At 43.2% G+C, this 143767-nt stretch overlaps 7 protein-coding genes and 1 long non-coding RNA gene across 14 annotated transcripts in view; 3 read left to right on the top strand and 5 right to left on the bottom strand.

Moving 5' to 3' along the window:
- The window catches only part of bahcc1b (BAH domain and coiled-coil containing 1b), a 115949-nt gene extending 106654 nt beyond the window's left edge, over window positions 1–9295 (bottom strand). Inside the window, exon 1 of the mRNA XM_066704480.1 lies at window positions 7515–9295. The gene's annotated coding sequence lies outside the window, so the exon portion shown is untranslated. The remainder of the gene's footprint in view (window positions 1–7514) is intronic.
- Window positions 9296–54384: 45089 nt separating this feature from the next.
- On the top strand, window positions 54385–83257 carry slc38a10 (solute carrier family 38 member 10). Of its 3 annotated transcripts, none has more exons than XM_066704476.1 (16): window positions 54385–55025; window positions 55812–55929; window positions 56491–56536; window positions 56683–56776; window positions 58127–58270; window positions 60866–60990; window positions 63759–63861; window positions 66405–66587; window positions 67029–67140; window positions 67930–68036; window positions 71357–71507; window positions 74230–74403; window positions 74663–75100; window positions 75263–75382; window positions 77645–77818; window positions 78434–83257. In XM_066704476.1, the coding sequence occupies exons 1-16, from the start codon at window positions 54936–54938 to the stop codon at window positions 79675–79677; spliced, it is 3423 nt and encodes a 1140-aa protein (XP_066560573.1). In that variant the 5' UTR covers window positions 54385–54935; the 3' UTR covers window positions 79678–83257. The 3 variants fall into 3 exon arrangements, with proteins under 3 accessions (XP_066560573.1, XP_066560572.1, XP_066560574.1); XM_066704475.1 differs by lacking the exon at window positions 60866–60990 and adding an exon at window positions 59832–59956; XM_066704477.1 differs by lacking the exons at window positions 54385–55025; window positions 55812–55929; window positions 56491–56536; window positions 56683–56776 and adding an exon at window positions 59832–59956 and having other exon boundaries at window positions 58151–58270.
- Window positions 83258–84302: 1045 nt separating this feature from the next.
- On the bottom strand, window positions 84303–85664 carry ndufaf8 (NADH:ubiquinone oxidoreductase complex assembly factor 8). Its single transcript, XM_066704478.1, has 3 exons — window positions 85344–85664; window positions 85072–85185; window positions 84303–84599 (listed from the first exon to the last, which is right to left on the bottom strand). The coding sequence occupies exons 1-3, from the start codon at window positions 85422–85424 to the stop codon at window positions 84579–84581; spliced, it is 216 nt and encodes a 71-aa protein (XP_066560575.1). The 5' UTR covers window positions 85425–85664; the 3' UTR covers window positions 84303–84578.
- A 180-nt stretch (window positions 85665–85844) lies between these two features.
- tepsin (TEPSIN adaptor related protein complex 4 accessory protein) lies at window positions 85845–93461 on the top strand. Its single transcript, XM_066704472.1, has 13 exons — window positions 85845–85931; window positions 86978–87050; window positions 87615–87706; window positions 87819–87912; window positions 88241–88308; window positions 88506–88587; window positions 88926–88997; window positions 89177–89362; window positions 89687–89867; window positions 90213–90326; window positions 90565–90643; window positions 91076–91210; window positions 91456–93461. The coding sequence occupies exons 1-13, from the start codon at window positions 85893–85895 to the stop codon at window positions 92155–92157; spliced, it is 1917 nt and encodes a 638-aa protein (XP_066560569.1). The 5' UTR covers window positions 85845–85892; the 3' UTR covers window positions 92158–93461.
- Window positions 93462–94099: 638 nt separating this feature from the next.
- LOC136749870 (protein VCF1) lies at window positions 94100–99115 on the bottom strand. The gene is made up of 3 exons (XM_066704473.1): window positions 98257–99115; window positions 97090–97204; window positions 94100–96606 (listed from the first exon to the last, which is right to left on the bottom strand). The coding sequence occupies exons 1-3, from the start codon at window positions 98271–98273 to the stop codon at window positions 96367–96369; spliced, it is 372 nt and encodes a 123-aa protein (XP_066560570.1). The 5' UTR covers window positions 98274–99115; the 3' UTR covers window positions 94100–96366.
- Window positions 99116–99251: 136 nt separating this feature from the next.
- On the top strand, window positions 99252–104135 carry LOC136749871 (uncharacterized). Its single transcript, XR_010816801.1, has 3 exons — window positions 99252–99725; window positions 100291–101619; window positions 104027–104135. It is a non-coding gene; the product is annotated as an uncharacterized LOC136749871 (long non-coding RNA).
- A 2336-nt stretch (window positions 104136–106471) lies between these two features.
- LOC136749867 (putative cleavage and polyadenylation specificity factor subunit 4-like protein) lies at window positions 106472–112947 on the bottom strand. Of its 2 annotated transcripts, none has more exons than XM_066704471.1 (8): window positions 112658–112947; window positions 110935–110985; window positions 110196–110348; window positions 109822–109917; window positions 109254–109347; window positions 108211–108253; window positions 107729–107917; window positions 106472–107173 (listed from the first exon to the last, which is right to left on the bottom strand). In XM_066704471.1, the coding sequence occupies exons 1-8, from the start codon at window positions 112758–112760 to the stop codon at window positions 107105–107107; spliced, it is 798 nt and encodes a 265-aa protein (XP_066560568.1). In that variant the 5' UTR covers window positions 112761–112947; the 3' UTR covers window positions 106472–107104. The 2 variants fall into 2 exon arrangements, with proteins under 2 accessions (XP_066560568.1, XP_066560567.1); XM_066704470.1 differs by having other exon boundaries at window positions 107729–107920; window positions 112658–112945.
- A 3469-nt stretch (window positions 112948–116416) lies between these two features.
- cdc42ep4b (CDC42 effector protein (Rho GTPase binding) 4b) lies at window positions 116417–143227 on the bottom strand. Of its 4 annotated transcripts, none has more exons than XM_066704466.1 (3): window positions 143084–143227; window positions 142914–142996; window positions 116417–122121 (listed from the first exon to the last, which is right to left on the bottom strand). In XM_066704466.1, the coding sequence occupies exon 3, from the start codon at window positions 121862–121864 to the stop codon at window positions 120848–120850; it is 1017 nt and encodes a 338-aa protein (XP_066560563.1). In that variant the 5' UTR covers window positions 121865–122121; window positions 142914–142996; window positions 143084–143227; the 3' UTR covers window positions 116417–120847. The 4 variants fall into 4 exon arrangements, with proteins under 4 accessions (XP_066560563.1, XP_066560564.1, XP_066560566.1 ...); XM_066704467.1 differs by having other exon boundaries at window positions 143100–143227; XM_066704469.1 differs by lacking the exons at window positions 142914–142996; window positions 143084–143227 and adding an exon at window positions 129044–129237.
- Between the last annotated feature and the right edge of the window lie 540 nt (window positions 143228–143767).

The raw sequence follows: 143767 nt of genomic DNA, 5'->3' as shown, positions 1-143767 counted from the left end.
TTCCGAGCAGACACACAAACATTCCTCAACTTTTATGCTAAATTGAGCAACTATAGGCAATTTGTCAGTGGATCAAACTTTCATTACATTTACCTCATATTACCATCCGTACACTGTGTATTTTGCAGGGGTTGTGAACCGTGACCCTAATATATTAGCATCCACATCCACCAACTATGCACACCCAATCATATATTCACTGTGCTACTGGTGTAGGTCCCCCCCGTTAATCAGTGCCGCCGTAACAAATGGGCAGATTTGAGGTATGGTGCTTCATATAGAAAAAAATAATCTCAAGTTTTAGAAGTATCCAATATTACATACTTTTCATAGACACTATACTGTTATATAATACGTGCAATTGATGCTCATGCTCATTCAATTCAATATACAATACAACGCACATGTACACACACCTGAATGTAGGGCTATGTGTGTATATCTAAATATTTTAATAGTACGCACATTTAGCATTACTCTAAGAGTTTGTGCACACAATGTATTGAGTTAACGTGTATATGCATTTAAACTGTGTTTAGTCTATATTTGAATCTAAACGCAAAAGATCAAAGCATATGATGTTCCTAAGAGAACAAGAAATATTTGAAAGCTTGATCTAAAGTTAATAAGATTATAACTACCCCTCTCAACCTACACACCACACCTGATTTCTTAGGACCCATACTTGTGCACTTCTACACTAACTTCTAACCACTCAAGTGTGTGTCACGGTCTGATGTTATTGGGACAATGAAGAATATTTTTAGATACACGCGTGCTAATAATTATTATTAATGAAGAAGAAGGAGGAGAATATTCATAACGATGTTAGGCAACATTTATTTTCTTATGAGTTATTCCGGTCATTTTGCTATGGGGTGTGGGGGACCTCCGTGTATTGAAAGCACAACAAACACACACGAGCGCCCCCCCTCTCCTGTCCGTGTGCCAGCGCGCTGGAGGGACGCAGGGATAATTAATGCAGAGTGACTGATTGCTCTTGAAACAGGCCAGTCCTGCGAAGAGGATTGTCCCTGATCAATGAAGCGTCTCTGATTGACACTTTCCTGCCATCTTCCACCCCCTTGCAACTACCGGAACAGGGCATTTGTCACCAGCACAGACTAGAGGGCTGCAAGATCCAGTCCTTCACCAGGCCGTCGCGTTATTTTCATCCGAGCCCGGCGTTACCTCCCTATACCTGAAACTGGCCAGTGCATTTGCACCAGGAGCTCCTGGACACGGACCTCCAGGGTGAATACTTTCAATATGTGTCCTGGCCCTGACTAGCTGTCACTTAGGGGCATCCTCGAAATGCAGCATTGCACAGATCTACTGAGACTGTGCACGTATAGATGACATGATTCAGATATTCTAGTCAACAAGAGGAGTTCAACTGGCGAGGTACATAATGCATTCATCGCCATGTCAAAGAGGCGCCCCCAATCTATTGCACCCTACGTGCCAAAATAATGTTATTTTAAGATGTTTTGATTAATATAAACGTTGTCGTCAAACTCTAAAACTTTGTTAATTTGACTTTTTTAGTATTTTACAGTAACAATCATAAAATAATAAACACTGGGCACAGGAGCAAACCTCGGTTGAAAGTCCAGTTTTCTGTTTAATTTATTTTTTATATATATATATATATATATAATTTTTTTTTTTTTTTTACTATATATAAATACAAAATAAAGGCGTTGAAAATATCTGAACAACGTGAACGTGGATACACATAATCTGATCAATTCTGTTATTTTGCATGTAGTGATATGGTGCAGACAAGGAGCACGGAGTTAAGTGTCATTTATGTCAAAACACCCTGGAATATGTGTTTATTTATTTGCAATGGTCACGCCATAACATCAGAGGCAATCACCTTTTCATACAATTCAATGTGGATTTCATCAATACAACGATGAAGTTATCTATCTATCTATCTATCTATCTATCTATCTATATATATATATATATATATATATATATATATAAAACATACTAAGATGCAATTGAAATTGTTTTTTATTGGGTCTGATAAATAGAGCACTATACGCTTCCTTATGGTCATAACATTTCACGTCAGCATTTTTTTATTTTTATTTTTTTTTTACTTTCACGATTTTGTGTAACACTCATTAAAAACAGTTTGAATAAGAACATTTTGCGTTTTGTCACAAATTTAGACAGAAGTTTTGTTTCACTTAAATAGTTTGGACAGCTATTTATACACAAATGATGCGTTTATTTAACATGTGTGAATTAATTACAAAAACGTAATCCATATAGTTTGAACTGGAGTTGAGTTTTGAAAACACTGTCCTTTCCTTTGAGAGATTCTGCTCTGGAGTAGTGGTGGCTCTGTGGCCTTCATAACACGATATATTCCCTGTAAAACACAGCAACAATGCATCTGAAAACCTAGTTTCTGATCTGCGACCATAGACCTTGGCGTTTCCAAAAGAAGTGTAAAAGATAAATGATCTCCTGCCACCGGTGCAGCAGCAGTGGGCCAAAGGGATGCACATTGGGATGTGTGTTTTTCAGGCGTCTTGACAACAGTCTAGTTATTCTGGACGATTTAAAACAAATAATGCACACAATGATTCGAATATAAATGTGGGCACTGTTATACCAATAAAGTTGAAATATTGTTTGTGTATTATTATAATTAAATTTGATGTGTATGTATATGTAAAATCATAGGGTATATAATACTGTTGAACAATAAGCATGTGTACTATGGCACACTTTATTACTGCTATATTCTGAAATATCCTGAAGTGTGTTGGAGCATGTACCTGTGTATTGATGCAAACTTAGCAAATATACGTGTGTGGTGTATGTGGGTGGACAGGATACACACACTTCTTACTCTTTGTTTAGGGGAGCGGGTACGTCTCTGTCCCTTACATTGTAATGAGGTGTAATTTATACACACATATCTCCTGATCCAGACCGCGATTTTTCCAATTGACCTGGCTCGGCCCTCCTTCAAAACCATCAAAAACTGCCAGATTTCTGTGTCATAAAAATCAAGATAAAGAGTGTTGCACAAGATAGAGGTGCTTATTCAAATTGGGATGGACGAACTAATCTGGAAAGTAACATCTTCAAATCATGTTTTAATGAATAAATATGTATTTGATTATATGCTCCTGACAAATCTGGCATTACAAAAAAATATAATGTCACTTAGTTTATGGAGATGATAGTGGTGCTTATGACTGATTTTGCAGTTGTTGTTTTTTTAATAAAAATAAAGAAATATAGGCTATCAAATAAAATAAAAAAATTGGAAGTGCTTTCTGTCTGCTTTATGAAACGTTTAGATAAACGCAAATTGTGCCTTAATGGTCCCTGATACTATTAAACCACACACCATATACATGCTCTCTATATGTGGAAGGGCCAAGGTTAGAGTTTCGAGATGAATATACCTTCCAAAGTAGGGGGTTGATTAATAAATCAGTACATTAAAGTATTCCATATTGTGCAAGTTTATACCTGAATATGTTTTTAAATATCGCTACTAAACATTATATTAGTATTAGTATTATTGTTTGTCTTTGTGATGCTAAAGAATGGGCTATGGTCCGTAATTAAATAAACATCAATCTCCCAAGAAGGAAAGGTAGAGCTGAAATGCGATTTGTAATTTGCAGCTCAAGGCACTCGGACGTGTTTACTCCTTTAATTCCAGGCCTTTATTGTGCAGGGTTATCAATAGGGGAACCCATCTGGGCTCAATTAGAGCCAGTTTGGGCTGAGCTCTCATAAATGGCACAAACCATTGACAGGCCTCCTTCATTACGACCTGTTTTATTGAAAAAGCTAAACGTGAAACTAAACAGGGGACGAAATGAAGAGAAAATAAAAGACGAAACAAGAAAGAGAAAATATTAGGATTTACCAAGAGAATTAGTAGTGTAATATATATATATGTGTGTGTGTGTGTAGGGGGGGGGCGTGTGTGTGTGTGTGTGTGTGTGTATATATATATATATATATATATATATATTCCTAGTGATAATCAAGAAATCTCTTATTTACCCTCGCGTCACCAATAAGCTTTCTTAAAATCAATCTTAATAATGGATAAAAATGGTCAAGAAAACATAGTTTTAAATACTTGTTAAATGCGCGCGCACGCACACACACACAATGCAGGGTTTTAATGCAAATCGGTTCTGTCGTTCATTCCTTCCCACGTCTGTCAATATGACCATTATAATGACAAAAACAAAACCCCCTCAGTTTGCCAATAGAACATTTTGATGATTTGAGTATGCAAATAACCTGCTTTCTTGACTACCTCGGTACATAATGTGTGTGTGAATCCTGGACGATTTAAAGCAAATTATATACACATACCTTCATACATACATATATATATACACATATGAAAACAATTATTTCAAATCAATATTTGGATGTAATTACATTTTTCTTGAATGAGAGGTTTGGTGCGTTTTTAAATGTCTCATCCCATAGAAAAATCGGCAAATCACGGGCATAAAGAAGGACATCAAAAAATAATTCGATAGAAAAGAAAAGAAAAATGCCATCCAAAACATAACATAGGTTTCCCCTTTCAACAATACAAACAGGCATGCGACATAACTGAATTAAACTGTCCTGTCAGCGATGTGAAATTGGGATTAAGCACAAAATAAAATAAAGTTAAATACAAACATTTAACCTTCCTTATTGTTGTCACAACGGGTTTGTAAATTATTGGCAACATGCAAGCACGGAAGTTAATAATCTCTTTCTGTGCACGGTTACATATCACAAGCGATGAAAGCACTGAATTAGTAATTACTTGTGATTGGAAAGAAGGCGCGTGCACTTCATTAAGCCCTTAAAAAATGCATGACATGCAGTTTGATTTTTCGGGATCCTTACAGTTTTAAACCCCTCTACCAATGAACTACCAAGGTGGAGACGTGTCCGCCTAGCTGATGTTTCGGTAGGATGTGTATTTCTTTTCCCTTGTTATGCAGCTGTTAATTATTAATTATCTGTGCAACCAGGAAGTCCATATAGGCAAAATACTCAATCAATTCTGTATATATGTACGGTACGTGTAATGCACAATGAGAGGCTACCAAAGTGCTACAGCCTGTATGTAAAGAAGCTTCGCGACATTGTATGTATAGGCCACACGATTTGAATTTAGTTTTCTCTCTGAGGACTTTTTTAAGATCTGAAAAGGCTCGTCTCTTCCACGCCTTCAGTGTAAACATCTGTCCTCCAGTCATTGCTGCTTATTGCATTAACGAGTCGCTGCCTGTATCCACCTCAGCAAAGCTGTAGGTACTTTTTATTTTTATTTGAATCCTCTCCATACAAACGCCACCAGGCCATTATGATTCGCCTGAAAAGCCATGCCCACAAATCCAAAACAAAATAATTCCCAGCAGCCTGCACAGGCGACGATGATTAAAAACAGCAAAGCAGCGAAATTATATCATGCAGAAACATTTAGCACTTATTTCGGGGACTTTCTTTGCAAACAATCGCTTCATACAGCACAATGGGCACAATTGAGGAAAGAGCCGCTATCGCAGAGCCACTGCTGACCATAAACCATACTTTACCGCACTGTCGAGGTCATTAGATAAATAGGGCATTGTTTTAAAAGAAGTGGACTATAAAATAATGAGTTCAACACCTTTAAGATATTAAATTGGACAAAAACATGACTACTACTATTATTATGATTGTAACTGCGTACACCTGCGCATTGAACTGCCTATATATTTTAGGCCCTGTAGTTAAATCATGTGTGTATGTGTGTCTGTCTATTTTTCTTGCACTTCTCTAGTGGACACCGTCATTTCCCTACAGACAAGCTGCGTTCAGAAAATGTGTGGAAGCTGACAAGTTCAGAGTAACACATCAACAAGGCGCTATAAACTTACTGGATACATATATATTATGTGCCCTAGATATGCGTGTACATATTATTGTTATACACGCATTTAGAAAAACAAATGGTGCATTTATAACGTCAAATGATCAGCTTCAGTGCTGTTATTTAAAATAAACACAATGTATAAGACACGGGGATGAAGGCGCTCACTGTCGAGGCTGCTGCAGGATACCGTCCGATGACGAATGCAAACATTTTAAAGCAACGCTGAAGCGATCTGACCCTGTGACCTAGTAGCCTTATTAATAAATAGAGCCCTCTATGTATATTGTTAATCAAGGACATCGTACATTAAGCTTTGGATCTGTGTTTCAAGCGAAATTATATCACACACACACACACGTATCCACGTTTTACAATGTTTCGTCCTTTCCTACGTTAAAACCTCCCATTGTTCTTCTTAACGAGTTTCTTATTGCCGCTAAAACCCTACAGCCATAGGAGATAGCTTTTTAAATTGGTCTTGCATGGAAACATCTGAATGTGGAGAATCTGCAAATCAATTGTGTTCATATCAGCGCTCCAGTATATACCGAGGGCGCGCACACATATATGGAGATATACATCAAGATATCCTGATATTTAAACACACCTAGAGTCGAATAAAAGTATTCTGCAGAGTAGATCTATATTTAAACATATCTCTTCTTTCCAAGTTTGAAATCAGATGTTTGTTATTTACTACACAGTATTATAATAGAAACGCTATTTATTATTCAGATCCAAGATACAATTACATAAAAAATACAGATTACATCTTTTAAAAGTAAACGATAAAACGAGTGTGAGCAAACGCTTTAATTTATAATTAAATATTAAAAATTACAATTTGTAATTGTAATTGAAGTGTACTAATTATAAAGTGTAATCTATACAGATTGTATTTTTTAGGTGTGAGTGTGGATATATTCATTTTTTACATCCGAATTAATCTTATTCATCACAAGTATTGAACGCATATGAAGTTGTCTTATTATGCACAAATACCAATCAATCAAGCAACATGTTGATTTGAAAATAAGACCTACATTTTTACCAGATAGTCTATTTAAATCTCTGGATTATTAGTGCATGCGTGATATTTTAATATTTGTCTGTCACGAAAGTGTGAAAAATAGAAATTAATACATGTGTAACGCAATAAGGTTAATATAAAAATGCATTGAAAACATTTAATACAATTTTAGAACGATTCGCTTGTAAAAATAAAATGTAAAAAGCCCTTTAAAATACAAGGAGATCAAACTATTGATGTGCGTGCGTTTTAATATTTGTATGGTTCTGTATTGAATATATATTTAAACCTTATTGATCATCGTGTGAATTAATGTACATGCGTAACCTATTTGAAGAGAAAAGTGAAATATATTAATGTATGGGAATATTAGTGGTTTATACAATAGACACTTAATTTTGTACTTTTAATTATATATTTTAAAAAAGCATTGGAAGGCGAATGTTATCGTTGGGTTTTATTCGTGTTCAATTTAGTAATTGTTTAACTAGTTATACATTTATTTAAATATTTAATTGATTTAATTATACATTTCAAATGTGGGAAGCAGAAACCACCTACCTATGAAATCGCAAATCCATGGAGAAAAACAACACAAAGCGGAAAAATCCTAATGAATTATAACGGTGGCTAAAGAGCGCTTGGGCGGTGGGGGAGAAGAACCAAAAACATACAAATCCGGAAAATGCTGCTGCTCAAAAGTGGAAAACCCTCTGAAGTTTCCTTCCGTGCAATTTCAGTCCCTTTACTGACGACAGGATGGCTGTTGTTAGAAGATGGTCACTGGAGCATTGCTTTTATTTTGGGTGTCGTTAAATTATTTGTTTAGGTTGTCTCCAAAGCACTACCTAAAGGTGTGTTTTGTTTCTCTCCCCCTGTCCCCCACTTGGACACAGACCCCTACCTCCGTGCACAGAGCAAACCCGTCCGAATAGAAACCCACAGTCTTTTCGAGGCTCTATAATCTCAAATTTATGGCTGGATGACGCGTCCTCTTCCACCACAATGGAGCCCAGTGACATTAAACAGAAAATTGATGTAGAGACGCACGAAATCTAATCTCTTCTCCACATTCAAGCCATTGCCGCTTCTTTTGATTTTTTTTTTTTTTTGTATTAGGGGAGGAGGCACAACAATCCTGGATGTACAACCCCCTCCTCTTTTATATCATTATTTTGTGTTTGTTTTTTCTTCTACATGGATAACTGAATACACCCTCTACTACCCTTGATAGATTTAACGCAGCGCTGTCACAGATCTTCCATTTTTGCAAGACCCCCTCCCCCCCTTCACAATCATGCACACACACACACACACACACCCTTCTCCCACAAACGCATTTACTAAACTATTATAAATCACTATGTCATCCCTGCGTTTCTATCGTTACATTAAAACGCATGTCCTACGCGAATGAGTTCGCGGCTCGGAGAGGCAGATCGCGACTCGCAGGAGAGCGACCGGTCGCACAAACAGCGCATATTAACACATGTGCACAACTTTTTTCGCACGCCTCTGTGTAAGCCAGGGTTTTTGCATCGATTCCTCCAGTCCTTCCTCCTTCAGAGCAGCACGCCATCGGTCAGTATTGAGAAGAGCGTGTCCACACGGGGATCATGTAACGCACGCACGCATGTTTGGACTTTTCTTTTTTAGACTCATTCGAAGCCGCGTCATTGTTTTAGCCGCGTTCGATTCCAGCTCCATTCGATTTCTTTTTTTTTTCCACTCGTCTTTGCAGACATCTTAATCTAGAAAAAAAACACCAGTGCAAAAAGGAAACACACACAGTTTCGCTTCGATCGGGCATTTACTTCAAAGATGTGCAGCGTTACCTTGTCTTACAAATACAATCCGTGAGAAAAAAGGCATTATGTTTTCCAGCGAAAAAGCTCTTCTAGTATCGTTTGCCAAAAAGCTCAGCTCTATTTTTTTTGTGCCCTTAGAAAGGTGTATTTTTTGCCTTAAAGGCGAAGTGCTCTTTCCCACACATCCCCGAAGCATGCCTCTCCCCCCTGCCTTTAAGGTCACCGCCCCAGGAAGAATGACGTCACAACCCTATTAACCCTTCCAGGACTTGTGCGGAGGTCATGTGATAGACAGCGCTTCTTTGTGTCACCAGAGCTTTTCCAGAGTATTAATGCACAGTGCCTGTGTTTAAAGGCGCAGCGTCTTATTTTTTTAGTTAGCGTCCATACTTTTGCGAACCGTCCCAGTGCTTTAATCCATATTCCTTAAATGTTGAAAAAGTCTTCCCTGCATGTAAACTACAACAGGTACTAGAAATGGTGTCTTGGTGGTGTTATTGATAACTATTCGGATCTGGCATATTTGTAACGCAAGTAATTTCACTTGTTGCTTATACACTCACCTAAAGGATTATTAGGAACACCATACTAATACTGTGTTTGACCCCCTTTCGCCTTCAGAACTGCCTTAATTCTACGTGGCATTGATTCAACAAGGTGCTGAAAGCATTCTTTAGAAATGTTGGCCCATATTGATAGGATAGCATCTTGCAGTTGATGGAGATGTGTGGGATGCACATCCAGGGCACGAAGCTCCCGTTCCACCACATCCCAAAGATGCTCTATTGGGTTGAGATCTGGTGACTGTGGGGGCCAGTTTAGTACAGTGAACTCATTGTCATGTTCAAGAAACCAATTTGAAATGATTCGACCTTTGTGACATGGTGCATTATCCTGCTGGAAGTAGCCATCAGAGGATGGGTACATGGTGGTCATAAAGGGATGGACATGGTCAGAAACAATGCTCAGGTAGGCCGTGGCATTTAAACGATGCCCAATTGGCACTAAGGGGCCTAAAGTGTGCCAAGAAAACATCCCCCACACCATTACACCACCACCACCAGCCTGCACAGTGGTAACAAGGCATGATGGATCCATGTTCTCATTCTGTTTACGCCAAATTCTGACTCTACCATCTGAATGTCTCAACAGAAATCGAGACTCATCAGACCAGGCAACATTTTTCCAGTCTTCAACTGTCCAATTTTGGTGAGCTTGTGCAAATTGTAGCCTCTTTTTCCTATTTGTAGTGGAGATGAGTGGTACCCGGTGGGGTCTTCTGCTGTTGAAGCCCATCCGCCTCAAGGTTGTACGTGTTGTGGCTTCACAAATGCTTTGCTGCATACCTCGGTTGTAACGAGTGGTTATTTCAGTCAAAGTTGCTCTTCTATCAGCTTGAATCAGTCGGCCCATTCTCCTCTGACCTCTAGCATCAACAAGGCATTTTCGCCCACAGGACTGCCGCATACTGGATGTTTTTCCCTTTTCACACCATTCTTTGTAAACCCTAGAAATGGTTGTGCGTGAAAATCCCAGTAACTGAGCAGATTGTGAAATACTCAGACCGGCCCGTCTGGCACCAACAACCATGCCACGCTCAAAATTGCTTAAATCACCTTTCTTTCCCATTCAGACATTCAGTTTGGAGTTCAGGAGATTGTCTTGACCAGGACCACACCCCTAAATGCATTGAAGCAACTGCCATGTGATTGGTTGGTTAGATAATTGCATTAATGAGAAATTGAACAGGTGTTCCTAATAATCCTTTAGGTGAGTGTATATCCCTTCCACTATCTCTGTTTTAAAACCAAGGAAAGGTGGCAGTATACAAAAAAAAGAGTGCAAGTCTTATCCTTCAGCTATGGTCTCAGAATAGATCCATGAAAGCCATGCATATGGCATAAGAGACAACATTAACTATCCTGTAATATGTTACCAATAAATTCTTTATTTTATGCAACATTTTATTATTTTTCTTCACCAGAGTAAGACATTTGCACTTTTTTGACCTTATGTGCAAAACAAATGTAACCACAGTTGTCCTTTCCTGGGCAAATTTGTAGGCTGCACATAAGAGCAGTTTTTGATATATTTCCATTAGTGGCTGGAGCTGGAGTGTTAGGGAAATTAAGACATCCCTGAAGCCATGAGCTTGTGAAACAGATATGTTGTGGCTAGTGATAGAGATATCCTTCTGACATGCGCACAATACTCATGAAGGCTCCTCCAAGTCATCTAGAGACTGTAACAGGACCCACTCCGGCCATCACGGTTACTAATGAAGATACACCGAACTGAGCTGCTGTCAGTTTTAATGAAGAAGGTATTACTACTACTACTACTACTACTACTACTACTACTACTACTACTACTACTACTACTACTACATATTTTTAAATGAAACTCTTAAACCAGTTCAAACATAATATGGATATAATAGTTTTCTGAATTATAGTGATGTAGGCTACACAATAAGCCTCCAACCTCCACACACTACAACAATATCTGTTGCTTTGGAGTGATGCCTTTTGTATTGTAATCAATTCACAGAATTGTGGTAGTAATTTAAATTCATTTTGTTGTTTTTATTGGGTATTATAATTCTAATTCACTACAATGTTGTTCCTCTACAACTACTAAAGTGACAAGTGGGATCTTACTGTAAGCAACATAAAGCATAAAGGAAACCATTTGCTCTTAAATGTTGAGCAACAACAGGGCATACACATGACTTTAAATATTTGTTTCAGATGTGTAGATGGAATTATTTAAAGTGTATAGTATGTTGTTGGGTGTCACAAATTTAATAGAATCAGTATTTGTTTGCATTGAGTCTTCTACAATATCTGTAATTTTATCACAAGAATAACACATTATGTCTATGTTCACTGGGATGCATAACTGGAGAATACAGATGTTCTGATGAAGCAGTAGATTATTTTAAGTAGATTTTTTCACTTACTATATGAGAGGTAAATTATTAAACCAAGGATTCAAATGATTTATTTTAAACTGAAATGATACTGGTCATCCGTAGTAATCACACCATTAAGAAAAGAGGATGTTAAAGGAAAGAACAGAAAGAATGGGGGAAAGCCTTCAGACCTTTTAACAGTGAAAGAATGGGAAATTATACACTGATCGATCAATAAATCAGTCAATTATCATAGGTTTTTACAGCACACTATACACGTAAATCAATGTCCTGTGACGCTTTAGTGAGTCATGAAGAACACATCTTGTCAAACCAGAATGGCTTGATCCTGTTGGAATACATATAATCTTGAATGAAAAGAATTGTAGATAAGTAGTAAAACATGCAAAACAAGCACAGAATGGTACACACACACACACACACACACCACATCATACATTACATGCAAAAATGGAGAAACAGCAATTTCAGTTTTACAGGTAAGGGAAGACAGACAGATTCACATAAATATGTTATTTTAAAAAATACATACATGCTATATTATTCCAATATGTTTAATATCAGCTTTTTATGGATACATAACGAAGGCCCAATGAGATCACAGGCACAGCAGTTACAGTATTAGGTACAGTACCAGAGCGCGGCCAAGGCGGGTGTACATACACGGACAGAGCTCCCTGCTGCTGGGTGCTAGGATTGTCTTCGGTGCCAGCTGATGAGCGCTATGCCAACGCTTCGCCAGCACTTCGCAGAAATGCACCAGGCGCAGCTGGGATCCCGCGATGACAGTTTAATAGTGTGCAAAGTTTTGCATCCACACCTCCTCCACCCCGCTCCGCCCCCCCTTCTAATATAAACTCTAATTAAATAAATGACAAAACTGTGCCTGAGCAGACAACCTAAGTAAGACCGCTCTATTTCTGTATTGCACAGATACGAGGAATCTTGGAGGAAAAGAGACTTGCTCTAGCAAAACCCTTTCAGCTGATTTCACAGACTTTGATTAGCACCAGTCTGGGGCTTCTCTACCTAAAATAGCATTGGGTAGTCCAAGACTAACCATTTAAATCTCATTTGGAGAGACTGAGCATCTTTTAAAATACATCAGACATAGAAAGACACTCGTATGCACATTTATTTTCCTTGACATACATTTATCATCCCAGTTTGGAAAGCACCAGAGACCTTTTTCTGTAAGTTATAGTTTAATCTTGAGGTTGATTGTATTGTGGCCAAAAGCATGGTCTGTAATCAACAGTAATTTCCTATGGAGGAAGGGGTTATTGCTTAATTCCTGTCTTGAAAGCAATTAATCTGGACAAAAGAACAGATTCTCAGCATCTAAAATTGAAAATGATGGCAAAAGGACACCGGAAATGTCCTGAAACTGAAGCTGAGACGTGCCTTTCATCTAAACTGGAAATTGGGAAGTTACTTGGGGCTAATATACATATATGTGGTAGAAAAGCTATTACAGAATACACTACAAACAGAGCTGTCTCTTAAACCAGGGTATTGACTTTTCATTCCCCCTTTTTTCAAATAACCCCTTTTTTGCAGCTGTTTCATACAGCTGCTGGGGATACAAGGCCTGTATTGTGACCCCTCTCTTTGCCACTCTTTAGTTTTTACGCTTATTTTTTTTTTTCCACAACATCTGCAGCGCCGTCACGTGGTGCGCCAGAGGGTCATGTGACTATGGCGGCTGTCGCTGGTGCTCTTGTTTTCGAGAATAAAGAAAGGTTGTGTGGCGATTCCCCTCCCAGCTGCAGGGTTGAGGGTCGCAAGAAGTTTACGCAGTGAAAACGATTCTGCTAACAAAGAGATGACTTTCACACTATCTTACATATCCCTCACATTTTTCTTTAATCACGGATTCCATCTCTGAGCCTTGGGCACTGCTGAGGAGATTTCGGATAACATGAGAAGCGCAGAGTCTTCACCCTACGTCTACACGCCAAGGTCCCACAACTTTCAAATACATTCTAGGCATCATCTTCCATGAAGCTGCAACAGTTTCGTTTCAAATTCTCTATGTTAAACAATCCTTACAATATTAACAGCATAGAGATTGCAGTGACCAACGTTATCTACTGAACCAGACGTCCTGAATCTGTGAGCCATAAACCGCTGAGGAACCTCTAACTACTCTCAGATGATTAATGTGAAAGTTGCATTAAGGGAAGAGAATATAAGCATTGTAATGTTTAATTAGAGAAATTGGGAATGCTCTTAAAGCTGTTTAAAGAGTAGTATTTTAACAAATGTATCTAGAATTTGCTTTGGAATTAAGCTCAGGCATCAAATTGGGTTTAGCCTGGGTTAGGGTTGGAGTTGGATACCTGAGAAGACTGCGGACTTCCTTTAGGCCTAGATTTGCAATGCTATTGTGCCAACGAGTATAGCTTCAGATTTTGGTTACCTAAGTTCCCGGTTATGCAGAGCAGTGAACAGATGTCCTGCACAAACCTACCCCCCTCTATAGATCCAATTATGAACAATAGGACAGCATGGACCAGCGACTGAGGAAAAGGTGCTGCTGACTGACACACCTATGCGTGACGAGTGATCAGTGAAGGTTCAGACGTGCGTTTCAAGCCCCTGCCTCCAAGTCAATACTTGATAAATATGGTCAAGAAACCTCTGATCCTCCCTCAGAATGAACTTCAAAGGTTATCCATGCAAATTAGTCCTAATATATAAATAGGTCCCCTTTGTAGAAAGTTGCACGGTGCTGCATCACAAACTGGTGTGTGTGCAGCCAGGGGGGTTTAAATGCCCCAACTTTCTTGCCAGAAAAGGAATCAAGTCTTCATGCTCAGCCTCCCCGGCACACACAGTGACTGGGGAAATCTGTAGCAGGAAGAAATTGGCATGGGCTTCTGTTCTTTATCAAGAGCTCTGAGAACCAGGCTTCTTCGTACGGCGGTGATAAACGCCTGGCTAATTTAGGAAAGATTGCTCTGATTTGGGAAAATTGCGTTGTTTTTCCCTGCAGGATGATTAAAGGGCACAAGGGAGAGATCGTTCCCATGGACAGGCAGGACTTACATAGGTGTCACTGACAGCCGGAGAGCCCCACAGATCTGAAGAGAGAGTGATATTATTATTTATTTAAAAAAAAACAGTTTCTGTGTTTGTAAATTCAGTGCTCCTGGACAGTGAGAAAAATGTGCTCTGGTTACAGTACTGGTTAGGAGATGTGCCAGGAAGAGTCAGGAGAACTTCCTTTCAGAGCAATGCAAGAGTGGCTCGCTCTTAACTAGAATACCATGTGCTGTTTACTCAGCAGCGGGCTACTGTCAATGAATTTTTGCCAAGCTGTCCCTGATTTATGTTGCCTTGGTATTAATGTGTCTCTCGGGCTTCAGGTGACACCAGCAAACTCCCCTCATTTGCTATTCCATTCAAATTCAAACCAGGGATGATGGGAGTGAAAAGCTTGCAAATCAGCTGCTATTCAAAAGGTACTTGTTAAATACCTTTTTGCATGCATGTCAGAGGTCACTCTTTATTCTCCAAATGCAATAAATGCAAGAAATGTCAGCCACCACCAGCGTCCAGACAAAAATTAGTAATTTTCTGAGCCGTAACCAACAATAGCAAAAACAATCATGTCCCTCAGGAATGATGCTGATAGAACAAAGAACATTTCCATATAGTAAAAACAACACATATTGCAGATATACAATCATGAGCTACATTTTCCTGTTACTGTTCACGTGTAATAGCAACGGCGTGTCAAATCTGGAATCACACAGAACATAAAAAGAAACAAATAACATGAAAATCAATTAAATAATTATCAATTTTAAAATGGGGGAATCACATTCAACGTTAAATTGTGTGCAGGAAAGAAAATGTTAATTTGCAGGAGAAAAGGGGTGTGTGTTCAGTTATGTCCACCATTTTACGGCATATCCCGGTGGATGTAATTGGATACCCCAGGAAATCCAATAGGTAAACTCACTGTGTAATATATTACATTTTGTGTACCGTTTTGGACATCTCATGACTTTAATGTATAGCATCTCACATATAAATATACACATATATGTGTGATATTTATGTTGGGAAGTTTATTTGACATGTATAGGTACTTTAAACGAAGTGCCCTATTAAATATATCTTTTGCTAGGATGAAATTATTGTCCATTGGGGCAATCTCCCCCTGCGACAGGTGGCCTTTCTTTCAGATTAACTTTATATCCTAATGGTTGATTCTGTCCTGGACATGAAACTGATGAGCAATATTTCATCACCCTCGCCTAATAAGGCACAAAGCCACAGGGGTTTTACAAGACCTGCCAATGCTTTGTATTGTGGTACCTTCCCTCCCGACAACCTGACAGTGTCTGCTGGAGATAAAATTTTAGTACTGAAGGTAATATCTGGATTGCCGCTGCAGGCTATTGGCAACAGAACAGAACCCCCCACCCCACCCCCACCACTCCAACAACCACCCCCTTCCACCCCCCACCTCCTCCTTCCTTCCCCCTCCTTCCTCTCCCTTTCTCTGTACCAGTAACCAGCTCTGGGACACAAACGCAGAAGTGTGTCCACTGTCCCTAATGGAGAAAGGCACAGAAATGCCCCCACACTAAGAAACTACTCAATTTTATAGCTATTACACTGCACTCTTAAAGGGATCTGGTGGGGGGTCTGCCCTGCCTAGTATAAAACCATCCTGCTGTTCCAATAATCCTCAGTGCAAGCCTCATTTAGCAACGTGGTATGATGCATGTGACTGAGTCAAGCACTGCAATCCTGGCACAGATTTACTCAACACAGCTACGGAACCAGACAACCCATGAACCAAGACAGGCACACACAGGAACACACTCTCGAAGCGCGGTGGTTATCTTTTGTTCCATAAAGGCATATTTTTTATGGAGAGCAGCTTAGTTTGTTGTGCTGGAGCTAAGAACTGCATTCCTGATGTGCAAAACTCATGTCCTCAAACCTACTTTCCAAGCCCCATTTGGAATTAATTCAGTGATTAATATACGTAAGAAAAACCTTTTCAGTCTCTAGCTATTTCAGTATTTTGCCAGCAGAACTGTCTATTTCAAGGAACATGATCATTCATGTTGTTAAAGACTTAGGGGCATTTATAAACTGTGGTCAGGTTGCAGGATTTAACATCTGCGGCAGCTCGCTCAATGTTCAGCTGAATGTTTTTTTGTATTGTTTTCAGTCCTTTTGTGTCTGTGTCTGTGTCTGCATATGTGTGTGGGAGTGACAACACGATGCATTTAACAAAAATCATAAATGACACAATATGTGGTCTGTGTAAAGGAATTCATTGGATCTAAGAAGTGAAATAACCGTTACCAGTGCAATGTGGCTCATGGAACACAAGCAACGACAGGAATCAGAAGAACTAAAAAAAGAAATGAACTTGTCTGGGATCCAGGATAGCAAACACACACATTAAGTAGACCTCGGGAAACTCTCTCTATCCATCATTTTAATCATAACAGTATCATTTGCCAGACAGCAAACAGAAGAATCATTTTCACAATGGCAAAATGTAACAGATGTAAGTGAAATGAAAGAAGCTCTGTGTCACTTCTGTAGCTTTTGGAACAAATACCTCTGCAGTTCCGCAGCCCCCTGAGGTATATATCAGTTAAAATATATGTTCTGGGATTATCTTTTTGGTGAGAATCAAACTTCTTATAATGAAAAACACAGAACTCAAAAGGTTTGTTATCAACATTTTGTCAGGGTGATCTTCAGAGCTGTTGTGCTGCAGTGCACAATTTGCTCCTCATTTTCTGAACACAATTACAAGGTTTAAAGGTGCACATTTAGCAGGAGTAGATGTAGACAAGGAAAGGATGAATTAAATTGCTATTTTTATCATTTTCAATAGTTTTAGAGAACCAACAGATTTTTTCTTTCAGTTAGAACGAATGTGGTCTATGTGTACCTGAACAAAATAACAATGTTATCGTGTGTTTATCATTTGATCATCCAGCATTCAGTAAAGAATACCTAACAATCTCCACTTAAACAAATTGAGCATAGTAATGCAAGATTTTGGAGACAGATTCTCCACAAAAGGAAGTTCACAAATATTTCCTATCTTTTTTCTAACTTTTCAATTAAAATGTAATTTAATTTCTGTCTCCACACACAGCTGCAATGCAGATGATTCATCCTCCTTACACGTTGATGGGGGAACAACAATGTAGCAAAACTTAAACTGTAATTATGAGGCAGGCAAACATTATAGCAAAAGACTAGATCATCTCAAGCATCCAGTCTTATCCCTTTGTCACGGATTCATTCTCAGTTAAAGGCCATTTGCATGAGGACAAAGGGGAATTCTTGGAGGAACTATGTGAAAAAAAACATCAAAAGGAAGGAAAATAAGTCGTTTGGCAAATTAAAGTGTTCTCCCCCGGGGCAGGTTTAGATAGGTGCTAACTTGCGGCTGTTGGGTAAACTCAGTATTAATCATTTGAAAAACCCGCTGCCCTGCCCTGCTTCCGTTGTCCTATCTTGTAGGCTACTTAACAGCTCGCTGATTCCTAACTGCCTGCCGTCACTTCTGACCCGCTGCCGCCTCTCGGCTGCTTATCGGACGCGGGGCGGAAAGAAGAAAGGCCCGGTGGACTGCTGCCCAGTGATGGCCCAGCAGCGCAGGCGCAGCGTGCAGGAGGCGTGGCTACTGTTAAGGCGGACAGATGCGATTATTTCAAACCCGTTTCATACCCAGCTAACACACCACGTTGGAGCAAATGAATAGATTTTAGCGGAGTATGCCCCTTTTCTATACACTTATTATCATTGATTATAATATGATCTGGCATAGCCTCTTGCAAATCATTTCTGCATCCCTTAGCTAAAGCCTAAGCATGCATCCCGATGTTAAAGCTGAATACATTTAATGTCAATTTAGAAAGGTTTTTTATTGCTAAAGGCTCTACAGAAGACTGAGATTATGGCTTTTGAAGTCGAGAATAATTTCCGGTGTGTGTCGGGGCTGGGTGACGTGTAATATAAAGTATGTACTGTATAAATCTGTCAGCCCTAAACGATTGGAGATTAGGTTATAGAAGAAGCTATCAACAGTGTGGCATGCGTGTGTGTACACTAGCTGATGCGTGATCCTTCTTCATTGCAAATTGGGTACTGGAGAGGTAGCCCGTACGCTTTTCTAATCATAATATATACACTCATAAGCCCTGCTTTAATTTCACTGATGTGGAGGACTTCCTTAAGCACAGGAGGTCTAGCACGGGATTCCCTGCTACCTCCGCGGGCCGGGGATACCTCCGGCTCTTCCAACAGTCTGCCCCCCCCCCCCGTCTCATTGGGAAAAGCGCTCCCCCTCCCTCCGAGCTCCCGAAAGGCAGCTGCCTTGCAGACAAAACGAAGACGTGTGGACGGGACGAAATGCAAGGAAAACCAGCTCCCCACAAACCGGGCCTGCAGAGAAAGGTATACGAATACCCAGGAAGGGAAAGCGAGTGTCCCGGGTCGTGTCCGCCGACGCGCACAGGAGCTGATCTGCCCGGGAGATGGAGAGGGAGGACGCGGCGGACCGGCTGGGGTTTGAGGGGGAGGGGTGCTGCAAAATAACACCCCCGCGGCTTGAAAGCAGCCACTTTCCAAGGTATTTAATTTTACAGAAAGAGCTGGCACGCTGGACTGGGGATTTGAGATTTGTTTTTTTTTTGGGGGGGGTGGTGGATTTTGTCAGTTTTACATATAAGGAAATAATTATGATCATACTAATAACAACAGATCTTGCAAATTGCATGAGAATCAGGTTTTAATACAGCATGATTTAAAAACGGACTTAAAACGTGTCGCTGTTGTGTGTGGGGCCGGGAAACCGGCGGGGCCACACCCGGGCTGAGCTGCGGGGCCACGCAGGAGCTGTGCGACCACAGACCTAACAGCCCCGCGCTTACGTGTGTACAGTAAAGAGACTTAGCTGGAAAGCACTGAAAACACACACACACACACACACACACACAAGCCGATCTGAAGACCAAGACGACTAAACAAATATTTCCAAACGGGAATTTATGAAGAGGATGAGGTTTACAAGAAAGGTGGGATAAAAAGATTGTTCTCCTTTTCGTTGGTTTGAATAATCACCCAGGCAATGATGCAAAATGTTCCTCTGCTGCAAAACGATGTACTCACACACACTATTCTTCAGTAATCACCGATTCTGGTATGTTTTATGAACTACCAATAACTTTTAAAAAGGTAACTTATAGTTTCGTGGTTATTTGATTATTAATAATACAGATGTGCTGACAATTTAGCCAGTGAAGAGCCCTTGCCGTTCATTGACCCGTCCTGCTGTGTTGGAGCTGATCTATTTCCAGGGCGTTTTGTAAACCGTAAGCACAGTTCCCAGGTTTATAAGGACATGTTGCTGCAGCCTCTCGGATGGTGAATTATTTCATATAAAGGCAGCTGAAAGAAACGCCTCTAGGCGGAAAAACTGCTCTTTAGTTCAATTCATACGCTTTTCCAACTTTCCAGCACCCACATCTCATCTGTAATTTCTTGTGTTGTCGGGAAATGAATGCGGAATTATAAGTATTTTGGGTATTACTGAACAACAAACGCCTTTCATCTCAATTTGTGGATTGCACACAACACGTGCGTGGATGCAGTTGATTGATCAGTATGATCGCCAGATTTGTAATTTTTAATATGTTTTCTCATTCACTCGAGTTCTGCCAATAATAGAAAAACAAAACGTCATACACGACAAGGACACAAATGTGGCATCACGTTCCCACTATTGTTGTATGCCCATAACAAACCAGGGACGATTTATAACCTCGGATCTCTCACAGATTTACCTTTTTTATACATGTGTGTGTGTGTGTGTGTGTATGTATGTATGAAAAGTTGTTTATTTTAGGCGGGTGTAAAATCCAGGGAAATTATTGCAGCACAATTTCCCTTGAATTAAATCCAAACCTTGTGTGGTTATTATGTGCGCGCGTGTATTTATAGTACTTTTAATATTAGACATAAGAATAAACATATATAATAATGATTAAATATAAAATCGTGAAGTTAGTTTAAATGTATATTATCATCCGTGAAAAAACTTTTTTTTTTTTTGTACACAGTAACAACAATAACCTGAAACTGCTTTTAAGTTTAGAAGAGCTCTATAAGCATTTTCAACTTTGAGCACAGAGGTGTGTTATTAGTCTGGTTGGTCTAAAAAGCCACTTTGAATAATGGATGCGTTTCTTTAATTCAGAACTTCAATTACAACGCATTAATTAAAAAGTATTAAACACGATAACAAATATATTTCAAAATATTAGTTTTTTTTCTCACAGTTTTTATTTGCGTTGTCTTTATTCAATATCTTAATATTTGTATCTTATCTTAAGTTAATGTAATTCTTAAACAAATTACTTAATTTTATTTTATTTTAATTATTATTCATCATAATAATTTACTTCACTGTTTTGAACAATTAATGCTTCGTTTTACACATTTAGTTAGAGCCTACGGTGCAACTATCTGTATAATTATGAACATATAACCAGTATCTTTTGCAATATATATACATATATGTATGTATGTATTAATAGGTCTATTTAAACGAGTTCAACTGAAAGCTTCATCTTTCATTTTCACATGGCTTCATTTACCATAATTTCAATGTTTAGGGGTTTTAAGAATACCATTACAGTACATGCAACGCTAATAGACGACTGTACCTTTCAATTATCTAAATATTATCGTTTGGATAATAAATATACGTGTGTGTGCATATATATATATATATATATATATATATATATATATATATATATATATATATATATATATATAGCTGTATGTGTGTGTGCGAGTTTGTTTTAATTAAAGCCATGATCATTTTGTTTTATGAAGCAATTTAAGGCGTCACATTCTAGCAGAGGAAGATCATTGCTAGTCGTCTCTTGCCAAGTACTATCTTCCCAAACACGAGAAGTTTTACCTATAATAAGATCTAGAAATAAGTATGCTCCACAGCTGACTACACAGGACAATGTCAGACAAGTACTTACTGATTTAAAAGTTCACAGTATTCTAATTTTCTATTCAAAATTACATGTTTTTAAATACCCTGTTTTGTGCAGGTTTTTCATTTAAACCAAGTTATGACGGTCGTTAAATATATGATGAAATTGTTTTAGTGCAATCACCACACAAAAGGATCCAGCAATGACGTCGCAGTTGTATCCTGCTGGGGCAGGCAGTGTGATGTGGGGTCCTGCGGGGTGGAGGTGAGGGGGACAGGCAGTGTGATGTGGGGTCCTGCGGGGTGGAGGTGAGGGGGACAGGCAGTGTGATGTGGGGTCCTGCGGGGTGGAGGTGAGGGGGACAGGCAGTGTGATGTGGGGTCCTGCGGGGTGGAGGTGAGGGGGACAGGCAGTGTGATGTGGGGTCCTGCGGGGTGGAGGTGAGGGGGACAGGCAGTGTGATGTGGGGTCCTGCGGGGTGGAGGTGAGGGGGACAGGCAGTGTGATGTGGGGTCCTGCGGGGTGGAGGTGAGGGGGACAGGCAAGGTCACAGTGGGCGCCACGTGTGTGATCACATGACCCCAGTGTTAGAGCCCTGGCTGAGGGACACGGTTTACAAGATCAACCAGACCACAGCATTTATCCCAAAGCACCGGTCCCATCTTGAGCTCCTGCAAGCCAAGGGTCCGATATTTACAGAAGAACCGATAACTGGCCTAATGATGATAAATGTACCAAAAACACACAAATATACATGTTAAGAATACATCATTAATTGTAATTGTCCCTTGGTAAGTAACTTCAATCTTCCGCTTTGGAAAATCCAGTTGAAGTGTGTACTTCTAATTGATATGTCCAAGGTAAATAGCCCAACATAAATAATTAAGAGCAGGATTGTGAAACGGGAATGTTACTTTGTAAATAGATGAGCTTATCTGCTGTGAGGGCTGAGCATGTAGATTATAATTGGGCCTGTTATTAGTAATTAATTGTTTGCAGGAGGGAACAAAGAACCCTGTTACTTAAAGGATGGGCATTCTTCTACAACAGTATTTTATTTTATTTTGAAAGTGTCGGGGCATATTTGTATTTAGTACATTTAAATCAGCGAGTCTATATTAAACACTAACGCAGTATATTGTTTATGTAACTTTTACTCGCAGTTTGAAAGGTTTTAACTTCATCCTCCTCTTTTGTTGAGCTGTCGTCGAGTTATGGTTTGTGTCAAAAGATGAAAAAAACAAACAACACGTTTCTATTTCAAAGCTTTTATTACCCGAGCAAAATAAATAAGTTCAGTAGCAAAATAAGATATTATTTTAAAAGAGCCATTATAGCAGGCGTTAAATCAACAGCAGGAGTGGTGTGCCCTGATACCAGAGCAGGATATCAAATGTCTAGTTTAAATGTGGACCAGCTCATGGAATAAAACTTAAGCTTTTTGCGATTACTGCATCAAGATACATGCATGCCACCCTCCGACGAAACAGACGAAAATATCTGGACATCTGAGACGAAATAAAACTCAATGCATCTTTTTATTTTGGATTCATCTTGCGCACCGCGTTTGCATTTTTATTCTGTTCAGAAACGTCACGAAATGACAGGCGTTTAGCTCCAATTCCTTATATGCAATATACGTTAAAAATGAAGTTTTATGCTAATCTGGATACATTTCTATCACCCCCCCATACACACACACACACACACACACACACACACACGTATTTAAATCCTCAAATCGCACAATGCGCGATTCTTCAGAATAGAAGCGTTTTATTTTAACGCTTAATTGATCGGTTTCATTTGTAAGGAAGGTAAGTCTTTTCAATGCAAATTAAATATATTAACAATGTTTTACAATTATTATTATTATTATTATTATTATTATTATTATTATTATTATTATTATTAATAATAATAATAATAACAACTGCATATTTCCCAAAGGACGGTTTTAATTGGCCATATTATCATATCCCCTGCCACCTCCCAAACCTTTTTCTTCTCTAACATGAATATGCTGCTGTTGCTCATAATTGATTTGAGGATTTATGAGAGACAAACCGGCTTATACATGTCTCCTCTGGCCACCTGTCTTTTCATATTATTTCCCCACCAGTCGAGGTCAGAAGACTGCAACCAATAGGACACCAACCTATATATATATATATATATATATAATATTTGGGAGAGAGGTGTGATACTTACAATTTTCACTTGGCAAACTTTGCCCCTTTTCTGTTGATAAACTCTATATGTGCTATATTTTAAATGTATGGTATTCTGTAATCTGTGTATTTATTTTATATGTTGAAAATATGTTGTAGTAATAAACCTCACAATATATTTTTAACCTGTAAAATAAATATATGGATTGCAGACTAAAATATGTTTAAATGCATCCCATATATTGTAAATATAATTAATGGGGTGATTTTGACATATGCAAAATATAATGTATGTCTACCATATAGTCAAAATATATAGGCTATTCTTTATGTGAATGCAAAACACTATTTTAAGTCTAAAATATGTTTGTACCTTCAATTGATCGGCCATGAAATGTTTTATTTCTAAGACATAATTGTGAATAATAGTAAATCTATTTTTCTAATAGTAATAACTTTCTCAAGCCAGAGCGATGGCACAGGGTGCACAGAGAAGTGGCTCTTGGACAAAGTTTCCTGAAGTTGAATTTTAAAAGTGACTTCAACGGGATGGGGAGCTTTGGAGTATGAAATAAAGTGATTTGAGATCCATAAAAGTATCTGTTGCGGAATATATTACAGAAAAGACAAATGCTGTTTGCAGTGACACACATGTATCTAAAGGATTGGACTAAGTACTCTCATCATACAATAATCTTAACGGTTTCAATAAGTTATATTTAATGTAACGTGTGGTTTTAGTTTAAAGCAACAACCTAACAAAACACGGGTCGTTTTTAGGTGTAAAGGTTACAAACCCGAAGTTAGCGCACCGTATGATAATTGCTGAGTCTCTTCATAGGAGAGCCTAAAGGCGCTATATACTTACAGGTATGAGGTGACGTCTGAGTTCAGGAATGGATGACTGAAACGTGAGGTGACTACTACACAGTTGAAGCAGCTGGAAGTATGAAGATTTGAATTATATATGACTGCCACACAAGCCATTAGTGTTAGTAATAATAATATTAGTAACTTAATATCACAGGCCTCCACTTTAATTTACTGGGGGAACATTTATTGGGCGCTGAAGTGTTGACAAAATTACAGACTGCTTTTATGTACATGACGTCCCCAGACTTCATATGAAGACCCACAACAATCCAAATTGATATATGACCAACTTTCCCCCTTTGTCTCGGTTTCTCTTGATTGAGTACTTAATGAGCTCAGAACCCAGAACCAAAATCTCAAAACCATTCATTTTATTGTATTAGTTTTGTGATGTTGCCTTAAGTGAATAATTATGAGCAAATAAGACTCATTTCTCTGTGAATTTAAAACTAGCCGTTTACCCTTTGGGTTGGCTCGGCTCCTTTTTATATTTATTTTTGAGCGAAAAGTAATATAAATTAATATAATAGTTTGTTTTCAGGGTAAAGGGAAAAAAAGGATCAAAACACATTCCAACCACACTTAAACAGCATTTAGCACAAGCTGCTGTTCAATTACATGTATTTATTTACATCTGTTTATATTGGCATTGCAATACGTCAGTTACAATACTCAGAGACTTACACTCGGAGGGGAAAACACATTGCAAAACGTTTTATTTAGCAATTATGGCCATAATCATCTTTGCAAATTTACATGCATTTGCAAACCAAACCATTGCACATAACAAATAAAATAAACGGGCACATACAGGGATTTGCTTTTAAGATGTTGTTCTTTCAAATAACTGCATGCGTGATGCGTCATTGAAACACTGGTGTGGACGGATATCAACCGAGCTGGTCAACTCTGTCCTGACCCACACATTTCACAAAGCAGTATTATCACGCCGGCTATAATCGCTAATATGAAAAAAACAGAGTATACATATATATGTCATTAACCTTTTAATGATTTCTATATAACTACGGAAATCAATAGGCCTGTATCGGCTAAGTGAGAATGCAGCTAAACCGCGATTATCTGTAATTAGTGAATGTCTCGTTTCCTGAGTCGGCGCTGGGCGGTTTCAATCAGCGCGGTTATCGGTGACTGGCACCCGGGCTGAGCGGCTGTCCTGACCGCAGCAGCGAGTCTCCGGAGTCTGAGAGGTGAAGGGGCTGGATGTTTATTTCAGCTTAAATATGAATACACGAGAATACTGCACGTTTTATGTTCCATGACTCCACGGCAATGTGCACGATTGCCACGTAAGACTTATCAGCGGGGTTTTGATGTTGTATGCACATGAGATCAAACTTAGATGGATATGGCGCAAAGGTGTCCGCAAGAACCCCAGAGCCCGGATCTTCTGCGGGGGACGGAGAGGTGAAGCAGGGCATGCAAGCTGCAGTCCTTTAACGCACAAGAGGACTGAAATACTTCACAGTGAATGTGTAGATTTTTAATCTTCTTAAAAAAACAGTCCCATGTAAGGTCGATTTGCACCCGTTTTGAATGAAATAATGCAGTGAACGCGAACTCATTGTGTAACTCTTCACACACTGTGGATGCATCTCGAAAAGCCAGGGAGTCTTAGGGGAATTACAGCCAACTTTTTAAAGACTGATAGTGCAATGATTTAAACATGAAAGTATACTTCACATGCATGCATACATGGACATAATGAGTGTAATTACTTCTGTGTATTATTTTATTTATGCAGTAAGTTGCACTCAGATCACAACCTTTAGTCAGGATGTACATATTGAACAATGTTCCCATTCTTTCTGGTAGGTGTTTCGTCTGATGTGGGCTATTTCAAATACGTTACAAATGATGTATGCATGTAAAAGAGGAGTTTCACAGTAATAGGTGCCACAGCTAGTCTTATACAGTTTATCGTAGGCTGCACGGTCACAACTTGTCTTCACTTGAGTAAGATTCATTCCTCCTAATCTAAATACTCCCAATCCCTTTTTTCCACCTACACCTCGAGCATTCCCTCAACCATAAATAAATCCCTCAAAGGATCTGCATTACAGCTCAGAGACGGTTCACTTTCTTTTGACTGTCAAGGAAACACCTTACCTAAAATGAATGCATTCCATTTTACAACCACCATAGGTTGTTTTTTTTAGATTTCCTAAGGAAACAAGGGAAAGGGCTGCGTGTTTAGCTGTCAGCCCCCATTAGCGTCTCAGGCCCTGCGCTCCTCACCACCGGTTGATGACTTGGTGCTGGTTTGTGAAATGCAGATTGGAGGCGGTGGGGGGTGGGGATGCAGGTCACGGCGGGGGCTCTCCCGGCCTCCTGCGGCCACAGCTGGGCAGAGAAAGAATCTCCACCCGGGGAACATGGCGTCCAGCTAGGAAATACAATTCAGTAGCAATTAAATATAGTTTCTACTGTGATTTACTGATATGAATGATGAATGAAGATTCGTGCTCAATGCCTTAGGATTTAATAAATTGCAAAAATATGGAAAATGAAAAATGGTGTTTTCTAATGTGGGATATCTGAACATGAATAATAGTCAATTTATTAACAACAACAACAACACTAATATTAACAATTGCTTATAATAGAATACAGCTGATAATCCTCAACAAACCTGCAAGCGCTTACCCAGTGGAAATGTATTATCCTTTATGTTCCTGGTGTGTAGTTTAATCTCATAGCTGTGGTTTTGCAGTCAGTGTAATATCCCATTTCTAATCACTGAAATGAAAAGCATCCAGAATCAACTGTCGCCCCAGCATTGTTCTGTGATTTTGGGGGTCAGGGAGGAAGTGTGGTCAGTGTGGCCTCTTCAAAACAAGGCCAGTATACCACGCCTTCATCCTATACTTTAACCTAAGCGCACCATCACTTCCCTCCAGTAGAGGTCACTCCATAGACACTAACCATGCCTCTTCCCTGGCATGTATTGCTGAAAGGTATGCCCCCCCCCCCCATACACACACACCCTGCTGCCAACAATATCAGATCCTGTGCTGCTTTATTCACAACCTAAGATCTTGGCATTAGTCATCCCACTACTAACACCAGTGTAACCAATGACTGATTGTTTTTCACAATATAAAGAGCTGACAGTATAGGGTCTCAGACTCCGGTCCTCAGTACAGGAAGCTAGCGCATTAAAACTTCACCACAGGGTCACACCACTTTATGACTGGAGCATTTAATACATTTATCCAATGCAATTTATTATGTTCATTGCCGTTTGTCACAGATACATGACTCATACAGAGACTTCACTTCAATATATTAAAGAACAAGAAGTTAAAATGTTGTAATTTCCATCCCATTTGCTAATAAATGTAAAACTGATTAAATTACCCTGTGTTTTTTTTTTTTTTTTTGGTGACATTCTTATTTTTCTTAAAACATTATTATATATATATTTCTGGTGTGATGGTGTAGGGATAACGTTGTTGTTTAGTCAGTAGGCCAATGATTCAAGATTAAAATGTATGTCAATAAAAAACACTCAACACGTGGAAGAAAGACAATGTTTAGGAATTCCACATATGCCCACTGTGTTAATGAGATGGATGTCAGTATTGGTTTCTTGCTCATTGTGATAACAAATGTGTCGTATCTTTTCTTTTATTCTCAAGAAGTTCAAGAGCACTGAAGGGATCAATCCAGACATCTGCTGAATCTGTGTAACTGCAATAAAAACACGTCAGCCTCTTATAATTATGCATTCTTGACCACCCCCTATTGTACCAGTTTGTGGAAAGTAGAATTGCCTATAACAGTGAGCGTGAGGGCACTTCAATTCCTACATGTCGTGTCCCATCCTGCTGTCGTCGTTACTGATACTATTTCCCAGGCAAACCAACTATTTTCAGCAGAAAACACCTTGCACAAAGATGAATGACAACACTTAATGTGTGTGGAACAACAAATGACAGGTGCCCAGATACACACCCAGATGTGCAAAGTACACATCTTATTGCTATATCCACCGTATTATTATTATATATAATATTTATTATGGTTGTTTTAGATATGCTGTCACAACTTAGGTAATTACTGCAGATATAGAAATGATAATTAAATGGTTTCAGGTAACCTTGAAACAAACCAGGAGGCATTCAGATTCTAGCTGTGTAACACACCAGGCTTTTCATCCCCCCCGCCCTCTGTCCGCCTCCATTTAAGACAAAGAGGAGTACAATAAAAGGTAGACTGAAAGGAAACGTTGGGAGCAGAGACCAAAGAGAAGTCAATTATTCACACGGCAATGCTTCTCACTTAGAGGTCTAGTGCTTCACCCGTGTGTGTGTGTTGCGGCTGCTGCCGAGAGGATGACCCTAGTGCAGTGACTTGTCTGAGAAAGGTGAGCAGTCAGGCAGCCCCGCCGTGGGATGGGCATTTTTGAACACATGTGGCAATAGAATTTGTGTCAGGGCACACATCTGTGATACCCCAGAATAATAGTACACAGACATTCATTCCAGTCGAAAGTTTATTAGGAGTTATTGCACTGACTGTAGGTCTGCTATGCCCAGTGCATGGTGTCTTTATTGCATGCAGATACATCGTGTAACTGCATTGCCACAGGTTTGTTGATAGTCTTTAATGGGTTACACTGTGAGGCAAAGTATGGAATCAGTGCAGTTTTACTACATTCACCTCTGAATGCTTTTGATTTAAAATCGACACCTATTCCAGTCCACGCCTGTATTGCAGTGGTAGATTGATGGGAAGCCCAATGCGTTCAATTTCATCTTCCCTTTGAATTTTAATCTCCTTCATGTTGCAGTCATTTTTTATGGTTTTATATATATATATGAAAAGGTACCCATGAGAAAAATGAGTAAATCTGCTGATGTTTCAGCTCTGTGTTTCCAATTACAACATCTTTGTCTAATTTGCTCCTTTCTGCTTAAAAGGAGCCAATACAAAATGATTGGATGTATTTCACTCTGAGCGAAATAAAAGCTTAATTCTGGGAGTCGTTTTTTAAAAATTGAATTGTCTTTTCGAATATGTAGCTGTTAACTGCGCCGAAGGGGGAGAAATGATATGGGAATCGCAAACTCTCTGGGGATTTATTAATTTAATGACTACATTTACATTCTTTGAACGTAAAATAAATATACAGTTAACGAGTCAAATGAGAGATGCATCCCATTTAGCATTTGTTAAGCACTGACACTTTTATACCAAATCAACACTATTGTCCTCAATTTCACATTGTTTTTTCACCAAAAGCTTTTTCCTTTTTTAATATATGTTAATGTTTGCATTTTGAATTAATGTTTCATCAATTTGTGCAGGATGGTTAATGGCACCACCAGTAAGCTGCATTGAAGTCCTTTTCCTTTATTTATTTATTTATTTTCACTTTTTTTAAATTAATTTATTTTATCTCAAGTGAACCCTTTTAACAGTGTTATGAGCCATACATGTTTAAAAGTATTTCTTGTATATAACCATCAGAGTCCTGTTTTAATGCATGTTTATGTACTAGTTGAAAAGTACCAATATATTTCTATATTGAGATATACACACAGTTGATATTGGTCACAGTAGTCAATTAAGCACATTGAATGAGATGATGGGAACACTTTTAATATTAATGAGATGTTTAAACCAATTAGGAATGCATCGATTACAAAGAGTTTACTGATAAGTGCCTAACCATGTTGAAAACATTTCATACACTGTAAAGAAAAAGTCCAAACTAAATGTGATAAAAAATATAAGGTTTAAAAACATATTGGTCTTGTCTCCGTGTGTTTGTCATCATCAACTGAAATATGATGTCACTCTCACCCCCCCCTTCCACTCTCTCTCAGGACCGCAGTTGAGATCAGGTGTCGGGGGGGGATGATTGTATCTTTGCAGCATTGGTTACCCATTGGGAGATTTCTGGGCGATACGCCTGCATAATCCAGCGATTCCTTTTGGAGAAAGCTATAGGATCTTAAGGGGAACAGGGATGGTAATTATAATGCAATTACACATAAACATAACCTGATTTGCTAACATACTCCTATTAAGTGCATGTGAAGCAAACATCTGTTCCCTACATTTGCTGCTTTTGCTTGCCTGAAACCCTGAGACTCGAGGTGTGTAACTGTCCAGGCCGATGCTTGACACACAACGTGCGGAGTTGAGTGACCCCATGCTGATGCATACGTGAAGGCCTGGTGGAGCTGTGCAGGCTTGAACGCTGACACCAATTCAACATCTCTGCTGAAATATGATTGCAGGTTGAAACAAACGTCTTGGTTTTCCCTGTATTTTATGTCTGCACTTGTTACTCACCATACTCTGCGTGCTTGATGGGATGCTCCGACTTGTTTCAGCTCTTGTTTCCCTTGCTGATGATCCATTCGAAAAATGTCTCGGACAAAGTTTCCTCTGAATGTGTGGAATAGCACTGGGGAAGAAAATGTGTTTGACACAGAGCTCTGAAGCTGAGAGACTGTCACACCCACAGCCTGGTGTGGAGTCAAAACCTCTCCTTGTGCTTAATATCTACACATGAAACCTTTTCATTTAAAACCAATAAACATCTTACCTTCACACGTCACCTATCAATAGAGGAGATTGAATCAGTCTGTCACTTCCCATATAGAAGTTAATTCGTTTTAATGGACTTCAGATGCTTGTTTATCAATTTATTTTGGCTGTCTGCAGCAAAGATGTGGTCATTAGCATTGAACATCCTTCTTGAAAATAGGCGCTTTGGAAGAATTCGTTGGGAAAAAAAAATACATCAATTGTGACTGTGCACCGAAAACGAAGACAATGACAGGACACTTCGGTGCTGACCACTGCGTAGCGTGAGCCCGCACAGCGATTCAATTAATAAATGAACCCCCCTCATCCCTTCGACGTTCACAGTGCGCTCTGTGCTCATGAAAAATGAAAGCTTCAATCTTCTAAACTGTTCTCACTGTCCCATTCGTTACATCCCCGTTCCCCAAGCTTTGCATATCCCTGACCTGTTTAATTTCCTTAATTGAGCAATTACAGTTATTCATCCGCTGTTTCAGAGCAGAAGGCCTCACAGAGATGTTAGATCTTCTGAGAATGAAATCGGATCTTGCCGGGCCCGAGCTGGCTGTCGATTCATCCAAGACTGCAGACAAATCTGAATCTGTTCTCCTTTTGAAGGTGGGCAGATGCCAATATAAGAATGTACTTTATCTGAAGTGTCCGCCCGTAATTGCTTTAGGTGTGTTTTTACTGATATTTAAGACAGGCACGCTTCCTTTGTATAGCCAACACAGAAGCCCTTTCTGCCTCTCTGAAAGGTGCAGCGTGTTTATAAACTTTTAGCAAGGGTTTTAAGATTCATTAGATTAGACCCCCCAGCCAGACCACAAAATCAACACGTGAACTATGTCAAACATTCATCCTGTTGAAGATCAGACCTCCTTGAACTGTGGATAACTACCTATAAACAACACCTCTTTGCACCACAGCCAAGGAACTAGCAGTAATGTTTGCTCGCCGTCTCGCTACCTGTGTGCCTGGTGCCCGCTGTTAATCTCTGCAGATGTTGCCAAATACAAACTACCCTCGATTATTCACGATTATAGAGACTGCTTGCCTCTGAAAAAGTCACCCCCCAACGATCCCATCGAGGGATCAGAGCAAGAAGGGTGCAACAACAACAAGCATTTTAAACTGAGATGGTGCAGTACCTGTTTTTACCAGGGACTGAGGCACAGCAAAGAGCCATGCTGGGAGCTGGGTATTAAAGCTCCTGATATAACAGAGAGAGCCCAGAAGATGTAATAGCGAAACTGCTTAAATGTAGAGAGCCAGAGAGAGGGAGGGAAGGTGGAAGAGAGGGAGGAGGACAGCAGCCTAGTCTCGTAACAAAACCAGCGGAGGGACAGAGAGAGACAGAGGGAGACAGTGGAATCGCAGGCTTTTTCTGTACGATATCAGGGCGAAGGTCGGCTAATATCAAATCAGATATAGTGTTAAAGCAGATGATCTGTGTATGTGAGAGAGAAAGAGAGAGAGAGAGAGGATATCCAGGCTCGTACTTTATCTCCTTCTGGGCAGAGATCCTGAGAGGGAGCAGACGGCCGACAGATCATGTTGGACACAGCGCTGGAGCCGACCGTGCGAGAGGGAGATAGAGGGAGAGGTGCTCAACCTTATTATAGCTGAGGCAGAATTAGAGGAGAGACCAGCCAGAGAGAGAGAAAGAGAGAGAAAGAGAGAGGAGATCCTGGCACTTCATTTTATCAGACACCACAGTGATCTACCTCTGATTATAGCTCGTTGTCTCATCCCCCTACCCCTCTCTCTCTCTCTCTACTGCGGACAGACGTGGTAGAGAGAGAGAGAGAGGGGTAGGGGGATGAGACAACGAGCTAAAATCAGAGGTAGATCACCGAATCCGAGAGAGAGAGGCAATGGTTTACTGATCGCCATGTTGCCTCCGGACTCGTCTGACCTGCTGTCAGCAGTGGAGGCGTACACCACGACATGTCATTTACATTTGAGTGCATTAAGTCAACAGTCTCTGTGTTGCTGTGTGAGAGATGCTTTCTTTCCATTAGCCTAATATATAATGCTCAGCACCTTACCAACTTATTGATGTGTGTGTGTGTGTGTGTGTGTCACTGTCTTTCAAGACGTATTAATGAACTGTCAGACATATGCTGAAATGTAGGGAGGGAGGTCGTGGAGCGGCTCGTGTCTCCGCTGTAATGGAGCAGTAAGGAGGTTAAACGCCTGGAGTTCCCCGGTGCCAAAGCACAGAGAGCTCAGAGCGACGCGAGAGGCCTACACAGCAGCCGGACTTATTATATACAGCTGTGCGCTACATTCCAACACACGCAGCCGCTCCTGTGCTCGACTCTCCCGACGCTCACAGGATGGGAGCTAGTGCACTGGCACCGGCCGGCCTGTGGGGGGTGCTGTACTGTGCAAGATCACATTCATATGAAGCTTAATAAAAGAAAGACGAAAAACAAATATTGCCCCCCGCCCCCGCCTCGTACACTACCACCTCCGCCATCTAACCCTCCCACCCAAATCCCCCTCCCCCCCAAAAAAAGCAATATAAGAGGAGACTTATTTCGGTGAGATTGTTTGCAGTTCCCTAAATCTAATATCCTATCTAACCTGAGCTCAGTTTTAATTTGGTTGAAAAAGACAATGTACACTACTGAGCCACCTGGTCCCCGTCCTTCGCGATATGCCTGTGCTGAATAATTTCAGGAATGAAATACAGTTAAATCAGAGCACAGAAAGCCATTAATCAGCTTTTCCCCCCCCCTCTTTTTTCTTCCACATGCTGCAGAAGCCCAGAAGGAATAGTTTTATAAATTTCTAATTTATTCTGAACTGCATCCCACAGTGGCTGTGTTTAATCCCACTACAAATGTTTTGACAGCAATAAAATCATTTAAAAAAGATCAGCGCTGGGGATCTGCGGAGACTGTGAGCCTCTTAGCACCGCGCGCTCTTATCCCGTTTAGTCACAGAAATACTATTAAAGTCCCCACGTTCTCCTTTGTCAGGCGGCAACGGCTGCTTTCTAAAGGCAAGGACTACAGAAGAGGAAAATGACTTTACTCTTACTTTTTTGTCGATGTGGCCGCACTATTTTCATTCTGAGCCAGGGCGCTGGGAAGCCGGTTTTGCATTTTTATGTTATTTTATCTACTGTGTCTGAGAGTGTCATTGCATTCTCTTTCCAGCCTTTCCCAACTATATATATGTATGTATATATTTATTTATGGGCCTCTTCCATGATGTTCTGTGGACAGCATTCTCTTTGTCCGGCATCGTGTACAAAATTGAATTATTTTCATGATTTCAGCCGTGATTGCCCTCTTTCATGTGCTGGGCTTGGCGCTGGATCTGCGTCAGAGCTGCAAATGGACAAATTGCTCAATTAACGTAGAGTTGTGGCCGAGCTGGTGTGAAACAGGAAGCCTGCCATTGGGACTTCCCTGTCCCTCGGTAATGCTTCCCATGACTATTTCCCCCGGTTTGTTCACCTCATAGTGACAATGGTCTCACTTGGAGAGGGAGGGGGGTTGGACTCCCGGGCCTCTCTGCGTGACTCTCATCTTCACATTCCCCCCGCTTCGGCCATAACTACAGTTACTACGCTACTTCAGCTGCTTCAGAGAGGTTGCGATCTCTTATGCAGAAAACTTAGTACTTAAAAAGCAATATATATATATATATATATATATATATATATATATATATATATATATGTTGAGGTAAACCAGATTCCCATCGTTGTGTATAATAGCCTCTAAAGCACATTGTTTGTGCCCACTGACTGCAGGTGGCTGTGCTGCCAGGCCCCCTGTGCAGACCGGTACCTATCTGGTTACTCGCTTTCACGGCGCTCGTCTCTGCCGCTGTGTAAACTCCACGGACACCTGCTCTAATCCTGCAGACCACTGGCTCGGGGCGGCAGTGCTGCTGTTTGTTGCCTTTTGGAAACGCAGATGAGCAGCACCTGACTGGCCCAGCCCGCTCTGTGTACTCCTTCAGAAATAAAGAGGGGATTTTCCTCAAGAAAGGGGGAGGAGGAGGAGGAGCAGGGGGGAGTTTATACAGGGGGGTTGGGGAGGGGGGGGGAGTTTAATCAGCCTGCATTTAATTGGCTCCCGGCCTCCTGGAGTTTGAGCATTTCCATGAAATAGGCTGAGACCCTCCAACAGCACCTTTTCTAATTAAAATCATTACAAATTCCCAGCGTTGCAGTGCTGCGCATTAGCCGGGCCTCTTTAAGAAACAAATCCTGCAAACCTGGAGTTTAACCCCTGCAGGCCTGGCCTCGGAGCAGAGAGACAATGGGCCCCCGTTCCCCAGCCACGCTTCTCAAGTGAGGGGGGGGGCGTAAAGAGCCAGAGACAAAGCAGCCGGGCAGACAATACGCGGGTGCTCAATTAATAGACAATTAGAGCTTGAACTGCCATGCTTGGGACCTGCAGTCTTCGTGGGGCAGTGTGGGCCGGTGGGGAGACGCAGAGCTATGACTGGAGACTGGGGAGGGTCTTTTCGATATTAGAGGTGAACTGTTGAAGGTGATTACCAAGGGGACTCTGAGACATCGGGCACGGGGCTTAGTGTTGGAGGGAGAAGCACCCTGTTCCTTTGAAATTCCCATCCAAAATAATATTGTTTTTAGGTGATCGCCTGAAGTAAAAACAAATCGAACAAACTGTGCTTTTGTGTGTGTGTTTTTTGGTTTGTTTGTCTTTCCTTCTTCATCATGTGATCATTTTTTGAGCTTTGGACATTTCTCCGAGGGGATATTATCAGAGGCACCCTTGTTGATGAGTGTCCAGTGCGTTACTGACACGTTCCTGGAGAGAACGGTCCCCGTCAGCCACAGTCCTCTCCGAGATGGCCTCTCCAATTTGCACATCCTGCCGGGGATACAGATGGCAAGACAAATCCATACAGAAACAGCATCGGGTCCCTGAAGGTGTCAAAGGCATACCTTCCCACCTGTACACTTTTAAAATCTCTTGTAGCTGCTGGGGTAAATTTAGCAAACTATCTGAGAAAGAAAACAGGGATGAAATTAGTTTTTATTTGGAATAATAATCTCTAAATCCTCTTGCTCCACCAGGAGCCTTATATAACTCTCTGGTCTCCCACTACGGGATGGTACAGAGGCCTGGCCAACAAGGGGGTCCTGCAAGAACAATAAAGGAGTGAAAAATACCTGAACTAGAACTGTTGTGACACACGAGGAGCAGGGAGGGACGGAGGGAGGGAGGGAAGGTTCAGGGCTGGGAACAGAGGGAAAGAGGGAGGGAGGGAAGGAGGGGATAAGAATGTGCAGGGAGGGATGAAGAAGGAGGAGGAGGGGGGGTCCCCTTAACTGTCTTTTCCGGCCCAGAACGGCCCATACATCATTTTCACGTCTTTGGTTTACTTTGCCAATAACAGAGAGAGTGGAAACGATGACAAATAGGATTGATGAGGCAGGGGTTGGGTGGGGGTGGGGTGGGGTGACGGTCGGTGGGAAGAGGGAAGATGGTCAAACCAGATGTGGAGCGAGAAGGAGGTCTCTAGAAGTTCATGGTGATATCTGTCCTCAATCCCCCTCCCCTTTCACATACAACAGGCCCTAGACAGCACTGTATGGCTTACCAACATGGGTTTGTGTGTGTGTGTGTGTGTGTGTGTGTGTGTGTGTGTATGTGTGTGTGGGAAGGGGCGGGGGTTTGGCTGACACCACGCTCCAAAATATGTGGTCATGAGAAGGGAAAATAAGTATCATGTTCATCTGCCATTGGTGGAAACAGTAAACCGGCCCTGTGAGACTGTTACAGTGAGGGAGAGACGCACATAGAGACAGACGGGGCGAGAGGAGCTGATTCTGACTGAAATAGAAGTGTGAAATTGAGAACTCCCACCTCATTATTTCTGTTCAAATCCTCAATGTGTTGCCGTCCCCGTTGGTGCCTGAGCTGCCTGTGTCCTCAACGTAAGGACGGGAGCTGAAGAAACTCAATATGAGGGCTGGTCTCGTGCTGCCACAGACACTTTGGGCTTTTCTTATCCCCAGACCCCCTCAAACATGAATTGACTCAGTGCTTGTCTTAATGGTTCACAATTACCATGTGCTCCGGGTGCTTTTGGAGATTGCTGATTAAGAGATACCTACCTTCAGTTAGAGCCACAGCGTCCTCTGGCACAAGCTCTCTACTCCGTCGGTGTTGGGACAGCTGCCAGGGCTGTATACAGTGCACCTGATCTCTAACATCTCTGCAGCGGTGTGGGGAGTTGGAACTACACTTCCCAGCATCCCTCGCTTGCAGTTCCACATTCTCTGTCTGTCCCCCTTCACATTTGGACACAGCTGGCCTCAGAGCAGGGCTCCCCAGTCCTAGGCTTTGCCAACCAATGACGTCTGATTCCTGTTCCCTCTGAACACCCAGTAACCCAACTGAGCCCACGGCAGAATTAAACCTTTACAATGGTTTTCAGCTCTTCAGCAGTCTGATGTATCAAGTTACTTTTAAACCCGAATTAAGTACCTTGGAAGCTGACACTTTTTTGGAGCTGCTTTTTTTTTTTTAATTGGTCTAAGTAAGTATATAATTAGTGCAATTAAGGCAATTAGGGGTTCGATGAAGTAACTGAATGATTAGATGGAATAAAAACCAAAACGTACTGAGAGTGTGAGAACTGAGATTGACAAATCCTTGTTTTAGAGAAGAAAGACAACTTCTATATTTAGAAGTGTTCACTGCTTATAAAATATCAAGATACAGGACCTGTTTAAAGAGCATTGGGTTTGCAGCACAGGGGCATCACAGAAAGTACAGTTTAGAATTATAGCACAGATTTGAAAATTGCTTTGAATTGACAAGTCACTTTACAGTGTTTTTTTAAATGGTACTAAGGAGCTAATTGTGTGTGTGTGTGTGTTAATAAAGAAGACAGATACCAAGGGATCCAGAGATGCCCCCAATTTCTTCTCTAAAATGTATAAAAGTTGTATGCAGTAATTGAATGTAAAGATGAAAGATGTTCAAGACTGGGCAGTTCTTATGCAACACATCCCACAGATTTAGTGCATTTATACCTTCCTGTATTATACTTTTGCAATGCTGGTCTTCTTGCATGTAATCCAATGCACTATAAATGATTGAGAGCACTGAATATGGAAAAAGACGGTTAATTGATCTCCTGTTAGCAACACAATTTATTAAATCTATTTTCCATTTTCCCAATTTTTAATACAAATAATATTAAATATTAGAATATGTATTTAATTAAATCTCAGAGAGACCTCTTACATTTGTGAGGAACTTGTATTGGTGAATAATACTTTTTGCAGAAGAGGGTAACTTATTTGTAATCTAATTTGGGGTGGTTAAAATATAAACAAAGCACACAAACGCAAATAAAATGCCGTGAAACTAATCAATGTACCACCACGACTGAAAGTTTCCCAGACTCGAAGCAATGTGCACGGCGCCCCCTACCGGAGCAACGCGAAATTACCAGCTGCAAATTGGAAAGATGTGAGCATATTATATATATTAACGCTTGTTACCATAAGATAACAATGTGAAGGCTGATTTCGTCAAAAGAGAGAGTGAATTGTAAGTGTGTTTTATAAGAACCTGTGTTTGAACAGCAACAGGTCTAAAATGTCAATATAATTTAAACACCTCTAATGACCCATGTAAAGTGTGTGTATCTTTCTATATGGCTTTACTGTTATCTCACCCTGCTGTACTGGACTTGTATGACTTGGTACCATGGCCTGTGTTTGTGGGAGCGTTGATCCGCTGCTCTGAGGGCTACAGAGGAAGTACGGTTCTTGTGAGCTCTAGTCCAAATTCCACAGTTATCAATGTGCCCCGATGTTGAGAGAAGGGGCCCGAAAACGTAATCACTTGAGAAACATGGAACTGCATTTAGCTAAATTTAGCAGCACTCCGCTCCTCGGTAAATAAACACCATTTGAACGACAGCGCAGAGTCTGGGATAATTAATCACGGATGGCAACAGAAAAAGGGGAATGAGAGCTGAACGACCTCAAGCGACTGGAGCTGCGAGGCTAGCGTGGGCTCGGAAGAGGCCCAGGGGTCTGCAGAAGGCCGAGAAGAAGCAGCCAGGAAGACAGGGCTGTCCATGTGTCTTGCCCTGGCAGGACTGCCCAGCTCCCTGTGGCCTGCTGAGCAGGGCAACTTCATGGCAATCTGCCCTCACGTCCTGCGGGTAGAACATAACTTCCGCCAAAAAATAAAGAAGAAGAAAAAGTTGAAATCAACCATTTCTTCCTCAAATCTTCTTTAATGTTAATGCTGCTGTTTTCCTTCCTCTGTTTACAGATGTGATGGTCCAGTGTCCTTGACTCACTTGATCACTTGACTCAAAGTGATATTTGTACATCTCTGCTAGGTCAGTCACAGACAATGATATTCATTGGCCCTTACTGTCTCTAGCTAGACAGGGCTAGACTCAGTGACAGGGCTAGCTGTGCTCTTTGAAATGGATCCATTAAGCGGGGAGCCATGACAGGCTTGCAGGATCTGGCGGTGCGGTGCAGAATCATTTCTCACACAGATGTACATTAGTGTGCAAGTCCCCTGTGGACAGTCCTCTACGATCACCTGCCTCTACTTCACAACCAGGCCGCCGGCTGCACGTCAGCCAGGCCTGCAGCTCCACTCCCTGCAGATCATTAGTAATAATCATTTGTAAATATTCTTACACTCACACTCAACTCTTCAGAAGCAACGACAGGTACATCCATGCGGTGCGTTTGTACTTTTTTTTTCTGTCTCCAAGTCAGGAAAGTCATTCTAGTTTAGCTTAGTTTGCTGGATTTAAATATTTTGACAGAGCGCATATTAAGTTGAATCAACTTGTTTACGTTTGCGCCCCTGCCAACAAAAACACACAGAAGAGCCTTTTCAAGGGGTCTGCATGTGTTTCCTATCAGGGCGTCTCAGGCAGGCCTGCCAACTGCTCCCAGACGCTACCAATTACAGGCTGGAGCATCCTGGCCCGCCGGCGCCCTCTCTGAGTCACGCTGGGAACTGCAGCCCACGCAGCTCGCATTCCCTGAAGACGGTAGCTTTTTTTTTTTTAACTACTGAGAACTGGGGATGCCATTGGATGGGGAAGCAGAAACATAAGACCGCAGTGCAAACATCTGCCCCCGATACCAACCAGACACTGGCACAGCTGGGAAGTCTGATCAGAGGTGGTAGCAACTCGTTTACTTAAGATGTTTGGAATGGAAGAGGTAATCCTTTGAAAACTAGGACGAATCAGCCTAAACAAATGTCTTTTGTGAGAGATTTTAATTATTAAGCACAGCAGAAACCGGTGTCCATATGTTAAAACAGTAAAAATATGAAAAAAAGGTTCAGAATAATATCAATGCACAGCAATGCAAGATCAACCATCTGTAGAAGAGCAGCCCTGAACTTGAATACATTTGCCTTCTGATACTAGGTGAACCCGATGCTGGACAGAACCTTCAATGTCAACATTGTGTTCAGTGTATCAACAGTTGCCCAACATTTCTAGGTGAAGCTATGTGTTTCTCTCCCAAATAGGCTGTCATGGATATCTCATTTAAATATCTCCACTCAATTAGTGAGGGGGAGTGGCTTAAAGGTCAGGGGTGAAGGAAGCGCAGGAGGACAAGTGTGCGGCACTGAGAGGAGGCCGTCTTTCAGTTCCCCATCCTGTGCCGAGTCCCACTGAGAGGCTGCTGGTATCTCTCTGAAACAGGAGCATCCTGGCAGAGATCCGAGTCTGCGCTCTGAGTGAAAACAGGCGTCCCGTGGATGTGAATCAACTGCATCCGTGAGGATCTCTACCTGACCTGCACTTCTTCACTCTCCCTAGGCCTGAATCAATGCCCGTCCATTACTTGTCTCCCAACAACCATACAAACCATTTGACTCCCAGTTTTGGCCCAGCAGCGTCTGGCCCTGTTGGAAAAGCACACACATTCATACGTTTATAAGGAGCAGCTGGCTCAGTGTGGGGTCTAACAGAGCAAACAGTGTGGCTTTCAGGGAGAAGAAACCTATCCCCGAAAAACATATACATGATCCATACGCATATGCTGGAAATTCGTGGGCACTTCTAATAGATTTGAAATGCATTCCCGAGTGCAGAGATATCAAAGCGAAATGGGCTCGGTTAGCGCAATGCGTATCGTGTTTGTTTAAAAAAGCACGGGGGTTGTAAATTGTGCGTTCCGTGTATTCTGGGAATAAATCAGACACACTTGCCGTACGCCTCTCATGCAGATGTTTTCTGCTCTAGGTAGGGCCGGGCCCAGGCTCATTCCAGCGCGCACAGGTGCTCCCGGCCACAACTGCTGTTCGAAAAAGAGTGCCGTTTCCTTCTCTCTGTCTTTTCTTTCCTCCTTTTTTTTTCCGTTTTGGAAACCGCGTGGCTCTCGTTACTCAGTAGCTGATTAGTTGCAGGTGGAGGGGCCGCCATGTGCTTTTGATTTGTGCTGGGCTGAAACGGCTGCAATTAAAACCAAATGCACAACCTGTGGCCAGCTAAGCCATCGGGCCTGCCGACAGAGCAGTTCCTATTTCAAAAAAACATCTCAGATTTATTGGTTGGAAACGAAATAATTGCCTGGGTGGCAAATTGCTCAGAAAAGCGATTGTGTTCCACTTCAAGGAGAGACGAAGGAAACGTCTTTTTTCTTTCTTTCTTTCTTTCCTTTATTTTTCTTTTTTGCTTGTTTACTTTACTTTTGGCAAGGAGGTGATGAAGGAATATGAGGCAGGAGTGCTGTAGGTAGAGGAAGAGGGTGAGAACAATTTCACAAATTGAACTAGCCCGTGCTAACAAAGATATGTGCTTAAGCTATCATAGCCTTTGAGGCTGGAGCACTTTGAAAGGAGACTGGGGCTGTATGAATATATCAGCTGCACACACACACACACACACACACACACACACACACATACTTTCTGTACAGGGCCAAACTGACCTATAGACCTCTCAGAGTCAACACCACAGAAACAGACATTTGAAAGCTGTTCAAGACTGGGGTCCCTAGATAGTAGGTAGGCACATGGCCCTGTGAGGATCGAACAGGCTCTTCAAGACCATGAGATACGCAGCACAAGCGCCACACCAACTGAGCAACACAATCAAAGTGACTGAAGAGGAAATTAATTGAAGCACAAGACATAAAGCAGAATTTGAGAGCGAGAGGGAGAGAGAGAGCGAGACAGACTGGTGCCTCCCCAGATAAGTAATACAAATGTTGAAAATGTACAATTATGAAGAACTATGGAAATGGGAGAAAATAACATCACTTTGACAAATGCTTACAACAAATACCTATGAGGAGACAAAGACAAAACCCTTTCACCACACAATAACGGTCAAGCTGACAACGTCACAGTAGACACTTGTGTGTCTGTGGTGCTTTTCCTTACACCACTTGGCCCCACATTACTGCGAGACTTCAGCCGCCTGAGTGGAGCCTTGTCCTCCAGATTCCAGCTGAGGGCCCTGAGCAGCCTGGCTTGTTATAGGACAGGAGTTAAAATAATAGATTTTCAGGCTCCTCACCCAGGGGGTAAGTGCTCCACGGTCTTGATTGGCTTAGGCCATCCCCGAGGGCCAGAATTAATTTCCGAATGCCTAATTACCTGGTAATAGGCTGTAGATTTAGAAGATGGCAGCAATGGGGTGGGACTGCACGAGGCTGCATCCATGCTTGATCCCTGTTGGCAGTGCCCTTCGTGGGCATTCGTATAGTGCTGACTTTGAATCCCAATCCCTAAATATTTACAAATGCTTTGGTTTTCTCTGCGTGGGTTTGAACAAAACAGGCTACGCTATAAAGGCTTTGGCAAAACTTGAATAGAAAAACAAATAAAAGTCACCATTAGAAGATAAATAGCAGTCCTAGTTTCTGAGCACTTCAAAAGAGAGGAGCGAAAGGGGGGGTAATCACAAAAGGAAGAATTTCTTTTTTCCTTCTCCTTTTTTTTAGCCCACCGCCCCCGCTTCCACGAATCCTCCCTGCGAACGATGTTTTGGGAACTTGCGGGAAGAGGAGAAATGGAGCAGTCTGATTTTGTTTCTGGAAAAAATAGTTATAAATTGGAGAAAAAAAAAAGAAAAAGAAAAAAAATAACCTTTTGAAACCACATCCAGGCACGATAGAAAAATGCCACAAAGGGTCTCCTTGATCAGCCAGCAAGGGGAACAAAGACACGATTGTGTGCTCAGCCTCCACTTTCATGTCAATATATACTCTGAATGTGCACACAAGAGCTCACGTGTGTGCTGTACGAATATATGTGGGATGTATGAATTGCCATATATACGTGTATAGACCACTCCCAAACCAACAGGTATGTTTTCAAATGGACAAACTAGGTGTAGAATACACAAGCAGATTTGTGTCACAGATCCCCGGGATGGCAGTGTAAGATGAGTATTAAACACACTGAAAAACTGTTGACAAAATCAGCAGAAGTGTGTTTGCTTGAGAGTATTATCCAGTGAATTACATTTCTTCCCCCCTGAAACGGGATGGCACGGCGTAGGAACAGCCAGAGAACTACACTACAGCCACAGTGCTATGCTGTAATGTTTTTATAGTAGACATCAACAAACTGTAGGCTTTCTGACATATGTAACGCAAAGGTTAGATACACTTTGGCCAGGGTACTATAAATACTGGATAACATCGGATTATAGCAGGCAGAATTCACACAGCGTCAGAACTGAAATCTATAAATAAATAATGATTTATAAAGCTAAAATACAGATTTTCTAGATAAATAAATTACAACAGCAGTTTGTATAATGCCGAAGAAATGTGAATACTGGCAATAACCATGCTGTGCTGCACATGTTCAATCTACACTTTTAAACTGTTTCCCAGAGTCTTGAAATCCTCCACTACTGAAGTTTATCAACATTTTCAAGTGTGAGAGAAGAGAGAAGAACTGAGGGAAGATTGAGGACATAGAAAAAGGCCAGGGGAAATAATAAAGCCGGGCATGGAAAAATACAGGAGGGAGAAGGGTGTGAGAAAAAGAAAGGATGCAGAAGGGACAGACTGCTGTTTGCGCCGTTTGTGCAAGCACTGTGGTAACACTTTCGATTGCGGTCATGCCAGTAAAACGTCTTTGAAGGCATCTTAGGATTGAGTTAAATTGAACTGGACGGGACTGACAGGCAAAGAGAGGGAGGGTGAGAGGGAGAGAGAAAGAGAGGGAGGGTGAGAGTGAGAGAGAGGGAGAGATACACACTCCTCACCACCAAACCCATTCTTTTTTTAGTAGGAGACTCAGCTGTGCCAGTTTTTCGCTCTGGCTACTAATTAGGTTTTGAGGAATCCTTGTCATCTCCTGCCAGTGGTCTCATTTGTACGCAGATACAGTAAATAAATCATATTCATTTTTCGCTTTTATGATACGTTGCATTGCTGTGGAATGCTTTTTCCAGCAGCAGTGGTCTGTGTCAACCAGCACCGTTCGCATCCGAGCTCCCCGGCCCTCCTGCCTCAGCACTGATGAAGGGTGACAGAGGTCTAGGGCTAATGTTAAATATTAAGCTACATTATGATTACAGCACTGTGTTATTGGTTAATTATGCCTGGTTTCTTTCACTGAAGCGGTCTTGGGGAGAAAAGAAAAAAGTGAAACAAGTTTTAGCTGTCTCAAAAACAGTAAGTACTCCAGATCTATTCCCTCTACATTTTCATTTTCAACATTTCCCAACGCGTGATTTTAAAATTGTATATTGTTCACATATTTCTTAGTTTTAGTTTTTTCCTGAGACTGAGGCCCTGTGAATCTGTGCCCTGATTTCAGATGGACAAATGGAAACATCTGTGCAGGCTATTCTTCTGAAAGTTGAAATGGCGTAGTTTTGCTTGATTGGGAGATGCCTCCAAAGACCCATCAGAAGAGGTCAGAAAAGAGCGCTCTACGTTCTGTGGAGCACCATGACAATAGAAATGCTCAGCAAGAATTCAAAAAGATGGTCATCCGTCCCCCGAGTGATGAAAAGACAATGACAGAGCAAAGCAGGGCTGACCCACTCGGGCTATTGACACACCCTTCAACGAGGTCATGCAACAACATGCCTCATTAGCGGCAGACCACCCCTCTTGTATGGCGTTAATTATTAATGGTGCACTGTTGAATTGAACTGTTGCCTCTGGTGTGACTTAGAAAACAGTCAAAGATCACTTAGGGGCCATAAACTGCATTGTGACTTGAAGTCCAATGAGTTTAGGCAACTTTATTAAACTATACTAGGCAAGTTATTACAAAGCACATGTACTGTAGATACCTCAACGGCAGTCTAAGAACCCGCACCATTACTGCCCGGCACAGATGTGACTTTGACTGATTCCCGCCAAGTTCTTTGGGCCACTGACAAAGGATGAAGCTGAGGAGGAAGTCAAGAAATACCCTTTCCAGTTGGAATCAAATATGTTTATACTTTTTTCAAATAAGACTGTCATGAAAACAGAAAACAACCCTGTGTATGTCTCGGTTGAGCTGAACCCCAGTGCGAGCTGTGCAGAATGACCACACGAGGAGGGGAACACAGTGTCCTTGGAAAAACACTCTGGTTTGGCACAGAGAGAGCGGTTGGCCAGTGTTGGCGTCCTGCTGGTTGGGGGAGTTGTTTGTTGCAGCTGGCTACAAGGGGGTGGACTGATATATAGTCTTTTGATCCCAGGTGGGAGACAAGTCTTGTCTTTGTGTATGTTCAAGGTTAGAAGCTTCTTAACAGTCTGTGGATGAGCAGTTTTGGGCAGGTCTGGACTGTAACAGGGATGTCTGGCTGTATTATCTTGAAGACTGCATGCTAAGCCAACCCCCAAGAGTGGAAGTGGTTCTTAGCGGCAGCCCTAGGACTGCTGACATTAACCCGGTTTTGGCCAAAGGTGAGGAGGCTTCCTGCCCCCCCGAGGCTGCTCCTCCTCTGATGAAGAACAGAGTTTGGTTCTGTTGAGGCCAGTGGCAGGCCTTTCTCCCAGGGGCGGCAACAGCACAGAGCAGACTTGGAGAGAGCACCGTTTTTCGGATTAAGTGGAAAATGTTTGGCATTGTCACTCCATTGATGTGAAGCAGGGTCTCTGTTAAAGGATGGTGAGGCTAATTGGTCAAATGATCCATGAGGTAGAGCTCTAATCACCATCAGCTGTCTAGATTCATTCCACCTTACTCTGTACATATTTCATACACAGAGAGAGAGAGAGACAGACAAAGAGATAGAAAGTGACAGAGGGTGTGTGAGACAGAGGGAGAGAGGCAGGGAGGGAGAGAGGCAGGGAGGGATGGAGTGGGAAAACAGAGTGAAAGAGACAGGATGGGAGAAAGACAGACCCAGAGAGAAAGGGCAACTGTGAGAGAGAGCAGGATTCCAAACAGAAGTACTGACCTTCAGATTAAATGATGAAATACCGGATATATACACATACACAAACACCCACACATATATACATTGATATGGAAATACACTAGTCAGATATCCCAACACTGATACCAAAGAGAAGTATAGCCCTTTCTCGGGGGAGAGGAGGTTTGTCCGCTCAGTGATAGGAAGATTGATATCGAGAGAGACAGAGGAAGAAGGAGGGAGGGAGGCTGTGCAGAATGGTGATGTGGATTTGAAGAATTCCTCCAGCCCATCTGTTGCCCTCAGTCAAGCGCAGCGAGACTTTGTGCTGCGATAGAGAGCACGGGTCACCCAGGGGCTAGCGGCTCTGCTCAAGGCAGCCGTAAACAGGCATGGAAATCATATGAAAAAGGAAATTAATATAAAAGACTGTAACTGCCTGCTGACATGATCGCTGCTCTTCGTCCTGTTTATAGCCTCTGACTCGGAACAGCTGCATTTTAATATCCAGCTGTGCAGTGTGGGGTCAGAGGTGGGGTGGGGTTGTCATGTGTCATGTGTGTTTGTGTATGTTTGAAGGTTGCTGTGCACTTTCACGTGGGTGAGCGTCTCCTTGAACCCGTGAGCGTCTCGGCGGTCGTGTGCAGATTGAGTGTGCATGTGTGTGTGTGCGTGCGTGTGTGTTTGTGTGTGTGTGTGTGCAAATCTGCACATTCCTTTGCATGCATTAGTGGTGCAGCGAATCTTTTGGCACATCTGCACGCAATTTCATCTCTGTGCATCTTTTGTTTTTCCGTTTCATGCCATGTGGCGGCACAAGCCCCTTCCAACAACTCGGATATTTACAGCGGAAAACATCATCCCCGTTTTAATGCGCGGGTATTTGCCAGGGACTCAGTTTTCGGCAACTGGCACTTAAACCTGGTCTTTGTTGCCCACAGTCTGGATGTATCTTAAACCGTTTTGCTTCACAGAATCCATTAAACCTCGAGTCAGATGTTAACAGTGGCCTCTCATATCTTTTGAACTTCAATGAATCCCATGACATCACCCTTTCTGTTTATAGGGGTCTGATTGAGGACAGACTCCTTGGTCCATCTGCCCTCTTCTGTTCTCTGGGGTGTATTAACATCTCATGAGGAAAAAGAGGAGCATTTAATTGAATAGGTTATGCATATATATTTATATACAGTATATAAAAGATCATATACATCCATGGTAACTTTTCATAGCTTGGATCAGTGATGCTCTGAAGGGCTCGGCCTGGTTTATTAATGTGTTGATCTTGAGGACAGTTGAGGCCAGATGTGAAGACCCCCCCCACCTCTGCTCCTGCTCCCCCTCCTATCCTCTCTATGTGTTTTACTGTTCCTAAATCCCCAGCTGTTTGGCTTTGTCATGCAACATCTGGAGGGGGGAGTTCTTCAAAGGATAAACCAACCTCTCCCTCCCTTCCCCTACATCTCCCCACACTCCCACTCTCCCTCCCCAGCCTCCTGCAGTTAAGGTGCAGTAGCAGCCCCAGTGAGTTACAGTACGCTGGTGTTTTATGAGAAGGTTGTGACCAAAGTGTAGGATGAGGGGTGAGCAGGTTTTGTGTCCAGGTGCTGCACTTCTAAAGGAAACATAAGCTGTATGGTTACTCTTCTCTGGTTCCATTTCTTAGTGTTTCAGAGATTGGAGTTTTTCTGCATCCTCCCACGCTAGGATAAACCCACTGTACCCAATCACCAACGCCACAGGAAACTAAACAAAACCAGTCACAATTGAGCCTGGCTCCGTATGTGAGCCGCACCCTTCCCACCACAGCTACCCAAGTGCACAACAACAACATAAGAACACAATCCCATTGCTTTCTATATCATTTGCATCAATTGCTGCACTTAAAGTAATGGGTAAATCAATGTAGTAGACAACATATATTCTGTCAAGTAATTCCATAATACTTTAATTTGGCATTGCCTGAAATGAATATGAGACTAATTTAGTTATTAAACAGTCTGTCCCACGTCATTCTAAGTTTCAAATCTCATTGGTCAAACACTGGATTGTTTTTCTGCATCTCTTATAAACTTTTCCCAGGTGAAATGTTATGATAGTTATGTAATTTAATAAGCTTACTTGGACATTTTCATGTGAATTGTACACCCCATGGGCCTGCATGTGGCAGATGAAATGCACCAGCTGAGGACCAGGTTTTTGAGTGGATATTCCAGTGTTGACCTGAGCTTGCTCTGTTTTCTGGACCTTGCACTGTTTTCACCATAGTTTGTTTGGCCCCACCTCCCATTTTTTTTGCAAGTGAAGTCGGCAAAATCTGCAGGAGCCGACACAGGGCCTGCCATTGACATGGGCTGCCAGCAGGGTCTGTTAATAGGGTGGGTGGCACATCAGTTGAACCCTGTCACTCCGCCGTTTTACGAGCCTGGCCTTTGTACGATTTACGGTCCGTTTTTGCTGCTATTTCATGGCTATTTTAGTTCTGTTTGTTAAGACGTTGCAGCATGGGAACCCAATTGAGCTAACCACTAACTGACTCTCTCTGCGTGGCCGTGCAGCCAGAAAGGCCGCGGCCTGGGAGTCAGGGAACGGCACAGTAAAATAACAGTCTGTGACAGGGAGTCTTCAGAGGAGGCGACGGCAGGAAATTATGGAGCTTCTAATGGAAACAGACAGCTCAGCCTTCCCTCAAAGACAAACGCAAGAACACTGGCTGATCACTAACAAGACTTCTGTTCACTCTCCTGGATAAACGTTAAAGGAAGTGGACCAATACAGCCTTTTTTTAATTCACTTCATCCTGTTTCTTGCACTAACTACTTCTATATTTCTATAATTGCCTTCCAGAAGTGCTGCTGTAACCAAATATGTAATTCTGTAGAAATTAATTTGACAGGTGTATATTTTGTTTAATCACACTGAATCCAATGACAAGACGTGGCACACAGATCTTATCCCTGTCCTAATCTGCCATACCCTAAGCCCTCTAGGCTGTAAATGCTTCCTTATTCTATTCCAACGAATACAGTAACCTGCTGATATGAGCTCATTTCCTGGTGCACTCGAACCTGACATGCTGGTGACAAATACCTCGAACTGGGTTGTGTTTGGAGCCTTGTTGGTTCAGGGCAGTTCCAAAGAAGCATTCACTTTCTTTTTCATACTTTGCATGACTACATAATACCGTTAAACATCACACAGCTCAGGTTTCTTTGGGAGCCTGCAAATAATATTCATCATAATTAGCATGTGTATAGGGAATGTAAACTTAAAACAAATAGAACTGATTAATGACTGTCACTTTAGCGTACTTTATGAAACCTGTTTTTCCCCTGCATGCTTTACCTCCATATGCATTATCTGCAAAAATAAACACATTTTATGTTCAATTTACCAGACTTTTTTTGAAAGATGAAAAGGTATTAGCCTAGCATGAAGGTGAAAAGCTTGTTAAATATGGTGTTGTACCATTGTTGTCATATACCAGTCTCACTGTTTACTAATCATGCCAACCAGCTGGGGACCCGCAGTGTGACCGATGCAAGTGATGGTCCAAGGTAGTCCAAACAAAAGATGTGCGACAAGTGGATTTGGAAAAGCGAGAGAGTGTGTTTTACCTCCTGATATCATAGCAGAGTATGGGCTTGGGAGGCTTGTCGCTATAATACAGAAGCTAGCATTTCAAGATGCTGCAACCATTGTTTGCAGTGCTGGTGTGAAAGTGAAGCAGCTCAGAGCAAAGGTTTAGCAGAGGTAAGGGTACTAAGTGTGATCAACAGATGTTTGCTTCAGCAGAGTGGGAATAAAGGCACTTCAAGGACAAATCATTAGTTTGTTTGTTCATGCATAATAAAATTTCAATTACTGACACCTATTATCAAAGTTTTGTTCCCCCTTTTCCCCGAGACTTCCCATAAAAAAGCACATTACCTACAGATGGTGCTCCTGTGCTCATTCAATTAGGAACCATGCAGGGCTTTGTCCATGTGCTCTCAATCTGGGACGCGCTGTATTGTTCTCACAAGCTTTGTGTCATTTGCCATTGCCCAGCGAGTCTTTAGGCAGGATTGTGATCTCTTGCTTCCATGCCTGTTTTAATGGATTTGGAAAGCTTGGACCATTTGCGCATTGTACAAACGAGTGAGGACAGCGGGCGCAATCTGATGGTTTAATTGGTTTGTGGTTCTGCAACACAAGCGGCACCGTCCTGCAGGTTTCACCAAAAGGTGTTATTTCCAAATCTCCTTTTTAACTTGTGATGTGCCAACATGATACGATCAGAATCAAATTAGCTGAGAATGTATTATCATTAACTGCACAACATGTCTGAATTTGGATCTTCACACAGCCTTGATCAATGGACTCAGCATGCTGCTTTGCATGTCTTTCTTTAAAATTAAATATATCAAGCTGATGACACTGCCTTTCTAAAATATTAAAGATTTCAATTGTGTACTTACAAGTGTGGGTATGTGAATGTGTGTGTGTGGGAGTGTGTGAGTGTGTATTTATGTGCTGCAGAAAAGCAATTTCCTCATCCAAGGTCAACTTTATGTTCTTGAGTGGAGCCCCAAAAGATAAAAGCCCCCCAGTGGGCAAGTTAATGATAATTCACTCTCGGCTTACTTTGTTTTTAATTCGTCAGCAAAACAACATATAGAATCTGACCATTTTATCTAACCAGTCGGACGGGCTTTGTGTTCTTCGAAGGTTAATAACATAATTGTGGTTATTTTAAGTTTGCTATTCAGATGGCAATATAGAGAGTGCAGTTCGAGAGCCTGCAGTGGGGGACTGGTGTGGGACAAAGGTAGGCAATGTTTTGCCGGACACGTAGAGCCCTCCTTTGTAAAAGCCATACATTCAATAAGGAAGCTGTACCATGGGCTGGATAATATGTAATTAAATGTGATTACTGAAGCAGCATTTTTTTTTTTCAGCCGCACACACAATCTAGTCATGCACTGTCCTCTCCAGCCCTCCCCCGGACCCCGCTGCCCATTCCCGCTGCTTGGCCTGTTCTATTGGCCTTGAGCGAGGGGCTGCTGATGGGAATTTTGTTCATGCCTGTGCTCACAAAGCCCCTTTCAGCCCCCACATGCTTGACCCTTCCCAGTTCACAGTGCCGTTTTGTTCCTCCGTGACCCCTGCTATGACCGGGGGTCACCGGCAGTTCAAAAGGTCGCCCTTTTCGCCTGAGTACAATTTCACCCCAGCTAGCATATCCCTCCTCGAGACGATTCTTTTCTTCCAAATCGGCTCTGCGATCTGCCCTTTGCCTAGCGACCCCCTCCCCGTCTTCAAGGATTAACTGCGGGGCCGGAGACAGAGAGAGCCCTGTGGCCAATCGGACAGCCTCCCTAGCTGGCACACAATGGCTGGGCCTCTCCCTGCTCCCAGCCGGCTCTGCACAGACGGTGTCCCAGGAGGGCTCAGAGTGGGCTGGGCCCACCCTGTCACTGCCACTGCAGGCTCAATGCAAACACACAGGGCCCACACACTCCTCTCCCTGTAGGATCCCAGTCTCTCTTTTCTCTCCCCACCTTCCTTCTTTCTAATTTAGCTTCCCTTCCTGTACTGAGCATTTGTTTTACAGCTGCACACCATGTTTGGTCTAACTGCTCCTTTACAACAGGGCGAGGGCACACTCATGGCATCCTAACTGGAAACAGACTCACAAAACATTTTAAGCTTCAAACAGAGAGGAAGCAGCTCCCCGTTAGGTCTGCCGTGGATCGTGCCCTTATGCAATGTCAAGCCTGTAGCTTCTCCGTTCTTAGCTCATGTGACATGGGGCAGGAATGGAACTTCTAGAAACTGTGGACTGTATTTCTAAACTCTCCATTCTAGTCTGCCTGTTTTATATCCTTTGCTTTAGTTAGTTGAACACCGGTGAAGACAACGGGTGGAGTAACTCCGGTCTTCATTAGAACTGTCATTTAACAGGATCAAGTGCTTGTACCAATGAAAACTCTTTCCCAAGTGAAGCACATACTAGTTCACGCTCCAAGTACATGCCCATTCTAGTCATATATGTAATTTCAAACCAATCCAGAGATGATATAACAGATTAAATTGGTTTCATATGAATGTCTGTCTCAAGGAATAAAACTCTGCCCATGAAAGCGTCTGGGAATCAGATTAATTGTGTTGCTGAAGGAATGGTACAGACCTCAAGGAAGGCCATGCAGTTTGTCATATGCAGTCACCTGATGCATCACAGGGTGGCTGTACTGCACTACATATACTGACACCAACAGCAGCCTGAAATTAGCTCATCAGTACAACTCTTGTCTGAAGTGGATGTGACCAAGAGTCTGTAGACGTACTGGTTGGTGCTGCTGCCTCACAGTTCCTGGGCCCCAGGTTAGATTCTGCCCGTGTGGACTTTGCATGTTCTCCCCAAGGCCATGTGGGTTTTCTATGGGTGCTCCAGTTTCCCTCCAGCTCCCAAAGCCATGCTACCTAGGTTGATTGGCTCCCCTAAATTGCCTTGTAGTTGTGTGTGTGTGCGGTCCTCACCAACCCATCTGGCCACCATGGTGAGTTGTGGCTAACGATCCCCTGTGGGGAGGCCTAATCCTGATTGACGAAGGCTGAAGGATGGATATACTGTACATGCCAGTGTATGGTTAAACACTCCCACAAAGAGTGTAGGAGATTTCTGCCAAACCAGTCACCACGTATCTGTGGGGCCACATGCCCCAGAACTCATTAAAAACTAGTAATTGCTCTGATCTCTCATGTAAACTCCAATGTACAAGTGAAATCCTGGGGAATGAATAGGGGAAGTGGAATTTAAATTGCTTGCGCCTACTGGTACACACGGTTCCCCTTTGTGCTGCCCCTGCATTTTAGTTTTCATCCATCCTCCCATGTACGGTGGAATCGGGCACAAGGAGATGCAGGGAAATGGCATGATAAAGCGAAAGGCATCTGCAGCTGTTTGGAAGGCCTTTCACTTTATCGTGCCATTTCTAGTCACCTTTGGTGTGGTAGTGTGTTTGGGAAGGTCACATGGCTCAGGTGCTGTACAGGTGCCTGGGACCATGATGAACAGCTGGTGCTCAATAGAAGTACATGAAAGGGACTTGAGCAGCCCAGTCCTCAGGAGAAACACAACCTTGGGCGATGGCTGTTGTCCTGAGTCAACATTGGCCGAAACGGGTCGTGTCAAATAAGATTTGTTGGCTTGATTCATTCGATTATAATGGCAACAGGATATAACGACTGAGCCCACGCTCTCTTGCGTAACACGTTCGGAAGTGGCCCAGAGATATTCGGTTTGACTTGGCGCTAAAGCTGAATGAGTGTGTGAACTTTTCAACTGACCCCAGTGTTGCATTTCAGCTGTTGGAATTGACTCTGAATAATTGCCCTCGCTAAGTAAAAGCATTTGGCTAAGTAATGCTCTTACAAGTGCAGCTGTGCAATGAACCCTATCAAAATTGTTGAGAGCTTTTTTTCTGTTTGCAGTCCATTTGTCAGGGCAGACAGGTTTCAACGTGATATTTGCACAGAGGCTTTCATTGGGTACCTGATTGGTTGTTTTTACTGCTAATCACTGTATGCACAGTCTTAGGGCTGCTTGATAGATTTGCAAAAAAAAGTGTAGCAAATCGGCAGGCATTTTCTGATGCAATGCAAATGCAAAAGCCAGCCACGCCATTAGGGGCAGCCGAGGGCCTCCTGACTGACGACAGCTTCGTGTGTCTCTTGATCGCCGACGTGTATCGTTGTCAAACCTGCATGGTACTTCCTGGTAACGCGGACAGGAAATCAAAATTTACAATCTGGGGATCAAAACACGTCGTGACTGTCAGGGTCTCTGCACCGCTGTTATTTCTCGCCCGGTGTCTGGCGATTTGCACTGAACGTCGATCGGGGCGTTTCGCCACCTGTGCGCCAGTACCGATGGTGACGTAAGCGTTACTTTTTTGGGGGTAATGCATTGAGTGGTTTTCGCCAATTAGCTGGAGTATGCTATTAAAAAGTTATTAAAACCAGTTTGGAGGGGCTGTGCAGGTAGTCGTTTGGCTGCTGAGGGGTCCTTAGTCTGACCGAAAGCCTTTCTGGGCGATTTGGCCAAACTTAGTCAGTCACGTTGCTCTCTTTATTTCCCTCCATCGCCACGTCACACATGTCAGAGTGACACAAAGTGAGAAGACACTACACCCATTTTGGTCGGGGTGTGTTGTTTTTTGGAGTTGCACTTTGTTTTGGAGCAATAGTCAAACACCGGCATCTGCATTGATTTCACTTGATCGAATATTAAATACGCCACCATGACGGCGTCCAACTGGGGTCTGATCATGAACGTGGTGAACAGCATCGTGGGAGTCAGCGTCCTGACGATGCCCTTCTGCTTCAAGCAGGTGGGTGAAATAATCAGAAATACATATTCATTAATCTGTGCTTACTGTAACTCGTGTGCGCTGAGAGTTAGAGGAAGGGAAAGTCGTTTTCACCGCAGCAGCGACGGGCCTTTTGCATAGATGTGTCGACACGACAGCTTCAAGCAAATGTAGTCAAATTCTGCTTCAGGTGAAGGTTTCACATCTCCCTGTGTCAGGGCTGGCCAACCCCGGTCCTGGAGAGCCACAGGGCCTACAGTTGTGTGTTTTATCCACTTATTTAACTGCTTAATTCAGTCAATTGTGGGTCTTAATTAGGCAAAGTGTCCCTGAGTTACAGGTATCCACTGATTTGTGATTTAGAGACACCTGTAAAATCCGCAGGATTGTGGCTCTCCAGGAACAGGGTTGTCACCCCTGCTCTGTGCCCTTTGTCTTGGGTTTAATGATGCCTTTTAGTCTTGTTTGCCTCGGTGTTGACAGTACACCTGTGAAATAAGTGAACTCGTATTAAAATTTACTTTCTAACAAGTACTATACAACTTGCAAGGTAAATTTAAACAAAATGCAACTTGCTTGTAATGCTCAAAATGTCTGGCATCAACAAATTAGACTTTATTTTCTTTTGGTAAAACTTTTTATTTTTCCCTGTTAGTGTTTTGGTCTGTTTTTCCCCAATGAAACAGGTGCTATATAACCCCCCCAGAACAGATTTAAAAATGCAATGCAATTGGTGATGCTGCTGATGTTGTCCTCTCTGACTGTGTTGGGCGTGTCTCTGATGTTGTCCTGTCTCTCTGGCTGCAGTGTGGTATTGTCCTGGGGACTCTGCTGCTGTTCTTCTGCTCCTGGATGACCCACCAGTCCTGCATGTTCTTGGTTCACTCGGCCTGCAGCAGCAAGCGAAGGACATACGCTGGACTGGGTAAGAGCCTGATGGACAGCAGTTCTCAGAAGTTGCTGGCAGCCTCTTTCACAATCCTGCAGTCACTCACACAGACGTCTGTGTACTGTTTGCATGCTCTTTGTTTCTCCTTGTGTTTAGCTGCTGCTTTTAAACACTAAATGCACTGTTAACGTATGCCGTCACCAGGAAGTCAATGGTTCTGCTTTGCACCAAACATAAAGACAGACCAGAAAATTACCTTCTACCTGGGACACATTCATCTCTTCCCCTAAGAAAAGTGGAGATGCATGATTTATATATATATATATATATATATATATATATATATATAATACAAGGTATTTACCAGGACATTAATTGTCTGATTGGTCATTGAATATGAACTGGACTAAATATCTAAAGAATATCTAAAGACCGAGCTATTCTCCAGCTTACAACTGACTCTATACATGTACTTGAAAAGACAGCCCTAAAGATTAAAACCACTATGACCCACATCTTCTACAGTCTTCCACTGCCTTCTCATTGACCCCTGACTGCAAGAAGGATGTTATTTTATTAATTTGGTTTTATTTGCAGCCTTCCACGCGTATGGAAAAACAGGGAAAACCTTGGTGGAGACAAGGTAAGCATGTTCGTTCTCATCAGCATTTCGACAGGACTAATTTAACTACAAACTGTTTACCAAACTAAAACATTCATCAGTCTTCTGTATAGGGCAACATGCTTGTGATTTAAAGCCCTCATTGTGTGGTTTGTGTTGCGTTACAGTATGATTGGGCTGATGTTGGGAACCTGCATCGCCTTCTATGTCGTGATCGCTGACCTGGGGTCCAACTTCTTTGCGCAGATGCTGGGTCTTCCGGTAAGCGGGGTCTTTGGAATCGCATCCGTTTACATTTTAGCAACACATTTCTACACCTTATCCGCCTGCAAGAATAACTCCATGGTGAAATACATTCTCTCTTCTTATACTGTAAATCAGTGGTGCTGCCGATATTGTCAGTTTCCAGGTGTGTCAGTTGTGAAGCACGCTGATCTATGTGCCTTCAAGTTGACGTGGCTCCAAGTTCATTCTGTGATTTTCATTCCACCTGACGGGATTTTACTCATCTCCTAGGCGAGACTGTTGCAGCTGAGAATAGTCTTTTGAATGACCTTGTGAGGCTTAATTGTTGGTTTAAAGAGACAAACCTGTATTTTTCTTCTAACGCTAGGCTGTATTTATTTAATATATACTGAAATTAGTCTCAAAAACAATAATCAGACGCACCTCTGATTACACCCACATGATCTCATGAAACTAGCGGTTGGCTAACAAAAGGCACTGCCCATGTGACTGGGACAAAACAACCCCACCTGTTTAAAAAGCAGTGGGGTGCGTATAGGAAAGTCAAGCCATTTTTTTCTGATATTCTGAGCAGTAAAGCCCTTGAACCAGAGGTATAATTAACAACCCATACCTGCGTGAAACTACCCTGTTTTACTGTAAGATTTCATAGCTTTTTTTTTTTTTTTTTTTTTTTTTTTTTTTTTTAATATATTCATATATATATATATATATATATATATATACACACACACACACACACACACACAAGGTTGAATAGCTGAGTGACCTAATCATGGACAGCTAATAAAGAAGCTCAATGTGTTATTAGCTTTATACATTTGAAGCTTGACTAAGCAGCATAATGAGTAATAATTTGCATTTAATTAAGTAATGCTTCACAACAATCTTCCTGTCAATGCCCAGTGTGAGATCAAATTAGCCTGCATAGAAAAGGCACTAGGAAGTGTCACTGTTGGCTTTGTAATGGCCTCTTCTCAGGGCCCATGCTGCCTGGCCCTTGTGTACAATGGGGGCAGGTGGGCGAGTGGGCAGTCTATCTCTGGGTTATTAAACCGACGTCAAATGTGTACCACGGTGAAATGTAGAAGTTAAAATCCAGTAGCTTATGCATGCCTGGATCTTGCTAGGCCTCCGTTTCTCATTGCATCAGAGGGTACTTGTGAATCTGTTGCGCCAGCACATCGAGGCTTGCCTGAATGGGAAAATCTGAAACTCTTTTTGTCAGTTTGTGTGTGCGTACTGGTGGGTTGCCTGGCCATAATGGACTGTGGCTTGAGTCAGGGTGGCTGTGTTGTTCAAATGGGCATCAGGGCAAGACGCTGCAGTGCGTGGATGAAGGCGAGTGTGTGCTGTGTGTTGCAGGTGACGGGGAGTTTCCGCGTGGTGCTGCTCATCGCCGTCTCCCTGTTCATCGTGCTGCCGCTCAGCCTGCAGAGGAACATGATGTCCTCCATCCAGTCCTTCTCCGCCATGGCGCTTATGTTCTACACACTCTTCATGTTTGCGGTGAGTCGCTTCCCCACCGACACAGCTGTGACCCTGGGGGCCAGGGCTTCACAGCACCGGAGAAAAAGCACCCTGTTGCCTCCCGTTTTTGATGTTGTTCTAGTCCTGCCAGCTTTTAATAGTGATGTTCAGGATGTTTTTGCAGACACTTAGCTGAAATCAAGTTTAGTCTCATTACAGTCACCTTTAGTGTCAGAATGTTTGATTTTGTTTTTGAGGAGCTTGGAGAGTCTTCATCAGGGAATTTTATAACCATATCATGCACTACATTTTAGCAGCCCACACTGTTTAGTATTTATGAATAGTCCCCATAAAGCAAAATGTTCATCACCAGGCCATTGATCAAGGTATAAACATATCTTAGGGACGAATGATGGTGTGACTTGTTTGCACATAAATAACAGACTAATCCAGACTATGGCTTAGAAATGCATGAGTCTGTGCAGAATGCAGTGTGACAGCTGAGTGGCACAGCTTGGTACAGAGGATTAAAATGCAAACCTCAGGCCACTGCCATTACATTGTGAGAGTGCCAGTCACATGGACACATACTGGCAGCAGGTTAGGGTAGGCACCACAGCAGTCCTTTCACCTACACTGTCCCAGCTGTACAATCACCAAACAATTTATTTAACCATTATAGTATAGAAACACTTTTGCTTTAATCCTGTGGATTGCTTGATATGTATGTGTAGCGCCCGATGCACTTGACCCAACTCCACCAAACTAATATACTGTGTTAGTTGCACTGTGTTATGTTCCAGTGTGTGGTCAGTGTGCAGCACAATGTGGGGGTGTACAAATTGAACGTAGTCCCAATCTAAAGAAAAAAGTGGAACGTTCCCTGGGCCGCACCACTACTTGTTACTGGGAGTCTTGATAAACTGTCCTGACTCAACAAGTTGCAGGAAGAGAGGTGCTGTAATGGTGGGAGCCAGTGGTACCAGGATGCACTTTTTCCATGTTCAGTTTTTGCAAGTTCCCGTCTTCCAGCCCGTCTCTCACATTGATCAGGGTACAATGCCTGGACTTTTGGACGAACAGACTCAGTAGTCATGTTAGCAATGCCCTCGCACCCATGCAAAGAAATAACCAGTTACATCTGCCAGTCCTACCTAGTTCTAAAATGAGTAATAAACTAACATGATTCATGAAACCGATTTCACCAATTTTCACCATCGGAAAGCCATGGTTTCGGGCACTAGTGACTCCTTATGCAGTTAGTATACATTTAAATGAGAACGTCAGTACTTCAAACCACATGAACATACAGATGTTCATGTCAATCGAGTCACGTCTGCATTAATTTTATCACAGAGCTGAAGATAGAGCTAGCCCAGAAGTAATCATCTTACAGATCCATTTATTTTTGTTTATTTATTCATTTAAATCCACAAAAGTAATTCAATTTCATCCATTAATAGAGTCTTGATGGTTAAGTCCAGCGAACCCCCTCCCGGGCTGGCCCAGTCCCATTTCTTCACACCCAGAAAGCAGACCTGGCCACTAACGCTGTCACATGATGTGTTTCCCCTTTGCCCCCCTTTCACACTGCTTCTAGATAGTGTTGTCTTCACTGCGTTACGGGATAATCAGTGGGTCATGGGTGGAGAAAGTGCACCTGTGGCGTGTTTCGGGGGTCGTTCAATGCCTGCCAATTATTGCGACGACCTTCTGCTGCCATCCGTAAGTAAATTGGCGAAGCCACGACAAAAAATCACGTCCTCTTGATTCATCTTCGTGGGGGTGGCTCAGAACATGACATGGCATTACCCCCCTCATCCTCCACCACACCCCATCTCGGCATGTTCCTGTAGACTTTACCTGGCTGTTGGGGCTGTGGCATTGGGGCGTGGTTGGTTGTGTGTACGGTGGACTTGCAGCAAATGCCATGTTAATTAAAAACAAAATTGGTGACTTTTTGTTTTCCCCCTTTCCTCCCATTTCCTACTTTCTTCCCCAAATCTGAATTTGTACAATTGTACGTGATCATTCTCTGCAGTGTCTTTAAATCTTGTTGAATGTGCTGTACTCTAAAAATTAGACTAAATTTCATTCAAATTAATTTCACCATTTCCTCATCACCATTTAATCAGTTTCTGGTTTTTGATTTACTGGTTGCAAAAGCTGTCTATGCAGTGTGTACATGAGCCTGCATGATCCTAGGCTATAAGGTTGTAGACTTAAAAGAAGAACAGGAAACCCAAAATTAGCTTTCCCAAAATTAAATGGTGGAAATGGTAGCTATTTGTTTTATTTCACAACAAATTTGTGATAGTTTTGTTGGTGTATTGGGTGATACTACAAAACATGATGTCATATCTGTCACGTTTGACTAGCTTGTTCCCTCACAAGTGCTAGCTGATGCACATTGACGGATGTAGCTTCAGTACACCACTTCGTTGAGGTTTAAAAACTGACAGAGGCAGCAGTGAATCTAAGATTGGCCAGGTGCACCAGTTTTAAGCTTAGTGTGGCATTTCCTGCCGTATCCCTTGCTCTCAGCTCCCCTGTAGCCCTTGGTGAGAGGGGCGCCCAGTTGGTTGATATTTTCCCTGGATGACCTGTAATCTTCCTGCTCTCCCTCAAACGCAGATGGTGCTGTCCTCCTTCAAACATGGCCTCCTCAATGGGCAATGGATGAAGCTGGTCAGTTACGTCCGCTGGGACGGCGTCTTTCGCTGCATCCCTATCTGTGGCATGGCATTCGCCTGTCAGTCGTAAGTACCCCCTCATCTGTCCGTCCTCTGTGGATCCAGGGGGGGGGAGGGGGCCAGGGAGTGTGCCGTACTCTTGACACGGACAAGACAGCTTCTTCTCCCCTCTTCTCTCCTAGTTTCCAGACGAATCTCTCAGCACTGAACCCAACAACTGCACTCCAGTGTCGGGCTTCTCATAGCTGACTTTAACAACAGACTATGATTTAACAGCTGAAAAGCAAGAAGTCCCTAAAGCAGATAAAAAAAGGACCGCAGACTAATGTACTTGCTGCAAAATTTACACTGAACACCCATTTCTCAATTATTTTAAAGGGTTTCTAGCAAAGTTTTTGGAGAGGAAACAAAAGATTATCATTACTCACCTAGGCATAAACCACTTCTGGCTTTTAACATGTAAGGTCTTTAAGAGAATCAGTCCACGGGGGTGCACTTTGTCATCCATGTGGTTTTAGTTTTGATTTGTTTTGGCTCCCTTTTGAGGACCTGCCAGAGCTCTATGTGACAAGCCAGAAACTGCATCCAAATTTAACTCCGCCAGCGCTCTCCTACGCTACACTTTCATTAATGCCTTGTCACTTTGTTAGACTTCCAGCTCTTTTGCCGTTTTCTGTTATAAAACCATTGACTACTAATACTGTTCTTCAATTTTATTTATTTCTCTCCCGTCTGTGTAAAGTATTTATGAATTGCTCTGTTTTATGGACGAGGCCAGATGGTTAATTTTCCAGTAGTTTGTGCTTGAGGGAGCAGCATTGGAGTTACACACAGGACCCAAGTAGCTTGTTGTGTTTATTATATATGTTGGGGATTGAGGGCACTTGCACTTCATGTCCCTAGATATTTCTGCCACTTTCTACTGCTATATTATCTGTCTTTCATGCTATCCTGTTTGCCTGTGGATAGCTGCTGTTGCCCTGCCTTCCTTCTAAGCTCTGCATGCAGTTTAGAGGGAAACTCTGGTATCTCCTGAGCCAGGCTTTCATGGGGCAATAACAGTCGGGCAGATTGTCTCTATGGGCTAAACAATAGATGTGTGAAGAGAGAGCAAGCAGCACATCTTTCTGTGGAATCCTGCAATGAAATCTCACTCCATGGAAAGAAATACACAGACAATATAAAGGGAATGAAAGAGACCAAAAAATCTTCGGCAGAAGTATAGGAATGCAAATTGTTTGGGGGAGGGGGACCTCAGGAAACTGTGGTAAGGAAGTGGGTTATATGTGAACCCTCTGATGTGCTTGAAGATGGCCCCTATTCCTATAGAAGGGAAGGGTCATCTAGTGATTGGGAGAGTTCTAATTTGGTGCAATAAATACAAAAATCAGAAGATCATGATGCCCCTTAAGGACTGGCCATTTTTAGAAGGTCTGACATCAGGCCAGTGATTGAAGGAAAGAGTTCGGGGGTCATGGGACTGGGTGACATGAATACCAGCTCAGTGTGCTACTTGGAAGAGTGTGAGGATATCTCGCTAGGTCCCTGGGACATCCTCTACTCTGGAGAACCAGAAGCAGCTGGAGCTCTTATCATAACACACCATAGAAACCCAGAGTTGTCTACCAGTGATTTTAAGAGGGGAGGTTTAACTAAAATGATGTAATTTAATGAATGATGGAAGACAAAATAAAGATCTGCCCTTTCTGAGTAAATTAAATATGAATGTATTTATATTCACTTGAAAACTGTCTCTGAGACCCAAAAAGATCTGTGCACTTGCTCATCACTTCACCTGAGATATATATTCATTGTTTCGTTCATCACATCTGCATGTCTAATTGTCATCTGTTGTTTGCCGTCATCATGTGCCCTTGCTTGTGAAATGCTGAATCTCTGAGGGATATCCTCTGTTAATGAAAATACACAAGGAGGTCTTGCCTTTCCTGGGTATTTTTGTGCAAACGCTTTTCTGTTTGTGTGCCCAAGTTGAACCTGAATAGTCTTCTTGCCATTTGATGTAAACGCACAATTTCCAGTCAGTGTGATAAAAACTTAAAAAAAAAGTTATGCTGCATTCGACTTAACTGTCAAGAGTTCATAAGCAATGTAAGTGTGTAGCACAGTGTAAGTGAAGCCAGTCAATGAATGCTCCCTTTATATTGATAAGTGACAAAATAACTATTCGCAAAAATGTAGAACTACGAGCCTTCTGTCTGCAGTAGAATTATTTTGTCTGCATTGCAAGGGGTAGTATTTGTGCAGTGCTTGTTCACAGCTGTATTTAACAATGCGTGAACATCTGTAAATAGTATTAGCACCTGAAGGGAACATGCTCCTATACAAATACAAATAATAATAAAAGAAACGCAGACCCCTAGAAAAAATAGAAATACTGCCAAGAAACTTTATAAGGTTCTAAAACTTGACTTGCACTCTGCTCTAATATATTACAGCTGTAAATTCCCTGTTTAATGTGCTTTGGCTCGCACTTTTATAGGTCGCTGCGATGACAGATAGCGATTTTCTTGTCGCCCTTCGTTTCCAAAAGATAACTTGGATATTAGTGCTAAAGGGCTTTATGCTTTTCCATCTCGGTTTTTATTGTGTTTTATTATTTCTTTTAAAACTCAATTCCCTGTTGTTTTATTTCTCCTACTTTAAACCTTAACCTAAAGCTCTCCCATGGAGTCTTCAGTGTTTTTGAATCTTTATTATTAAGCTTTTCTGTTGCTGCTACACACAGTTGGTTATGCTGTTTTATGGTCCTGTGATGTAGGTTTTTTGATCAAGCACGTCTTGCCCCAAATGAAGCCTCCTTCCCTGATTTGCAGGCAAGTGCTGCCCACCTACGACAGCCTGGAAGAGCCCTCGGTCAAGAGAATGAGCACCATCTTCACATCGTCCCTCAATGTGGTCACAACCTTCTACATCACAGTGAGTACAGCCAGGGACTGTCCCTTTACAACCTATGACATGGGAACTTTTGCAGGCGTGGTGCCTCATGTGTTGGTTTATAAAGTGGCTTTTCTGGGGTGCAGTCCCAGAGCTAAAGCTGAGCTGCTCTCCTGGGTTCATTCTGGGTCATTGATATTCTGGGTGCAGCAGGTTGGGGTCTATGCTGAGCACAATTATTAGAGTAGTTGGTGTTCATGAAGGATATCAGGGATTTGACTTGGAATAATAAGCTGTAACATCTAGGCCAATGAGTCTCCCCATCAAACTCTGGTGGTTAATTATAGGCTACAGGGACAATCATTGAAACTGCCTTCCGGGTTTAAAAAAAAAAAAAAATCAATTAGCTTTGTAGCTTCTAATGAACTTCTAGAACTTTTAGTCTAATCTAAAAATATGCATACACATAGGCACTTGCACAGATATGTGTGAATGTGTGTGTATATATAAATATATATATCACACAGACACACATATATTGTGTGTGTGTTTAGTGTTAATTTACGTAAGGAAGTAGTCTCCCGTGTGCCTTTTATGTAGGTCACCTCTGTAATGAGATCGTCAGAGGGTTTTCATGGTTTACAAAATACACATGTACTGAATTAACTACATGTGGACAGAACAAGGTGATCACATTTAATCTAATATGTGGTTTGCATTCTCTGCAACAAACCATGTGTATTTATTAGTTGACATGATTCCAGGAATGTTTGTAATTTTGCATTGCGTAAATCGCCTTGAAAATATCCGAAAATCATTGACTTCAACCGCTAATGTATTCTACATGTATTACACAGAGAAAAAAGGGTGGCTTTTTAATTTAATTTCTTGTTCATACATTAATTCTGTTTAAGGCTTATTAAGAAAAACCCTGAGAGAAATAAATCTTACTGATATACCAATCAATCTATCCTAACTTTTTCAGTGCCACCGTTGATATAGTACCATTTTCCTTTTTTGGGGGGTCACTACTCCATCGCTTCCTCTCTCCTTAGGATGGTTTAATCGAGTATCTTGATACCTTTAACTTCCCATGGCTGTCTCTTTGTTTACCGTTGAAAGACTGTATTCAGTTGGAAGACAGACCGATCTAAAGATGCCGTCGGCCTCTGCAGTTAAAAGCTGCAGTTTTTAAGAATCGGATCCCATTTGATAAAACATTTTCTGTAAATATTTTATGTTTTGCTAAATGCATTATTAAATGGGTATTTTTTTTTTTTTTTTGAATGGCTGAATTTAAGCGCAGCCTTGAGTGCTCATAATTTCCTCGCCGCTTGCAGAGCATTGACAGCACTTGGCTTTTTATGTGCAGCAGCCCTTTCTTCCTTTATTAACACAGAGCTGTAAAACGGGAGATTGAATTGCTAAAAGCTTTGTTGAGCACTCCAGGCCTTACAACTTGTGTTGTTCTTGGGTGAACTCGGAGCGTTTTCTAAGAAAGATCAAGGATAGCCCTCGTGATTTCCAACGTTTGCGGTTGGTACGAGAAAATGAGAAGTGAAAATGGAAAATACCTTGAAGAAAGTAGACATTGTTTTCAAAAGCAGGATTGTTCTGGTTACTTTCACACAAACCTGCACACACCTATGCATGTATTTGTATATGTGTGCATTGGAAAGTAGATTACAGCAGAATTGTTTTAAATCCAGGTTATAGTTCTCCATGAACACAAGTTGCTTCTCTGTTGTCTGTGTGTGTTGGTATTTGGCTTATTAACCCTCTGCTTCTGTTTCTGTGCTCATGGGAGTGAATGTATATCTCCACACGCTCAATACATCACTAAAGAAAGTAAATGCCAAGAACTAACTGATGGGGAAACACACACAGCTACGGTTAGGGGTGAAGAATCCTTGACTTTTAGACATGCCTTCCTTTTTGGCAAGCGAGGTGGAATGTGGTTGTAACCTGTTTACATCTGGCAGAGAAAAAGGGATCTGTTGCCATATTTTCTCTGCCATCCTTTCCAGTTGACAGGCTGTTGGTTCATACAATACTGGATGTTTGCACTAAAGATCATAACGTGCCTATCATTTGTTAAGGTTTTCCAACATGGATGATCATTTTAAAGTATTACAGTAGGTATTAAGCATGTCGTATCTCAGAAACCAAACACCTGATGCTCCCTCAGTCATTCCCAATGCATTACTTTAGATCCCGCTATGACTGTAATGGAATAATTTTCACCCAGCAGACTGATAGGCACTTTGGTGGTCCCCTAATGCCCAGTGAAATGAATGGCTTCAACGGGATTTCAGCTATGAGATCGGTATTATACACTGTGATTTAAAGTAACCGCTTGTTGCCAATTAGCGTTGGTGAAGAACAATAGATGTTAGCAGAAGCAAGAGAAAGCGGTGGCCTTCTGGTTTCCACTCTCCAGTTTTAACTGCCAGAGTATGGCCTTGACCATCTTTTCATAATTGGAGGTGAAGAGCACACGAGTGTTTAATTTTTGTTCAATTACATGGATTAAAGAGATAACTGGGCCTAGGTTAGTAAGCGTGTGGGGTTTGTCGTGTTCACAGGTGGGCTTCTTTGGCTACGTGAGCTTCACGGAGAACATCGCAGGAAACGTGCTGATGAACTTCCCATCTAACCTGGTGACGGAGATGATTCGTGTGGGCTTCATGATGTCTGTGGCCGTGGGCTTCCCTATGATGATCCTGCCCTGCCGCCAGGCCATCAACACCATGCTCTTCGAACAGCAGGTAAACAACACCAGCTACCCCACTCAGCACCTGCGTCAGGACGAAGCACAAGTTTTACTTCATAGGAAACAGATGTCAGTCAAAATAAATATTAAGTAGGTACTTGGATCGAAGGATCTTCAGAGGAAATTATCCACAAATAAATCCTACAGATCTGTGGACCTCTGAAAGGAGGCTAAATCAAACAGAAATGATTCAAATTTTTTTCTCAGGGTTTTGTTACAGTTAAGCACAAGTTTTGGAATGCTGCATTTTTTTCCCCAGGGTGCATTGCAGTTGCTGGTTTAAAGGTGCCTGCAAAGGTGTCATTGGGCATCTGCTGACCTCTGACCTCTGCCAGTAGTTTCCCACTTGGGAAACTCAGGTAGATCTAGAGGTAGCAAGACTGGCTGATGGCATAACTGCAAACCAAACTAACAGTGAAATCTCCAAATTTCTCAGCAGAAGGATGGCACCTTCGCAGCTGGGGGATACATGCCCCCCCTCCGGTTTAAAATGATCACACTTTGCATCGTGTTTGGTACCATGCTGGGGGGAATTCTCATCCCCAATGGTGAGTGGTTTACACATCAGATTTACTTATTTTGTAGTGAGTATTAAATTTGTTTGAGTATTTTCTAAACAGACGGCTGTTCTTCTGTATATCAAGGGAGAGAGTCAAGGATAAACCTTGGACAGTTGAATTAATTTCCCTGACAGCAATCACAGTGGCAGGAGTCTGTTCTCCAGCTTTCTCACTGAATTAAAAGGCCTGAATGTTGCAGCCCCTCATCAGGGTGAAATTGAATTTTCTGAGTCATAGGGAGCAGTTCAGCTCTGAAAATGCACTGATGTAGCGCTACTGTTGCATCCTACAAAAGAGCAAGTGTGATATAGAAGGGAGGTGTTTGATCCTATCAGTAAATTTGCATTTTGAATTACCGCAGGAGTGAGTCGGTCTTGTAAAACGCAACATAAGCCCTTGGTTGTTGTTATCGACACCTGCACCTACATACGTTTGCCACAATGAATTAACAATAAGCACCGATGGTGTGCATTTCCGACATCACTTATTCATTCAGCGCCAAGTTAACCTGTCACTGCTGCTGGAGACTTCTAGGCCTCAATTAAGCTAATAGGGCGAAAAAGATTAACAGCCACCATTTATTTAATTAAGTACATCTCTCCTTGGCAGATACATTCTGTGCCAGTGTCCACACTCCTCAATGGCAGCTTGTGCCCGCCACTCTGAAGCATAAGTCTTAAACAACAGCATCTGATATCCCTCGAGATGAAATATAACAGCCTAGCCAAGTACCTAAGTAACCCAAACGCAATGCCTGGTGGTTCGTGTGTTTTTCAGTGGAGACCATCCTGGGACTGACTGGGGCCACCATGGGGAGTCTTATCTGCTTCATCTGCCCCGCCCTCATCTACAAGAAGATCCACAAGAACGGGCTCTCGGCTCAGGTACGGACAGCTTCAGCCTGACCTATCGACAGGCCAAATCTGTTCTGGGTGCCTTTCAGCACACCTTCAGATCCCAACAGGGGCGGACTGGGACCAAAAAACGGCCCTGGACTTGTGGGGGGGCGGCTGCTGGCGAAGTGCAGTCCGGGGGGCGGGGGTTGGGTGATTTAAGATTAAATGTATTCGTAGGTTATTTATGTCATACCCTTCTGTGGGGCAATTTGGTCCCCAGGCCATAGTTTGTGCGTCCCTGCTATATGTTAACCAGTGATGCTTGTACACTCTGGTTGTGACCTCTGAAGGGGAATTTTGTGGTCCTTCTGCACTGTTACTTCCCTCACCATGTCAGATTGAATTGGAGGACATATTGAAATAAGGGAATTAGGCTGAATCCTTGACTGTTTTTAAAACACAGACAATCCCTTTAACTTGTTTAATTGTCCATATTTTTCTAACCAGATCAATGATGCATTACTGCATTTCTGTTAATGGCAGTTAAAAGCATTTGATCAGCAAAGACCAACTGCTATCCACTTTTTTCGTTTTCTTTTCCAAAACTTTGATAAAGTCAGTTTTATTTGACGGTAATACGTGCAGATATTTCTTTAGTGTATTAAATTAATGTATACATTTAATCTGAAATATTCTGGGCGTTGTTTGCACAAGGGCAGCGTTGTTAGATTGTGGCAGTGGGTCTAGAAGTTGTCCGTCTGCCAGGACCGGGTCCTCTCCGCAGCGTTTCTAGGGCCAGCGCGATGAATAGGGAGCTCAGTGCTCAGGGTCTGAGCGCTCGAAGCATCATTACAGACAGGCGAGCGCAGGGGATCTGAGAGCATGTGACACTGCCGTGACAAGGACAACACGACAGCCCTCATTGTCCCAGACCAATTATAAACCTGCATCTCTTCTATTGGCTAGTCCGGTGTGTGTTCATAGAGAGATCTTTTCTATCTGCAGTGAAAGGGTTTTTTTTTTTTTTTTTTTTTCTCATTCTGTTAGAGAAGGACGGTGCATTTTCTGCATTCCTCTTCTTGGGGGTGGACTTCACTTGATTAATGAATAGGGAGCGTTCCAACCTCGACTGTGGCTTCTATGCAAAGAAAATAGTCTGCGGCGTATTGCTCCATAAACTGCCGTGTGAAAGTGAAGGAGGGCCGACAAAGGTGGCACCAAATATACCACCAGTATTCTTTTACTGCTGCTGGCATTAGAGTGAAAGATGCCGGCCTTCAATGCATTAAGAGCTACAGTACATATCAGGCGGCTATAATAGGATTTCAGTTCATTTACAGAAAGAAAAAAACCTTTTAATAAAAACAATAATAGTAGTAGTTATAATAGAAGTGCCATGCCAGATGCAAAGGCAGCTCTCGGGTTTCGTCGGCCGGCTGTCTGTCTGGCTATCCCGTCTAGCGGAGGGAGCTCACTGCAGTCCTGGAGGAGGCGTCCTGTCACTCAGCGCCACGGCAGCAATAATGGAACGAAGTTTGTTGTGAAAGGAAAAAGTGAGGGATATAATTACAGGAAAGGCCCTCTGATTCCCTGACACTGCTGTCTCTGGCAGAGGGCCTGCTGCCGTCTTTGCCAGAGGCTCCTGTTATCTCGCCTGGGGGCCGCAGGGACTTGCCAGACTGTTTTTTCTTCCTTTACCCTGAAAAGCTGCTGCAATTTTGTCTTTTTTCTGAATTACGATTATTTTTTAAGGGAGCTCTATTATTACTTGTTGAAAGGGCCGGTAAGAACCAGTGAAACGGGCCCTGCAGAAAGAGAACTGAGACTAGCTGTGTGATGTTGTTCAGGATGGTTCAGGAGGCACATTCCAGTAACGTTTGTTTTTTTTTCTTAATTTTTTTTTGTTACATACACACATTTGTAAGCGCTATTTACTGCTTTGTGTGCCCAAACTGAATATTGCGAAGCCACAATACGTATGGACTGAGTTGAATCGCAGTTCTGGAAAAGGGTGCGGCTGTTCCTATATATGCACAGCAGGCGATGAATAACAGGCCACTACAATCACATTCACCATACTGACTGTTTACTTACTGTCTTTGTTCTAATCCACATCAAAATATTAGTTTTCCACTCATGATCTATTTAAACTGACACCAGTGTTTAAATGGAGATCCGGGATCTACAACTGCCATGACAGTTAATACAGAGGATGGAACCTATTGAGGGAGATCACCATTATAGCACTATAGCTGGCAAAAACGTCCTGTTCACGAGAGTGAGGGAGAAAAAAAAAAAAAAAATCTCTTTTGACCCTGCCGCTATAATCTGTGATGCGCGTCACATGGCGCACTGTCTGGCCGCTCTCCCGTGTTGTTGGCGTGTCCCTCGCCCTGACCTCCTTGTTCCGGGACGTGTGTGGAGTTCTGCCTCGCAGTTGCTGTGGGACAATGGGCGGCCAGCAGTGTTTACTCAGTGGGTCAGGCTTTAATTCTGGGGGCGGGCAGGAGGCTGGAAGTGTTTTCGGGAGCAGAGCAGATGTTAGTGTTGGCCAGAGAAGGTCTGTGTCCCTGCCAGCCCTGGGCCTGCTCACGCCAGACAGCTGCTCCCTCAGTCGGCGCTGCCCAGAACACAGGGTCCCGGTGCCAGCCTGGCACAGCAAGGGGAGGCTGCAGTGAACCTGCACCCTCACCCCATAGAGCAGGGCTCTCTCAATCCCCCACCTCCCTCAAACACATACACACACACACACACACACACACACACACACACACACACACACACACACACACACACACACACACACACACACACACACACACACACATACACACATACACACACACACACACACACACACACACACACACACACACACACACACACACAGCCTTATCTTTTTCCTAAACCCCGAACAGGAAATCTCAAATTTTGACTCCTCCATTCCTTTCTTTGTTATAAATAATCCTTAATTTTTCAAGTCATCTTCGGCAGCCGGGCCATTTAAGAAATTTGGGGTTAATCGAGTAAATAGAGTACTACATAGTACATCCCAGTTTCTGCAGGGCCAAGAACCAAGTTTGGCTGGTCTTGCCCTACCAGAGCTTTAAGGACCATGTGGTCATCTGGCCCAGGGTTTCTCTTCATGTCCGGCTCATTTCTTACCCATCCAGAATTTGAATTGTATATCCCTAGTCCACAACTCTGTATGGTTATGTCTCTCTCCAGCTCTCTCCGGTGACACGAGTGCCCTCACACATCACGTGATCTTCTGGTCCAGAGGTCTCGGTGCGGTAGAGGATGCCTGGTTGCATGTCTGTGTGCCTCCCTTCTTAGACCTGTGGCCTTGTCTTTGTGTGTGTTCGCAGCTGGTGCTGTGTGTAGGCCTGGGGATCCTGGTTATCAGCACCTTCACCACACTGTCCATTTCTGCGAGTGAGCCAGTGAAAGTGGAAGTCCCTGTTGCCTTGGAGGAATTGCCCATCAAGGACAAGCTGGCAGAGCCTATCAAGATCTCTGGTATTTACCGATTTGTATTTATTTTTTATGCTTTATTTATTATTTTTATTATAATTTGTTATAATATCCTTTTTTGGAATCCCCAAAACAAAAAAAAAGATCAGCTCTTCATTGCAACGCAAGTAACTGCAACTGAAGGTGCTCTAGTTTCGGACAGATCTTTTTTTTTTTTTTTTTTCCTCTGATGAACCGAGCTGGTTGACCCCACGAGAACAGAATAGTTTAACAAGGACTTGCTTCCTTGTATAACGAGGCAATTCAATCCCAAGTAATTCCTCCCCTAGTCCATCATAAAATTTCTAAAACCAACCATCCAGTGCGCATATGGGTTCCCAGTAACATGGGCCAATCCAGAGTTTGAGGCAGAAGCAGGATAGGAAAATAAATCCGTGGGGAAGGCTTTGTTTTAGAGTCGTTAAGAAATGTATAATAATAGAAGTGCATGGATGGATGTACCACACCAAGGGCAAATATTCTCGCTCTGTCCTGCCTCTCTCCCTCCCTGAGTGACATGAGCCATTTATCACCGGAGGACGCCCACTTCCACACCTGTTTCCTGTTTACGCCACCATGGTGAGGGCAGCTGTGCGGAAATGTGTGTGTGTGTGTGTGTGTTTGTAGGGGTTAGAACTGGGGGAGAAGAGAAGCTTCCCTCCTTTTCCTCCTTCCCATTAGCCTCCTATCTGAATCCTGGCTTATAACTCAATGCCACGTTTTATTTCCCTGTGATGTGCACAATTTTGACAGCCTGACAGTAACCGAGATTGGGGTGGTACGAAATATACAGTCTAGTACTTTTTTTTTTTTTTCTTCAGCTGTAAAGAAATACAGCCGAGTGTTCAGTTCTCCATACAGCAGCTGAAAAAAAAATCTGTTACCTATCAAGGAAAGCCTAATTACATTTTGTTTTTAAATTAAACAATAATTAAAGCAACACAAGCTAATACTAGTTAAGCTGTATTAAAGTCTTGCGTTTCAAGTGATAACAGCTGACAGCATTTCTCATGGAACTGGGTTTAGCTCTGGTTCCTGTTGTATGGTATAAAGCGTGGCCGTGCCACTGGCCTAACGGGCAAAGAGTTAACGGTTCTGGTGTTAAAGCCTTATCGTTTTTTGTGACGAAATATCGGAGCAACTTTCCCGCCTCCCCTTGGTTTCAGAAACTGTTTTGGGGAACAAGACCTGCACCAAACAAATGCATCTCCTTATCAGCTGCCTTTTTTCAACACATAAAAAGAAAAGAAAAGTGTATTACTCTGAAACCACGCAATTGCAGTGCCTAGTACCTTCACATGCAAGACTAAATCCCTGGTAGTGCAGCCGGGAATGAAGCTGTTCGCTGTCTACGTTCTCCTGGCCGCCCTGCGCTCGCCGCTCCCGTCTCTGAAGAGCCTCTCTCTCTGTCCACGTGCACGGCTGACGAGCTCTGCAAAGCATTTGGAATAAATGAGGTGAATCGTTTTTACTGCTACCCCGAACGACCCTGAGATTGCAGGTGATTATTTCGCATCCCCAGTGAAATTGTTTAATATCAGCCAAAAGCAGCCCCCTTGATGCCTCGTAAAGAGTGAACGCGGCTGCTAATGCCTGTCCTTACAATGATTTTAATTTCGCTCCCTGCTGAGCAGATAGCTGCTCCGAGATGGGGAGAGACGGGCGCCCAACTGTGGGGCCGAGTTTATACATGTTTTAAACAGCACTTTTTCACTGGGCACCATGGTGATTTCTGTGTACTTGTTTAATCAAACTGGATGTGTGCGTGAGGTTTATGAGAGCCAGTGATTTGGACTGACTGTGTTTGTGTGTATGCACAGGAGATTGTCTTTGGCTGCCCAAACACAGGATTTCCTGAAGAATACATATTCGGATCAAAGGCTGTAATTTGTTTTGTTTTCATACAATCTGATTTTTAATTTTGGTTGATCAAAACCAAAAATGTTGGTTGGAACTTAAATATATATAAAAAAAAGATTAAATACAACCTGTTCTGTCGATCTTCAGCGTCTCCTAGTGAGTCTTGGTTGTGATTCATAATTAAAACTGGCACTTTTTCTTATACCTCTTTATCCATATGTGCTGTATTAAGGGAGGAAGGAACCTTGAGTAGCCAATCCCAAGATCTCTTGAGTTCGACCAACACTTATAAGAAATACAGCGTGTAGGTCAGACCAAGCGCACCCAAAATGATACACACTGACCCTGAACACGAGGCAAATTCCCACTTCAGAGGACATTGGGTGCATGTACGGATAAACTTTTAAAACAGCTACAGGCATTTAGAGAGAGATTCTCATAAATCATGCGATTCTTTTTGTTGTATTTAAATTTAGAAGCAGTGATTTATATAAATTTGTTTGCTCGGTTTTCAATATAATGAATCCTGTGTCTGTGCTTCCATCTAGTGGCAATATTTATTCCACGTGTGCTCTATGGGATTTGGATGTCTGTGTTCATCTGTTAAATGTATTCACACACAAAGGAAGAAATTGAAAAGATGATTCTGACTTTTGACATAATATTTTAGCGTTCTTTAAGTTTTATACACATTCTAAAGGGATGTCAACAGATCTGTGTACAAAAATGTGAGAGAAATACGCTTTTTGTGCGTCTGGGATCTTTCATTTCAGCTCATGAAACACAGGACCAACACTTTACATGTTTTTTGTTCGGTACCTATTACCTGTCAAACTGGTATTCAGTGCATCTCTGATCTGCCTTGCAGTTGAGAACCCAGTGGTGCCTGACAACGACGATGGGCAAAAGAAGCCTAATCCTCCCGGGGAGGTGGCGCAGGGCGAGAGGGAGCCGGCAGAACCCCCCCAGATCAAGGGTCCAGTGGAGATCCCAGAGAGGAAGAAGAAGGAGGAGGAGGTCCAGTTAGACCGGCCTGATGCAGGTAATGTTGCACCAATGGCCATGGAAATCTCCAGTGACATTAACCTGTACCCTAACCAATCCCCCTGCAGGCCCATGAGGGTGGACACGCTCACTGAAGCAGCCCTCTTCATCCCTGCCCTTCACCTCCTGTTCTTGGTGATGTCAGTGTTGGCTTGTGGATGTAGACTGTTTATGAGGCACAGATGGTGCGACTAACTGTTGTGAAAGGATGATGATGAAAAGAGTGATACTGAAATGTCTGTTTGTATATTTGGAAGGTATGGCCCAACCGGTCGGAGAAGCCCATCGCCACGAGCCGCCTATCCCTCACGACGAGGTGATGGTGGACCAGAGTAAAGACAAGGAGGAGCTGGAGGAGAAGAGAGAACTGGAAGGTGACAAGGGGGCAGGGCAGGAGCAAGTGGGGGCCCAGGATGGGGAGCAGAAGGAGGCCGTGGTGGAACAGGGCGCCCAGGCAGTGGAGGTGCACAAAGAGAAAGAAGGGGACTTGAAGCCGGGTGAGCACGCCAAGGGGAAGGTGGCCGAGCCCGGGCAAGAAGACCAGGATAGGAAGGAGGGGCAGCAAGGAAAGGTGGAGAAGCCAGCTTACAAGGACCTCGATGGGGCCGGGAAGCAACAGGCGTCGATTGAGAAAGAGCATGAAGGGCTGAAGCCTGCAGTAGTGGACAAGGCCCCGGAGCAGCCAGCAGGGAGAGGTGGGTCTTTGTTGGTTGATTCTGTGTGTGTGTGAATGCTGTAGCGACACTGTTTTATAAATGGAAGTCATCCCCTTTCCCAGTCTTTAATAGACAGGAGACTTAATAACAGTAAAGTCAGGGAAATGCTGAATGCATTAAGCCACACATTGTCTGGTTCAGGTGATCAGCCGCCCCCTGAAGCAGAGGATCATGGGCAGGGAGGGGAGGTCTTGGCTCCGGAGGACAGAGAAGAGAGAAACCCCGAGGTGAAGGAGACAGGACAGGAGGACAAGATGGACGGTGAGTGTGGCTGGGCAGGCTGTGACCTTTTAGTGCTGCCAAGACCTTCAGAAGGTGCCAAATAAACGCTGGATACGGTGGAGATATTCTCTGTTTTAGTATGTGATTGTTATGCCATTTATTTATTTATTCTTTATTTAGATGTTTGTGGGGACAGAAAAACACTATCTTTTTTTTTTAGTTGGGCTTTTGTTCTAGTTTGCTTGATGGGTAATGTTTATTCCTTTTCATAAATGACTAATTGAGGAACAAAGGAAATGGGATGAAAGTACAGTGGCCGTGTGGCTGTAGGCAGCGTGTAATGAATGGGCTGTGCAGTGTTGTGAAGTTATTGTGGCCTGGGGGTGGGGGGGGGTTGAGGAGCAGCCCAGAATGAAGAACCTGCGAGGCTGAGAAGTGTGTCGCCGCGGGTCTGGGTCAGACAGATAGATGAAGATGTGTTTAGCGAGAGTAAATGAGCTGTGAAAGCAGTCTGAGTGGGCCGTCCTCACCTCCATTGGAAATGACCTTCACGGAGAGGGAGGCGGACGATGTTCCGGTGGATGGAGAAAGCCATCGAGTCGGGCCTCAATGAGGGGGCCGTCTCGAACCGTCTTTAATGAGTTTGTTTATTTCCAGTTGAAATATTGTCGCAGCTGTGTAAAATAAAAAAAACTCACGACGGCTTCATTTATGACAGTCTGTATGCGTGCTTGCTCTGAGATTCCTCTCCGAATTGAAAAGGCACTACGGGGTTGCTTTGCTCTCGGTGGCCACACTGTCCTCGCGTGACTCCAGCCTCCTGTTGCCCATTTCCAGGGTTGGTCTGGTAGTGCAGTGCGGAGGAGAGCACTTCATGTTCCTGAGCACTTTGTCAAGATTGCTCAGTCTTATAAGATATACTAATTTCTGAGAATCTGATTGGAAAGCGCATCGCCCCGAAGAGGCTTTGCTAAATTAGTTCTGTGTCAGTTAGCCAGCTGTGACATGGCTTCTCTGTTGGCGAGGCCTCCAGGGCATTCTGTGGGAACCATTCATGTCCTACTGTTTTTTATTGTTAGTTTTGTTCTCGTTTTTTGCGGGGAGGGGTATTGAGATTTATAATTGTTTTTGTTTTTATGTAGTTTAGATTTCAATACATAAGGTTTTATTCTCAGTGTTTTGTCCTGAGCCTCCAGGCCTGATCATACAGGTTGGTGAGTTATGTTGGGAGTGGTTATGGTTTGTTTCAGTGTGTTGGTGTGCGCCTCAGTAGGTTTTACAAACTGAAGGGGATTTCCATGTTTTATAACAGGAAAGGGAAAGGGGAGATTTGAAGTGTTTATTCACTCTTTGCTATGTTTTTATTTTAATTTGGTTATTTTATTTATTTATTATGTGGTTCACCTTTATCAATCAGTACTTTGATTTGGAAAATTATTCTTGACAGCAGTTCACAGATGATGGTAGTTTAAGGGTTGCAATCACTCTGCTAGTAATTTAAAAAAGAAAATGGGGGGGAGAAATACCTACTTAGTTGAATATATTAAGGAGATCGTATATGGCGGTAACTATAGTGAACAGTTTATTTATCATTTACAATTTCCCCTACCTAACATGGCTGAACCATTACTGAGGAGAACGTCCTTGTAATGCTCATCACATTAGCAATCAAGCTAAGTTTTTAGGCTAAATGGGGAAAAGTGAATCCTGATCAACACAGAAACTAAACTGAATGGTAGTGTGTTAATTTGGGATATAGAAGCTGAAGCTCAAGCGTGTTCGGTTTCTTTCTTTGACTTCCTAAAGAAAATACCTTAAAGATCTTCGGGGGACTGTTTTAAGACATCCTGTACTCTTTCTTTCCCTATGCTTTGCAATGGACCTCTGCCCCAGAGATTAAAAGGCTGGTAGCAGGTATGGATTTCACACACCCTTCCCCCCCTCACTCCATCCTCTCGTTAACCTCAGAATTGATGTTTAATTCATACAACTAGATGTGAGCAGCCATCACGCGCATTCAGAAGAGTTCAGTTCAACTAAATAAGCACTCCACTCCAAGACTGACCACAGAGGCAACAAATACAATTAATTGCCCATGTAGCAAAGATTCTAACCTCCTCTCGACTTGTTTACCCTGCTGTGTGACCATTCTGTCTCTCATCGTTGCCGCTGAGCTTACCTCTCAACTGCTCACCCCCCGTCTTCATGTAATCGCTCCCAGAGCACTACACGGCCTCTCGTTCCCCCTTGGTCGGTATCCTCTGGTTCTCACACCACTCTCTCCCCTTGTGTTCCCCTCAGAGGCCGAGCGGGAGGGCAAACTGGACCACAATGTGCTGCTGCAGGTGATCAAGGAGCAGCAGGAGCAGCAGAAGAGGCTCCTAGACCAGCAAGAGAAGCTGCTGGCCGTCATCCAAGAGCAGCACAAGGAGATCCACCTGCAAAAACAGGATGGAGAGGAGGAGCATCCCCCAGGTAACGTTCACTCGCCAATGCTGATCTAGAGGGCCCCTGCTCTTTCCCTGGTAACATGGCCGTGGAAAGCATCCCAGATGGGTCCCACTTTTAACCAGAGAACTTGATAGTGTATGAACTCTTTCAACAGATGTAGGGTGGGTGGATGGCTTGTTTTTTTTTTCATATAATTGTGTTTAAAGTTTATTTCGAGGACAACAGATCATCTTGGGCATTCATGTAATTTGTATTTATTTTTGGTAATAAGGTTTAATAGGATTCTCAGTATAGCAACTGTCTGATTTGTGTATAATTCCCACCGAGCTACTGAAACCAAGCAGTGTTTGAGACAAAAAACAAAACAAAAAAAACAAAACGTATTTTAAAGTTGAGTATGTCAATTGGCAATTCAACTGTAACTGAATTATGCTTCATGATCAGGCCTATATCAGTTTAGGAGGGTTGCAGAATGCTTGCTGTTCTAGTTGATAACCATTTATCAAATTGTAATGTCTATAAAACACTACAATATCAATTGGTTGGTGAGCAGTTATTGTTTGATTGTCCATCATATTGAATCTGGAATTCTGTGGAAAAGTGAAGTAAAGAGCGCTGTGTGTGTCTTGTTCTTCACAGAGGGACTTCCAGAGGGTCAGGTGGGCCCAGGGGAGGAGAAGCCGGGGGAGAACGAGGAAAACGAAGTTCCAGATGCCCAGGGTGGGGGTGTGGATAGGCAGGTGGGAGCAGGAAGAGGTGCCGCTCTGGGAGTTGAGGAGCGGGATGGGCATCCTAACGGCAATGAGCTCCCAGGTGCTGTGGTGCAACACCAGAACAAACCTGCCCACGACGACAACTCTGACCACCATGATGTGGAGCAGGCCATACACGGTGACTCTCAGGGCGGGGGGAGCAAAGATGAGAAGCCCAAGGTGGCACACCCAGACTCTGCTCCCAAGCCAGTGAATGGCAATCAGGGGCTTCTTGAGGACCAGCCTGGCAAGGCGCAGCGGGAACAGCATCAACAGCATCAACAGCATCAACAGCATCAACAGCATCAACAGCATCAACAGCATCAACAGCAGCAGCAGCAGCAGCAGCAGCAGCAGCAGCACAGGGAAGCCAGTGATGCCCATCAACATGAGGCAAGACCGGACATGAAAGCTGAGGTGGCAGCAGGTGGGCAGAGAGAGTTGGGAGCGAGAGGGGTGCCTCTGGGGCCAAAGCAGCCTTCAGCAGAAGAAATCAAGCCCAAAGCCAAGCATGAGCAGCAGGTAGGCGGGGCAGAAGGGCCGCCGGATAGGAAAGCGGACCATGTGGAGAGACAAGACCAAGAGAGAGAAAAGGAGAGAGCTGAACAACTCCAGCGTGCCAGGGAGGCCCAGAAGGCGTTGGAGGAAGCCAAGGCCAGGGCCAGGGAGGCAGAAGCCAAGGCCGTGGCCAGGGAGGTGGCGGCGGATGCCAGAGCCAGGGAGGTGGCTGTGGAGGCCAAGGCCAGGGAGGAGGTGGCGGCAGCAGAAAGGCAGGAACCCATGAAAAATGGTGGACGGGACCTAAAAGAAGACACCCAGCTAAAGCAAGAGCCAGCAGCCAAGAAGGAGGCACAAATGGATGAAAGGCAGTTGCCCAAAAAGGAAGAAGGCCTGGACATGAGGCAGCAGCAGGAGTGGGTTCCCAAGGAAAATCCCCCCAGAGACCTGGGGGGCATGGACCTGAAGAGGAGACGGCGAGAGGTGGATGCCGTGGGGGTCCCGGGACTGGAGCCCCTGTTGGAGCTGGGGGGGTCGGACCTGCATGCTGCCCTGGAAGGCCAGCTGCTGGGGGGGGCCCTCGTTCACACCCGGCAGATCAAACAAGCACCAGAGCCTGAGAGAGAGAGATAATGCATGCCTCACCAAAACCCGGGACCTCTGCACTGCCAACGCACAACACCGAGGCAGTTGTGCTTTTGGGGAACCCAAGCCTCAATACCAAATGCCCTGAGCTCCTTAAGTTGCCTGTTCCACATGGTTCCGGCTTCTCCCACATTATTCTTCGCTTGTAGCATCTGCAGTAGCTGCCAACAACTGAAATGGTTCTTCCTAACAGGGCAAGATTTCAGCATAAGAGCAGTTCACCCTGAGGAGAATCCATTTGCTCGACAATAGTCAAGTGCTTCACATCCGTTATCACAACATGATCAGCATATTGATTTGAGATACCGGAACCTGCTCTCTTCTGTCAGTGTGACTTGTGGGTAATTTACAAGGGCTGTTACATATTGGCCAAATCTTGCAGTGGAGTGTTCTGGGTAAAACGTTGGCGTTCGAAGTCCAGCACTTAACTTCATTCATATCAGTCAGCTTTAATTGTTGTCCTCGACCACAAAAAAATAAGTCAACTAAGAGCTAAAATCTCAGTAGCTCTTGAGTACAGTAGGCAACATTATAAAGTGTCACGTGTTTGCAATGGGAGGACATTTTGTTTTAGCAGTGTCGCTCCAAATCCACACACTGACCATACTTTGTGTACTTTTCTCTGACTCCAAATTCTCCTCCTCCAACAATTAGCTCTGACCCGATTGAGTGACTAAAACATTCCAAAAGCTTTGTGACATTTCTTAACATTTCCAGGCACAGACAATGGCACTTCGGTGCATAAACTCCACAGTCAGTCCTGTGTCAAAGAAATTGCTTAAATCCTCAGTGCTGTTCGCTATATCCACAGATCTTTTACTACAAGGTTGCCGAAACTGGATTGTTTTTATAAAAGACTTTAAATTCTTCAAATCGTGAATAAAAAATAAAAAAAATGACATTTTCATTGAAATCGGTTGGTCTCGTGTTGTCAGTCAGTCTGATAAATACTAAGGATAGGGTAGAGTAACCCAGAGTCATTAAAGTGTAGTCCCCAAGATACCAACATTCCTGTGCCTGTTGGTCACATCGGCAGATACTCTGCTATGTGGCAGAATTCTCCCACCGGATCAGTACCTTGTAGTTTAGAATTCCCTGAACTCTGTCATTAGGTTGTAAGGGAACATCTATCAATAAAAATGCCAAAGTGGTGAGAAATTGATTAGTTTAATGGATTTTTAATTCTCCCTCTCTCATATGTATATATGTTTAATGTAGCTTTTAGCAGATGTTTAGTACACACATACAGAACAGGCAGAGAAGAAGGTAACGCATTCCTTTATTTTTTGTTTTGGACCAAATTAGGTCTAAGATTGCACCCCTGTTTTTTTTTTTTTTGTTAGACATCTGGAAATAAAAACACAGAGGTGCAATCTTAGACCTAATTTGTTACATTTTAATATTTCGTAAGCTTTTGCATTGAAGTTCATAATCTCTGGGTTTTAGTTCAGATCTTGTGCCTCCAATTGTGGATTCCAGGAGAATAAAAATGTTGTATATGAGTGACTTTTTTCATTCTCTTTCTCTGCTTTTGCATCATGTTCCAGTTGTTTATAGTCTCTTCTGTGTCCATTTGCAACAACTCTTTGGTGGTTGTTTTTTCCTCCATGTTGTTCATCTGGATTTGAATAGAATGTATAATAGTCCATTCACAGCAACCTTAATGAAAATCCCCAGATCCATTCAGATGGACACGGCACTGTGTGAATTGGGCCAATTGGTCTGTATTCTGGTCATCCGACTGCAGAAGCATAAACGGCAGAAACAAAACTGCTGAAGATAGAGAGTTAACCATAGTGATCCTGATACTGTGATTTTTTTCTGGTGCAAAAATACTTCTGGATTACTGTTCTTCACTTAGTTAATTAGGACATCCTTTATTATTATTGTTGTTGTTATTATTGTTATTATTAATTTAAAAACGTCCTTTTAAGGAGATCAAGGACATTCATATTATTCTGCTTCTCTGTAAAAAGCTGCTTGCTCTGATGGGATATCTGCAGAACTATACAATAGATTGGAGAGAGAACAGAGTTTGTTTTCCGAGTTCATGACAGACATAAAGCGCTGAAGTGAAGACTTCGGAAACGTTTAGTGTGATTTTTTTTTTTTGCCATGATCACAACAACTGCTTTGATTTGATGTAGCTTTTGGACACCATGACTAATGAAGCAGGTATGTCTGCTCTGACCTTGCACACTTCTGGCTTGTACTTGAACCCTTCTGAAAAAGAAAGTCCAAAAGCAGAAACATCAGAACTTGTGTACCCTCAAAAGACCAGGCAGCTTTTGTTAGCTTTTTCTCCTACAGAGCTAGAATCCACAGAACACCGAGCATTTCCAACCCAAGACAAATAGTGTTAATCTTTATGGAGCAAGTAAGACAAGCTATTGTATTCGTGCAGTTTAGGCTCCACCCAGGCAAATTGTTTAATGGTCCATAATCTCTCCTTACATTCCACATTGTGCTCCGAATGCTCTGTGTATCTTTAGTGCCTTATTGTAATTCCAATGTTCTTCAGAGTTTTTAGTTCATTGTGCTATATATACTGTACTGTTTCTGTTTTGTATAGGAATACCGCTCTGTGCCTCAGTCTCCAATAGTGTTAAAATCGGCTCCCAGCAATTTAGAAATCAAACTGGACCAGCAGCTTCTGGAACCGTACTTGATCTGGTGATGTGCAATTCAAGGCTCACTGTGCAAACAAGTAACTTGTGTAGGCAGTATCATAAATATGTTCAGGGATCCTTCTACGATTTGTATTCCTTTCTTTTGCCTTATGTTTGAATACAATCAAGGCTTGTACCTCTGTTGATTTGAAGGATGCACAATCGCAGCATGGGTCCGCTCATGTTGAATAACTCTGGGAATGTGTTTGCATTGGTGTTGTTTGTGCTTTGTGTATACAGTGATAACCTGCTGTTATCCACTCCTGCACAACCATCCCAAATTCCTTCCTCTTCCTGTGAGCTGTGCATTGAGACTCCACTGTTGTTTTCCTAGCATCCTCTGTTTGTTACTGTAGGAAAAGGCTGAACTCCTGTGGTGAACATTGTTTAGGGTTTAATAATGTAAGTGGTTCTTATTTGTAAGTGCAATTTGGTGTTGAATTAAATGGTTTGATCACTTGGATGTGGGTTTAAAGTCAGTATTGTTGGGGACTTGTGTTAAAACCCCCAAACTCTCCCAGATCTCAATTGAGAACCACACAGTCAAGTTTGAGTTCCAGAAAAAGCTTTTATCCCATTGATGAACAGTAACTACTGATTTCTCAAAAGCTTGGCAAAATTGTATTTAGATAATTTTCTGTATTTTCCAAACTAATAAAACTACCAATTTGTTTGCATTTTACTTAAGAAAACACAGAACTAAGGATGAAACTGTTACATTACAACGATCTGGGCTTTTGGGATTTCGGAGCAAATTAAATGTACGGTTTGTTTCTGAAATTGGTTCACGGGTTTGGAAGGGTGGTTCCTGTGTTCTTTCTTTAAAGGGTCTTTAAAAAATGATTTGCTAGAAGCTGAAAACAATTTATTGTAAAACAATAAACTATTTTGAAAAGGAATGCTTTTGATTATGGTGTTTCTCTTGGATGTGGCACATTTTATATTGTCCCCCTTCGTCTAGTTTAAAACCAACTACACTATGACAATCCTAAACTGCCCGTCTTTGTCCTGACCAGAATAGGGAAGCACAAGGGTGTGAAATGCAATACACTATGAGAGCAGAACCATTTTAAATCAACAGAATAAATCCTATTGAATGGCCTAGTACCTATTCAGTTCTTTTAATGGGCTGATGAGAGTAATAAACAAGTATGTATCAGGGTGTTTTATTAAACCACTGCACTATGTACATTTTGCACTGTAAGCTTTCCCACTTTCTTGTTAATGTACTTGTATTTTGGTGCACAAGTCACCTTGGATAAAGACTCTGCCAAAAGAAAAAGCAGAAAGACCGATTGCAGCGACTAAATAAATGTAGATGGTTAAAGGTTTCACTAAACGGCAAAAATGCGCTCTCCTGTTTGTGTGTAATTTTGGTTGAGAAGAAAGTGTCTAATGGATTGGAAAATCATAATTAGCTGTGGTCTGAAAAAACAGACTTGTGAGGGGGAAACCGAGACACTGCCAAGGTGCAGCATTTCAAACACAAACCTTTTGGCCCCAGCAGAGAATTCCTGCATTAACAACCTGTTTCTAATTGCGAACCTGCTTGGCCAGCATGCTGATCCGAAGTCGTTAGTGACAGGTTTTACTGCCTTTTAGTCATTAACATTGCGCTAATGAGGGGTGTTCACTTTTCAGGCATGGGGTACAGGGGCCTTGTAATGAGAGCGCTGGGTTTATCGCAGCTCCAGCCATGTGTGATGTATTAATGCGCTTAATTTGTTTAATTTCAGTGGCAGGGCAGGGTCGTGTTTGACACTAATGAACTGGACTTTCATCTCCTGTTTCAGACCCAGTTCATATCTCACTTTGTTGTATGCCCTATACATTAAGGATTTTCCCCCTCGTTTTATTTTTAAATGATTAATGGTCAATGCTTTGGATTTACAAGGACTTTCATGCAATTTCCCCCTGCGTTACCAGATTTACTACTCCGGGAAATTTAATGTTTTATTTTTTTAATGAATTGTAAAAGCACAATCCTTACAAATAATAAAAAAAGCCTTTTTACAAAATGAGCTGTATTTATTCACATGCACTACTCTATACATTATCAAACCGAAGCAAATCCCGGGGTGTACAATGTGGGCATTCAAGTAGAGACCATTTCCAGTGTCTTTGGTCTGGATGTGGTTGCAAATTCACATGGATTCCAGTTCAGGGAAACCCAGGTCTTCCTTTGCATCTCTTCTCATTGCAGTCAGAGATCGCTGTGATTTATTTCACACTCTTCTTGGCCTGCAGAGAGACGAGAGGTAAACAAAAACCGATCTGATGCAGGAAAGAAAAGCTGCCACAGACACCTCTGCAGCCTTTGGTCTCCCTATAACCGATTCTTTAATTAGGCAGTCTGTGTTAGCTGCTTTTCATCTACTTGGGAGTATTTCTCAGCCAAAGGCAGTTGATATTTACAGGTGCCTTTCAACAGTTTTTGCTTTAGTCACTGCTGTCTGGGCATTTTTTTTTTTTACACAACTTAGTTCAAAGCACTGTAATGAAGTCATTAATAAAAAACAAGTCCAGCTCGTACAGTTGTATTAAAACTAGAAAAAGGCTCAAATCATTATTTTAACCAATCAGTGCCCTGGGAGCCAGCGATGCCCACAGGCTCGTTGCTATAAAAGGGGCAATTCGGGGATTAAAAATACATTTCAAAAGCATGTGAGGACAACTGCTGCGCTGAGACACGGGGGCGCCGGCGGGGACTCACTGCAGACACGAAGCACCTCTTCAGCGCCTCGAACTCCCGGGCGCAGAGGCCCTTCCTCAGCTCTTGCGTCCCAGTGGTGGTGGTGGCAGACACGCACTTCCCATAAGCAGCTGCCTGCAACAAGACGAACAGATCCAATGCAATGCACACATAACTAGCACGCGAATTATCCCCATTGATGCATATTCAAAATCATGATTAATAAAGTTACTTTCTAAGCGCGCACCGAGTCTCCCAGTTCGGACCCCTTCCGTCTCGGACCCCGGACTCACCTCCGCCCCGCACTGGGTTAGAAGTTCCGGGAACCTTCTCAACCTGTCCCGGCTACGAGCCCAAACGTTACTACCCGACATCCCGGTCTGATCTGATAATAACTAGAGTGGGTTACAACGACGTGCTTACAGGAGCAACAAGAGGGAGGCTTAATCAATGAGTAAGAGGGTGTGGTACTATTGAATGGAATAACACACGGTTGACATGTTCGCTGTACAATTTAAATAGCGCTGTTGACACTCATTACGTATCTGTCATACTTTCCTAAGTCCTAAGCACGCCGCCATGCTGTTGACCCCGAAATCAAGCCCTCTTCCTGGTCTCTTCCAATTGGCCAATGCTGCTTTTCAGAAGTTTCTGATTGGCGGAAGCCGCTGTCGGTCAACACAGTCTGTTCCGTCCAGCATTGGAAATCTAGCAGCGGCGCAGAAGTAGCGACCAATCACTGCAGAGAACAGTGCATCCTCTGACTGTGATTGGTTGTTGCTCCACACGGGCGCCGCCCTTCCCCGGTCCGGGTGATCAGCTGGTCGTGACAGAGCAGCATCATGGCAACCCTTATGGAGAGGCTGGCTTTCCTTCAGAAAGTAGGTGCAATCGCCGGAACTGTTATTGCTTATATTCTTCTGTATTAGCACCCTTTTTAAATGTGTTTTTGTTACGGATGTCTTTCCTATGATAAGTAGCACGGGAAGGGCAGGCACCGTCATTCACTGCAGCTGGCATAGGTGCCAAGTGCTGCCCAGCTTTCACTCTGGAAATAACACTTTCAATAACCGTGCATTGATCACTAAACCTGGCACTGTACGCAAACCTTGCATTATATTTTTACCTATAATCCTGGGGAGTTACATTTTCGACTTCTGTTACTTGTTCGTGTCTGTTATGAACTGGGTGGCACCGCGAATACTAGTTCTTGTGTTTTTGCTTCGTTTGTTTGTTAAAATAAACATCACTGCGATTATGTATTTATGCATATGTATTTTTATTACTACTATTTTTAAATGTTTCCATATGCATTATATTACTCTATATTATATTACTTTTCAGACAGCAGTTTACTCTCCTGTAAGATAGCACTATTATCATACTACTTGTTTATTTTGATTTCCTTGGCCCTGACTGTGACCCCATATATTGTATACACTTGTGTAAATTGGAATTTGTAATGTTTTATGCCTTGAACTGCACTGTATTCTTGCACTTTGTATTGCGCTTATATTTTGTAAGTCGCCCCGGATAAGGGTGTCTGCTAAGAAATAAATAATAATAATAATATGTATCATATTATATAAGTGCCAAGAGCAACAAAAACATGTTGGGTATCCTTTCATTCCTTTTTAATTTTACTTGTGACTTGTCACTTTGATTTTTGTTTATAGCAGTGTTTCAAAGCAGTGTTCAGAGTATTGGTGTGCAGCGTGGAAAGATGTAAGTTATGTTTGAGTTTCAGTGTTGTTTATGACCACAGGAAATACGATGTTAGTGCTCCTAGACTCCGTCTTCAACCTACAGATCAGTCAAACTGGAATTATTTAAAAAACAGTGTTTACAGCCCATTTTGTGAATGGGTCTATCTCAGAAAGCCTTTGGCATTGTTGGAATAGCGTGGTTCTCTTTTCTCTTGAACCAGGTTCCCACTCTGATGAAAGCCACCTCAGATGATGAGACGCCGTGCCCTGGATACCTCTTTGAAGAGATCGGAAGTATCCTTTGACTGCTGATGCCATCACGCTTTATCTGTCTTTAGCACTGTTTATGTGTACTCAAGGAAGGAGTCGGGCGTTGTGTACACGAGCGCTATAATGAAAGAATATTTCCGAGATCAAACTGAACTGCAGCCAATTATTATAACATATTATAATCATCACACAATTATTGTCAAATGCATCCTCTGTAATTTCACCACAATCTAAATGCATAGCTGTTGTTCGAGCAGATTAATTCCCCTGTCAATAAATATGTATTTGTGTGCCTGTGTGTTAAAGCAGTAGTGCTCTGTCTCAAGGGCAGATCTGGAATAATTTGTCTACCTAGTGCCTCTAGCCTTAGTGATGAATTGCTGAAGCAAAATCTATAATTCTTCAGCATAAAACCACATTGTACTCCTTCCACAGAAATTAAAAGATTGTCTTTCCCTAGGGAGGGATACAAAATGAAAGCTTTGTGCACAATACCATATGTAACAGTACATTATATTTTGAGTTGAAACTAGTAACACCGAGATGTCAAATGGAAACATTGTACCCTTTAACTTCATGAAACTCCAGAAATCTCCCATGAGTCTACTGGGTGCTGCCAGTGTCTCCTGGAGTACCTGCTGGAGCGGCTGCAGGCAGACTCCTGTCACGTCAAGCTGAAGGTGAGAGTGTCACAGTGGTAGTGAAACACAGCAGGAGGCAGTTCCTAGAGAGCTCGGGTTTGAGTTGACAGCATTAGAATTGTTCTAAACATATTGTCCTCTCTTCCACCAGGTCCTGAAGATCCTCCTGCACCTCTGCGGTCACAGCTCTCATCACTTCCTCACAGAACTGCGCCGCAATGCCACCTTTGTCCAGGAAGTGATCGGTGAGTCAGCAGTGCTATTGGTTATTCCTATGAATGTGAAAATGGCTTTGGGCATGAAGATACAGTTGGAGGTCATGTCTGAAGCTGATCCCAAAGTATCCCCCTTTCACCAGTCGTCTAATTTGGGGTTTTGTACCGGCACACGGCCCTTGGGGATGTCTTCAATGTGAATTTTGCTTTATAAATACAAATGACGATGGTTACTCTTGGGGAACACCCTCGGTATTATTTTCGATAAAGACATTTCCATAGAGCATGCTGACAGTGTGTGGTGTTGATGGGATAATCGTCCCCACTGTGTGTGTAGTGACGGCCATGCGTTCCTCAGTTTTCAGTGGGCCTCCTGATCCCGTCCATGGCAATGCGTTGTACCAGAGAGTGCGCACCACAGCGCAGGTGAGTGTGGGAGCGGTGAGATGTGCGCCTGCATTAGTGTTTCATCTTCTGTCTGCTGAGACTTTCACCACAAATGATACAAACTCTTTGTTACTGAGCCAGTTTTCAAAAGTCACTGTAAATCCCACAAGAAAAATCTGTTTATTTTTTAATCGCTCTGTCTTCCTCTCACCCCCTCATTCTGCCTTTCCCCACAGGAGCTGGCCAGTGTGTTGTTTGCTGATACAGTGTCACCCCAGCCTGCCGTGTCCCCTTGCAAAGCTGCTTCTCCCAGCCTGGGTGAGTTTGTGCATGTGAGTTTGTCTGAGGAAATGTTTGTGTTTGTGCTTCTGCCAAATTCGACAGACTTCGCACCACTCACCTTGAGATCTCCATGGTGGCACTGTCCTATAATAGAGTTGTATTGGCTAAAGTGTCTAGGCAACGGGATAAAGGTTTCACATAATTTAATCATAGCTTCACTCTTTCATCACATCGGATTGCTGATGCAACCCGCTCCGTTTGCGCTGCCAGACCCTCTGTGTTTCTGTGTGTGTTTTTGGCTGCCGTGTATTTGTGATATAATGTTGAATGTCACACTGGTGTCACGATGCTGTACTGGGATCTCCTCCCCACAGGAATGGGCTCGGACTCGGGGCTGAGGTCGGGGATGCAGGGATTTGGATACAGCCCTGGGAAACAAGTCTCGAGTAAGTGCCAAGACAGACAGTGTCAGACTGCCCTTGTGTGTCTGATTGTGTAGATCCCTTGTAACTGAGTACTTCTGTAAGCCGATGTGAGCCTGTGCCCCAATGTTTTAGTATTACGCTGTCCTTATGTGTTTCGGTCTGATTGTCTGACCTCGTGCGTCCCTTTGTCCTCTCGGTAGATGGCACTCTGTTGGACAGGATCCAGAAGGCAGCAGAAGTCGTGGCCAGTGCTGTCCTGCCCCCTACGGAGCACCCTGGCATCCGTCTCCATGACAACAACTACCGGCCCGTGGTGGCGCCATGTGCGGTGGTGGAGGTGGCGGTGCCAGCGTGCGCCTACAGTCTGCCCGCCCAGAGTAACAGAGGTGAGGGTGTGGGGGGTCTCTCCTGGTTGAAACAAAGCTGCTGGTTTGGCTGAGAAAGATGTTGTGCAAAACCGCATTGTGGAGATGAGTGTGTCATCCAATCTGCATGAGACTGAGGTCTGTAATTATCAGTGGGTGCACATTGTTCAATTACATCTTGAAGCTATTATTATGATGAGCTTATATGACAACTGAGGGGGTTTTGGCTGCATTTCAAAAAAACATCTCTCCACAGCTTTCACTATGTGCGTAACCCATATCATGACCAATGCAGGAATTACAATGCATTAACCCAACTGTGTCCTGAACCCCTCCACCCAACAGCAGCACAAAGATGTCCAGGCCAGGCCGGTGGGGGCTGGGAGGAGAGTGACAGTGGGCACAGCTCCCAGAACTCCTCTAATGAGAATGGCGACCTCTGCCGGGCCTCTGTGGGCGGCAGCAGCAAATCGGGGACGGACAGCCAATCGGGTGCCAGCCGTGAGAGTGGGGACCTGTCCGAACGGTAATGCCCCGTGCTGGCAGAGCAGTGACACCCGGCCACTGCGGAGTGTAGAGGCTGTTGTTTTACTGCAGACCTACAGTTAAAGTGCAGGTTTCTTTTTAGATTTTAAGCTTTTAAGCTGTGTCTCAACAAAAATACCTTAAGTAAAGGTACAAGATGTATTTGATGTACGCAGCCAGCTATGGACTACAATGCCAATGAACTGTGTCCTCTAATGTGCTGATAATGTACTATTTAAAAACTATAGTGCTATCAATTTAAATTCTGTGTTGTCAGATATTTGTTGGTGACAATAATTTCACCCCGTTGTACCAATCAAGCCAGTGTGTGCTCTTGTTCTTTCAGGGTGGAGGTGTTGCATTTAGGAGACTGTGCCCAGGAAATGATCCTAATCAACAGCCTGACACAGGGGTCAAAGGTCTTCCTGACCAGAGAGGAAATGCAGCACTTTCTTAAAGAGTGAGTGTGGCCTGACACACGTGACACAGTTGCCCTTTTTGCTGTCATGTACCTGAGAGACAATCAGTCCTGCATTGTTATGTTTCCATTAAAAGCTCGTTCCTTTATTTATTAGCTGCTCTGATCGATTTTCTCCTTAGTCCTTCAGCTGTGCTGCTGTGATTATTGTTGAATCTATTTTGAAGGGTTCCTCTGTTTTCCATTACTAAAGCTCTCCTGTTCTTTAATCCTGACCCAGGTGTGCCATCCTGAACTGTGAGGTTGTGGTGGAGCTCCTCTGTCGAAAGCTGCAGGACCCCACGCAGTTTTCCCAGATGGTACTTGACTCTGCTGCTTTATTCATTTTTTTCCCAGACCATCTTCTAGGCAGACCCTAAATGCGGTTTTCTGCTAACAGCAAGAAAACACATACGGGCAGCAACACACAGTACATATTTCTGGAAAAGTCTTCTGAGGATTCTAACCCGTCTCTGTAGAGTTTTTCTTAGATGCCATCGTATCTGGGGTACACAAATTAAGAAATCGTTATTTCAGATCTCGAATTTACGTCACTATCATGTGGAACAAGACAGCAGTACTGATAAACATGAAAGTTACAGAAAACTGCTGTCACTCTGCTGCCAGTGCTGGGCAGAGGGCTTATTACACATTCTCACAACGCTATCCAGACACTTCACCACAAGGGAGAACGGATTCTTTAATTTATTTTTATACTTACTGACTGTCTCTGCCTGTCGCTCTCTCTCCAGAGGGCCCTGTGTGCTGTGGCCTGTCTGATGTCATCCGACCTGCTGTCGCTGGACCACATATTTGGTGTGACCCAGAAGCACTTGGTCCAGCTGAGTGAAGGCTCACCAGGGGCTGTAGCCAACAAGGCCACCAAGGTGAGCACTGACTGGGCTGGGAGTACATTTCAGTGTATTTACATGGGATCATCTCTTCCCAAACTCTCTGTGCTATGTGTTTATCCTGGATGGACAGCCTGAGCCATAACTGTAACATAAAATAAAATAAATGTACAATCAGAAAGTACTCTTGTCCATCAGGTCCCTGCATATGTAATTCAGAGCTGATTCAGGTATTGTTCTGTTGTGTTGTGCTGGCAGTGACCTCTCTCCTCTGCCTGCAGATACTGAGGCAGTTCGAAGCCCTGATGGGTGGACAGCAGGGGGCAGTGAGACGGGACGGCACTTTCTGCTCGGTGACTGCAGGTCCTCTGCCCCTGGACGAACCCTCGAAAGTGACAGGAGCCATCTTGCTGCCCACACCGAGGACGGGGACCTCCTTGAGCCTCGAAGGGAGTCACGATCCAGAGTCGGAGAGCTCATTTTCCAGTGGCCAAAACAACATCTCCTCTCCTCCTGGCTCAGAATGGGAGAGCCAGTGTCACCAGGCGGAAGTAGAGCACTGTGGGTCTGAACACCTGGATCAGTTTATGGACAGTGCCACCAAAGATCTGTCCAGCAGAGACTCGGAACAGCTGCAAATCAACAGTCCGTGTAGTGCAGACGCCTCTGTAGACCCCGAGCTGTCTGGCAAAGGAGCACAGGCAGGGGGCAGCGTTTCTCATCTGAATCCGGGATCTGAAACGCAAGAGGCTCCCGCCGGCTTCCCCACGGGCACGCTGTCTCTGTTCTCGGGCATGGAGCTCGTCACTGTAGGCAAGCCTGTGTGCTTCCCTTCACCACACACAGTACAGGACACTGATGCTGACAGGCCTGCTGACTCCGCAGACTCCTGCACCGAGCACAACGCCAGGACCTCGCCCACGCCCACGCCCGACTGTGGCTGTAGCCAGCAGCCCTCCGCCTTCTCCTTTATCAACATTTAAATGCCGAGAGGGGTGTTTCCGTGACTGTGATAATAATAGTAATAATATAGTAAATCCACATATCAGTGGGATGATGTTCGGTTCATGTGATATGGGTTTTACATGCCATATGTTAGAGGAGAGTGGACTGAAATGTAAACAGCTCTGTCGCTCCAGGGAATGACATCAAGTGCGGCCGGGATTCTGAACAGAGGAGGAAGGATGTAGAACTGGCCTCTCATTGCCTGGCTTCACATTAGACATTGTGGCTCTCCTAAACTCTGGTATATTGCTGGATTACTCCAAGTTGGCTCCTCTCTCTCTTATTAAGAACTGTGTGCCAGATCATTGTGATACACTACAGGGATCCCCTTTGAGCTGCACCTGCTCTGCAATGTCTTATTAAAATGTGCATGTATTATTTTCTATTTATTTCATACTATGTTCTATCAATGATTATTTCAAGATACAACACTCAAGGTCACTACCAAAGCAGTCTTCGTATTTCATTCCACCTCGATCTTTGTTAGGAGACATTTGTAAAATCCATGCGATACTGAATAAGGGCAACCATTCTCCAACAGTTGTACTGTGGTTACCACATCTGTTCAGAGCTGCTTGTGTTTGTTACAAAGCTACATTTTGTTTCCTATGTTCATCTATTGAAAAAAGAAAAGAAACTGTTTGTATCCATATTTGTTTGCATTTATTTATTATCACAGGTGAAGGTTTTATTTTGATGTTAGGTAGCCAGGGTCACCTTAGTGCTGCCGTTGGTTTCTGGGTGGAGGGAAGGCTAGTTCTTAATGGACATTGTATGAATAGTGGATACAGTTGGAAAGGTAACTAAATGTATAAAGCAATCTAAAGTATGCAACTTCACTAAACTCTTTGGGCTTTTACTAGATTATGAAATGCTCAGCGTGAGTGCGTGGGCATAAAATTATGCACGGCCTGATGGAGATTTAAACGATGCCGTATGGATTTAAAACGGAACATTACCTGGGATTTCACCCAATAAAAGCAAATTTCCCTTTAGTCATTAAAACCTCTGGGGTATGCAGATTTTATAAACCTGTGGCATCGGGGTGTAATAAATCAATATAGACCTTCGGAGGACAGCTTCTTGTAAAAATACACACAAAAAACAAAACGGAAAGTGTGTTAAATCGCAGTTGGGGGCTGTGGAGACGGTTCCCAGTGTGGCGATCTGTTCCGATATCTGTCTCAGACATCATTTCTGCAAAATGAATGGATTGGTCAGGTAATCCCCTGGTCTATGCAGAACATATTTTAATAAAGTCTATATAATAACACTTCCTCTATGAACACTAGCCTTAATTATATCATTATCAACATATATATATATATATATATATATATACACACACATTAGAAAAATCAGTCTAATTTAGTATGCACACTATGAACATGTGCAGTCTTAGAGGTAAGCATTTAATATTAATTTAATCAACTTCTGCATAATGCGTGCCAAGATAAACCCAGCTTGACACAATCATAAATAGAAGAAGAAATGCAGATCACAGTTAATCAGCAATTACAATTAATGGCTCTTGAAATTATCACAATGAATCATCTGCATCTTGGCTCTGTAACTCATTCATTCTGCCTGCGGTCCTACTGGCTGCAAAAGGTCAATTTTAACAAAGCATTTCAAGTATTACAGGGACTCACCGCTACATGAGTCGATATAAAGTCCACAATCGCCATGATCTGCAGACGTACTGATCTGAATCAGCATTACTGCAGTCTTCTCTCATCTTATCTCAAGTGTGATATCAAAGTGCAGTTTAAAGGTAAATGAACTCAGGAAAATATTGATTCCGATGACAGACAACTTAAAGCAAGTCAAACTTGTTAAAGTGTTATACATGAGCTCAACACAACATTAATAAATTGTCTCTTGAATGAGAGTCCTGCCAAAATAAAAAACAAGACAAGATTACAAATCATCAAGTTTTATTTCAAATGTAAGTGGTGGATTTAAAAAAAAAAAAAAAACCTCAAATTTATGCTAATAGGTAATGTACAATTCTAAATACAAAACAATCAAGTGTTGTTTTTTGATCTTTGCAATATTAAGAACAAAAGGTCTGGGCAGGATTGCAGAACACTTTTCAGAAGGGGACCTGTCTCAACACGCTTCTCATGGCAGCACCTACAGATGGGAATCGAGGGACACTGGCACTCGTTAACAGTGAGGGCTTGGGAACTGAAATCCCAGACAGTTAGGGACTGTTCAAATTCAGCCCTCATCACCTCAGCCCCTAAAAAAACATTCATAACTTGAATTTATTATGTATTAATCCACCCTCTCTCTATTTAACTCTAGTTGGGATTCCACTGCAGCTGGGTCACAACGTCACGGGTTATTTTTTAACCACGGAGACGGGCCAGACGGCCGGCACGTGCCGCACTACACTCCTGGCACACTGACAATGCAGGCTTTTAAAACTGGCCTCTTAACCAAAAACTGTTTGCATGTACATCGTAATGTACATTGCTGCAGCCAGTTGTGCCCGTTACAGTAGATATATATTCTATTGTTAGAGAAGACTTTATTGTAAAGCTCTCTCCAGGACAGGCAATTACAGATTGACCTGGTGAGACTCACTTAAGCAGGAATCCACTTCCCGGACAAACTGAGAATCCTGCACTGAATCACAGTGTACGACACAATCCTCAATATTAACCCAGACACTAACTTCCTAGCTAAAACTAACCAGACCAGAAAAGGTTAAACCCCTACATCTGTTTTCATTTGAATTTTGTCATCCAACCCTGGCATGTGAACCAGTAGGTACTGCTAATAGTGGAGGCTATATTTAGAGGGATGCTAATTTAAGTGCCTACACTCTGACCGGTCCCTTTAAGATACCCGTCCTCGATGACCGAGCTGGCAGTTTCAGTGTCCCTGCTACTCACGTGAAAAATAAAAAGTCCTATATATTTTATCGTAGACCTCCAGAGAGCTTTTCAAAACGGGGAGGTTGCGCAGCTCTTAATGAACTCTGAATCAATATCTCCATCGATTTATTGCTTCGGCTGACAATTGAGATTCTCCAGCGTAAGTTAAAGTGCAATACATGGAGTAAAAAAAACTAAACATTTACATGAGCCGATGTGCCACGGTGAGCGTAGTGATCACAGACTCGATTTGTGCTGGTCACCACAGGGCTGCCAAGGTAAGAACAAAGCAGTTGTTTCACCTGACAGCACTGCCCATAAGTCACCGAGAAATATGTACCCAACACAAGCATCTTAAGAGTTCACTATTGATTCTGTGACAGGGATAAAAGGGACACCCTGGTAAAGTGAGAAGAGACGTGTTGATTTTTCAAGTCAGTTGGCAAGTGCCAAACCAGTTTTTCTTGTAGATTTAATTTGTCTTTAACACAGAAAACGCTCTCAAAGTATATTAATAGACCGCTAAGTTTCCGGAAATATGCCACGGTAAACATTGGCCTGACTCTTCTGTATTAAAATAAGAGACCCTGTTCTTTTACAGCTGCCAACCACAGTCCGAATAATAGGCTAAGGGTCCAGCTTTGGTAATAAACCATTAAATAAACACTTCCTACCGACATCCAATTTCTGACTAGTCACCACAGCAGTAGCGAAGCATGCCATTTACAACTGAAAAGAGGAATGTAAGGTCCAGAATAGTTTTTTTTCCCCCCTCAGTTTAGCCTTAGCTACAGGGATTTCGGTTTCTTTGTCATTCAAAACGAGAACAGGACAGCAGTGAAAGTCTGCTTTTCCTTTCACTTCTTTTCTATTAACAGCAAGTACTCAAACTAGAAGAAGAAAAAAAAATAGCACGCTAGGCTTTGCAAAGAGCATGTAAACTGCCCTGGCCTAAATAGAAACCAGGAGGAAACATGTTTAATTATTATTATTGCAACCAACGCTTAGAATCTTCTGAAAAAGCATCCGTGTCAACATACGGGCCACAAAACCACAACCAACCCATGGATGATTTTTTCTTTTTTTTTTTTTTTGTTAAATGTTGAAACATGAGAAAGCAAAGTCATTGACGACAACAGGTAAGGAAGTTGTGCAAAGGCCGGATGCCCCGTGACCAGGCCTCCCTCCCTGGCAGTGGGGTGAGGAGGGCAGGGGACGCTCTTCCGGGGGCCCTGGCGCAGTCCTCTCCTCTCCTCTCCTCTCCTCTCTCGGGGGAAAGTGTGTGCGGGGGGGGGGCGGCAGTCACGTGGCACCCGGCTGCCCGCGGCTCTGCAGGCTGTGGAAGTGGGCCTCTCTCAGGATGCGGTTGATGCGGTGGTAGGAGTCCTCCAACGCCGAGTCCTCGCTAAAGTGTGCCGCGCTGGCCGGGCTGCAGGCGCCCACGTTGGACCGGCCCCCTGCGCTTTCCGCAGACTGGCTGCTGCCTCCGCTCCCCGCCGCTCGCTCCGGACTGCTGATCGCACTGCTGTCGCTGCTCGACGACTGCAGACACGGGACGACATCCAGAGAGGTCAGCACAGGGATCTATCACATCTCTCACTTGACCGTCCTGGAAATTGTCTAACGGTCTGGTTAAAATGACTTTTTGTTATTGTGCCTTATGCTTATTCAGTGTAAAACTCAAGACACTGGAGACTAGTATTTTTACAATATTATAGTTCTAGCACTGTCAATGGCACTCGACAGACTGATTTCAAACCACAATTAGAGAGAATGGATCTTAACACTAAGGTCTTTGAGACATTGGTGATATAGGCTGAAGTCCCCCTACCACAGGAAGAATTGAAGTTTGTCTCCTGCCTGTATCTTGCCCCATAGGAGCAAACCCTCACTTTAACATGCCACCCTAGATATGGCTTTTCTTCAGTGTGCGCTTATTGGTTCAGGTGTTTCGAGCCCCTGATTTCTGATGCCATGCGTTAAGAAACTGTGCTGTTGCTGTCGGGTGTGCTCGTCTCCTCTTACCTCAGAGTCCCAGGTGTCCCGGCCGAGGTCAGGGATCAGGGACTGACCCGCTCCCCCGCGTTTGGCCTGGGGCAGGAGCTGGCTGTCGTCATGGTCACAGTTCCGCCGCCGTTTCCTGTGGGCATCAGCAGCACGTTAGAGGACCAGTGCAGCCGCAGTCTGTCTCACTCATTACATACCCACACTGACAACCACTTTAAAAAACTAAACATGATTTATACGAAGCCCAGCGTCACCTTTCTTGTTGTTAGACTGACATCACAGTGGCTGTTCTAATAGAAGGACAATTTGGAAGATGCGGCGATCTTAATTATACACAGGTTGATAAAAATGAGCACTGAGGTATGAAGTTGTAGTTTCCTAGACATGCATTTTAAAATGATCAAACACACTGAATACAGACAACTGCTCGGGACTGATCTCATCCTTGGTGCATCACCTGTTCACTCATGGAGCAACAACCTACCTGTGCAACTGCACCAACATGCCACTAATGCAAAGTCATTTTTAAATATGCATCTGTTTGGAAACAGGCTTTTTACTTTGAACATGTCGTTCACTTCGCAGGAGTAAACCCCAGATGGTGAAAAAAAGACAGGAATTACAATCTATCGCATCCACAGTAAGTATTCCCATGACTGCAACTGCCCCGAACTGCTGACTCACTTGTGTGGCGATGACTAGTTAATATAGATAGAGTGGGTCACTAAAAAAGTTAAAATAAACACACTTTCCTTTTTACTTAATCAACGACTAGACAGTCTGCGTCTCCTGCTCGTTATGAGATGGGAATCTTATGGTTTCAAATATTGCCTTTACACGATTTCTAAAAATAGGAGTGAGTGCTGACATGGACATCTCAGCAACACAACATGGCCCAACACACTGTAACAATCAGATCATGCGAGTCAACACTAACACTATTACTAAAGGAAATGAGTGTACGAGTGTGTTTGACTTACTGAGCTGCACAGAATCCATCGCACCCTTTCGCTGCTACAAAGTATCGCAGCCTTTTAAACCTGTTGTCCTACGTAGTCAACTGGATTTAATTAAAAACAAAAAAAAACACCAACACGCCCCTTGTTCCTGGCTTTAGCACTGACCTTAGAGAGGAAAGTGTTTGAAAACGTGCGCAGGGGACACATGAAACAAAGCACAACTCACCTGTTTTCTGATAACATCTGAAAAAGCAAGGTTTCCAAGTGTATAATGAATCGCTTCCTCCGCAGCTCTCTCGCTCGGTGCCGGGCTGGTCTGGGGGTTTATCTTCGGTCAGAACATGTCACCGACTTCACTCTGCATCCACACATCCCTTACATGTAGCTACGAGTCTGTAGTGAAGTCAATGGCTCTAATATGCTTTTATAATTTGGTGTGAGAGATCTGCACCCCCCCACTAACACTAACAGTGTACCGGCCTAGAGAGCTGGTCAAGAGGAGCAGGCCACAAATATCCAGCACCGTGTCTCCGGATCTGTCCTTACGAGACGTCAGATCTAATGGGAATATGATCTGGCGTCAATATAAAAGTGACTTGCTTAATAAAAGACCCCCACACAGCACCACCGTGCCGGGTTTCTCTCTCTATCGGCTGCTTTCGAAAGCGAGAGGCAACGACTAAGGGCCGCCAACACGAACACGGCTCGGATTGTCGAGATTGTAGACAAACTAAACCGCAGATATATTAATCGCAACTGAAAACAAACAAACAAACAAACAAACAAACACTTCCTCTCCTGCTCAATGCCCACGGCTGTCGCCCCCAAACCTCTCCGCGATGCCACCACAACCGGCCACCGTACAGCCCGATCCCCCGAATGCACCGCTCTCTCGCCCCCGGCTTAATGTTATATCTCCCCCCCCCGCGGTATCTACTTGAATCCGTCGATATGGCAGCAGGATAAGGTAACGCTAAAGCATTTTGTAAAGAAAGCCGCCGTCCTCGGTGTCGACACGACGCGTTTCGTGGGGTCTGTGCCGGTTTCCCCACCCTGATCTCTGCCGTCTCTCGCTCAGTGCCTCTATCTACTGCTCCCAGCTGCTGCTGTTTACATGACATCGCGCCTGCGCAGTAAGGGAGGGCACGCCATCGCGAACAGCACAGGCGAGAGAAAGACGCCTAAATCCTAGCTATGGACGAGGACGCTCTAAGAATATATATTTTTTTAAATACAAAATTACAAAATATATATATTTTAAATACTATTTGAATACAAGCGTTACTGAAGCAATGTTTTCGGAGCCACAATGAGCAGGAATACAGGCTGCGAAAGACAGGCGGTTCTCAAGGCTACCTATTTCCACTGAGTTAAGGGGCTTTGGATGCGGAGTTTCTGTAAGAGCGTGGGTTTCAAGTGTTATATGTAGCAAACGTTGCAGTTGGATATTTTCTGCTAAGTAAATCGATTGCCATAGTGTTATTTGCTAAAACGTTTGTAAAACATTATGCTATTCTGCTGTTATTCAATGAAGTATTTATTATAGAGCCCCCCAGGCCGTTACTTTTGATGTTTTTGGAAGTAGTTAGAAATTATGATGTCACTGGTTCCGCCAATCCAGATTGGTATCATTTTCATAGCGTCTTCTGATTGGTTAATCTAGCGAGCAGCCAAAGAGAAAAGGCATGAGTTCAGGTGAGTGGGTGATTAAACTAATGTGTTTTATGTCTTATTTCTTTACTGTGATTACTTTAAAAACGAATCTGATTGTTATTATGCAATCAATTTTAACACACTAGACTATATACAAAATGTCCTGCTATACTATATAAGTAGTAACATAAAAACAAAATAAGTGCATACGTGTAGATAATTGTATACAGATGCCTCTATTAGTAGTTCATTACATTTTAAATAAATTAAATGTAGTAGTTTTTTAAGATTTTAAATTGCACTACATGACTAAATTGGTTAACAGACCTGTAAAATGTATGTTAACAATCATTATTCATTACTTTTACAAACAGTCATATCTTGCCACTGCTTGGATTGTATTTTTAATATTTTTTTTGTACCATTCAAAAATCAATCAATCGTAGGACTACATTAAATATAGAAAACAGAATAGATAAGCAGGCAAGGAAAGTGATGAATATTAACTTTATTAAGTTTATTTGTATTCCATGTCTTTATATAAATTTGGAAAATGCACAATTCATATCTCACCTCATACTATAATATTATTATTTTTGTTTGTCAGGCAAGACATTGGAATACGTGTCTCTTGGGATGGAGGAGTGTCCATTCTGTGGGAAACCTTTTAAGAGGCTCAAGTCCCACCTTCCTCACTGCAGAATGGCTCCTGGTGCCAGGGGGAACAAAAGCTCTGACATAATATCAGCTGTTGTTGATTCCAAAATGTCTTCAGTTAAACAGGCTAAAAGCAAATCCAAGAAGAAGGAAATGGAGGCCCTTCCTCTGATTAATCGCACAGAAACACTGCCCACTCTGAGAAACAAGGCCAGTCCCAGAGTTGGTGATAAGAAAATGAACATTAGCCAAGGTACAGAGACTTTAAAAAAATATAAAACTGAAAAAGCTAAAAGCAGATGTAAGGACGGAGTGGATCTTCAGAAAAAGATACCCAGTGTTGAGAACCAGATCAAAGATCAGATTGCATCACCGATTAAACAAAAAATCAAGAAAATGGCTTTGAATTCATCATCATCAGCTCACAGTTCAGCAGTTAAAGCAGGCAATGCTTCAATACAGCAAGACAAAAATGTGCAGTACATCAATGGTGTGTCACCTAGTGTAGGAGACATGACACAGATGCACAGTGTTTCAAAGTCCAAAACTAAACAACCAAAGTCTAAAGAGAATCAGAAACTTTCAGTGCCAGGCCCGTCTTCCACAGCTGGTCCTGTGCCCACGCAAGATCATTTTCAGGCACCTGTCAGTGCAGAAACGAGAGACACAATAGTTACACAAATTAACAGAATTTGCAGAAAAACAAACGTTTGGGAGCACATCCGGTGTAACTTTACGAACAAGAGAGGTTTGCTTCACTATTGTGAAGACAATATGAATGTAAAGGAGCGGACCAGTACTTTGGGCAGTCGGAGTTTGAGCAAAACTAGTGTGTGGCAGCATATTAGAGAGAATTTCAACAGCAGGACCTTTGAAAACCTGCCAAGAACTGAAACCAGGAAAGGACTCGCAGTTAGGGGGATTGATAGCAAAGCAGTAACTTCTTCTACGTTAGATGTTTGTTCCACTTTACCGGACGTTTCTACGCATCATTCCACAGGCAGATTTCTTTGCAGAACTGTAACCGAAAGCATGGGCTCCCAAGGTGTGCTGCAGCTCGCACCTCCAGCAGCACCGACATTGACGCCTCGCCTGCTGCAAACAGCCGTAGGGTCCAACTGTGAGTCGTGTTGCAAAGTAGCAGCTCCCAGAGGCTTGGAGTGGTGTCCAGAGTTGGCCTTGGGGTACCGCGGGATCAGGTTCTCAATGCTCCCCCTGCAGCCCCTGACCTACTGTGTGCAGAGCACAGGAAGACAGCCCCCCGCAGGTCTGAGTCGAGGTATGGGAGCCATGATGTTCTTGGTGAATGTTAAAAAATGTCCAATATGGGGTGAAAGTGCTGCAAGGTTTCTCACAAACGAAACTAATACAAGGCAAGGTTTAAAATATGCCTCAATTGAAATGATCTGATTATTCTCTAATTCTTAAACAAATTAATGTTCAAAAGTAACAAATCCAAAAATAAGGCCCTTAAAGTGAGCGCTGAAGGTTAAAGGGTTTGTTCAAACTAGGATGGGTACGGAGTCTGTGTCAGCGTCTGTCTCTAATCTACAGGATTGTGTTTCTGTTCCAGCCTAGCTCAGCAGTGGTCACTCCATTATTCCAGTCATATTGCCTTGGTGTGCAGTTGGCACCCCTGTGGGTTCACCCATAGTTGAGCTGCAACTACTAGAACATTCCCAGTCTCCTGGAATTTCACACGTGACAAACATCAGTATTGAGCTACCGACAGGTCTTGCATCTACAGCAGACATTGGACAGGTATCACAGAGGGCCTCACAATCCGGCATAAGAGTTTCATAGAACAGGGAATACAAACTGAATTGAGATGGAGAAGAAAAAATATATTGATCTCATAAAATCAAAAGGGTTTGATTTTCAAACGTAAACGTTCCATATAGCGGGAAATATTGGTTGGTAATAAATTTGGCGGATGGGCTACATTGGGGTATATTGACATTTTTTTTGAATTGGCAATTCATTTTTACACACTTTAATTAACACAACATTTGTTTTCATCTAAAAGACATTCTAACATGTTGTAAGTGAAAGGATAAGATCGGTGGTTATTCCCTGCTCACTGCCTGGCAGTCTTCAAAATCGTGGCTTGGAGGAAATATTGGTAATGTAATCAAATGCGCCAGTAACGCCAAAATAAATTCACCACAATTTCCCGCTATACAGTTTTTTTTTTTTTTTTAATTTATTATTGTTAGAACTTACACCCCAAAATATGTAATACTGTATATATACACTCACCTAAAGGATTATTAGGAACACCATACTAATACTGTGTTTGACCCCCTTTCGCCTTCAGAACTGCCTTAATTCTACGTGGCATTGATTCAACAAGGTGCTGAAAGCATTCTTTAGAAATGTTGGCCCATATTGATAGGATAGCATCTTGCAGTTGATGGAGATTTGTGGGATGCACATCCAGGGCACGAAGCTCCCGTTCCACCACATCCCAAAGATGCTCTATTGGGTTGAGATCTGGTGACTGTGGGGGCCAGTTTAGTACAGTGAACTCATTGTCATGTTCAAGAAACCAATTTGAAATGATTCGACCTTTGTGACATGGTGCATTATCCTGCTGGAAGTAGCCATCAGAGGATGAGTACATGGTGGTCATAAAGGGATGGACATGGTCAGAAACAATGCTCAGGTAGGCCGTGGCATTTAAACAATGCCCAGTTGGCACTAAGGGGCCTAAAGTGTGCCAAGAAAACATCCCGCACACCATTACACCACCACCACCAGCCTGCACAGTGGTAACAAGGCATGATGGATCCATGTTCTCATTCTGTTTACGCCAAATTCTGACTCTACCATCTGAATGTCTCAACAGAAATCGAGACTCATCAGACCAGGCAACATTTTTCCAGTCTTCAACTGTCCAATTTTGGTGAGCTTGTGCAAACTGTAGCCTCTTTTTCCTATTTGTAGTGGAGATGAGTGGTACCCGGTGGGGTCTTCTGCTGTTGTAGCCCATCCGCCTCAAGGTTGTACGTGTTGTGGCTTCACAAATGCTTTGCTGCATACCTCGGTTGTAACGAGTGGTTATTTCAGTCAAAGTTGCTCTTCTATCAGCTTGAATCAGTCGGCCCATTCTCCTCTGACCTCTAGCATCAACAAGGCATTTTCGCCCACAGGACTGCCGCATACTGGATGTTTTTCCCTTTTCACACCATTCTTTGTAAACCCTAGAAATGGTTGTGTGTGAAAATCCCAGTAACTGAGCAGATTGTGAAATACTCAGACCGGCCCGTCTGGCACCAACAACCATGCCACGCTCAAAATTGCTTAAATCACCTTTCTTTCCCATTCAGACATTCAGTTTGGAGTTCAGGAGATTGTCTTGACCAGGACCACACCCCTAAATGCATTGAAGCAACTGGTTAGATAATTGCATTAATGAGAAATTGAACAGGTGTTCCTAATAATCCTTTAGGTGAGTGTATATATAGACAGTATGATATACTATAGATATGTACTGTCCTTTACACATCATGTTTCCTCTCTGTGTTTATTGTTAAAGTGACCTCAATGCACAATCTCTGGTTAAGTTTGTTGTCTTCCTTTTGAATTGCCCTGGGTTATGTACGGTTCTTAGCAGAGTGGTTGCTGGGATGCAGAGTCTGACTCTGTGTGTATGTCTCCCTGTGTGTGTGTGTGGGCGGGTACAGGTCCCCTGGCACAGCGGGCACTGATGGAAGTGAGGCTGGGGGAGCTGCCTACCTGGCTGATGAAAGGCACCCTCACCCCGCAGGCTGGTCTGACCGCGCTGCAAAGAGGTGAGTCTCTGAGGTGTTCTGTCCCCTGATGATCACTGAAGATTAGTGACTTAACAAAGGTTGTGTCTGCACTGCACCCATCCCAAATCATTGCACATTGTGGGGCACTGTTTGTGTTGAACTTCATTTCCAGTTTCCTATTACTCTTGTGAGTGGCCCTAGATAAAGCCAAATACATACATACATGTATGTGTGTATATATATATATATATATATATACACACCAATCAGCCATAACATTATGATCACTGACAGGTGAAGTGAATAACACTGATAATCTCGTTATCATGGCACCTGTCAGTGGGTGGGATATATTAGCCAGCAAGTGAACATTTTGTCCTTAAAGCTGATGTGTTAGAAGCAGGAAAAATGGTCAAGCGTAAGGATCTGAGCGACTTTGACAAGGGCCAAATTGTGATGGCTAGACGACTGGGTCAGAGCATCTCCAAAACTGCAGCTCTTGTGGGGTGTTCCCGGTCTGCAGTGGTCAGTACCTATCAAAAGTGGTCCAAGGAAGGAAAAGCGGTGAACCGGTGACAGGGTCATGGGTGGCCAAGGCTCATTGATGCACGTGGGGAGCGAAGGCTGGCCCGTGTGGTCCGATCCAACAGACGAGCTACTGTAGCTCAAATTGCTGAAAAAGTGAATGCTGGTTCTGATAGAAAGGTGTCAGAACACACAGTGCATCGCAGTTTGTTGCGTATGGGGCTGCGTAGCCGCAGACCAGTCAGGGTGCCCACGCTGACCCCTATCCACTGCCGAAAGCACCTACAATGGGCACGTGAGCATCAGAACTGGACCACGGAGCAATGGAAGAAGGTGGCCTGGTCTGATGAATCACGAGTTCAGGGTGTTGACTTGGCCTCCAAATTCCCCAGATCTCAATCCAATCGAGCATCTGTGGGATGTGCTGGACAAACAAGTCCGATCCATGGAGGCCCCACCTCGCAATTTACAGGACTTAAAGGATCTGCTGCTAACGTCTTGGTGCCAGATACCACAGCACACCTTCAGAGGTCTAGTGGAGTCCATGCCTCGACGGGTCAGGGCTGCTTTGGCGGCAAAAGGGGGACCTACACAATATTAGGCAGGTGGTCGTAATGTTATGGCTGATTGGTGTATATACACATAGTAGTCATAACATTAACAAAGTCTCACAAATGCATTGTTTCAGAGCACTTGTTGAGAAGCCCTTCACATGTTGGCACTGTGGTCTGTCTGTGTACAGCGGAGGTGTTCCTGTTCCACAAGAGACCCTGTCCTGCTGGAACTCTCTGCTCCAGTTTAAGCCCAGCTCGAGGCTGCGGCAGCCCTGGGGTTTGGAGTCACCACTAAATAAGTAACATATTGCGACCAAAAAGAAGAGCAATCACTGCCATTTTAAAAATACAGCCCAAGCCACACAACTTCTCTAAAAGGTTCATTGTTACTGTCCATTGAAATAGTGCTGTGTAAATGCAAATGTAATTATATTAGTTATGAGATGCTAATTGCAATCAAGAGTGTAACACTCATATCAGTACCTGACAAAACAAAGCCTGGAAAGAAACCATGTGGAGAAAAGGAAAGGTTTTCTTCAAGGTGTTTTCATTGTATAGTCCCTGTGAACTGTGGCACATATGGAATGACGTGAGTTGCTCTTACAATTTGTGGCAGTTAGTCACCTGTTTAGCCGTGACTTCAAGCGACAGGAATGTGCCGCAGCGGCGCCGGCATTCCACCATGGAACCAAGACAGCACGGCTACACACACAAACTGAAACTACAGTAGCGACTGTTCTGGGTTTACAGACAACTGTGCTTCCTATAGAGCCTTAGCCCTTAGGGACAGGCTGTACGCTTCATACGTGATGTAATCCTACCTATGTAGAGCCCTGCCCTATTAGTTTACACACTTTACTATTTAGTGGAGGGTAGGGACAAGCTTCCCTTATTTAGGTTTTATTAGCTTTGTAATGAATTTCATTTTTAAGATATTTTCTCCAGAAAAATATATATTCTGCTAATATTTTCTGAACATCTTTCTATTTATGTAAAACCTGACCTTTGTCATCTGCCAGAGGTTATATTTATTATATAAACATTGTCTTGGTTTATTTAACCTGCTCCTGTTTAGATCTGTGTGCATTTTCTTGAGTGATCCTGAGTGAATGTAGTGTAGTTCACAGAAATCCCACCAGAGGGCATCCTAACCCCAGGCATCATGCAGTCAAATCAACAGAAATGAAACTTTACATGTCAAGAAACACAGCGAGGAACATGGTTTGCAAAACTTTATTTAGAATAAACATTTAAATATAATATAATATATATATATATATATATATATATATATAAGTGTGTGATCTCTTGTTACAGCACAAACATGTAAATGTTTTCCCCTTGGCACATAATGTGAAGATTCCTCCGAGGTAGATTACAACTAAGCATGTTTTCATACATTGTCCAAAGTGGTTGTGAATGAACGAGGACTTGTTTGATTTTTCAGTTTGGTCACTACTAACCTGTCAAAGTGATCCCCAATGAGGGAAGATGAACTGAACACTTGAACCAAAATACAATGACAAAGAAGAGCTCCCCTTTATGAATGAGGCCAGATGTGCAACACGTGTGAAAAACGATTGTTACTACACATCGCTAAGATGACCAAAACCTAAAGAGGAAAAAAAAAAAAAGCAGAACTCCAGTCCTTCGAAAGCGTAACAAGAAAAAAGGCATCTTGACAAGTTAATGTCAATTCGGCTAAAGCCCATCTTAAAGATGGAGCTATTGAGCAGCTTTGAAGGAGGAGGACGCAAGTGCCATGTCAACAGAGAGCTGTCAATTCTGTAACTGGATGTTGGATCATTTCAAGGCAAAAAGGAAAACTGCTGTATGTTACTAGTGTAAAGTGAGTTCTACAGTGTTTTGACTAAAACGGTGTCCAAAGGCACTCGTGATGTCATCCACCAGGCCCGGCCACGCAGCGGGCTCAGTGGCCGAACAGCAGGCCCAGGTGTCCCCTCCTGCACTTATTCGCATAATGGCCCTTCTGCCCGCACTGCAAGGAGACAGAAGAGGCATCAAGTCTAATAGCCGAATGCTCACACGTTCCGTTTTTAATCTCATCACAGATAATGAATAGTGATAAGCACATTTCCCGGCTCAAATCTGTTGGTTTTACAGTGATATTGTTCAATTAATTTTTGCTTAACACTAACCACGATGTTAATTTGGTCTAATTAAGCACACGGTTGTGCCCGAGATTCAATTTGAAGATGAGGTGGAACACAAAGTGCTAGGTTGTCCACGCGGCTAATTTAGCATTTGCATTGCTCCTGTTAATCCGTGAAAATTGAATTCAAACTTTTAATCTATTTTAATTAGACGAGTGATTAGGAATATTTTGAGCCCGATACAGAAAGAAACCCCAGATACTATTACCGTTACAGATACCTAGAGCCTGTTTTAATTACACAACTGTAACAATATTGCGGAGGCTATAGATTGATTATTTTGTCTATTTATGCTTTGTCTTTTGCAAGTAGACCATCGCAGATACAAGGACAAGAACAATAACACCACTGGGCTGGCTTTAAAAGCTCCGGTCCCTCACCTTGTAGCAGGTGATGAGGTGGATGGGCCTGGCCGAATTGCGCGTTGAGGTGGCGGCCTCCTGCAGCCGGGTGAGCTGGTAGTGGACGATCTCCATGGTGGACAGAGAAGGGAATGCTGGGACTTCGTGCAGGAAGATCTTCTGCGGGTGAACCAGGGGCTCCACTTTCACTACGAAGGCAGGCTGCGGCTGCTGGTGGGGGGGGGGTGATGGTCAAGCAGAAGATGAAAGGAAAGAGAGAGAGAGAGGCTCATTCACGGCAAACTCCTGAACTCCCTCGCATTCTTCACAAACACAGGAAGTGTTCTTCCCCCTCTTCCGCCTCTCCCTCCCTGCCCTGTTACAACACAAACTTTCCCACACAACCCTGCGAAGAAACTGTTTTCTAAACGTGCTGACAAAGGAGTGTAAGCCTGGTACAGATCAGGGTTTGTGTCATATAGATCAGCTGTATTTTAATAAAGGGCTTCTCCAGTGCCTACCTTTGGCTGCTCGGTAGGACAGTTTGGAATGTCAGCTTTGGGGCTGAAGATTTAAAATGAAAATCAAAGGATAAAACACAAATATAACCATCTATCCTGTCCTACTGCAGATGTTCTCTCGTACAGCTACAGAGGGATACAGTCCCTGGGCTCAGATCCAGCGAAGGGCAACAGGAAGCAGAGTTTAATGGCTGTGTCAGCTATGGGCCCAGCTGGGATTAGTTCCCATCACACAATCCCCCCCATACCCTATATGGTCTTAGCTTCACTGGGCTTCTTTCCTTAATAAAAGGATAGCACTCAGCTGTAGCATTGTATGTGCCAATATACATATTATAAATGTAACAACTCGGTGTGTAATAGGTTCTTAACATATTTCTCTCTGAACAGGAACATTAATCTCTGCTCATGCACTGAATGTAGGCAAGGTCCATGCTCGTCACACTAGTAGCTCAATCACATACTTGAAGTTAATTAGCTCTTGTAATTTCCTCAAAGTGCTTCCTGCTCTCTTCCTGCCTCTGACAGACAGAATAAAATCATTTATATTGTGTCTTTTATAATTTGTTTTTCCCCCTTTGACTGACTTGTGGTTACTGGCTCCTTGTGCTGAAATATTAAACAGCTCTTAGGAAAATCCCAACATTGTTGTTTTTTTTTTAAACAAATTTTAAACAGGTTTTTCATGCGTCAACAAAAACAAATCTTGATATAACTTGGCATGAAACAGCGAAACGGAGCATTTCCTGTTATTTGTTCCTCAACTCAAAGCTTTAACCCTTCCTTCACTGACACTACCACTATGACTCAGTGGTCCATTCTTACCACAAGAAACACTGAACCCCAGATTCCTCATCATGGCGAGCAGAAGTCTCAATTAATTATGGCTTCTATTATAGAGGAAATACTCGGATACAGGTGTCCCGTTGTGCGTGTGGAAATGGTTCATCATACCGCTGACGGTCGAGCTCCCTCTGAATCCTGGGAGGAGGATGATAATAAAGTGCACATTGCTCAGCAGGTCAGGGGTTGGGGGCACTTACTGGACAAACTTGCAGTGACCTCCCTCAGGGCAGAACCCCACTAAGTAATTGGGGCACATGACTCTCCTGGTGTGTCGATGCTTGCACATTGGCCCTTGGAGACACAGGAGAAATCGGCCATTATTAATTCCCCCCCACACCTTATATATACTCCACTGGAGTAACTGAATAACAGCAAGACTGGGTCAGTCCAGTACATTTGAACTTCTTTTCTTTTAAAGCAGGAAGAGTCCCAAGGGAACTTAAGCAGGGAAGGTTAGCAGAGCGCAGGGTTAAACACACCCACGGCAGACCTGACTTCAGTTTCTCCCTGGGGCCTCTGTGAATGTCAGCTACAGACTACAACAACGCACACCGAGCCTCTTCTTAATTCTGTTCTGTTAAAATAACAAAGATACCTGTACAGCGTACTGAAACCGCACCGTGGCATCACGTGACCCTCGATTAGTTCACACAGGAAGAGGCTCTCAGAGGTGTTACTAGTGCTTCCCTCCCTTATTGCCTGGACTCTCTTTATTACCAGCCACCACCATAATAACAGCCCCCTCTGCAGCAGGCTGCCCCGTACCGTGTTTGCAGAAGCCTCGGTCGTACCAGGGGCAGTCCCGCACCCGGCTGGAGGGGTCGATGTGAAGGAAGGCACACTCCTTGTTGCTGCACTCGTCTGTGCCGCACAGAGAGGATTACAGAGACAGAAATGTACAGAGAGAGAGACACACAGGTTTTCGCAGAGTAAGTTTGAGGAAGCTGGACGGCCACTTACACATCAGATAAAGTAATCTGTGAATCTGCTTGCTAAAATTACACAGAAATGATACACAGGCATGAGAAGACAATATGTAACATCTGAAGTACATGCGTTTTCATTATAGATTGCGTTAGTGTGGCTGGATATTAGGGTCCGCGCGTTGAGTGTGGCCCCACAGTGTTCGGGGCGCTTACTGAATTTGGAGTAGAAGTAGCACTCGGGCATCCTGGTCATGTCGTACTCGTGCAGGAACTCGCACTGGTCGCCCTTCTTGCACAGCCCTCGCAGCCAGTGCTTGCACACGATGGACTTCTCTCCCCGCAGGTGGCGGAAGGGGCACATCGAGCCTGAACCACAGACAGGTACCCATCAGCACCAACATAGCCCTGCACGCCCCCCACAGCCTGGCAGAAAACCCGGTTAGATCCTGCTACAGTGTGAGGAACAAGGGGCTACAGTGTTAGTTCAATTCAGCCACCATCCAACACTTGTCAGGCAGGTTGCTTGCCAGGAAACAATAACTTTTGTTGTTTGGTCCTGCACTGTATCCTTTAATGTGGCGTTTGGCTTGGATTCATGAGTGTGTGTGTGCGCGCGTTTGTGGGCACCTGCTAACTTCAAGCCAGACAGAATATTCTCCTCTTTAGAAAATCCTGACACAGAGCATCAGCTTAATTAGGTATTCGGTTCCTTTCAATTCTAAACGCCAGGCCTCGTGTCTGAAAGTGGCCAGCGTGTTTAAGCAGAAATGCTGTCATCATACAATACAATACAATACAATACATTTTCACATGATCAATTTCAATACACTGATTACTAGACCAACGCCACCAACAAAAGCACAATACAAGTGAAATATGTTGCCTTGGATGCATCTGACCTTTTAAAGAGAAGTGAACTGCATATAAACACAGGAAAGCAAACACCTTTTACCTTTTTTACAGAGTCCCCTGTTAAAGAACTCGCAAACAGCTGCCCCAGACTCTGGAAAAGAAGGAAGACCTTGTGAAAGAGCAGATAAAAGTCCTGAACTTTCAAACTCTGAGACAAGACGCTACCTATACATTACTCCAAGAGGCACACAAGATGCGTCTGGACACAGCCTTCACTTTAAAGCCAAACATGCACACTCGGCTCCAAACCCTGAGGTCATCTCTCTCCAAACTCCACCTTCTGGTTACCTCCAAATCTGACATTACCAGCATTTATGAGATTTAGAGATTAATTACTGTGGTGTACAGACACAATGAGGTCATGGTTAAGAATCTGACAGCTGGAAATATACTAAAATATTAAACCCAAATTAATTAAAAATAAATCAAACAAACATTTAAACTCGGTTTGGGAACAACAGGTATGAATTTTACGTCATAGAAAGTGTTTCTGTAGCCACACTCTCATTGTAGATTTGGACACACTAATGTGTGCTAATTTTATGATTAAAACATCACAGTCTTGTCCAATACTTCTACAATGACAGTGCGGCTACAGAAACACTTTCTATGAATTACTGTTGCCTTGGTTTGGCCGGCACCATAGGATTGTGCAAATGTTCTCTCTACATATGTAGTCCTATACACCGATCAGCCATAACATTATGACCACCTGCCTAATATTGTGTAAGTCTCCCTTTTGCCGCCAAAACAGCCCTGACCCGTCGAGGCATGGACTCCACTAGACCTCTGAAGGTGTGCTGTGGTCTCTGGCACCAAGACGTTAGCAGCAGATCCTTTAAGTCCTGTAAATTGCGAGGTGGGGCCTCCATGGATCGGACTTGTTTGTCCAGCACATCCCACAGATGCTCGATTGGATTGAGATCTGGGGAATTTGGAGGCCAAGTCAACACCCTGAACTCGTGATTCATCAGACCAGGCCACCTTCTTCCATTGCTCCGTGGTCCAGTTCTGATGCTCACGTGCCCATTGTAGGCGCTTTCGGCAGTGGACAGGGGTCAGCGTGGGCACCCTGACTGGTCTGCGGCTATGCAGCCCCATACGCAACAAACTGCGATGCACTGTGTGTTCTGACACCTTTCTATCAGAACCAGGATTCACTTTTTCAGCAATTTGAGCTACAGTAGCTCGTCTGTTGGATCGGACCACACGGGCCAGCCTTCGGTCCCCACGTGCATCAATGAGCCTTGGCCACCCATGACCCTGTCACCGGTTCACCGCTTTTCCTTCCTTGGACCACTTTTGATAGGTACTGACCACTGCAGACCGGGAACACCCCACAAGAGCTGCAGTTTTGGAGATGCTCTGACCCAGTTGTCTAGCCATCACAATGTGGCCCTTGTCAAAGTCGCTCAGATCCTTACGCTGCCCATTTTTCCTGCTTCTAACACATCAACTTTGAGGACAAAATGTTCACTTGCTGGCTAATATATCCCACCCACTGACAGGTGCCATGATAACGAGATTATCAGTGTTATTCACTTCACCTGTCAGTGGTCATAATGTTATGGCTGATCGGTGTATATTTTAATTAACGTACTTTTTTGGGGGTTAGATACATCAGCCAACGACAAATAGGTATTGTTCTGTTATACACTTTGTGCACATGCTTGTGGGATGTAAGGGGTGGAAATAACATTTTAGAGAGTCATTTTAAAATATTATTAGTGCTAAGTTATGAAGCGCCATTGACCCTAACTTACTGTCCATTCCAGGGAAGGGGAGGAAATGGGCACCTTTCTGGTAGAAAACATCCGCTTCCAGGTGGAAATGGAGGCTCTCCACGCCGGCGATGAGCTCTTGCATGTTGACGAGACGAACACAGAGCAACACTGCACTGCTGCCAACACGAGGACCAGCAAAAACGCAGCACCGCAATGAGCCGCCAAACCGGAAGCCCGAGAACCAGCGTATCACTACTTCCGCTTGCGTGCGTGTGCGTGCGTGTGTTTTTACTAATCTCTCAGCAGGCCTTCATCCGGGGTTTTCCGCGTGTTTCTGTAGATATAATCACTGCACAGCCGGGGCACGGGGTGATTAAGTAATGGGGGCAGGTGTGTTCCCAGACTGTAAAATCACGAATTGATCACGCTTGTATCTGATTGTTTATTTTCTTTTGGCATAAACCGTTCAGTGCATTGTTTCTTAACATTATAAATGCGTGCAATTTCAGCTTATAGTGATGCGTGCATGCTAAGCAAATTTAAAATATATTACATTTCATATCGCACTTTCAGTAATCAATTAAATTATTCATTTAGCCGCTTGGGGGCAGTGTCGCACACAATGGAAGCGTTTAACTGCAGGAGTATTACGTTGGTGATTTAAGGGGTAATTTTTCATTATTTTATTTTTTATTGTTTTACTGTCACTTGTTTAACACCAGAATGAATTCCTTTATTCTCTGTGTCGTTATCGATGAAAGGCACCTTCTTCACGCTTTGGAAGGAAAATAAATAAACATACCTATTTTGAATAACATTTTCATATTAATTAACAAGCTGCAACAGATCCAAAATCTGTCCAAAGGTAAGTCAGAAAACAAACAAACAAACAAACAAACAAACACACACACACGCACAACAGTAACCTCTAAGGACAAACAGCGAAAGCAAATGCAAACTGAAATGCAACTGAAAAATGTGACCCAATACAGCTGTCCCTAATGTGAGCAAACTACACCCCCCAACAATGGTTCTCATTTAGAGAGCACAGGCAGTGAAAACAGCCCCATCACCTGTTCTTCCTATTCACTGACTATCATATTACCAAGGTCAAGCTGAGAGAAGTGGATGAAACTTGTCTTTCTCCTCTGAGGGAAGTTTTTTGTTTTATTTCACTTAATAGCTGCTGGCTGGGCTATATATATCTATCTACAACATCATCTTGGCGTCAACGTCAGTGTGCCATTAGATCAGCAGTGCTGCACAGCTGTGGCAATGGTGTTCAGTGGCTGTCATCGTAACCCAACTCCAGCCCGCGGTCACAGCGTGATCTGCACACAGAGACAGTGTCAAAGTGGATCATTGTAATAGATGCATGTTTTACTCTCACACATACACACACAGTTTCCCAAGATGCATCTTAATGAATTAAAAAACTGGCTGCATGACAGATAGACGGAGACATGTTGCCAGACACGCACACACAGGCCCGAGCAGGAGGCAGGGGTCATAGAGGCTGAACCTCAGGACAGCTTTGTAATTCAGGGTCGTCATCCCAGTGCTGCCAGAGACCATGATGGCACCCGATCACCTACTGCCCACACTGCCGATGGAGTCTGCTTTTAAGCCTCATTCAGGGACTTGCCATCTGAGCCTCTTGACTGTGTAAGATGAGATGTGTCAGCATCTGGTGCACATCTGCAGGGCTGTGTGTGACCACAACACATCGACTTACATAAGACTGCATCAGCTCTGATCTCGGGGGTGCAGTAACAAAACACTCGCCGCTGCTGCACTGACATGCATTGGAAATTGGAAGTGCTCCTGGTTTAACAATAGGTGATATGTTTGTTTGTATAAGATTAAAAGGAAAGTTGCATTTCCCATCAGAAACTAGAAAGGTGTACACTTTTAATACAGGGTGAGGCAACTAAACATGCAGGATAACTATCTCCAGATTAGTCAAAATAGGAAGAAATTAGGAGCCTCTTGTATGAGAATAAAATGTTGTATTTACTGCATCACTGCTGGCACACAGACCACTTTGCTGATTATTTCAGCCATTTAAGCAATGAACTGTGGCACTGCGCAGATGTCGTGTCAATCGAAGCGATGCCCCCGAGTTGCTGAGCAGGATGACTGCAGCGCAGAGCCAGCAGTGAAAAGCCTCTTATCATGAACAGCCTGCCCCATTACCCCACTTCTTCAGCCAGCCAGCGTTCGCCGTGCTGTTGTTGACCTGGATAATGACACCCCAGGCCGGCCCAGTGGGGACGGCGTTCCGGTTCCTGCCCGTTTTCAACAGCCGCTTATTGTTCACGCCGCAGCGACAATGGGTGGCTCTCCGGGCCCAGCGGATACCATTGTGTCCCGGCCCTGCCTCGTGAGCTCTCACTGCATGCGATTTGCATTCATTCGCCCCGGCAGGACAAAGGCATTTTAATTCCCACCTCCCCGACCCATCCCACCGTCCCACTCCCGCAACCTATCAGTTGGCAGACCTCTGCTGCTGGGGTGTTTTGGCTGTCAAAACAATTTGTAAAGAAAGGCAGATTGTCAGTGGTATGTTGGCTCGTCTTTGCAGTGGATCATTTTAAAGTGATGGCATGGCTGCATGCAGAAAACAGGCAGGATATCTATGCAGGCAGGAGAGCAGGGGGTTGTTGCCAGAGGGTTCAAAGATAACATGGTAGAAGATCTTGATATTTTTTTACTTGTACCCGGGGCTACTGTATCAGGAAAATGTCCTTTCATATTCAACAGCTCCCAGCCCACCCCACCCGCTCCACTTGCTAAAGTAATTCTGTGAAACATCACTTCTATTGTTTCCCCCAGCAAACTCCTCATTCTCCCTCTTCACAAAATGTATTCTTTTCTTTTACCACAGACAACAAATTGTTCCTCAGCCTTTTCTTGCCAGACACAAAGCAGGCATTGTGAGCAGGCCTGGCATCGACCCCCTCTAGAAAAACACAGTTCAGTGGACGCACAGTTCCTCACTACAGGGTGAGCTGCCCGCTGCCCATCCCTGTCCTCCTCACGTTTGGGGATTTATAGTTTATTTGAATCCTGCAGTAGAGATATTTATATTAAACTGAAAAGCAGGGATTTTGTTTTATGTATTCCAAGAGTTTGTGTAAGTTCTTTGATGTAATGAACACAAGACCTACAGCTGCAACTCGCATCTTTATCATTTTACAGACATAATTATGAAATTGATAATTTGTGACCAGTAATCTTTTCAAATTGGGCATTTGTGGTTTGATTTTTAGCACTTCACTGCTATTATGTGTTAAGTCTAGTATTATTTCAGTTTCAGTAATTCACTCTAATCTAGCTCACAGCCCCTCTCCTCTGCCTCTACAAAGCAGGCAAGCTCTCAAATAGATTAACACGATGGGAATGACTGGTTCAGTCCCCTGAAACGGAACAAACCGCGCATGCAGAAAACAGTCACTCCTGGCCTCTGAACAGTCAACCATCGAGAATGAGGGGAAATGAGGAGCAAGGGCTCTGGTGCGGTTTGACCCATTATGAAGTAAGATTCTGGAAATGGACACGTATGTGTGTTCAGGAAGTTAACCCTTCTCAGTCTAACTGGGACACTTGGGAGTCCACACATTGCCTGCAGATAGTCAAAACACATGTGCTAATGAAACCTGTGCTCCTCAAAGTCCTGAAAGAAGCTGCAGTAGATTCCTCATAAAAATAGGAAAAAATAAACCGGCCCATTGCATTCACAGTACAATCACCTAGGCATTCGGAGTACAACTGAAACAAAGAGACGCGCACAACGGCACAGTTTAACAAAGGGCAGATTACCAGCTTTTCTTTTATTGAAAAATATACTTGTTATTTGGAAGAGGAAGGAACAGAAAGTATATATATATATATATATATATATATATATATATATATTTATACATATTTATACAGCGAGAGATAGAGATGGGATGGGGAGATGGAACATCATGTACTAGACATTAAAGAGCTACTGCACAATAACCTAAAGTTGAACATGTTTGTAAAAATGTTTCCTAACAAATATACTCCTGCATTTTTAAATTTTATTTTTAATGCATAATCTCAAACAAGGGAATTGTCAACATGAGTACGACATGGGATTTCTAATGTATAGGAAGATCACATACTGATCTCTCTTGCCATAAAGCACACCGGCTAGGGATTTGAACCACTCAAAAAGGAGAGTGTGGGGACGACACGGGATCAATCCTTCATGTCATCTGCTGACCGTAGTCCTTCTGGGCACCTTTGACAGCTATCAGCCAGGTAGAAGTGGTAAAGTTTGATCCAAGTCTGCAGAGCACACAGATACGGCCTCCGAATCCAATTTTATTGCGCAGTACGAACACGGGACGTTTCTCAGAGGTTTACACACTTTGCTTTGACGGGGTCGAGCAGTGCGTTTCAGGTCCCCTCCGCAGTCTGACTTTAGAGAAAGAGAGCAGACAATCGGTCCTGTAATGATCATGTGTAATTTCTGGTTAATTTCCGAGACAGTCATTGTCAACTAATAATTTAGTCCAGGGCTCACTTGTACAAAATCGCTTCATGGTGCTGTAATCCTAAAATGATCCGATGATTAGGAAGGTATAACAGGTTTTTACGTCAATTCAATCTAAATCTTAAAATGGATATTTATTTGAAATCCTTTTGGCACTTTTAAGTTGAAAAAATAAGTTTTGTCCAAGAATATGTCAATCCTTAAATTGTAAAACTTTCCACAGCAATAAAAGGAGTTTAGTGTCGCAGCAAATTATGGCACTATATTGTTACAGGGCTTAACTGAATTTTAAAGTGGTCCAACAATGGTTCTTAACCTAGACAGACCTCTTAAGTGACTGTACATGCCCACATTTTCACTCTCCTCTCTCATATAGCAAAATAAGACATTTTATCTGCACATGGTACCAGTAACCATTGAGTGGATTAATTCAATTAACTTTCTGATCTCAGGTCTGCACAAACTGGGATTGGGGATGATTGTAATAGTAAGCCAGCACCCTCTTGCTAAAGTCCAACCAAAACTCTGGACCTTGATGCCATTTTCCCCACACAGCGCTTGTATGATTGAGCGTACAATGTTTGCAGAGAACACGACCCAGATGGTTTTTAAGACTATTTACAGCTTCAGGCAGCCAGTGAAAGGGGAAGGAGTTTTCAGTGCAGCAATTCACATCAAAAGGGGCTTCTACAAGTTGCTGCACGACTATCCAATAAAAGACTGAAATGTTGGCTTGTGTACTAGATCTGGAGCTGTAGTGTGTGCACTTCAATACACTATTGTTTTCTCATTAGATTTTGTCTTAATTAAGTAGGATAGAGTTATCATTATTTCTAAAGCCAACCCCACTGCCAGTCGATAAGCATACGAGATTCTCAATATGCTTTGTCTTTTAGACTGGACATCCTTATGGTGGACAGTTTTAAGGAGTGCAATTTAAGATGTTTTACAAACAAAGGCAATTAAAACAAAAACAAATGCAAGTATGGAATTTTATTTTTCCTTAAAGAAAAAAACACTAATACAGATGTTGGCCATAAAAGCTCACAACAGCAGAGTATACGTAGCTGATGTGCAGATTGGCAAAGTCAAGACTAGCCTGTCTGATATGTAACATCTGGATACAATGGTGTTGTTTCTCTGGGGCTTTACAATACAGGGCACTGTTGGCGGCCTACTGCACCACTTACAGATGTTTCAGCCGGAAGTTTCAAACGAGTGTTTTGTGGTTGATGTTGCAAGCATTTGAACTACTTAAATTAAAAATGGCCCTCCATCTCTCTGCAAACAAAAAGCTCTGATGAAAACTCATGTTTCTTAATACGAACAAATCGACCAAAAAGCTGTATAGCATTAAATTTAGTCTCCATGCTGACCTGACCAAATTTCTTCAGTAAACCTCCGTCAGAAACACCCCATGCTCCGATTTGTCTTTTTACCTTTCTCCATTAAGTTTGGTTATTTGTATTCAAACGCTTGCAGTAAAAATCGCACCATTTCTCATGCAGTTTTCAGGAAAGGCCACTTCAGATAAATACAGGTTTAATTTTTGTATCCCCCCCCCCAATGTTTTTTTTTCTTCAGTTAAAATACAAAATACATAAATCAAAGATTTCTAAAGTCTTTATCTGTAGAAAAGTTAGTGTCTTACTTTTTTGTCATTTGTTTTGCTTCCTCAGCCCACTTGGATTAAAAAAAAAAAAAAGAAATAACAGTTCGTTCCATCACAGTTCACAGCTGGGTTGGTTCAGGCATAGGTTCGGTATTGTGCTGCATCGTGATTGGTCCATATTATGAAACCATCAAAGGCCACTCTCGTTTGTAATAGGCAGCCTGGGCACTCTTGGTTCAAGTCTATGCCCTGAATTACCGATCCAGCTCAAACACCAGCTGAACGGTAAATTTGGCGAGCAAACTGAGTACCTTAAAAGCAAAACCAAAAATACAACTAAATAATATTTATATATAAATTCTACTCACTCCCAGAACACAGTGCGAGTCTTGAAGGATGAAGCATTTTAATAATCTCCAGCTTTTATTCTGCTCTTTAGTTTCCCTTGTCGGTTGCAACTGGCACATGCATGATTCAGAAACTCACTCCCATCCAAGTACTACAATTCCCATAAAGCAGCTGGAGCAGGAAATGATATCCCAGCAGCTTAGCTCCTCTTCCACTCACGTCAGGTACTTACAGGAAGTGGTCAGATGATGACAAAGATAAACCAAAGTTGTGACTAGATTAATACTTTAGAGGTCCTAGATTTAAAACCATAAAAATTGACAATATTATGACAAGAAACCACCCTGCTACTGTTATAATGTTAATGTCAGTGAAACTTGACAGGAGGAGATGCTGACACAAATCATTTATGTACCTGTATTGAAGCCACAGGTCTTCCCCACTCACAACATTCCTCTACCACCTCTCTGAAGTCACATGGTTAGAGAGGTTAATAAAGATGTCTGCACAGCTGTTTCAGGGCTGCGGGAAACTGGAGTCCATGTGCACCTGGCCCAACACCCTCAGTCCAATAAGATGTCAGGGCAGTTATGTAATGTGGAATTAAACTCGACTTAGCAAAAACCGTGGAAGATTGCCGTGCCCTTGCCATGGCTGTTATCTACTTTGGCTCTGGTGACTGGAGAGGTTTATCTTTATTATGGTTTCAAACTCACTCATCTTGATTCCCCATGCCTTAATAGAGAGTCTGCACAAGTACATATTCCCTGAATTCAGCCTTGCTTATTACCGTAGAAGGGTTTGCAGGCCCCCGTATTGAGTCTGCTAAGACCTTGAACATATGTGCTGTGGTTATGCAAAGAAATACAGCTTCCTGTCTGAAAAGACCTAGAAAATAAAAATAGGGCACCACCTGGTTTCTGCCTGTGTTGTACAACGTATTTCTTTAACTTGGGTAACAAATTTCTGTGTTTGAAACTAACAAAAAAATAAAATAAAAATAAACCCATTTCCCCCTAGCACAAGTCAGTGTATGTGTGAAGATATGGAAATATATTTTAGTATGCAAAAACGTGTCACGACGAAACCTTGCAGAAATATAACGGACGACTAATGTTGACAAGGAGGAACGTGTACTAGACACTGCCTGTAGCCGCCGTCTGCAGTCGGAGGCAGATGTGACTGTGCATTACTACTGTACCAACAGCAGCAGCAATGTGCTTTTGTAGATGTCTGAGCACTCCTATAATATTACAGCTGAATGTCTTTTCACTGGCCTGCAAAGTGATTTTTGAATTTAATGAGTAATAAGACCCTGTATGATCAACCTGGCTGTACATCTCGAGGAAGGAAGTTTAAAATGTGAAGAATGCGTTTTATGATTTCTACCCTTACCAATCCCTGCTGTCTGAATTCCACCCGCATTTCCCTTTGATATGGTCTTTAGTTAAACCAATGACTGGATGGGCAGCCTCTCTCAAAATGAACTATAAATGCACCAAGAATTACAGAAAAGGGGGTGAGTTCTACTTAAAAAAAAGTTTTTAAAGTTTTTCCAATAGGGAATATAAAAATCCTAATCAGATTTTTATATTGGCAAGATTCTCCTTTCACACGAAAACTGCTGGTGGGTGGACTGGACTGCAGTTTCCCTTTCTCTGGTGAGAGTGAGGCAATCTATCTAGTACTTTCAGTCTTAGTCTAACTTTACTGGGAATGTGTTTTTTTTGTTTGTTTCGTTTCTTTATACTCTAATTTCATCGTCATCCTCATCCATGAAAGAGAAATCTTTCTCATCCTCCCCCTGTTGTGAGCTAAACTTGGCGCTGTCCGTGTCCCCCTGTGCTTGGCTCTCGGCGGTAATTGGTTTCTCCTCCAGGGTGGCCGAGCCGGCGCTGGACACAGAGCAGCTGTCTAGGTGATGATGCCGGGGCTGGGGCTCTGGGGTGTAGGGACCAGCATCAACCTGGCTCTCCAAAACCTTGGCAGGCCTCGCTGGGGACTCCATCTCCTCGCCCTCCCCAGCATGGCTCGTTAGCGTTGGGGACCCCCTCCCCTCGCTACTTTTCCCCTCCTCGAAGCCCAGATCGTCCTCCTCCCAGGGCTTCTTTTCCATCACGCTCAGGATGTCACCCAGCATGGATGGGCCCAGGTCGATGTGGAAGGACATGATGGACTCGGCGTGTTTTAGACCTCCGAGTCTCGGTGGCGATGATGGGCGCAGATCTGTGAGCTCGCCAAAGTCTCTCTCATCCAGCTCGGGGTCGAAAGTCTTGATATTGGCGGTGGCAGCCGCGGCTGCACCGTTCACGGGCTTCTCGTAGTCTGGCAGCTTTTTGAGCGGGCTGGAGGAGAGGCTCTTGGGCACACGACCGCCCCCTCTCTCCATGTCGTCGTCGTTGAGGTGGGGCAGGGACACCGCATTCTTCACGAAGGTGGGGGAGCCCCGGGGTGGCACCAGAGTGGACTCGTGTTTGTCAGCCCGTGTCACCGACTGGGACCTCTTGCTGTGGCGGAAAGTGCGGGACAGGAGTCCTGGTTTGGGGCTGGGGGAGTGCGGCCGGGCCTCGCTTTCCCGAGGGGGCTCCCCGGAGCGGGTGCTAAGGAAGGAAGTGTCGCCAAAAGCGTCACCCCCCCGGCCCACATGCATGGTGTGGCGGAAATCTCCCAATGGGGCACTGATCATCTCCACGGTGAGGTCGGCCCGTGAGCGGCGTTTGGACTGTGACGTATTGGACACCAACTGCTTTAGGATGGGCATTGTGATGGCTGTGTGAGCTTCAGTAAAACGATGAAAGAGAAAATTAAAATGACAGGACAGGGAAGCGCTTCCTATCAGTTCTAAGTAAGTCTGTAGTTTAATTTACTTTTGCTTTCAATTTTGTGAAAGTGGACTATTTTGGCAAAAGGTCAGGGCACAAGCATTTCCTGGTATCGCAGGGTCACATCCATGGCAGTACCCCAGAACAGGCACTGTAGGCTCCAGATTCAGGCATGCCTCATCCCTGTGAATCACTCCTGCAAGACAAAAGTAGAAGAGAAACTCTTTCAGTTGGATGTCAACAAAAAGTTGGCAAATGTAGCAAAACCTGAAATGGGGAGACATTCTTCTAAGGGTTGTTGACATCTGCAGTGCATCTGTAATTACCCATGAAATTCTTATCACTTCTGTCCTGAAAGAAGAAAACAAAAACAAGCGTCTTAGTGACGCCCGGTAACCTGGTTCAGTTTCCTAGTAACCACCACCAGCCGACGGGAGCAGTCAAATCAGCCCTCCCCTCGAACAACGGAGAGGCTGCGGATCCGACTTCATTCTCGGCACTAGAAATTTAAAGGTTATCCCTGCTGGGGATCACAAGTTTCCAGGACTTACAAATGCAATTCTGCTGCTCTAAGCAACCGGCATTTAAATCTCGGGACTCTAGTGTGACTGTGGCGAGGGTGACCGGGAGGCGAGAGAGGGAAGAGGGACAGAAGAAAAACGGACCACTCGCTTTTAAAATTCGCTTTTGTTTGATTAAAATTCCTCTTCCATTGAAAGTCAAATTCAGCAACCAGCTTATGGTTCCTGGGCACCAAAAAAAAAAAAAAAACTGTTCCAAACACAGTAAATTATGTAGTATGTAACTGTAGCATGACATATAAAGTATTCCATAGTACCTTGTATGTTTTAATATCAGATCTTAATTATACAGTGTGGCTCAGCTTAAGTAGACCACAGCATGAACATCCTACACAGACAGTTTCAGACAGGAATCGCCATACTAGATAACCACACTGAAAGAGGATGACTTCAGACAGCACTGTGCGAAACCATAGGGTACAACAACACAGAAATCAACTGAAACTCAAAATGTGTAGTCAGTGTGCAAAGCATGAGGGCGGGGAAATTCAGTCACTAGAGACCACACTACTACTGAAGAGAGGGAGACGCCCTTGGGAAAGACGAGGGTCGCCCCCCTTCCACAGTCCCCCCTGTACCATGCTCTCATCTTTGTGCTCAAAGTCAAGCCTCTAAATCCTTTCAGTTGTACTGCTGGCAACTGTCCAAACCTTGCTCTGTACTGCGACTGGGACGGGAGATTAGACTTGCAGAAATGTGTAGGCTTTATGTTGTTAAAATAATGATGGTGTAGAAATGGTAGCTTTTTATTTTAAAAACCCACGAGGAGCAGTCTTTTCCATTACATAATTGACTTGATCCCATTTCCATTTAGTCATACTTGCTAATTCCTTCTTTATTACCCTATTAAATATTTTCAGCTTTTAAATTATAGTTTAAATGAAGTTAGCACAAACCTTCAACCTTCTCTGTAGGACACTCAGGTTTTTAACACAAAACAACATGGCTAACCAGGAGGAATATTTGTGCTTCACTGCAGATGCTGCCCTTGATCCAGGACACGAGGTTTCCAAATACAGAGCAACACAGAGATGCTAAGAGATACGGACAGTTTTTCAGTCACCTGCAGTTGTGTCTCATGCAGAGAAAAAAAATATTACTTGAATAAACACTTGTTGCATCACTCACATTTCCCAATGACGTTCGTTAGACTTGCACAGAACTGCAATCAAAATGGCAGATGTGAAATCAAATGAGGATTTTTCATTAATGCATTTATAATTCCCAGGCAGACTCCAGAGCCACGCAGTCTAGCAGTCTATTGAAATAAATAACATTTTTACATCTCCAGTTACTTGGAAAAAAACGACTTCAACAGCTTTCTAAGCACGGCTTAAAACCTACATTACAATCTTGTATAGCATCGTTCAATTTCCTGTTCTGGCTTTTACATCATAAAGAGATCAAGTTACCGTTCGTATTCTCATGTCCCAGCTACTGGAGATTCCAAGAGTTAGTCAGATATAAGCTTTAGGCTAAAATAATTAAACCTTCATTCAAATCTACACCAATTCCTGTCGATTAATTGAAGTTTACTGAAACCAATCTCCTATAGTCAGCACTTCACTAGGAACAAGATTACTAATCCCTTAACACGGACACTGAAATAAAAGATGGATGTGTCCATTTTCATATAGGTCACTAAAATAAGACATGACCACTCACTCACACTTGTCACTTTCTGCCTTGCAATATATAGACTTTACATTCTCAACACCCTTGGCGTGAAAACATCCCGCATGTTAGATCAGTATACCTCTCCTTTCCGGCATCCTCGCTCACAGCTCATGTCACCCCTGTGAGGAAGTTATAAGCAGTTGTGCTTTGCAGCAGGCGAGGGGAGGCTGCGCGCTTTGCATCTTAGGAACAGTCGCACACACCGCCCTGCCTCCACCCAGCCGAGTCACTGGCAGAGGGGGGAAATGGTTGAAAACCACAGTGACAACAGCACAGTGAGCACGGCGAGCAAAATTAGTCCACACTCACTCGGTACCCTGCGGTGGTTTTGATTTCGTGTCTGTCTTCAGGAAGAAGTTGCTGCCAATCGACTACCAACCTTGCCTGTTTACTGCAGTGAAGATGTGATGCCAGTAGCACCACCAGGTTGCAGCTCTACCGGTTTTTCATATAGAAAGTAGATTTGAGGGCCCAACAATGACAACTATTACAGCTGGCATTGCAGTCTTATCAGGTATCAATTCAACAGATCTGACTAGACCAGAACTTTGGAGTACCCATATCAGACATCACCTTGTGCATGTCAAACTGGGGAGTTAAAAACAAACTATGAATGCATTTAATAGTACAGGAAGGATGACATAGGTGATCATGAACCTCATGCACATTTTTCACCACGTACCTCTCAGGAATGTAGAAAATCAAACATGGCTAGTTTTCCTGCTTTTCTCCAAATAAGGTCACACCTTACATAATTGGCCCCAATTTAATTATCCGACCAACTGTTCACCTGAAAGGAGGCAACACGGACAGGTGGGCAGAATGCGCCGGTGGGGGGGATTTGGGCATTTTACTGGAGCAATCTAAGTGAAGTACCTTGCTCAAAGGTACAACAGTACTGCCCCACCTGGGATTTGATTCCTAGTTTCACTCCAATAACTGTAGAAATACGGAGTCCTGTCCATGGTAACATTAACTACAAGGTAAGTCAATCATTAACCTTCTCTGAAAAGATCTGTACAAGCTAAACAGTACTATGACCATTGACAATAGGTCAGGTTAATTAACCTGTTCTAGACAGCATGTTTTTTTTTAACCCGATACAAACGTCACCGCACAAAATGACTAATCTTTCATGGAGAGATTTCCAGGCATCAGCTACAAAGTAAACAATATCCAAGTACTCAGTTACAGAGTCAGACAGACCCGGGAATGACAGGATCTTGGGGGAGAAGGTGAACTCAACTCCTCAGAAACACCCAAGGGTGGGTGCACTTCAAGCACACCCACATCTGCTGGCAGAAAAAGGGACACAATCATGCATTATATTGGATTGTACCACTTAGTAAAACCTACAAAGAAACCTCAGGGCTGTGGCATGTGACTTTCCATGTGTAGTCTGTTAAATAAGGAATGGGCTTCCCAGACTGTCTGTCTAGCATCTGGGGTCATCAGTTCACTGCCAGTCACAGACGGAGACCCTCCGATTCGCTGGCTGCCAGTATGGGAATTGCTCAAGGTCATGGTTCTCTTTTGCAGACCCAACTCCCATCTGTCTTGCTGGCATTTTGTGACGCACTTATAATAAGAAACTATGACCTCCTTGAGTTTAATTCCCTTTCCAGCAGGGGCACAAATTATTCAATTGGAAAATATGTGCCAGACAAAAAGCTTTTCTCCTGTACAAACAATCTAAGATGTGTATCGAACAGGCGATCCATGGGCAACATCTGTGCTAACTTGTAGTCATTTCACCCCAATCCTTCCCAGCCTGCCCTGCAGTACTGGCTGTGATCCATCCCTCTGCTTAACCTCCCTCACTCCTTTACCTGCTCAGGTCTCCAGGGCAACCCAGGACAGGAGAGCTGCCTTACTTCCAAACATAGGCCTATGGACGAGCGAGGCCTGCGCTTTTGGTAACTTAGCCTCCGACTTCAATAAACCAACAACAGCAGCAACAACAAATCCTTCTATCAGGGATTTGGATTTCAGGGGAGTTGCTCTGCTTACATGCACACACGTTGCTCAACAGTGGAAATTAATACAATGTAAATTAAGTGATTGAATCAGATTAAGACACATATGCACTAATTTGACACTCTTAAAAAAAGAAATATGGTCTGAAGGGAGAAACAAGCAAAAACAACGATCACACTCTAGCTAGCCCTAACTAGATCACTCAAAGATGCCTTTGTTCCAGGGTGCATTTTCTGACACCCTCCCCCCTCCATTCTTGCACTCCAATAAGCACACGAAAAAAGAGAAAGTGTGTAATGTTAAACATATCAGCCCTAGATCCAACCTCTCAGTTTCCTCTCACCTTCCCATTGTCTGTCCATTTGTCTCTCAACCAGCTTAGATTTCCTGCCTCAAGTTTTCACATAAGTGTCACACTACACTCATCACCCCCCCTTTGTTTTAACACACCCTTGACACCAGATCCCATATCTCACCTGCCAACGTCCACATGGATAGAAACAAAACACAAAACACATCATACCAGCCATGTAGACTGGCCAATATTTTGTAGGACATGTTGTGAACAATGAAAAACTGAAAATGTATTTTGTGTATATGTAATTTCTCCAAAACAATCATGTCCAGTAGGATAACAATGACACAGATGAACGCCCCTGATGCCATTCAAACACGATCAGCCAGACACAGAACACTCCACCTTTCAAGACAAGAAACCAATAAGGAACATTCAAATGGATTCCAGAATCCCTCAACGTCCGGGTTTCATCTTGTGCTCGTTCGGCTCTCTTTGTTCTCAAGACTGATCATGGGTTCCAAAGCGTTCAGGCGATTCGCTCACTGCCATTGTTCTGCCCAAAACCTGTTCACCGAATGTTCATTCCAGTTTATTATGAACATTATAAACCTGCAAGGATTAAGCCAATATCAAAGTGCAGAAGATAGCTGTATGCTACTCTGCAGGAAGTCTCACAGTTTGCCTCACAGGGGCCTAAGCTTTTTTTAAAAGAGGCTGTTAATTAGCTGCAGCAGCAGATAAAATGGGATTTGAGAATCCCATGAGAAATCCTTCAAAGCAGGTTTATAGGGATGGTTGCTTTACTCAGCTAACATATTGCTATAAAGCTGGCATCAAAAGATGCATAGCGCCAGTGAAGTGAAGTGTGTGTCTTTCTGCACACACAAGAAAAAACATTTAAAATGGATTAAGCAGCAAGAGCAAGACAGGCACAGTAAAAAGTACCAAATGAATAAACCAAATTCAAATGAATCACAGATGGAATGGGAATACCACTACTGAAGATGGAAGGAGCTACACTGTTGTTTCCAGCTAGTCCTGTAAAAGACATTTCATTGTAAAATGAGTAACTAGGCTCCAATGGTTGCTTTTGAAAAATCGGCTTTTAAACAAATGACTTTGCTCAACAAATATGCAGCAGTTATGTGTAACAGACCTTCACCAAAGATCAATAGCAATAATAGCTTGCCTTTTACAAAATGAAGCATTCACTTTCACTGACTGAACAAAAGGGTATTTCCTATTCAAACAAAGGGCACTGTTTGCCATGGCATCCTGGCAGACAAAGCATGATTTGGCTTTTCTGGGATCAGGAACAGGTAAGGGATGTTTATACTCCAAACATTAGAAAGAATAGTCTTATTACAATAATTTCAACATTAGCTAAATCATCTTTTCACACTCGACAATACCCATTGGACAGTGAGCACAGCTGCATCACCCCCTGCATTTATTTCTATTTCTATCATTACCTTTCACAATCAGCAGTGGTGATTAGTAACAAATGTGGTAGCAGAGCAACTCCCATTAACCCTCTACCATGCTTGGGGAAAAACCCTCTACCAGTGCTTTTTAGTTTCAGTATTAACAAAATCAGTCAAAATTGGGTCCACTTATAACCAGCTATTATGTTGAACAACAACCGAGAAACTGACTTTGGCCTTTTGTAGTGTAGTGTATAGGGAAATGTTTGGTTCACAGGAGAGTACATGATTAAACAGTCTGATCCTGCTGCTGCTGCTGATCCCACCACTGACACCATAAAACTGTCCCCGAGCCATAATCTCCAGCTTGGAGGCAGAGGTTTCATGCCAACATCTTCCAGCACTGTTAACACAGCCCTCTCATCCTCAGGCACTGAGTAAACCACAATAAACAAGCATGTAGTGAGTAATCCATTTTTAAAATTGTACCTTTCTTTTCATTTTCTTATGTAATGTTTTGGGGAGGAAAAAACTTAATTTCTGCCATGTATGGTCATGTGAGTTTGGCTTTTAAATTTAACAGAAGTCATATGACATGAGCCGGAGAGAGAAGGCTTGCCATAGCCAAAACCCATAGCAACTCCGGACTGTCCACAAGCCTACTTCAATATGATTGTAGCACTAAGTGATGAACATTGGCAGAGCCTGGAGTTTATGTAACAACCTTCCCTCACGCAGAATGGTCGGATAAATACATGTAATTGCATTGGACACTTCTCTGTAAATTATGAATTATGTTAGGTAATACAGCCATGTATTTTTTAAATGCACTTCTTTGCAACAGCTATAAAAGGCAACATCTGAGTGCTGATAGTTTTTTTTTTTCCACCCCCTTACACTGGTACTGAACAACTATACCAGTTGCCAGCTCTTCCATTACTGTCCATCCCTCCCATCGCCTGGCTGTAACCTTCACCACACACTCCTGGAGAGTGGGGGCAGCTGGGTTATGTTCCAGACTCCTGCATAGCCTCTTCACGTCCATTAAGTGGGATTGTTACAGACTGGCCAGCAGCGAGTCTGTATGGCCTCTCCAGCTCTATCATCACCGCTGAAGACCGAAATTACTTGGCTCTTAGTTTAATAGTAAAAAGCACTCACCTTTGTCAGTGTTGCTGACAGAAAGCAAAGTTCTGTTTCTCCTCAAAGGGACATCATGTAAGCACTCCTGCTAGTTAGCATTATATCCAGGTATGCAAACTTGCTGTGCAAAAAAAGAGGTCCTAAATAAATGCATCCAGTGCTTTCCCTTCCAGTGGGAGAAATGCCTTCCTTCTGCTGCTCACGCCTCACACTCTGATGGGACCCTCAGCCTGCCCTCAACTTTTCAACACATGCCTTTGTTCAACTTAAAACAGGTCACTACTCCTATGTAAATTCTCTGTACAAAAGGGATATCAGATGAGCATCCTGAGTAACCCACTTTGTCAGTTCATTTAACATCGTCATCAGGACTACTTACAAAAGAAACGCCACCCATTTAAATGCTAATCCAATCTTTGAGGAACCGCAGCAGGCAGACAGACAGCGAGACAAAGGGATCAATCAACAGCCAATCAGCAGTTTGTTTAACAGAAGTCTTGGCATACCAAATGAGGAATGTCAATAGTATGTGAAGGGACATCATTATACTCTGAAGCAACAGAGTCTGAAGGCAGGAGTAAAACAACATCTGTTCTAGGCCTTTGTGATATTCATCTGTATGCAAATGATCTAATTTAAGACTTCGTATAGGTATCTAAAATGTATACAAATTTTGGAACTTCAGAACTCTTCAACAACTTTTGATGAATACAGAAATACATTAATCTTGCTCCTGGACTAATGCAAATGAATAGGGTGGAATTTTAATCCATAGAACAGGTGTGTGTGTGGCCAGGGAACACATGACACTGCACTACGCTTATCCATTTCCCTCTCATTGATCAGTGGAATTGGATCTCAGAGAAGAGGATCAACCTGTGAGTTTGAGGAACATTACAGAGTGACCGCCATGACTGGTATTTTTCTAAATGTGATGCTGTGCAGGACAAGACGTGCGGGGACCCCCCCGGAAGTCCATGCCCTTCCACACCTGCACTCCCTTAAGTGGCTAAAGTGAACTGCTTCCTGGTGGGGAGAGGCAAGGAGTACCACCACAGGAGCAGAGTGGAAAAAAGAGCAAAAGCAAAAGCAGAAGCAGAATCCTCACAGTAAATTCACTTTGACTGCGGGGCTGTGGAATTGATTACAGATTTGGACTGGCCGCTGTTTGTCTTGTGCATTTATTATAGTTATATGTGTAGCGAGGGACCTGTGTTTAAGTGTAGGTAGGCTCAACAGGGAGTTGTTTGTCTATTAGTTTTGTGCATGGAGCACTGTACAAATCAATCACCAGTTCCTTCACTTCAACGCCATATCTCAGTTTGTGTTTGCTCATTTTCCTAGGCCCCACCTCAGGCTTAGGGCCACACCAACACACCTTCCTTTCAGCCGATCATCAGTCGTCTAGAATCTAAATCAAACGGACAATGTGAGAAAAACCTCATGGAAAAAAAACGTTTGATATTTTTTTTTATCAAAGTTAAAGAGATTTTGATCACAGTGATTCAGTCACAATTGTCTCCAGTTTTAGTTAAACCCTTTAGGTCCTTAAAAATACAAAACTTCAAGCATGAATGACTCTCTCTGATCTACTCGGGGAGGGGTTTCTGGAGCTCTTCAAAGACAAAAAGCCAAATGGAAGAAATGATCAAACATACATTTCCACCCAAGTAAGCAAGATTGAATCTCAATCCAAAACTGCTATAAGGGCTTGAATAATGAGTTTTAATTTCTGATAAGTGTGCTTGGTTGGAAAAAATTAAAACATGTTCATGAAAACAGTCACCACCCACAAAAAAAAAAAGTTCTCTCCCAGGTTCTCTCCCAATCACTGCAAAGGATTTCTGTTCAAACTCATTCAACAGTATATTTCCATCACTGGATCTTGGTTAAAAAAAATGATCAGACAAACAAAAACAACATTTCTGTGCAGACATGGCTTCAAGAGAACTGCTCGTAGCCAGTACCTTTAGAGAGCCAACGTCAAATAATGCAGGAAACAGACGTGATTTTAGTATCGCGATTAAAATCCCAAAGCAAGAGAAAAGCATCACATTTGAGAATGGAGAAGAAACAAATTAAAGGATGACGACAACTTGACAGAACAAAAGATTGAAAAGGTCAGACAGACCAAGGAGCGAAGGAAAAAAAGTATGAAATGGACGGCAATGAAAAATCTCTCAAGACACCGAAAGGACAGCCATTTAGTCTTGTCAGCTTTGGACTCCATTGTCTATTTTAAATTACGATTTGGCTGAATCTGCCCCCAAAACACCACATCTCCAACAGCGAACAAATCGCGAAACCATTAGTCAGAAGCACTTTAATTTAGGTGTCGTAAAGTAGAAATGAAAGGTTTTAAACTACAGGGAAGTGCTCCGGGGCCATTTTAGTTGGAGACTTGTATTTTTAAAAGATCAAGGACATGATAAATTACAGTTTGTCAGTATACATATGATTATATTTATCTGAAGGGGAATTCACGGCCTTCAACCTGCCTCAAGTGTTAACAGACAAAGAGCCTCAGTTTCACAACTCGACGCAGTACTTAATAAAGATAACATGTTGTACAGGCGCGGCACAGGCAGCCCTGTATTCATGGCGAACAGACCGCCCAGGTGGAGCCAGGCCTCTGGCACACACAGGCAAACCACTGCAGGATTAAGTAATTTGTTCAGCTAAAAACTGAACGTGGCTCCTGCCGAGCACAGCTCCGCCCCTGGCATGACCTTTCACCCCCGAGCGCGCCTGACTGAAGCGACGACACTTCTACACAAAGAAACTCTGGCGCCCCGTTTACGGCCCAGCCAAACCCTCCGTTTAGCTGCGTGACTTTAGTAATGCCATACAGTTACGGAGGGTATTTGCTTGTCCTCATGTTGACCTCATTTTTACATTGCCGCACTTTGTTTTCACGTCCCTGATTTAAACTCTCAGTGGGACAGCCGTGAAGAGATCTGAAAAATGATGAGACATGATAAATAAACAGAACACGATGGGTTTAAAAGTATGAAAGGCCAATAAGCAAGGCATTATATACGTTTGCACTATAATCCCTTCAGTTATCCCTCTAGTTTTTTTTTTTTTTTTTTTTAGTTTTTAGTTGAGACTTGGACTCTCCCTTGCTTATTCAGGAGAGGAGCTACTGGTTTTCCTTTCATGGGACAAACACTAAGCTTGGCGTTAAAGAACAGTGCACTGCCCTGACATTTACAAACCTGAAATGAGGGGAACAAAAACACAAAGCACAGAATGGGCATGACAAGGGCACAGAGCTTACAGCGCACTTCAGGAGAACTGTATTCTGGGTCTGTGAAACTCATTACCTAAACCTCCTGGAATGTGCCCAAACCTCATTAGTCCGCTGCAATAGAAGAGCGAGAAATGGCGAAGGAAAGCTCAACTCAGACAGAGGACAATTGTGTCCATCCGATCAATCACTCCAACCATGTGTCTTTTTTATTCCCTGACTGGCTGCCTTCTTTCTTTGTCTTTTTCCTCCCTCCCCCCTTTTCCGTCTAAAATGTGATCACCAACGATTTTAACTGAAAAGATAAAGAAGCCTAATCCAGTTTCTCACTTTGCATAAAACAAATTGGACGAAATGATTCACTGGTTATGGTGAACAGTTGTTTTTCAGGTACTATTAACCCTTAATGCCCCTCCCCAGCAAATTCTTGCTAGACATGACAAAGATTTTTTTTTTGTAGTAGTTTAATTGATCAAATATTTGCATTTAAACCTGTTGGATAATGTAAGGAGCATTTTGATGCCATATTTAAGACAGAGGTCTGGGTTTGTATGAGTAGTTGCAGTCGATTAAAGTAACATTGGCAGAACAGGGCATTTTAGAAGATAAAACTACTAATGAACACTTCCAAAACGAATTCCTCTCCCTTTCTTGATCACCACTTTGTATTGAAAAAATGTGCTAAATCACCACTATGATAAGCGTCTCATAACAGCATTACAGAGAGAGCCCCTGTTCAGCAAACACAGCAATTACTGCACACAGAAAACACACACGAGGTCAGTCTGCCTGCCAGCCATCCAACCAGCACTGTACAGGACAGGCAAAGCACTGTGGGACTGCGAGAGCTGGGGACCAGAAAGGGAGGGTATCGACCTTAATGGGTCAGCAGGAAGGGAGGATGCAAGATGCTTTCCCTCCAACTCAAATCGCCCTGCGGAAATAGGCTGCTCTTGCCCTTCCTAATCCGTCCCATACACACACACAAAGCTTTAGCAAACGCCCGGTCCACGAGCACATGCCTATGAGCCAGCAGTCACGGCCTGTGTGTTAAATCAGCACGTACCTTTGCATGCAAATGAAAGAAAGCACACAATGCGACATCCTCTTGTCCCCCGAAGCGATGGGTTGCTGTGAGCCGTTTAACGTTTTGAAAAGGTCCCCTTTGTTTGCCTTAATAATAACACTAATAATCAGTTCGCCTCCAGAAATGAAAGCTTTTACAGTGCGCAGTTAAATGTATACGGGTCTCATGAGGGAACACTAAACGTCCAGTTTCAAGAGTTGCCTCAAGCGGGACTCACTGTTTTAATGATTTAAACAGCAGTGGATGGAAAACAAATTAAAAATTGGAGTGGTCCATTCCTGGCAAAGGAGGAACACCACTGGGGTTAATATAAATTGTATGAGTGATTTTTTTTTTTTTTTTTTTTTTTTCCCCAAAGGCGGAGACCAGGGCAACAATGCCGACAGGAGTTACAGCACGCACAGACCTCTGCCCGTAGATCCAGCCCTGTAACTACAACGGTTTTTAAGTAAAACAACATGTTCCTCATAAATTTGGATAATTGAGATTGAGTGCGTCTTGGTAAAGTTCCTGTTCAGAGACGCATACAGTTAACAGTTCTCAAGTCTGGGTCTCAGCGCTGGCTGCTGCTTAATTCATTAGCTGCTCAACCAAGACGTTTTCAATTTATAACCCTCTGGAGGAGATCTGGGGACATCATGAGATCTGCCCAGTCCCTTAGACAAAGGCAGTTTGGACTTCTTTGGTCAGGAGTGCTCAGTAGAGAGCCAGATCAAGAGCTCTCCTGAGGTCATATGTAAACACATACAAAACTGTGGAGCTGAACTAGCCTCCAGATTAAAAATACATCCCTGTATTGACTGAGTCAGTGGGATACTTCATTGATTCTCATCCGGTTCGTCTTCCACAGCCCACCTCCTGTGATCATGCATTTTGGGAGCAGTTTCTCACCCAGCTGATGTGTCCGGAACAAACATCTTACATTCAAGCCACATCACACTGCAACCAACACAACCCTCAGCCGGTCATACTTCCACTTTCCGACCTCAAATACCAAACGCAGACTCTCAGCAGCTTTAAGACACAGACAGCCACCTCTGCAACCTGCCTCACACATTCAGAGGCCCAGCAAACTTCACACAGGAACTTGTGCATAACCACCAAAAGTTGTGATCAACATAGGTACATTCAATTTACCTGAACTTTACATCCGTCTCATTTTAACAGACAGAAGGAGAGAAGATATTTGAAAGAGGTGCACACACAAAATAAACGCGAGATATGAAATACATGATTTTACACTAATGTTTTGGATATGAAAGTTATCCTTATTATAGCTTTTGTGTTTGTCTTTTAACACAAGATTAATGTCAAAAGCTTGGTCCTCACTGTGTCTTTTAAGTTATTAATTATTTCTCTGGTGAATGAGTGAGTGATGGAAATGGTTGCTGTGAAGTATTCTCTATCCTGCTTCACTGCACTGGCTTCCCTGGGTCAGGTAGGCCATAAAGGAAAGGACATTTTCCAGGAAATTCCAGTCAGGTTTATCATTATCGCTCACACCCTTTCTAAACGGCCAACAAAAATCCCCCCCAGCATAAGCACATTCAGAGTGTGTGTGTGTGTGCGAGCACATTGGTGCCGGGTTTATGAACAGCACATCTCCCCGTACCTGACACCCTGCCGCTCAGACGCACAGTGACCATCACCGCAGCCCCATCGCCGGGTTTCTCACTCAAGATAACAGCACCAAGGTTCAGTATAGCCTTTTCTTTCATATTTCACCTCCTCACACCGAACACACCCTCCAATTTTCTTCTCACAGGCGCTCACAAAAGAACGGAACTGAGAAAATTACACCCAAAATGAAAATACAGCAATTGGCAGCGCTGCCTGTTCTTCATACACAACACAGGAGGTATCAGTGACAGTTCAAATATCCTCGGCAAAGGCGCGCACAGATGTCTACATTGCAGCCATTACTCGTAGGTGAACGATAAGTCCCGAGTGTTTAAGAGCTTACAGATGTGCAACAAATGGAACCAGAGAAAAAATGGCCCTTGGCAGGAAAAAACACAAACACGGGAAGAAAAATAAAAACAGCCTCCTCACATGTTTCCTCTACATAGATTTATCAAACAAATGGCCTGCACTTCATATTTTGGCTGTATTATTTTAACATGGCAGTTTGCCAAAGCTCAGGGCTGTCCCATGTGTTACAGAGCAAGCACTGCAAATCCAAACATAGATTAAAAGTTGCTGCAGGAATTTCATTGATGGGCCGTTATTGGTTATTCATTGCTCACGTCCTGTCAGGTTTTACAGCATGTCCAAAAGCAAGCATCTTGCAGTTTTAAGAGGTCCGCTTTCACTGAATGTTGGCGAAAACCATGACCCTCGATCTACAGCCTACTATTTAGGATCCTGGTGGCAACTAAAGGCCCTTCTGATACCTAATGGTCTGACAAACCGTAGGCCTGAAAGGAAACTGCCACAAAGACACAAGCTGAAATCTTGTCAATAAGTAGATGCATTGCTCACAAACCGCTTTAGGAATACAGTGGGGTGTAAAACTTCTCTCCTTGCTCTTTCAACACCTGAGAAAACTGTCCAGCAGTGGGCTTTCCAAGGCTTGCCGTGCACACACTGCCTGCCACCTGTCATCGCCTGCGCAGAACGACACCAGTGAAGGAGCACAAAGGGGAACTATTGGCCTGTGAATGGGATTGTGCCGTGTTGGATCTTTGAGGCTTTCAAGTGGTGGTAATCTGTGCAATAGATTAAACACATAGCAAAACTCAGCAAGTTAATATTTAATCACGGTCACCAGACGAACCCTGCGGAAAAAACAAAAACAAATACAAAACAAAGAGACCCCCAGAGAAGAGGGAGATCTGTTGAGCGACTGATCATGGCTGGATGACAGAAAACAGGAGGAACTCTCAACCTGTGACCGGTTATATAGCCCAATGAGAAACCGGCTCATTTCCCTGAAATATCATAAAGGCATTATTCATTTGCCATTTTTACAATCGACAAATTTGGGGACTGAAGCTTTTCCTGTGGTGCTGAAGTCAAGAGGAGAATCTAAATCAACAGCTGCTACGAAACAGAAAAACAAATACATGTACGTACTGAACTATACAAAAAAAATAAAGTAAAAACCAGATATGGCAGGTGTCTCTTTCAAGAGTTACGGAAACGTCTGCGACTGGGAATTAAGGCCCTTTGAACGCACTGGGTTGGTTCGGAGAGATCACTGGAATGTACTTATTAGGACAAAATAACAATGAGAAAAATGTATGCTCCTTTCAGCGTGCCCAAGTCACATCCTTGGTGTTGAAAAAAACATTCACTGAACAGGTCTGCCTTCTTTCAACTAATTATTTGCTCATGTGCAGCCAAAATTGAGCAAGGCTATAATTATTCATGGGGGTCAGAGAGGCCTACACAAGGTGCATTTACAGTTACACTCGAATGTAGTATAACAAATGTAAACCACTTCCACAAACATCGGTGCTTAGGTTGTCCGATAAAGCAATTTTTAAAAATAAAAGTTAAACCCTTCAATATGAAAAGTGTACAACGCATCCACATTAACATTTCAGGTAGTGAACCCACCATCACTGAAGTCAAGTGTTTTGACAGGTCAAATGTTTGTTTGTGTCGCTAGTTCATTAGGGAGAGACTGACGCATGATTTGAGGATTTGGAAATTATGAATGGATTCACACCCACAGACCTGGGTCGGGTTCATCAGATAAAGCTGCAGAAAGCATGTCAAACTCGGAAGAAGCCTCCCCAACACAAACCTTTAGTTTCAGCACCTGAGGCAAGTGAAAGAACATTTGTAACCGAGTATAAGCTTCCTTATCACAAAATATACATTTCAAATTCATTGTGATGCTGTCAACTTGTTTCTATTACACTATTCGCTTCGACCTAATACACATTACATACATCCACATCCACACAGATGTGCGTGCACCTCAAGCTTTAATTACACTGGGAAGGGTGGTTTAGCAGTCAATGAGCATTCTGTTCCACAAGTACATCCTGACATTGTTCTTCATCAAGATACGGCTCCCTGGCAGTGAATGAAGTGAAGGGGCACACACCTCCAGGACAACACAGCGGGACAGGAGCCCTGTTCTACACCTATGGGAGTAACCTCGATGGGCAACAGAGATAAGTACACCAACCACTGGCTAATGGGACCACCCTGAAGGAAAATAAATCCAGACCAGACTTCAATTCAAAGACTTTACTGAATCCAAGCCTAATTGATATCAGGACTTTGTGTGCTGCTAATTGAGGAAATACCAAGTAGAGGCCTAAAGGATCTCAAACAGCTTTAATTCAGAACTTTTGTTAATCAAGCTTACGTGTTGTAATGGTCTGATGCAGAGGGCTGCTTTAATTCTGCTGGACACCACACACTGTGCCGAACAGCTTCCACATAGTCCGAGATACCAAGCGGCTACGGTGGCTCCAGCTTTCCCCATAAACAAACACACGATATTTACAGTAAACAGCCTTGTGCAAAGACCGGTGCTCTGATACAAGATAAGGCACACCTGCTCACTTACGGAAATCTGACTAGACAACTAACTGATGCCAGCTGAAACACTGCCACGTCTGGGTTCTTCACAGCCTCAGCCAATCGGACTGCGAGTGTGGTTGCAGGCTTGCAGTGTTCAAGGTTTTGAAATGCAGAGCTGTATAATGTTTGCTCCCTGCTGAAACAACTACAGAGAGATTGCCAAGGTACTTGTACCAAGAAAGCACACTGAACTGAAAACCTTCCCTGCTCTGACCTATACATATGTAAACACAGACTTCACTAATAAACACTGAGTCGCACTTTACTGAACACAATTAGCAGGGCAACAAATTTCTGTTCAGATTACTTTACCCACCCGCAAATAAGTAAATACCAGCTTTCACTCACTCCATATTTGGAAAGCTTATTCGCTTTGTGTGTTTATCAAGCGTTCCTTCCAGAACCGTATACACAAGTCGGTTCTCAGCATGTGCTTGCCCGTTACAAACAATCTGGCCTCTGCATTCCTCTGTGTGGTTTGTCCCAAGATATATAAAACTCATTTTGCTAATATACCTCTCCCCCGATAAACATTTCTCAAAACGTCAAAGTCTTCAGTTACTAACTACAGCAACTAGCACTAAGCCCGAATTCCAGAAAAAACAAACAGTTTACATTGGAATTTCCTGGATTGCAGAGGAGGAGTGGGCATACATACATTTTCACACACAAACCCCTGAGACCTACAAGCACGATGTATGGTATACGTCCTCAAATGTAACCTAAAAACTGGAATTCAGCGCACACTATATACCATTAAAACGTTTAAACACATTAAAGTCATGAGTACCACCTGGCCTTCCGGTTATTTAATATTTTACTTCCTTGTCCTCAGAGAAAATGACTCGCATGTCATGCTAGCTATTTTTCAAATAAATAAACGATCAACTGAAGACACAGTCTGAGAAACGTTCTCAGTGCTGAGCAGGGAATGCAATTTAGAGTGATACAAGACTGGGAACGCATCAGCCTGTGCAACACTAGTGTCCACACCACTTCTGGTAAATCATTTTCTGAAGCAATTGCAACGCTGGTTCCCTTGTACTCTTCGGCTCTGAGAAGTCTCTTCAGAGGCAATTTCTAAATTAGTTATAATGAGGGGAATGGAGGAAGCACCAGAAAAGTGCCCTGAGAACTCAGTGTGACATCCAGCCAGTCAACACTGAAAACAAAGGAATACAAATGAAGACCATTACTCTCCTGAGAGAGGAATATGCCCTAATCTGCACACAACTAACTACACCATGTTGGACAGTCTCCTTCGGATTGTGAAGGAACAGCATGATGAGGTTCCAGGATAAACAAACTACTCACTGCTAATGACATCCAAGGTAGCTTTAATGACTACTTCCTAAAGTAAAGATTATTCTGAAAAACAGGCTGTCTGATATCTTGGGTTCTCTTTGCTTTTCACTCCAGCTGCACTTCAGACAGAAGAAAATGCACGGAGACGGATTTGGACTGGGAAGGAGGCCAATTCTTGTCCGTACCATACCAGACATCTTGGCACTTTAAACACAACCTTTCAGAGAGGTAGGCCGGGGAGATTAGCAAATAGCAAATTCTACTTTAAAATGGTAATAAATCTCTCAGAATCAGTAAAAAGCAGCTGCATTCCTTTACTTTAACATGTGACATGTAGTTGGCAGGCTGGCATATTAAATACACGTCTTTTTTAATGCTGTGCATCGTCAGCAGTCTGGCAAGAGCACTTAAGTGAACAGACCAGCCAAGAAGCACGGTCCAGCTGCCGGGTTGTACTGCAGGGATGCCAATCCTGACAATCTCAATGGATACTTGAAGTCTGGCCTGGGGTTGTTCCAACAATAAGCATTTTCAGAGGAACACTGATTCTGAAATGCAACAAGGTGTTTTTGCCCAAACAAAGTATGCATTCTGAGTCATACACATGACCTATTTTGTAGGAAAGCAAGACTCCGAAGCTCAATCTATTAGTCTTAAAGGTCCTTGGTAAGGGTTTTTTGCTGCACTTAAAGACAGTGGCCTTGACCATGTGCTGCAGGACGTGGTTTCCGTATCTCAGCTGGGGTCACTCCGTCACACTGACCAGACCAGCGTCAATAGCCTCGGGCAGAGCATGAGGCCAGGGTCTCCCCTCCCCGGCCTGTATCATTCTAATGAAGGTCAAAGGTCCGTCTCACTTCCATTCACTCAAAAGCAAAGCTAACCATCCCCGAACAAAGAAGTATTCACACAAAGGCCAGGAACACTGTGTGTCCCCCAGTGTCGAGATGGTAAATCATAATCTTCATTTTCACTTTCAAGACAAACACTTCTTCGGGATATAATAGCTACAAAGCAAACACTAACAAAATACAGCTGGTTCCAAGGGGACTGATCCAGTAACTTGTCTGCTGGAAATTAAGAGACAGGATTGTTTTAATAGCCTTGGATCCAAGTTGTGAAAGAAGCATCTTTAATGCTGGTTAAATACTAAACAGCTCTGCTGCATTCACAGTTAAGATGTTCCTTCTGTCAAGGCACAGTAGAACAGAATACTCTCATAGAATGGGAGTCAGAATCACATAAATCAGACATGAATATCTAAAATCTCTACTAGATCAACATTAACGCTTGCTTTAACAGTGTTTCATCATGCCTCAGACTCGAAAGCTGCCTTGGCTAAATTGAAATTCGAGCAGATTTACCTTTAAAGTAACTGTCTGTAAGGAGGGGGTTTAAAGAAGCAGCTGATCTAATATGCAGCAGCCCAAAGGCTCCGTCATTTGAATGGGAAGATCAGACTTAATTAGGCCAAGATACTGTTAATCGATTGGAAAATGTGTCCAATCTGACTGCTACAATCCCAGCCTATTAAAAATAAAAGCACGGGGCCTTGGACTCAAACACATGACAGAACTGCTGGGCAGAGGCTCTGTTATGTGAAAAGGCTTCCCAAAGATTACAGTCCAACTGTCTTGAAGAAGCAGTGAAGCAGTTACTGATAAGAACATTATATTTAAACTTGGCTCTGCTGGCTTATTCACAGGCAGCTCTTTCCACTTTGTATGTCGGAGAAAAGAGAGTGTACTGGTTTCTGTTAAAAAATGACTCCTGCTCCTCCGTTCCAGCTGTCATTCCTCAAACTCTGTTAATTATCAACCCCCCCCCAGCTCTTCCTGTTACAGCCAACAACTTAGAAAAAGTAGAATTTTGTTTTACAGGGCTGCATAATGTGTGTGTGTGTGTGTGTAGGGTTTTATTGCATATCATTTACAGTCTTTGTTTTAACTATAGATTTTTTTGTACTGCTTTATTCCCCAGCCTCTCTTCCTGCCTTGGAAATATACTTCATACACCTAAATAAAAACCTAGACAGACACTGTTCTCCTTCAGCAAGAGGAGGCTTAGCCTTGTCAGCGTTTTGTGATGTCTTGCCTTGCTATGAATCCCTACACACACCAGACTTTGGAGATTAGTTACACAAGACACAGAAGAAGCAAAGAGCACAAAAACATGTTATCATGTTATCTTGCACATTAGATGACTGGGTTCTTTAAACCACAGTATTTACTTCTCAGAAGTGCGAGGGCTGGTATCTCCTGAGAAGTACGACTGACAGGAGACTGAACAATGTTGACTGCTGCCGGGATAAAGCCGCGCAGGCAGGGACCTGGGAAGCTAATGAAATGCTTCTTTAACAGAGTGGTGGGCTGCTAAACGGGCATCTTGGTGAAACGACACCGTGCGGGATCATAAAATATCCCCTCAGCCAATGATGGTTCCCATCAGAGCCACTATTCTTTCAAATTAAACACAGCCCTAAACCTCCCCTCAGTATCCTTGTTTATCATATAGACACGCTACAGTATAATCCCCCTATATTTCAAGCCCCACTTGCCACCATCCAGCAAATTACTAGGTGCTGTTTAATGGGTCGTTTGCAGAAACGCTGGAGCTAACAGTGGGCCTATTAACTTTACGGCTGGTTTTCTTGTGTGGCGTTTTTTCTTTAAAAGGCACCATCATCCTCTTTTTCACCCTACAGGCTTTCAGGCCTGACTCGCCCATTCATCATCAGGACTGATAAATGGAGTGCAAATCAGAGAGGAAATACTATATGTCACAAATATTTCCTCCAGCATTAAGTAGAAACTTTGGCGGAATCAGAGTGAATTACATCTCCTCCCCCACCCACCCACCCACCCCTGCACTGCAGCCCTGCAAGTGCGGCAGGTCTGGCAGGACTTTGCAGGTCCACTTAACTTGATCTGGGTCATGCACTAGAACTGCTGACAGGGGAATGACAGGGCAATGTGCCACCAGGGACCATCAGAGCATGCTCACAGACTCCCAAGGTGGAGTTATGCTAGTACTGTTCGTCACTAGCACGCATTTGTGTTGTGGAGTGCACTGGATCAAGACTGTGGGTTGAACAGTGGTTCAGTGTGCACAGTCTATGTAGTATGTTCTGTATGCAGCCATGCTTGCGCAAGGTAGGTTGAGACACGTTTCCTCACCCCTCACAGGGAGGGATGTGCTGCAGATTGTCCTGTGCGGATCTGTACCGAGCAGAGGGAGTGACTGCCGGAGTTGGAAGTGGGCAGCCGAGCATGCACATTTGCGGGGAGACAATGCGCCCCTGTACACGGCGTGCAACGCCGTGTACAGCGGCGCATTGTCTCCCCGCAAATGTGCATGCTCGGCTGCCCACTTCCACGCCCACACACGGGGCTGCAGCCTGGGAAAGTGTCCGGCCCGACCCGGCCCGGCCCTGGATCCCCAAAACCAGCACCGAACCAAGCGGGCCGGTTCCCACCAAAGACACTGCCCTGTGCGCCAAACATCCAGACATCTCGCCCTCCCCTGCGCGGCTCAATCCTTTGTTTCCAATGGTCCCCCATTCCCCCCCAACTCATAAGTTATTAATTAACACCCCCCCCCCCAATGACCGCGTCTGAGTCACACACACCAGCAACGACCGACACACGAGTCTCAAATGAGAGTTAGCTCACACCTTCATGTCCATGCATGCTTTTTGTCCTTACCCTCTCGCTTTTCTGGAGGTCCAGATGGTTACACTTTGCAATCCAGGTCCCGGTTCCTCTACGGTTATGTGCGTCTCTGGGTCCTTGAAAACAAGTTTGCCTGTCTTTTGTAAATCCGGTTATTATTCTTGCGGATCGCTCCTCTGAAGTCTGCGGCACATATGACTTACTAGACCAGGGCTGTACCTCGCAATGGGCTTTTCTTGACGCTTTCCCCCCTCTTCAGCCCGTCCCGGGTCCCGGTGCGGATGCCTGGCCGAGCTGCGCTGCTGTGTGACGGCGCACCGAGGCTCTTCCCCTTCCCTCCCCGGCCAAAGCACCACCCTCCTGCGCCTTAAAGCGACAGCACGCCATTTACAGCCCAAACCAGCAGGGCGGGGGGTGGGTGTTGTGATGGAGTAGCATCCCCCGGATTGTAGGAGCGTGTCCCGGTGAACCCTGCAGCCCCGGGGGTCCAGGGTGCATCACAACACCGGCCCATACCGAGATCTAGAGGAACACGCTGAACCAGCTCATCCATGGTCGGTGCCCACAGGCCCAGGAGGATGCTGTCAAGGCCGCAACCCAACCCAACCTCAGCTCCTCTAATAAGAACCTTAACGTGTTGATGTCATCAGCCTGATGAGCTCACTTGAACTGAAAACCTAACGTTAAAAGAATAAAATCAACCTCCAGGACATGATTTTATAAATTATGGTCCACAATAATTGGAGTGTAGGCTACTAAACCTGAACCAAGGCCTTTGAACCCTTAATTGAAGTAATAATGTGCTTACATTGGACTACGGAATTGTGTACATGATACACAGTTGGTTCCTTAATATGCCAGTTAAACAATTTTTACTTAAAACCCCT

The sequence above is a fragment of the Amia ocellicauda genome, chromosome 5 (assembly GCF_036373705.1).
Source record: "Amia ocellicauda isolate fAmiCal2 chromosome 5, fAmiCal2.hap1, whole genome shotgun sequence".
Classification (NCBI taxonomy): Eukaryota; Metazoa; Chordata; class Actinopteri; order Amiiformes; family Amiidae; genus Amia; species Amia ocellicauda.
The sequence above is the reverse complement of the archived record's forward strand: the minus strand, read 5'-3'. Positions and strand labels throughout refer to the sequence as shown.

Bases quoted from the DNA above. Each gene is read 5' to 3' on its own strand.
- slc38a10 (XM_066704476.1), top strand. From the start codon at position 54,936: ATGACGGCGTCCAACTGGGGTCTGATCATGAACGTGGTGAACAGCATC. The intron at 56,537-56,682 runs GTAAGCATGTTC...GTTGCGTTACAG, and splicing joins AAAACCTTGGTGGAGACAAG to TATGATTGGGCTGATGTTGG. The intron at 68,037-71,356 runs GTACGGACAGCT...GTGTGTTCGCAG, and splicing joins AGAACGGGCTCTCGGCTCAG to CTGGTGCTGTGTGTAGGCCT.
- ndufaf8 (XM_066704478.1), bottom strand. From the start codon at position 85,424: ATGTCGGGTAGTAACGTTTGGGCTCGTAGCCGGGACAGGTTGAGAAGG. The intron at 85,186-85,343 runs GTGAGTCCGGGG...GTCTTGTTGCAG, and splicing joins TAACCCAGTGCGGGGCGGAG to GCAGCTGCTTATGGGAAGTG. The intron at 84,600-85,071 runs GTGAGTCCCCGC...GTCTCTCTGCAG, and splicing joins AGAGGTGCTTCGTGTCTGCA to GCCAAGAAGAGTGTGAAATA.
- tepsin (XM_066704472.1), top strand. From the start codon at position 85,893: ATGGCAACCCTTATGGAGAGGCTGGCTTTCCTTCAGAAA. The intron at 88,588-88,925 runs GTGAGTTTGTGC...TCCTCCCCACAG, and splicing joins AGCTGCTTCTCCCAGCCTGG to GAATGGGCTCGGACTCGGGG. The intron at 89,868-90,212 runs GTAATGCCCCGT...TTGTTCTTTCAG, and splicing joins AGTGGGGACCTGTCCGAACG to GGTGGAGGTGTTGCATTTAG.
- LOC136749870 (XM_066704473.1), bottom strand. The intron at 96,607-97,089 runs GTAAGAGGAGAC...CCGTGTCTGCAG, and splicing joins GGGACACCTGGGACTCTGAG to TCGTCGAGCAGCGACAGCAG.
- LOC136749867 (XM_066704470.1), bottom strand. From the start codon at position 112,760: ATGCAAGAGCTCATCGCCGGCGTGGAGAGCCTCCATTTCCACCTGGAA. The intron at 109,918-110,195 runs GTAAGCGCCCCG...TGTGCGGCACAG, and splicing joins CTACTTCTACTCCAAATTCA to ACGAGTGCAGCAACAAGGAG. The intron at 107,921-108,210 runs GTAGGCACTGGA...CCCCCCCACCAG, and splicing joins GTCCTACCGAGCAGCCAAAG to CAGCCGCAGCCTGCCTTCGT.
- cdc42ep4b (XM_066704466.1), bottom strand. From the start codon at position 121,864: ATGCCCATCCTAAAGCAGTTGGTGTCCAATACGTCACAGTCCAAACGC.